The sequence below is a fragment of the Hyperolius riggenbachi genome, chromosome 10 (assembly GCF_040937935.1).
Source record: "Hyperolius riggenbachi isolate aHypRig1 chromosome 10, aHypRig1.pri, whole genome shotgun sequence".
NCBI lineage: Eukaryota > Metazoa > Chordata > Amphibia > Anura > Hyperoliidae > Hyperolius > Hyperolius riggenbachi.
This window is the reverse complement of record NC_090655.1, coordinates 239,260,579-239,404,757: the sequence shown is the minus strand read 5'-3', so window position 1 is coordinate 239,404,757 and position 144,179 is coordinate 239,260,579. Positions and strand designations below refer to the sequence as shown.

Genomic DNA, 144,179 nt, shown 5'->3' with positions numbered 1-144,179 from the left:
ACCTTATCGTCAACCTGATACTCCTTTTGTGTAGTTTTGAGGTCATAGTACGTTTTCGTACTGACTGCGGCTTTTTCGATGTTTCTTTGAGCAAATGCAAAGGCATGCTGGAGGTGCTTTCGTAAGTTCTCCACATATTGATGTGCAGTAGTTGCATTCATCAAGTTATGATCTGAGGTTTTGTAAAGCAAATGCTGGGGTAACACCATCTTTCTACCAGTGAGCATCTCAAATGGGGAAAGTTTGGTTGCTGCGCTTGGAGTAGCTCTAATAGCCATAAGAACTAGTGGCAGCTTGACATCCCAGTCTTTACCTGATTCGCTAACAAATTTTTTCAGGATATTTACAATGGATTGATTGTAACGCTCCACTCCACCACTAGAGGCTGGTCGGTAAGCTATGTGTAGCTTCCGTTTTACCCCTAGGATTTCCCACATTTTGGTCATTACTTCACTGGTGAAGTGACTTCCGCGATCGGATTCGATGCGCTGTGGAAGACCAAATCGGGAAAATATGTGGTTAATGAGCAGTGATGCGCACACACTAGAACTGCATGTTTTACTTGGTAGACATTCTACCCATTTAGTGAACAGGCATGTTACGGTTAACATATACCGGTTTCCTTTTGAGGACGTTGTTACTGGACCAATAAAATCGATCTGGATGTCTGACCATGGCATAGCTATGCCTCTTTTCATCAGCGGTGCCCTGTGAGTGGGACCTTGTGGCTGGAATTGAGGGCATATCAAGCACCCTTGACAATATGTCCTGACATCCTGTAACATGTGTGGCCAGTAAGCGTAGTCTCTTAATAACTCATACGTTATTTTCTCTCCTCGATGACCAGCTGTCGGGGCATCATGAGCATGTTGCAACATCAAACCCCGATATGCTGCGGGTACTACCCATTGCGTAATACCATTTTTCGAGGTTCGTATCAGCAATCCATCCTGTAATGAAAATTGTGACACACCTTTCATCAGAATACGTAATTCTTCGTTGTCACTGCAGTCTTCCACGGTGATGGGATAATCATGTGGACTTCCAATATGTTTATAAAACAAACCAATAACGGGATCCCCCTTTTGGCTCGCAATGAGATCCTCATTAGGAGAATCTTGACTCCACATTGCTACACTGGGTTGAGACTCCTTTTGGGCCTGCCCCCTAGTGGTGACATTTACTTCGATAGTTCCCATGAGGTCATTGATATCGAAGATTTCACCATCAATGGCTGCTTTCTTAGCGAGGGAATCTGCTAGATCGTTCCCATCTTTATCAGCACCAGGGTGTTTTGAATGACCCCTTACCTTTTTCCAATAAATGGTAAGACCGTGGGTATTTACAAGTTCATCAATTTCACAAAACAATTTACCATGTTTGACTGGCTTTTTGTTACTTCTTGTCATGCTAGTCCTTTTCCAACTGGGAAAATATTCTACAAAACTGTTCCGAACATACTCAGAATCTGTTATCAAAACAAATTCCTTAAGGTCATGTTCGATAGCCATTTGTATAGCTTTATACACGGCAGCGAGTTCTGCGACCTGGCTACTTTTGGGACCAATTTTGTATCCCGCAGATATCTCTGGAAATATGTTATTCCATACGATGCCGATACCTGCAACCAGCATCTTTTCATCTCCTTCTGTGTGAAAAGAACAGCCGTCAACATATGCACATGGTAGTGATTTGCAGTACCCCTCTTCATAGGATTTATATGGAGATAGAGATTGCTCTTCCAGAAAATCGTTTTCTGGTGGCTCATCTTTATGTTCCACATGAGAGCAATCATGGAGTTCAGCTAATCCTTGAGCAACTGGATTTTTAGTATCCTGTTTATATTTGATTTCCAGTGGCCATCCCATTAGGGACATTGTCCATGCCGTTGTCCTACTGTTTGACAGGTTACCTTCTTTTATTTGGTTACTTTGCAAATATTGTAGTGATTGGTGTGCAGTTTCTACAATGATCTTTTCCCCTTGAATAAAACTTCTGAAATATTGCAAAGCCCACACAGTTGCTAATAATGCCTTCTCGCAATTATTAAATTTGATTTCAACTGGTGATAGTGATTTACTGGCATAAGCAATTATTTTATTCAGTCTTTCTTGCTTTTGGAAAAGAACTGCACTTACACTCTTGTCGGTAAAACCTGTTTCAACATAGAAGGGTTTACCACCTTCAGGATAAGCAAGGCATGGGGCCTGTATGAGTTTTGTTTTAAGCTCAGATACAGCTTGTTCATGGCACTCATTCCATTCCCATTGTACTCCTTTCTTTAGCAGCTGCAATAGCGGCTTTGTAATCTCAGCATAGTTATCTATGAACTTGCGAGAATAATTCATCATCCCCAGGAATGATCTCAGTTCCTTGAGATTTGTGGGGGACCTCGTATTTTTGATTGCCTCCACTTTCTTTTTCTGTGGATTAATTCCTTCTGCAGTAATTTCATGTCCTAGGAAATTTACTTTAGATCGGCACCATTGAGCTTTCTGTAGGGAAAGCTTAACACCTGCTTCTCTTAGTTGATTTAATACATATCTCAACTCTGAAATATGTTCCTCAAAGATTGTACTTTTGATAAGGATATCATCGACATAAGTTAGGGTACCTCGTTCTGCTGCATCAGGCATTGCTTTGTTCATGAACACAGCAAATTCGTGGCCTGCGTTGATGTATCCGAAAGGCGTACGGGTCCACGCAAATTGTCTATTACCGAATGTGAAGGCTAGTTTGTATTGATCCCTTTCATCCACTTTAATTGTCCAATATCCTTGTGCGCAGTCAAGGGCTGTGAATATTTTAGACCCTTGGATTTGCGCCAAGCATTGGTCAATGTATGGTACGGGCCAACCAGACATGTAGACACGTTTGTTTAGTTGTCTTAAGTCTGAGCATAGACGGAACTGACCATTCGGTTTAAGAACTCCGAGTACTGGATGATTGAAGGAACTGTGTACTGGGCGGATAATACCTTTCTTTTCCAGGTTCTTAACGATTTCCGATAGTGACTCGTAGGCTGCTAGCGGAAGTCGATATTGTTTGATAAACACAGGGGGTGCATCTGGATCAGTCAGGATTCTTGTAACATGTAGGTTAGTTTCCCCACAGTCATAAGAGTCCTTGGCAAATATCTCCTGGAAATCCCAGAATAGTTGCCTTAGCTGTTGTCGTTCTGATTCATTAGAACATCCATCAGCTATAGAGAGTTGTTCTTCTACCCGTTCCTGAAATTCTGGGAAAATCTCAGGTTGACCTACCTCATAAGCTTCTTCAAGCCTATTAGTTAAGTCATTTGGGGTGTAACATGCTTGATCCTTACCCTGCTGGAGTGATTGATACTCACTTTCATTGATCTCATGGTTAAAAATCAATGATGTTTCCTCGACATGACATGTACCTTCCTCAGGACTGAAAGGATAAACAGAGTGTATGCTGAACAATCCTTCAGGTGTTGAGAAATATTGTTGGTCCACTATTTGTTCTTCTGTCAAATATTCATCAGGTATTAATCCAATGACTTCATTTTGGAATCCAAAAGTATAATACTCTGAGTCAATGGCTAAGCCAATCATTGTATCCTCCTGTAACGTGATACTATGAGGGCTCATGTTTTGCGTGACCATGTATAATGGTTCCTGATGAATATTTATTAGGGGAATTGGTTTTACCTTCAACCCCAATTGTTGCATCCGATTGGATAAACAAATCAAGGCATCTGCATTTCTCATCTTTTGACCCTTCTTTACTCGAATGGGTAAAAGAAATGATTTGCAACCTTCAGGGATTTTTACTTTTTCAGCGACAGTGATATCCACTGCATATGGTATTCGCTGTCCCCATCTCAGGGCTTGTTCTCTATCCTGGAATTCCTCTGGGTTTCCGGATAATTTGGACCACAGAACATTATTGACCAGATCAACCTGTATGGCAAATCGGTGAATAATGTCGTTTCCTAAGTACATTTGGTACTGTGGTTCCTTTAACACACTGAAGACATGTTTTGCAGATTTGTTTCCTAGAGACACAGATAAGATGCATTTTGCAATCACATTATGACTCTGGTTATCGTTATCCAGATCGTGGATCCATTCCTGTGTAGAGATAAATTTGATTACCTGAGGGTCGGTAACCTGCTTCAGCAGTCCTAGGCTTATGTAGCTGGCCTCAGATTTGAGATCCAACTTGGCATATTTTACCCGAGCAATATTATTTACCTGCACGGGAACCAGCACATTATCATTGATTTTCTCGATTTCAACCAATGCCTGTGTATGCTTGGTTATGCCTGCCACTTCCTGGTTTCCCCCTTTAAAGGAAATAGTTAACACATCCTCTTCAAGGACTATCTTTTCAATCTTATCCTTTCGGATATTTATGATGTGAAAAGCAGTGTTAGCATTTTCCTCGGGTTTACCGTTTTTCAGGATCGTGACTTCTGGTATCTGACTGTTCCGGAAATGGATTTCAACAGAGTTAGGCCTTTCCTCAATCATATGGCAGCTACGTTGCGACTGTGCATTGCTGGAGCGCTCAAAATCAATTGGAGTATTGACTTGAGCCCATATTGCTTCATTTATGAAGTCAATTATGGAATTTAGTCGTTTGAGCAAATCGATTCCAATGATCAATCTATCATATGGAAGATCAACAATCAAAGTTGGATGTTTAATGACCTTTTTACCGATCTTATATGTCAGCCAGGATGTGCCTTTCACTTGTAAACTATTACCACCAACGCTTATCAGCGCACCGTCAAAGGCTTTTAATCTTGGCTTCCTTTGTGATGAATCCAAGATCTGCTGGTAATAGTTAAAAGACAGAATAGTGACCTGGGAACCGGTATCCAGTAAACCTGGGATCGGTCCGATACATCCATCTTGTAGATGGGTATCGATAAAATACCGGCCATCTATCTGTTCAAGATTGCAAAGAAAATTGGAATGCTTTTCCATTTGTTGCTTCAGAGAATGATTTCTCTGCAGTGCCAGGGTATTAGGAACTTGTTCCTCCTGATTCTGCCTGCAAGGCATTTGGGTTCCCATGGATTCTACCACTGGGACAATCTGAACAGAGGGTACTTCACGCTCTGGCTCAAATGACATAATATCACCCATTTGTGGTGAAATATCAAGAACATTAGACTTCCCTTCCTCGACCTGGGGTAGGTCGGTACATTGCACATCATTTTCATTAACCGTATTGAGTACTGCCATATCCATCTCCGTGCAGTGATTTATCTCAGTTTCCTTTAGTTGGCAGAGCTGGGCCCTGCCTTCCCAGCTAAAAAATCCTCATGCTGTCTTCCTGCAGATCCCTGAGCCAACTTACCCATCATGTCACTGAGTTTGTTCACTTGATCGACAAGCTGATCAAACCTATTAGGTCGGCGAGGGTTCTGGTTCCTGGGATCATATCTGTTCCCTGCGGGTGATCCACTCCTAGGTGAGTTAGGTGGTGATCTACCCCTAGGTGAATTAGGTGGGTGCTGTCTCCTTTCCCACTGCTGCCTGGGTCGGTTATCCCATTGTCTATATCTTTGGGGTCGTCTGTACCCCTGGGGTTCTCTATATCCCTGGTAACCTCTATACCTTTGACTACCCTGGTTTCCTTGGTAACCCTGGTATCCTTGATACCTGCGATTGAACCGAGGACGGTAGACCTGGTTCTCAGAACCTGAGCTATCCCTATCTGACCCTTTAGGATTTTGTGGTCTGTTTTGATTAGGGTTTTGTTGCTGTCTTTGGCCCTGCTGGATAGGTACTTTTGCAGGAGGTATTTTCTTCTGCTGGGATTCAAGGTTTAGGTCCGTCTTCACTTTGGTTTCATCTACTCTGCGTTCTGGGTACTTTTTGTTGTTTCTTACATTGGAACTCCCACCGATATTGAACAGCAGGGTTGCTGATGTAACCATTTTCTCTAGGGAGTTTCCGAAGTCTAACTCATTGGCCATGCTTAACTTTATTTGGGTAGGCAATGCATCATAATATGCCTGTTTAAAATCAAGAGACTCCCAATTAGGATTCCGATATGCTAAACTGTAAGAGTTTTTTAGCACAGAAAGGAATTCTCGGGGGCTTTGATCGGGTCGACAAGTAAGTCGATACACATCTCGTTTTGCTTCTGAGATAGTGCGATACGGCCCAAACTCAAGCTTCACTTCGTGTGAAACTTCTTGCCATCTAATGATACCCCGCTCCTTAAATGAGGTGAAATAGTGGCGGTATCTGTCATCAAAAACCCATGGGAGAAATCTGATTTTGTCTGCTTCAGACAGATTTAAAGAGTCCATAGTGGATTCATACAACTCCATGTGGGATGCTATTTGCGCTGAACCCTTTTTAGTGAACTTTGGCACAGCGGTGTTTAAGAATTTTATGATGCTGGCCGAGCTCTGCTTTTCCTGGGAGTACTGATTATTTCCCCTGCTTGAAACCCCTTTATACGTACCTTTCCCCCTTCTTGGGATAGGGCTGGATTCTCGCTTTCTCTCATCAGCCTCCAATTCATCTGAATCAATATCAGCAAGGGAGTCGTGACCTTTATGGGAATCATCATACCTAGGGGCCCTCATTTGCATATCTCTCTCTGGAGAGGAATCCAAATGTTGATCTTTAGGGACCCTTGTACTGTCATCGATTATGGTATTCATAGTCTTACATACCGTCTCCATACGATCCAACATGCCTTGCCATTTTAGGTCATATGGAGTGAGTACTGGCGGGCAAGGGCTGGATGATCTATCGAGTCTACCTGCCTGTTGGATTTTGAAGTACTGCTGTTGTAGTTCTTCAAAATCCTGTTTAAGTCTGCGATGCGCTTCACGATTCCGTTCGGCGTCTCTTTCCAGACTTTTGATCGCTACCTCCCTGTCTGAAATATCAATCATTAATTGGTCTCTATCAGCCCTTATAATTTGAAGATCTGATTCCACATCCCGTAACTGGGAGTTCAATGATTGGACGTTTCCCTCTGTTCCTTGCAATTGGGATCTCAACTGTACAATCTCTTTTTTCCTAGATTGTGCAAGAATATCTACCTCTAATAACCCATATAACACAGAGGGTAGGGCGCCTAACAACCTCTTCTTCAGTTCGGAATCCGAGGTTATTGTGATCATACATGAAAGATAGTGATCCACCATACCTTTAGATTGAAATATACAATCAGCTTCCTGTTTTACACTTTTCCTCATTCTGCCTATCCATTCATCTACTTCCTCATTATATTTTAGTTGTATAAATACAAATTCCACAATTTTTCGGAACGTCTGTTCCAAATGCAGTTCTGAATCACTACCTGTAGCACTCATGATTCAATAGCCAATGCAATAAAACCAGCTCAATAAAACGTTTTTACACTGTTTAAACCAGTAATGGAAAGTAAACGGATCTCACTAGGGCCTCCAATTCTTATGTCGGGCGTTTTGTCAATGTTTGTATTAATTGTTAAAAATAAATCAAAAATGTAAATGTAATGCTCCTGGGAAAAATAGGAGGAGCTAAAGATACAAACACACGCCTAACTGTGTGAGCTCGTTTTCCGAGGTTTTACAGTACTGGTTTAAACATGCAAATAAACGCAGACCAATTTATAAAAATATCAATTTAATATCGAATAAATATTACAATATCAAAACAATATAAAATTGCACTTTTGGTATCAAACAAAACTTATAAGGTTATTCTTATAATAAGCAATGAGCTGGATAATAATTTCAGTAAAACATCAAAATGTTATTATACTTATTCACCAATACAAAAGGCTTAAACCAATTAGCAGTCAACTCAAATACAGTGCAGAGTTATGACTCATCAAATATGGCCGTCGGCCCTGTTACTCAATTTACCACAGGGTCTCTGGAGACAAAATGGATGAATTGAACGACAACAAAATGGCTGTTATCAAAATCAAAATGGCTGCTATCAAAAACAAAATGGTGGCTATCAAAAACAAAATGGTGGCTATCAAAAACAAAATGGTGGCTATCAAAAATCAAAATTGCGCAGTCCAAAATCAAAAATGCGCTATCCCAAAATAAACTGGCTGATGTCAGCTATACCATTCAATATAACAAATTTAGGATGACTCAGTGGATCTGACGACTGGGCGTTGCCCCACAATTTCTATGCAATCAACTATAAATGACAGGAATTTTCCCACTGTCTATACTTTAACCTCCGCTGGCCTGTGATACTACACAGAGCAAGCGGGTAAAATACATATAATTTTGGAATAAGATATCTATTGAGTCGTCCTAAATTTGGCTAGGTGTGGCTTGCACATGCTGCGGCAAAGTATCAAAATATCTAGAGGAGGTAGCTTAAAGTATCTAGCGCTTTTATCCAAAACAAGTTATGGCATTCACAGTCAGCGATTCTCGAACTATTGGTTGTGTTAAACGACAGAAAAATATACCCACTGAATGGGTTTTATCAAATATATGGAATGAGTAATTCCTGTGCACTGGAAGAACGCACTCCCTTTGGCTATAAATGACTATAAACTTAAGAAAGACAATCGTCAATAAATCAAAAGTTCAGATATTCGTGCTGTGATAAGCCATATGACTAAAAAGAAAAATCAGAACTGGGTTCAAGTATAGTCACCAAGATGGCCTCTGGGCGTGTTCCTCTTAGGCGTGGCTGTGTTCAGATGGCATGAATCCTCTATGTCCTGGTCTGCTCAGATCTCCTGATGGTCTGATCATCCTCATTGAATGACCCCTCTCATCTTATTCCCCTCACTACCTATGGTCCTGCCCAGGAGATTAAATCTTCTAGCCTATCACTGGGCAGTGGGAGTGACCAATGGGAGCTTTCTGTGACTAATGTTTAACCCAAGTGTAATACTGGCTTTCACCCTTTGTAGGTGCTGTTGGCTAACTAATCACAGACTTACTGGGATATTTGGCAAACTAAAAACAAAAATCATGTTTTATTATAACCCAACAGTGAATAAATCAATGTTATAATTCCTCTATGGATAGCTGACTTTGCTGGAATCACTGGTTATTATTTATTATACAGTGACCTTTTCTACCATATTTAAGATAGATTGGATTTGATCCAAAAATCATTGGCATATTTAAAATCATCATGGATCTCTCCTTTTATAAAACATATTGTGCTTGTTAGCAGAGTTTTATACCATTAACATTATTGTTTAACATGCAACACTGGTAAACATATAGCATATCCATATTATTATTGAATTGATTGTAACTAATGTATAAGACTTAATCATATAATATCTGTATTACTCTTTGTATGATACATTTCTACTCATAAGGTATACATATGAGTGAGTCATGTGTTATTCTCTGAGTCGTGTCCTTAGATGGGGAATTGTTTAACTCAGCCTGTGTTTGCTATGTCACCAAGTTTCTTGGTCTGCAACAATGGTTAATTTCTAAAATATACAAGCCTTAGAGATTGTATTCAGAGGTTCATCTATTCAGCAAATATATTTGCCTCTTGAGAGGTCTCTTCCATTGTTACTCAACTTCTCTTGTTTGGCAATTGTTTGGCCAAGCAAGGTAACTGTGTTAACTATTAGTCAGATCGTGGTCACCTTTCTATTCAAAGACACTCTTGAATGGCTAACCACTTGCTAACTAACATCTGATCTTCCTTGAGACACACAGACTGGACAATTCAGCATCGCTACATTAAAATAGGCTATACATTTCTATATAATCAATGCACCTATATTAACCTATAATCACCATATATTAAAAAGTCTTTGTCTTCTGTACCTTAGGGGAAGGAAATATTAGATTTTATTCCTATTTGATCATGTACAGTTCAGTTTATCAGAAAAACGTTACTCCGCCATATGGAAATCTCGACACATCCCCCTTTTTTCCAGAACGTTTCACAAAGTGTGAACTTTTTGGAAAATATAACAAGGATTATTAAACGTTTTTTTTTCGTTTGCTTCATTCCCGTGGGAACGCGTTGTGAACAAAACTTCATCTTTTGTATTGTAATCCAAGTTCAGAGGGAAATGGACTTTAAAACATCGTCTTCATCACATTGAAGTTCATGTTTCACGCTTCAAGAAAAATAAACTTGGCAAATGATACTCCGGCTGTAAACAAACAGGTTTCCTCTTGCTGCAAAGGTGGCAAACAGCAACTGTAACAGCGATAGACTGCTTTGGCCTTTGGCTTAAACAAAAGGATTTTCCGGATTTTGCTCCAAGAGTTGAATAACTCACTCCTGTGAGCATCTGGTGTGCAACAGGTATCAGACTTGCATCTCCATCAAATGGACCTCGGATACATCAGCTCGTCATTTAATGACACATCGCGGGTTTAGGCTCATCTGGACCCTCTAGGATAGGAACATCTATCTGGTCATGATGAACTCCGCTGTATCCGGTAACATCACGGATGCTGGATCTGGCACCACACTTGGCTCGGCACTCTTCCCCAAGATTAGGACTGCGTAAAGGATGGCAATCGTCAGGTGGGGCATCTTTGCGCCGGATTGGAATCTTTGTGTCCATATGGATTCTAGTAGAGATTAACACATCATTAGGTATACCTGTCAGGAGAAAAATAATTTGTTAACACACATTTCCAGATTGTTCAATTCTCCGTAGCTGTGAATTAGGGTGACATATGCGTAATTGATTAATATGTACCCATTTTTCCACAAAATCATCCCCCTTAGGGATCTTAACCTTGTAAACTACAGGAGACAGTTTATCAGTGATTGGATATGGACCTTTCCATGAAGGTAGGAACTTCTTTTCCTTTACCTGGTCTCTGGCAAAATTATACAGATAAACCTTATCGTCAACCTGATACTCCTTTTGTGTAGTTTTGAGGTCATAGTACGTTTTCGTACTGACTGCGGCTTTTTCGATGTTTCTTTGAGCAAATGCAAAGGCATGCTGGAGGTGCTTTCGTAAGTTCTCCACATATTGATGTGCAGTAGTTGCATTCATCAAGTTATGATCTGAGGTTTTGTAAAGCAAATGCTGGGGTAACACCATCTTTCTACCAGTGAGCATCTCAAATGGGGAAAGTTTGGTTGCTGCGCTTGGAGTAGCTCTAATAGCCATAAGAACTAGTGGCAGCTTGACATCCCAGTCTTTACCTGATTCGCTAACAAATTTTTTCAGGATATTTACAATGGATTGATTGTAACGCTCCACTCCACCACTAGAGGCTGGTCGGTAAGCTATGTGTAGCTTCCGTTTTACCCCTAGGATTTCCCACATTTTGGTCATTACTTCACTGGTGAAGTGACTTCCGCGATCGGATTCGATGCGCTGTGGAAGACCAAATCGGGAAAATATGTGGTTAATGAGCAGTGATGCGCACACACTAGAACTGCATGTTTTACTTGGTAGACATTCTACCCATTTAGTGAACAGGCATGTTACGGTTAACATATACCGGTTTCCTTTTGAGGACGTTGTTACTGGACCAATAAAATCGATCTGGATGTCTGACCATGGCATAGCTATGCCTCTTTTCATCAGCGGTGCCCTGTGAGTGGGACCTTGTGGCTGGAATTGAGGGCATATCAAGCACCCTTGACAATATGTCCTGACATCCTGTAACATGTGTGGCCAGTAAGCGTAGTCTCTTAATAACTCATACGTTATTTTCTCTCCTCGATGACCAGCTGTCGGGGCATCATGAGCATGTTGCAACATCAAACCCCGATATGCTGCGGGTACTACCCATTGCGTAATACCATTTTTCGAGGTTCGTATCAGCAATCCATCCTGTAATGAAAATTGTGACACACCTTTCATCAGAATACGTAATTCTTCGTTGTCACTGCAGTCTTCCACGGTGATGGGATAATCATGTGGACTTCCAATATGTTTATAAAACAAACCAATAACGGGATCCCCCTTTTGGCTCGCAATGAGATCCTCATTAGGAGAATCTTGACTCCACATTGCTACACTGGGTTGAGACTCCTTTTGGGCCTGCCCCCTAGTGGTGACATTTACTTCGATAGTTCCCATGAGGTCATTGATATCGAAGATTTCACCATCAATGGCTGCTTTCTTAGCGAGGGAATCTGCTAGATCGTTCCCATCTTTATCAGCACCAGGGTGTTTTGAATGACCCCTTACCTTTTTCCAATAAATGGTAAGACCGTGGGTATTTACAAGTTCATCAATTTCACAAAACAATTTACCATGTTTGACTGGCTTTTTGTTACTTCTTGTCATGCTAGTCCTTTTCCAACTGGGAAAATATTCTACAAAACTGTTCCGAACATACTCAGAATCTGTTATCAAAACAAATTCCTTAAGGTCATGTTCGATAGCCATTTGTATAGCTTTATACACGGCAGCGAGTTCTGCGACCTGGCTACTTTTGGGACCAATTTTGTATCCCGCAGATATCTCTGGAAATATGTTATTCCATACGATGCCGATACCTGCAACCAGCATCTTTTCATCTCCTTCTGTGTGAAAAGAACAGCCGTCAACATATGCACATGGTAGTGATTTGCAGTACCCCTCTTCATAGGATTTATATGGAGATAGAGATTGCTCTTCCAGAAAATCGTTTTCTGGTGGCTCATCTTTATGTTCCACATGAGAGCAATCATGGAGTTCAGCTAATCCTTGAGCAACTGGATTTTTAGTATCCTGTTTATATTTGATTTCCAGTGGCCATCCCATTAGGGACATTGTCCATGCCGTTGTCCTACTGTTTGACAGGTTACCTTCTTTTATTTGGTTACTTTGCAAATATTGTAGTGATTGGTGTGCAGTTTCTACAATGATCTTTTCCCCTTGAATAAAACTTCTGAAATATTGCAAAGCCCACACAGTTGCTAATAATGCCTTCTCGCAATTATTAAATTTGATTTCAACTGGTGATAGTGATTTACTGGCATAAGCAATTATTTTATTCAGTCTTTCTTGCTTTTGGAAAAGAACTGCACTTACACTCTTGTCGGTAAAACCTGTTTCAACATAGAAGGGTTTACCACCTTCAGGATAAGCAAGGCATGGGGCCTGTATGAGTTTTGTTTTAAGCTCAGATACAGCTTGTTCATGGCACTCATTCCATTCCCATTGTACTCCTTTCTTTAGCAGCTGCAATAGCGGCTTTGTAATCTCAGCATAGTTATCTATGAACTTGCGAGAATAATTCATCATCCCCAGGAATGATCTCAGTTCCTTGAGATTTGTGGGGGACCTCGTATTTTTGATTGCCTCCACTTTCTTTTTCTGTGGATTAATTCCTTCTGCAGTAATTTCATGTCCTAGGAAATTTACTTTAGATCGGCACCATTGAGCTTTCTGTAGGGAAAGCTTAACACCTGCTTCTCTTAGTTGATTTAATACATATCTCAACTCTGAAATATGTTCCTCAAAGATTGTACTTTTGATAAGGATATCATCGACATAAGTTAGGGTACCTCGTTCTGCTGCATCAGGCATTGCTTTGTTCATGAACACAGCAAATTCGTGGCCTGCGTTGATGTATCCGAAAGGCGTACGGGTCCACGCAAATTGTCTATTACCGAATGTGAAGGCTAGTTTGATCCTTACCCTGCTGGAGTGATTGATACTCACTTTCATTGATCTCATGGTTAAAAATCAATGATGTTTCCTCGACATGACATGTACCTTCCTCAGGACTGAAAGGATAAACAGAGTGTATGCTGAACAATCCTTCAGGTGTTGAGAAATATTGTTGGTCCACTATTTGTTCTTCTGTCAAATATTCATCAGGTATTAATCCAATGACTTCATTTTGGAATCCAAAAGTATAATACTCTGAGTCAATGGCTAAGCCAATCATTGTATCCTCCTGTAACGTGATACTATGAGGGCTCATGTTTTGCGTGACCATGTATAATGGTTCCTGATGAATATTTATTAGGGGAATTGGTTTTACCTTCAACCCCAATTGTTGCATCCGATTGGATAAACAAATCAAGGCATCTGCATTTCTCATCTTTTGACCCTTCTTTACTCGAATGGGTAAAAGAAATGATTTGCAACCTTCAGGGATTTTTACTTTTTCAGCGACAGTGATATCCACTGCATATGGTATTCGCTGTCCCCATCTCAGGGCTTGTTCTCTATCCTGGAATTCCTCTGGGTTTCCGGATAATTTGGACCACAGAACATTATTGACCAGATCAACCTGTATGGCAAATCGGTGAATAATGTCGTTTCCTAAGTACATTTGGTACTGTGGTTCCTTTAACACACTGAAGACATGTTTTGCAGATTTGTTTCCTAGAGACACAGATAAGATGCATTTTGCAATCACATTATGACTCTGGTTATCGTTATCCAGATCGTGGATCCATTCCTGTGTAGAGATAAATTTGATTACCTGAGGGTCGGTAACCTGCTTCAGCAGTCCTAGGCTTATGTAGCTGGCCTCAGATTTGAGATCCAACTTGGCATATTTTACCCGAGCAATATTATTTACCTGCACGGGAACCAGCACATTATCATTGATTTTCTCGATTTCAACCAATGCCTGTGTATGCTTGGTTATGCCTGCCACTTCCTGGTTTCCCCCTTTAAAGGAAATAGTTAACACATCCTCTTCAAGGACTATCTTTTCAATCTTATCCTTTCGGATATTTATGATGTGAAAAGCAGTGTTAGCATTTTCCTCGGGTTTACCGTTTTTCAGGATCGTGACTTCTGGTATCTGACTGTTCCGGAAATGGATTTCAACAGAGTTAGGCCTTTCCTCAATCATATGGCAGCTACGTTGCGACTGTGCATTGCTGGAGCGCTCAAAATCAATTGGAGTATTGACTTGAGCCCATATTGCTTCATTTATGAAGTCAATTATGGAATTTAGTCGTTTGAGCAAATCGATTCCAATGATCAATCTATCATATGGAAGATCAACAATCAAAGTTGGATGTTTAATGACCTTTTTACCGATCTTATATGTCAGCCAGGATGTGCCTTTCACTTGTAAACTATTACCACCAACGCTTATCAGCGCACCGTCAAAGGCTTTTAATCTTGGCTTCCTTTGTGATGAATCCAAGATCTGCTGGTAATAGTTAAAAGACAGAATAGTGACCTGGGAACCGGTATCCAGTAAACCTGGGATCGGTCCGATACATCCATCTTGTAGATGGGTATCGATAAAATACCGGCCATCTATCTGTTCAAGATTGCAAAGAAAATTGGAATGCTTTTCCATTTGTTGCTTCAGAGAATGATTTCTCTGCAGTGCCAGGGTATTAGGAACTTGTTCCTCCTGATTCTGCCTGCAAGGCATTTGGGTTCCCATGGATTCTACCACTGGGACAATCTGAACAGAGGGTACTTCACGCTCTGGCTCAAATGACATAATATCACCCATTTGTGGTGAAATATCAAGAACATTAGACTTCCCTTCCTCGACCTGGGGTAGGTCGGTACATTGCACATCATTTTCATTAACCGTATTGAGTACTGCCATATCCATCTCCGTGCAGTGATTTATCTCAGTTTCCTTTAGTTGGCAGAGCTGGGCCCTGCCTTCCCAGCTAAAAAATCCTTCCGACTCAGTGGATCTGACGACTGGGCGTTGCCCCACAATTTCTATGCAATCAACTATAAATGACAGGAATTTTCCCACTGTCTATACTTTAACCTCCGCTGGCCTGTGATACTACACAGAGCAAGCGGGTAAAATACATATAATTTTGGAATAAGATATCTATTGAGTCGTCCTAAATTTGGCTAGGTGTGGCTTGCACATGCTGCGGCAAAGTATCAAAATATCTAGAGGAGGTAGCTTAAAGTATCTAGCGCTTTTATCCAAAACAAGTTATGGCATTCACAGTCAGCGATTCTCGAACTATTGGTTGTGTTAAACGACAGAAAAATATACCCACTGAATGGGTTTTATCAAATATATGGAATGAGTAATTCCTGTGCACTGGAAGAACGCACTCCCTTTGGCTATAAATGACTATAAACTTAAGAAAGACAATCGTCAATAAATCAAAAGTTCAGATATTCGTGCTGTGATAAGCCATATGACTAAAAAGAAAAATCAGAACTGGGTTCAAGTATAGTCACCAAGATGGCCTCTGGGCGTGTTCCTCTTAGGCGTGGCTGTGTTCAGATGGCATGAATCCTCTATGTCCTGGTCTGCTCAGATCTCCTGATGGTCTGATCATCCTCATTGAATGACCCCTCTCATCTTATTCCCCTCACTACCTATGGTCCTGCCCAGGAGATTAAATCTTCTAGCCTATCACTGGGCAGTGGGAGTGACCAATGGGAGCTTTCTGTGACTAATGTTTAACCCAAGTGTAATACTGGCTTTCACCCTTTGTAGGTGCTGTTGGCTAACTAATCACAGACTTACTGGGATATTTGGCAAACTAAAAACAAAAATCATGTTTTATTATAACCCAACAGTGAATAAATCAATGTTATAATTCCTCTATGGATAGCTGACTTTGCTGGAATCACTGGTTATTATTTATTATACAGTGACCTTTTCTACCATATTTAAGATAGATTGGATTTGATCCAAAAATCATTGGCATATTTAAAATCATCATGGATCTCTCCTTTTATAAAACATATTGTGCTTGTTAGCAGAGTTTTATACCATTAACATTATTGTTTAACATGCAACACTGGTAAACATATAGCATATCCATATTATTATTGAATTGATTGTAACTAATGTATAAGACTTAATCATATAATATCTGTATTACTCTTTGTATGATACATTTCTACTCATAAGGTATACATATGAGTGAGTCATGTGTTATTCTCTGAGTCGTGTCCTTAGATGGGGAATTGTTTAACTCAGCCTGTGTTTGCTATGTCACCAAGTTTCTTGGTCTGCAACAATGGTTAATTTCTAAAATATACAAGCCTTAGAGATTGTATTCAGAGGTTCATCTATTCAGCAAATATATTTGCCTCTTGAGAGGTCTCTTCCATTGTTACTCAACTTCTCTTGTTTGGCAATTGTTTGGCCAAGCAAGGTAACTGTGTTAACTATTAGTCAGATCGTGGTCACCTTTCTATTCAAAGACACTCTTGAATGGCTAACCACTTGCTAACTAACATCTGATCTTCCTTGAGACACACAGACTGGACAATTCAGCATCGCTACATTAAAATAGGCTATACATTTCTATATAATCAATGCACCTATATTAACCTATAATCACCATATATTAAAAAGTCTTTGTCTTCTGTACCTTAGGGGAAGGAAATATTAGATTTTATTCCTATTTGATCATGTACAGTTCAGTTTATCAGAAAAACGTTACTCCGCCATATGGAAATCTCGACATTCCACCCTGGCAATGTTGGAACATCTTTGTAACGATTTGCTAGTGTGTGTAGGCACTAGCAGACAGACAAATGTCAGACTTTCCCTGAAAGGGTAAAGTCTTACAGACAGTAACAGTGGAGGGCAGTACAAACACTGAATACAGATATAAGAATGGTCAGACAAATCGAGTCGGCAACAGATCAGATTGGTCAGGTACAAAATCGGCAGGCAATCTCTAAGTGAGTAATCTGGCAATGGTCGGCAACAGATCAGATTGGCAAAGGTACAAAATCGGCAGGCAAAGAGAAGTCAGAGAAAGAGGCAGAAGTCAAATACAGGTATAATCAATGTATAATAAGCTGAGCTAGTATGGAACAGTGTTGATCGGATACCTCATTATCCTATTCGAGTTTGGTCGAATTCGGATAGTAAACTATCCGAATTCACTCGAAGTTCGATATTCGAGTTAATCGAATATCCGATTGGACCTCAGATATCCAACGTCACTATCCGAATCTGTATTCGAGTAAAATATTAGAGCTGGCCTTAACCTGCCTGGCGTTCTATTAAGATCGCCAGGCAGGCTGCGGGAGGGTTTTTTTTTAATAAAAAAAAAACTATTTCATGCAGCCAACTGAAAGTTGGCTGCATGAAAGCCCACTAGAGGGCGCTCCGGAGGCGTTCTTCCGATCGCCTCCGGCGCCCAGAATAAACAAGGAAGGCCGCAATGAGCGGCCTTCCTTGTTTTGCTTACATCGTCGCCATAGCGACGAGCGGAGTGACGTCATCGACGTCAGCCGACGTCCTGACGTCAGCCGCCTCCGATCCAGCCCTTAGCGCTGGCCGGAACTTTTTGTTCCGGCTACGCTGGGCTCAGGCGGCTGGGGGGACCCTCTTTCGCCGCTGCTCGCGGCGGATCGCCGCAGAGCGGCGGCGATCAGGCAGCACACGCGGCTGGCAAAGTGCCGGCTGCGTGTGCTGCTTTTTATTTCAGCCAAATCGGCCCAGCAGGGCCTGAGCGGCAGGCTCCGGCGGTACTGGACGAGCTGAGCTCGTCCAGACCGCCCAGCAGGTTAAATAGCTTTTAAAACTTGTATTGGAGGTCAGTGATGCATGAAACCACCTTTTTTATGAAGAAAAACATCAAGTGATTATGTGGTGATGTAGTAGTTATAAAAAAGGTATCAAAAATAGTAAATTAACTTCATGAAAAGTGTTTGCATGAGAAGGTGTGTCCAAAATGGTTGTAAGTTGGAAGTCTTCATTTACGTCGTCTTTATCTTCTTCTTCTATATCTTCTTCTTCTTCTATATCTTCTTCTTCTTCTTCTGTATCTTCTTCGTCTTCTTCTTCTATATCTTCTTCGTTTTCTTCTTCTTCTTCATCTTCTTCTTCAGCTTCTTCTTCTATATCTTTTTCTTCTTCACCTTCTTCTTCTATATCTTCTTCTTTATCTTCTTCTTCTTCTATATCTTCTTCTTCTATATCTTCTTCTTCTATATCTTCTTCTTCTATATCATCTTCTTCTTCTTCTTCTTCTATATCTTCTTCTTCATCTTCTTCTTCTATATCTTCTTCATCTTCTTCTTCTATATCTTCTTCTTCCTCTTCTTCTCTATCATTATATTATGTGTCTTGGTTTTCCTTTCTTTTGTAATATTTTTTTTTTTACTTCATTTGTGGAAATATTTTATTTTAATAACACCATAGTTATATTTGTGTTGATGGCATAATAGGTAGTGGCACATTGCAAGCCACAGCGCCTTTTTCTGTGTACCCTGGCGGTGGTAAAACACAGACATCAGCAGGAGGAGGAAGTAGTTGCAGCTATTGTAGTGTGGTAATAGCTGGTAGGAGAGTGGGTGGCAGCAGAAAATAGTTCTTCTTCTGTTCTCCCTGGCAGTGGTAGCAGCACACAGACAGCAGAAGCTCAATGCAGCTACAGGAGGAGGAGTAGTGTGTGTCAGGCAGTGTGATGTGACTGACATAATAGGCCCTGGGTCCTAGCGGTGGTACCAGGGCCGTAAATAAACACCATGAGGTTCCAGACAGCGGTCATGAAGCCCACATTGTGTCTAATACACAATTGGGACAGCACAGTTTTCAACCCGGACACCTCTAAAATAATTAAAAAAATAAAAATTTTCAAAAAAATGCAGCTATTTTTGAGCGTAAATAGCTGGTGGTGCATGGGCAGCAGCACCTTGTAATGTGTTCCCTGGCAGTGGAGACACATACAGCAGGAGGAAATACAACAGCAGGCAGCGTGAGGAGGATGAGTGTGTGGCAGACTGGCAGCAAGCAGCAGGAGGGCAGGCAGCCAGACATAATAGGCCCTGGTTCCTAGCGGTGGTACCAGGGCCATAAATGAACACCATGAGGTTCCAGACAGCGGTCGTGAAGCCCACATTGTGTCCAATACACAATTGGGACAGCACAGTTTTCAACCCGGACACCTCTAAAATAATAACACAAAATGATTACATTTTTTTTTCAGAAGTGCAGCTATTTTTGAGCGTAAATAGCTGGTGGCGCATGGGCAGCAGCACCCTTTAATGTGTTTCCTGGCAGTGGAGACACAGACAGCAGGAAGAAATACAGCAGCAGCAGCAGGTGTAATGTGTGTGTGCCACTTCATGTCCCCCTCTTGCCGACAACAGGGGCCAGGAATTCGCCTTCCACCCAAGCCTGGTTCATTCTGAGAATCGGCAGTCTGTCCACAGACTTGTGAGACAGACGAGATCGCTTCTCAGTGACTACTCCACCGGCTGCACTGAAGCAACGCTCTGACAGTACGCTGGAAGGGGGGCAGGAGAGCACTTCCAGGGAGTACTGCGCAAGCTCACTCCAGATCGGCAGGTGCTTGACCCATTACTCCATGGGATCAACAGGGGCAACGCTGTCAAGCCCGCTGAAGGACTCCATGTAGTCAGCCACCATGCGGGTCAAGCGCTGTCTATGACTGGAGAAGGATGCTGCTGCAGGCACCTCCTCTCTAGTCCCTGGCAGCTCTACACTCATGTAGAGCTCGTTGGTCAGAGACAGCAGGTCTGTGGTGCGCGTGCGCTTGCTGCTGGTGGATGCAGGCACCTGCTGCTGCCTCTGTGCTGGCTGGACAGTGGGGGTAGATGTCTGAGGGAAGGCTTCCTCCAAGCGCTCAACAAGGGACAGCTGCAAATCCCTCATTTGTTGCGCACGGTCTCCTCCTGCAGGCAGGAACTGGCTGAGCTTCCCCTTCAGACGTTGGTCCAGCATCATGCAGATCCAGATGTCCTCCCTCTGCTTCATCTGGATGACCCTTGGGTCCTTGCGCAGGCACCTCAGCATGTGCGCTGCCATTGGGAAGAGTCTGGCCATCTGGCTGGCACATCATCGGCAGCCCCAGAGCCGACAGTGCTGTCCTCCTCCTCTGCCTCCTCCACCTCATCCTCTCTCCACCCCCGCACCAGTCCAGCTGCGCTCTGTTGCTCCCCCTCATCAGCAGCAAGGTCAGGGACCTCCACCAACTCCAAGCCCTCCTCCACAAAGGTGGCCTGTGAAGCTGCCTGCAGCTCCTGCTGGTCCAAGGCTGCTGCTCCCTCTTCCAGCAGTGCATACAGGGCCCTGCCCAGCACACACACCATGGGGACTCACTCACACACCATTGCATGGTCCCTGCTTACCATGTTGGTGGCCTGCAGGAAGGGTGCCAGCACTGAGCACACCTGCTGCATGTGCCCCCAGTCCTCCGTGGAGATGATGGATGGGAGGTTGGTGGCAGCACGCCCAGTTGCAGTGATGGCGGCAACTGTTGCTCATGCAACGTACTGGCTGACAGCCTGCCTCTGTTCAACCAGACGCTCCAACATCGCCAGGGTGGAGGCAGGTGCAGCTCCTTCTGCACCTCTTCCAGGCTCGCTACGGCTGCAGGCGAGTGCCGGAAATGATGCATAACCTTCCTTGCCACCTCAAGGAGTCGGTCCATCCCCTGGTAGGTCCACAAGAACTTTTGGACTACCAGGTTCAGGACATGCACCAGGCAGGGGATGTGGGTCAGGTCTCCCCTGCTGATTGCAGCAACCAGGTTTGCCCCATTGTCGGACACCACCTCTCCGACTCTGAGGCCTCTGGGGGTCAGCAAATTCCTCTCCTGCTCTCAGAGTTTGGCCAGGACATGGTTCGCCGTCAGTTTGGTCTTCCCCAGGCTGTTCAATTCCAGCAGCGCTTGGCAGTGGCGGGGCTTCACGCTGCTGCTGAGGCGGGGGGTTTGGGCTGGTGTGCCGGAGGATGGAAGCGGATCAGAGGAACCTACTGCAATTCCACTGACCCTGCATGGTGGCACCACCCACTGCGTTGTTGCTGCTGCTGCTGCTCTGACAGTGCCCGATGCTGCTCCCCCCTCCTCACCCCCTTCCACCAAGCTGACCCAATGCGCGGTGAAGGACAGATAGCGGCCTTTCCCAAACCGGCTGCTCCACGAGTCCATGGTGACGTGGACCGGTTGACCCACTGCGTGATCCAGCCATCACAGAGCGGTGAAGTGCAGGGATGGCCGTGCGTGCGAAAAAATGTCGGCTGGGGATTGGCCAATCGGGGGCTGCACACATCAGGAGTGCACGCATGTCGCTCACCTCCTGCACAAGGGAATAAGGCAGGAGTTGGGAGCACATGGCCCGTGCCAGCAAGCCGTTCAGCTGACGCACGCTACGGCTGCTGGGAGGCAGAACCCTGACCACCCCCTGGAAGGTGTTGCTGAGCAGGGTCTGGCAACGCCTTTTGCTGGCACGGGAATCACTGGAGGGAGCAGAGGAGGCCACTGAGGACTGGCTGCCAGAACAGGCCTCAGTGTCGGCGGCAGGAGTTGCAGAGGGAGGAGGAGCAGTGCGTTTCTGACGCACTCCTGCTGGTGCTGCTGGAGGAGGTGGGCGGGTGGCTGCTGCCGACGGCTTCGCAGTGGTGGCGGGTCTGCCACTGCCAGCTTCTTACAACTTCATGAACTCCTCATGCTCATGGAAGTGTTTCCCTGCCAGATGGTTCACCAGAGAGGTGGTGCCGTACGCAGAGGGCTCCTTCCCTCTGCTGAGCTGCTGGCGGCACTGGTTGCAGGTGGCATACTTGCACTCCACATATGGCAGGGTGAAAAAACTACAAATTGGAAAGGTGAAGTTGCCCCTTCGGCTGGAAGGTGCTGCTGCCGCTGGTCTCCCTGTGGTGCTTGGTGTGGCTAGTGGCACTGGCAGAACTCTCCACCTCCGGATCAGCACCCTGTGTGGCCTGCATACCACGCCCACTTTTGATCCTGCCTATGCCTGCGATGCTGATCCTTCTAGCAAGGCCCACAGACACATCCTCCTCCTCCTCCTCAGAGATGATGGCATCCCCAAGATCTGCCACCCAGTCTCTGTCTTTCACCCTGTCATCATCATCCTCCCCCTCCGCAAACATGTCCTGCTGGGATGACCCCACAAACTCCCCTTCTGCATGCATGGGCTGAGGGACAGTCACCACTGTCTGACTGTCCAAAGCATCATCCCCCAAAGTGCCCATCAGCATTTCTTCCTCCTCCAATTCTGCCGCAACAGCACTCCATAGCCCCACTGTGCTTGGGGATAAGAAGAAGGTGCTGCTGAGTGACAGGGTACTGGTGTTGCCCACTGGGGCTGGAGAACTGCACTCCTCCTCCTCCTCCCCAGGCAGTGCTGGGCGGCTGCTGCTGCTCTTGCGAACAGGAGTGGTGGCGGGGGTGGAGGACTCGGTTCCAGAGCTAATGGTGGCCTGCTCATCCACCATCAGTTCCACCACAGAGTCTGCGTCCTTCTCCTCAATAGGACGGCTACGACCTGGCGGTGGGAGGAACATCTGCGCCACACGCTGCTGCTGTGTCTCTGCAGCGTGACTCCCAGCTGTTGGGCGGCCAAGGCGTCCACGGCCAGTGGCTAATGGCGGAATAGCCACTGGTGCAGATGCAGAACTGCGCATGGTGGTGGTGGTGGCGCGGCTGCCTCGACCTCCTCTCTTGCAGATGCCCTTACTGGCCTTGCTGCCCCTGCCCAAACCGCGGCTGCCAGTGCCAGACATCGTATATTTTTTATTATATAAATGAAAAAAAAAAGTTAGGTATGTAAAGGCGGGTGGGACAAGTGGGGTACTTTAATGGGGTGGGACTGGTGGTGGTGGGTGTGTGAGGTGACGGACAGGTGTACTGTACAGCAGAGATCGGTGTAGCGCTAACGAGAGAGTGTGCAGTGCGCACACAAAGACCCTAGCTGACGCTGACTGACGGTGTCCCTATACACAGACTACAGTACAGTACAATTCAGCGAATACACAATACAAGTTATATAAACAATAGGACGGGTGTAGCTCTAACGAGAGGGTGCGGACAGCACAGACGTGCACTGCGCACACAAAGTCCCTAGGTAACGCGGTGACGGACGGTCCCTATACACAGGCTAGAGTACACTACAGTAACTAACTAAACAATAGAAGAATCTAGCTAAACAATAGAACAGGTGTGACTAGATTACAGAGAGCAGATACAGGACAGATATAGCAGTAAAGCTGGGCCTTGCTAACTACAAAATAGTACAATAATCTATCTAACACAGAAGTAGTACAGTAGAGTAGGACAGGTGAGAGCACAGGTAACTAGAGACTAGAGCACAGAGCAGGGCAGGCTGCCTTGCCTAGGCACAGGGCCTAGCTGCTGCAGCTGAAGCAGCACCAGTGACAGTCTCCCTCCCTAGTCCCTAATCACACAAACTAAACGGCCTAAAATACAATCTATCTACAATACAAAGCAATACAGGTGAATATCAAGTGTTGGAGTGTAAAAACGCTAGGTGTATTGAACAATAAATGCACTTGCACAGACAAAAAGCACTGGAGCAATCTCTCAGTACAGTCAGTCAGTAAGTCGCAAGCAGGACGAGTGAGGCAACATGGCTCCCGCTATTTATAGAGGGGGGCTTGGCCAGGCTCCCCCTCTGTGATTGGCTGCAGTCAGAGAGCCGGGAGCCCTCTGATTCGCTTGTGAGGATTCGAGGTGACGTCTGACGTGACGCTATCCGAGCGGATGACGCTATCCGAGCTCGGATAGCTAGGATATCTCCGGATAGCTGATTACTATCCGAGTGCGCTCGGATAGCACAGCCCGGATAGCTAATACTATTCAAGCTCGGTATTCGAGCTCGAATAGTGAAAAAAGAGCTAGGATATCCGAGTATCTCGGATATCCTAGCTCGGATGAGCATCACTAGTATGGAATCCCTGGGATCCTGCCGGTTCAAGCCACACACAGAACTGACTAAGGGCTGAAGCCTTCACTGCGAAGTGTTAGCTAGAGCAGACAGTGAGCAGTTGTCAGAACAGCGCTTAAGAAGCCCGGGTAAGCAGGAGACCACGCCCCCAAGCCGCTAGGGCAATCAGGAACCGGAGGTGGAGCCATGCGTGTCAGCTGACGGGTGATCAGCTGACACGCTTCCTTAGAGCATAAGAGGAGCGCCGCTGCCAATGCATGCGTCCACCCTCATTTACAGTCTGAGTATCATGCGGCCGGAACTCCGCATGAACGCCGCCGACACCATCCCTGTCAATGCGGCCAGCCGCAGCGGAAGTCCCAGATGCACTGCCAGCGGAGGCAGCAGAGACTGACATGGTAAGCGCAGGATTACTGACAGTCTTGTTGAACAAAAGCGGGCTGTCAACCAGTGGTGCTCACCGAGAGGTCGTAATCACGAGTTGCCGTGATTTCACGACCATTTTTACGCTATCCGCCGCGGGTATTCGGCGCTGTGGATCAATTTTTAATCACTAAAATCCACTCCGACAGACCGTGAATGTGTACATTCGAACGCATTCACGCTCGTGAAACCCGGCGCAGAAGCCGTGGTTAGCAGAAATGCGTACAAATGGGCGGAAGTGACTTTCCTGGCCAATCAGAGGCCCCCAGCCCCTAGCAACCAATCACAGGAGGGGAGGCTATGCCTTCCCCTCCTGTATATAAAGTGGCGGCCATCATGAAAAGCTCCTTCCTTGCTAGACTCTGGTACTGAGAGGATTATCTCCAGGCCATTGTTGCTTCAGAAAGTGCATTTTTGTGTGAAAAACCTAGTGTTTTAACTGCTAACAGTGCTCTCATACTACACTCGTATTCAGTTAGCTAGCCAGTGAGTCATTGCTGTAGTTAGTTGTAGTCAGAGTGTACTGGTGATTACTGATTAGTGTGTGTAGTGCAGGCAGGCAGGTTCAGAGTGTATTGCTCACTTGTATTCAGCTAGCCAGTCATACACTTCAGCTACTACTTACAGTCACACTGCCACTGCCAAGGCTGGTCATTCAGCAAGTTTCGTGAGTGTCATTGTGTACTGTGCTCACTGCTCACTGGTATTATTCATCTTATTTGGCAGTGATACCCTTCACTTACGTTCTACTGTGCTCACTGCTCACTGGTATTAATCATCTCATTTGGCAGTGATACCCTTCACTTACGTTCTACTGTGCTCACTGCTCACTGTTATTAATCATCTCATTTGGCAGTGATACCCTTCACTTACGTTGTACTGTGCTCACTGCTTACTGGTATTAATCATCTCAATCGGCAGTGATACCTTTCAGTTATGTTCTACTGTGCTCACTGGTATTAATCATCTCATTTGGCAGTGATACCCTTCAGTGAGGTTGTACTGCTCACTGCTCACTGGTATTATTCAGCTAGTTAGCCAGTGATTCGCTTCAGTTACTATTTACAGACAGTCAGACTGCCACTGCAGTTCATTCGCCACATTTCGTGAGCCCATCAGGAGTTCCTCACAGACGTCCGTTGTGAGCAGCACTCCCAACAGCAGCAACAGCCAACGCCCCACGCAAGTTATAACATCCACCCCAGCAGCCAGTGGTCAGCAGCAGCCCTCCCCGGACGAGAGCGTTGTGTCTCTCGGTCCGGCGCCAGGGCGATTATTGAGGGCTGCCATTGAGGAGATGATGGGGCCTGATGTGGAGGAGGAGGTTGGGCTCGGGCCAGCATCCCATGTTAATGTTGAGGACGATGAGGGGTCTGTGTCTGGGGATGTTGGGGTGGCAGAGGTGTTGGGGGGGCAGGAGAAGAGTTCTATGATGATGATGATGATGATCGGGACCATCTGTATGTGCCTCAGACCCCGGAAAACATGTTGTATCGTGTGTTTAGGTACTAAAATCTGCGTACCCACTGCCCGGGTCCACGGATGCATATAATTTTTTGGGCAGTACTATCAAACTGTAGTACTATCAGTGAGTTTCCATGGTCCTTCTGTGCTGCCGCAGTCATGACCGTTTCTAGGGCCGTGTGGCCCGTGCGGGCACCCTGAGCGCTGTTGGGAAGGGGGCGCTGTAATGGAGGGGGGAGCCGCAGCCGCGGGGAGGGCAGCCCGGCCTCTCCCTCCCTTCCTCTCCCCGGGCCGCCCTCCGTGCTCCCCCCTCGGACTGCAGAGCAATGCGCAGGGAAGAGCTATACAAAACTACACCTTCCAGCGTGCTGTCAGAAAGGTGCTTCAGTGCGGCCGGTGGCGTGGTCATAGAGAAGCGCTCTTGTCTTTCCACCCAGTCTGTGGACAGACTGACCCTTCTGAAAATGAGGCTTGGGTGGTTGGTAAATTCCTGGCCCCTGTTGTTGGCAAGAGGGGGAAATGAAGTGGCTGAGTGGGAATCACTATGCCTGCCTTACCACCACCCTTTACCACTACAACCTCCTGGCTCCATTTTCATTTATAAGCCAGGATCTCATTTTTTTTTCCAGCTGTGGTACTACTAACACTAGGTGCCATGGTTATGATCTGAACAAAATTGCTGTGTAATTTTTTTGGAGGTGTCTGTGCTGTCCAAGTTGTAGGGAGGCCCCAACTGCGGCAGTATGACCACTTCCTGGAACCTCTGCTTTTTAATGTTTTACCTGTGCCATGGTGCCAAGGTGCCTTAGTGATTATCTGAACACAATTGCTGTGTAATTTTTGGGAGGTGTCTGTGCTGTCCAAGTTGTGGAAAGGCCACAACTGGGGCAGTATGACTGCTTCCTGGAACCTCTCCTTTTTAGTGTTTTACCTGTGCAGTGGTACCAAGGTGCCTTAGTGATTATCTGAACACAATTGCTGTGTAATTTTTTGGGAGGTTTCTGTGCTGTCCAAGTTGTGGGGAGGCCCCAACTGGGGCAGTACGACTGCTTCCTGGAACCTCTCCTTTTTAATGTTTTACCTGTCGTGGTACCAAGGTGTCCGGCCTGAAAACTGTCATGTCCCAGTTCTGCGTTTGGACTTTGGATACAATGTGGGCTGCACGACCACTGTCTGGAACCCAGTCCTAATGTTAATTTACAGCCTTTTGGGGGGGTATGAGTCCCCACATAATCAATTAGTGTTTCCGTTTAAGAAAAACATGATGCTACATGCCTCATTTACCCTAAAAAAAACGAAGAAGCAATTTAAAGGCCACTTCCGGTTTTGCTATCTGGATATCCGTATCCGCCCGGATACTGATGTCAGATATCCGATTAGGATTCAGATCGGAAAATTTTGAAATCGGATATCCGACCCGGATCGGATATCGGGGTATCCGGATCCGAATCGGATCCGGATTTTGAAGAGGGGTATCCGAGCAGCACTGAGCCACATCACTGAGGATGGAGGACTGGAGTCACATGACTGAGAGGATATTACAACTCACCCTGGAGATCATCCAACTGGTGACCGGAGAGGTGAGGAGTATTCTGGGAAGGTTATATGACATCACTCTTATCTTTATTAATAAGATACAGCTCACTGGAGAGGTAAGGAGGATTCTGGGAATATATATGGTGACTGTTATTGTATATGTTTTTACAGAATTATAAAATAGTGAAGGAGACATCTGGTGAGCTACTGACACCTAGTAACCATCGCCATGGATCATCCCCTATCACAGAGCGACCACCTCACTCCCTGATATCTGAGAGAAAAAGCGTGAAGAAGATTGGAGAACTCATCGACAAGATGATGAAGCTGCTGACAAGAAAGGTGAGCAGTGCTGGGAATTATGGAATATTATCCAGTAACAGCAAGGGATGTGCTCGTATGGTAACTGTATCGCTGTGTGTGTGCCAGCTTCCTGTCAGGGTGTCTCTATTTCTCCTTGCAGGAGTGGCAATACTTACATATTGTAAGGACACCACAATGGAGAATCATCTGCCACTCACATCACTGGGTAAGAAAAGACTTTCATTTCTTGTAAAGGCAAGAACAGTACAGAGGGACCACCTAGATCCCCCATCATCTGATAAACACATATAAGTAATGTATTCAATCAGTGTTTGACTCCCACAGATGGATGCATTAACAGAACCCCACCAGAGAGATGTACAGGTCCTCTTTATTTCCAGGATTGTCCAAAGGAAGATACCAACCCCCCCCCCCCCCATCATTATCAGGTAGGAGGATATGTGGGTCTACTGTACTCAACAGTGACTCCAAACTCTAAGTTCATTAATTATAATGAGTTAAATATGGCTTATCATGTAACTTTGTGGTTTTAGGATAAAAAACGGATTTATATAAAATCTGAAGTGAAAAAAGAACAAGAAGATGACATAGAAGAGGAGACAGAAGTGACGGGTGGCCGGTGTATGGAGGAGGGGGACATGATGGTGACCAGTGAATTAGGAATGCCAGCTTCAGGGAAAGAAATAACCTTACCTGATGTATTGTAAACTGATAATGAAGCAGTCTTACTTCAGTTTTCAAGAGTAAGATGTCTGTTCATGTGTAAGGGCACGTCACCTTCTTGAAGAAATTTTTTTCCCCCATTGGTGCATGCCTTACACAGAGTAGCTGTTCATGTGTAAGCGCATTATAGCAGCAAAATAGGTTGATTTAGTATTACCTATATATGACAATTATTATATCATTACATTTGTGTTCACAAAAGTTGTTATAGGATTGCCTATCAAGAATTATTCCTCTCATCAGATCAGCTGTATTAGCACTGGACTGTAACACTTGAACATCAGACTAAGATACTATTAGCCTACACCTGAAGTCATAAAAATAATTAGTTAAATTATTAATTAAAAAGTTAGATATTTCCCTCAGTGGTTGAATCCAGTGCTGGGCCGAAATTACGCATGAGCGTAATTACGCATCGTAATTCAATGTAAATTTACGCGTAAGCGCTACGCGTAAATTACGGTCTTACGCGTAATTATTTACGCGTAAGCAGTAGAGTGATATCGTAATTACACTGTCTACCGTAATTGCTAGGTATGCGTAATTTTACGAACACTTACGCGTAATTTTACGCGTAATTACTAACGTAAAAACTCCCCTTTTCTAAGAGTAGCCAATCAGTCAACATCCTAAGCAACCAATAGTATCTTCTCCCGCCCTTCAGTATAAGCGTACGTTTTGACGCATACGAATGATATGTACGCAATAACTGTCACATTGACGGCTATTGCGTACATATCGTCCGTATGCGTAAAAAAATACGCATTAATGGGTATTACAGCACTACGCGTAACATCGTAGTGTAAGCGCCTACATTACAGTATCCTTACGCGTAACTGCGTAAGTTTACGCGTAATTACATTGATGTACCGTAGATAATTTCCTACGCCGTAACCGTAATTGCGTAATGCGTAATAGCGTAAAATTACGCGTAATGATCCGTAAGCGTAGATTTTTCCATTACGACCAGCACTGGTTGAATCTCCTTTCCACAATGAAACATCATAGTGCCAACAAATGAGGAGGAGACACTGTACACCATATGAAAGGCCCATCTCCATTCCTCAGTATAACATCATAGTACCAACAAATGAGGAGGAGATACTGTACACCATATGAAAGGCACATTTCCATTCCTCAGTATAACATCATAGTACCAACAAATGAGGAGGAGATACTGTACACCATATGACAGGCCCATCTCCATTCCTCAGTATAATATCATAGCACCAACAAATGAGGAGGGGATACTGTACACCATATGAAAGGCCCATCTCCATTCCTCAGTATAACATCATAGCACCAACAAATGAGGAGGAGATACTGTACACCATATGAAAAGCCCATCTCCATTCCTCAGTATAACATCATAGTACCAACAAATGAGGAGGAGATACTGTACACCATATGACAGGCCCATCTCCATTCCTCAGTATAACATCATAGTACCAACACATGAGGAGGAGATACTGTACACCATATGAAAGGCCCATCTCCATTCCATCCTCAGTATAACATCATAGTACCAACAAATGAGGAGGAGATACTGTACACCATATGGCAGGCCCATCTCCATTTCTCAGTATAGCATCGCAGCACCAACAAATGAGGAGATACTGTACACCATATGAAATGCCCATCTCCATTCCTCAGTATAACATCATAGTACCAACAAATGAGGAGGAGATACTGTACACCATATGACAGGCCCATCTCCATTCCTCAGTATAACATCATAGTACCAACAAATGAGGAGGAGATACTGTACACCATATGAAAGGCCCATCTCCATTCCTCAGTATAACATCATAGAACCAACAAATGAGGAGGAGATACTGTACACCATATGAAATGCCCATCTCCATTCCTCAGTATAACATCATAGCACCAACAAATAAGGATGAGATACTGTACACCGTGTGAAAGGTCAATTTTTCACCAAATATTATGATTATGCATGGACGTGTCACAGCACACTATGGTTATTTTCTGCAATGTACTCACTACCTGTTTAAAGCAATGCTAAAGTGAAAAGAAATTGTTTAGTTAAACAAATGTTTTAATAATCCTAATTAGAACTGTATGGAATATCATAGTGTTATTTTAATGTTAAATTAAAAAATGTAGGTTTAACGTTTTTGCTATCTTCGATGAATAATGTCAGTTTTTAATACTTTTCAGATCTCACTCTAATCAGACAATTTTATTGAACTATTTAACTTTTTAATCTGTTCCCGGCACTCAGAAGCATTTCTCTGGCGCACAGAGATTTATCAGCTGTGATTGGTTATCTGTGACAGTTACTACACTCGGACTGCAGAGATAGCATTTGCCTGACTTGCCTGCGGGGAAGCACTGCCGATAGGGTGCTGGTTTGGGCCACATTCGGTTCTAGTGGAAATAGGCCCTTACAGTGGGAAAAATGAACACCGCCTGGTTGTAAGTATTATTGGGGCTTCACATGCACATGTATCTCATCATTTTACATCACTTCATATGTTTTCATTTCATGTCTTCATTTTCTTTTGTAGCCAAATCTATGCTGGAGCTCTGTGACACTTCTGCCTACTAGAGCAGCATACAGGATCCCCAACTACAAAACCGCAACTATAAACATTGTTTTATGTTTGTTCCCCCAACAGACAGAAATGATGTGAGGAACCCCTCGGAGGTCCATCCTATTCCACCTCCAGATGGAGCTACAGAAGATGATGACATCACACAGTGTTCTCCTCTTACTGGAAATACACATCATAGAGATCACAGTGCAGATGGGTCACACTCTGATCCTGAGGAATCTTCTGGCCAACCACATTCAATAAAAGCTCCATCTAATGCTGAGGACTCTGCCAATAACACAAGTGCTGATAGGTGTGGAGCTGGTAAACGATTATCATGTTCTGAATGTGGTGAAAGTTTTAGTAGGAAATCCTCTCTTACTCTACATCTTAAAACACACATAGAGGGGCATCCTTTTTCATGTTCAGAGTGTGGGAAAGGTTTCACTGAGAATAATGAACTTTTGCAACACCAGAAAACTCACAAAAGTGAGCATCCTTTTTCATTCTTACACTGTGATAAACATTTTGTTACTAAAGGAAACCTTTATAATCGACAGAGAACTCATGAAAGGGAGCCTCGTTTCTCCTGTTCAGAGTGTGGGAAGAGATAGTTAACAAAGCAAAATCTTCTTAGACACATTAGAAGTCACACAGGCGAGAGGCCTTATTCATGTTCAGAATGTGGGAAAGACTTCTTTCAGAAGAGTCACCTTATTAAGCATCAGGTACGTTACACAGGTGAGCACCCCTTTTTCATGTTCAGAGTGTGGGAAGAAGTTTTCAGCAAAGGGTGACCTTGTTGTACACTGCAGACGTCACACAGGGGAAAAGCCTTATTTATGCTCAGAATGTGGGAAAAGTTTTGCTGAGAGTGGAGCTCTTGTTAAGCACATGAAAAGACAGAGGCGAGCAACCCTTTTCATGTTCAGACTGTGGAAAGCGATTTGCAGCAAAGACTGACCTTTTAGACACTTCAGAGGTCACACAGGTGAGAGGCCATATTCATGCACAGAGTGTGGGAAAGACTTCATTCTGAAAAGTCACCTTATTAAACATCAGGTATGTCACACAGGGGTGCAACCTTTTTTATGTTCAGAATGTGGGAAGAGTTTTTCAGCAAAGAGTAACCTTGTTAGACACTTCAGAAAACATACAAGTGAGAGGCCTTATTCGTGTTTGGAGTGTGGGAAAGACTGTCTTTCTAAAACAGATCTTTGTCCCCACCAGAGCTGTAGAAAAGCCCATGCTCATGAAAAACACCTTCTTACTCACAAGAAATGCCAAACAGACAAGTATCAGTCTTCATGTTCAGAGTGTGAAATGCTTTAGTCGCCGCAGACATCTTCTGAAGCACATGAGAAGACACACAGGTGAGCGGTCCTTTTCATGTTCAGAGTGCGGAAAATCTTTTGCTCACAAGGCTAACCTTGTTAGGCATCAGGCATGTCACACAGGCGTTCAACCCTTTTCATGTTCAGAATGTGGGAAAAACTTCACTCGGAAGAGTAACCTTATTAGGCATCAGGCTTGTCACACAGGCACACATTTTTTTTTATGTTCAGAGTGTGGGAAAAGGTTTTTCTGAGAAGTATAATCTTCTAAGACACCTTAGAAGTCATACAGGTGAGAGGCCTTATTCATGCTCGGAGTGTGGGAAATGTTTGTCTGATAAGAGTAGCCTTCATAGGCATATGAAAATCCACACTGGGGAGCGTCCCTTTTCTTGTTCTGAATATGGGAAAAGTTTTTCTGAGAATAGAAATCTTCTGAGACACATGAAAACTCACACAGGTGAGAAGCCTCATGCATGTTCAGCATGTGGGAAATGATTTCTTGAGTGTAGAAACCTTTATCAGCACTTGAGGAGACACACGGGAGAATCCTTCTGAAGCACATGAAGACACGCAGACAAGAACTCATCTGCACTGAAATTAGAAGCAGCTGATGTTGCCGGCTGCTGATGGGGGAAGGGGAACAATGATTGGGGATGGTGACCCTTCTGGGTCTGTTGTGATTTTGGCTCTGTGGACATTAAAGAAAAAAAAAAGATGAATTTATTGTGTAATCTGAGCTGCCTTTCCTGCACAGGAAGTGAGGTCTGTGAACCCAGAATTTATATCTGTATTTCTGGAGTGATATTTCACAGGCTGACCTCTTCTGTCACTAGAAAACCAGATGATGGGGAGGAGTCTTTAAGAGATTGCTCTGTCCATAAGCTATAGGCGGAGTCTGGTGGGAAGAGGGATTTGCTGGCTTCTTTTATCTCCAGGGAACTCCAGTGGTGACATCTCTGTGACATCATTCCTGGCTCTGTTCCTGCTGACATTTAGTGGCTGTTTAAAGCTCTCAGATGGCCCCACCCACCTTGTCATGTGACTTCTCATCGTTTTCTTTTTACAGTTTCTGTGTTTCCGCCCCCCAGAGTGAATTGTCAATCATACACAGAGTCAGGAGACTTGGCTATATAAAACAGAAGAAAAAGCTTGAGGCACTGTAACTTGCAAAAAAAAGGTACCTTTAATCAACGGTATTTAGACAGCGGAAGTGCGGTGGGGTGACAAAGGCCTGACAGCCGTTTCACTTAACAATAAGCTTCCTCAGAGGCCAGTGGCATGTACCCGTCAGGAGACTTGGCACTTGCAAGGTTAGAGGTCTGTATGCTACAGCAGTAAAGTGAGAAGACTTTTACTTACGCAATTCACCAGTCACACCAGCAGGAGGTGCTCCATGAGAACAAATGTTTATTTGTTATACTTCACATGTTCCTGATTAATGTTACTTTTACTGCTTAATATCATCATAAATTAAAATGAATAAAATTAAGTAGAAAAACAGTAGTTGATGGCTATAAGACGGCGAGGAATCCCAAAACTCTTTGTATGTAAAATGTTATTTGGATGATTATAGGCACACGTGATGTAAGTTGAACGCTTTTATTTTTGTTGTGTAAAAAATATTAAAAGCATCTATATATAAAACCAACAAGACTTGTCTCTTGTCGCTTCAGGCTGGGGAGGAGCAGCATAGATGTGGAGAGAAGGAGCACAGATCCTGGGGAGGAGCAGCATAGATGTGGAGAGAAGCAGCATAGATCCTGGGGAGGAGCAGCATAGAACCTGGGGTGAAGCCGCATAGGTCATGGAGAGGAGGAGCATAGATGGGGGGGCTAGAATCTGGGGAGGAGCAGCATAGCATCCGGGGAGAAGCAGCATAGATCCTGCGGAGGAGTGGCATAGATCCTGGGGACTAGCAAAATAGAACGTGGGGAGGAGCAGCATAGATCCTGGGGAGGAGCAGCATAGAACCTGGGGTGAAGCCGCATAGGTCTTGGGGAGGAGGAGCATAGATGGGGGGCTAGAATCTGGGGAGGAGCAGCATAGCATCTGGGGAGAAGCAGCATAGATCCTGCGGAGGAGCGGCATAGATCCTGGGTGGAGGAGCAGCATAGATCCTGAGAAGGAGCTGCATAGCATCTGGAGAGAAGCAGCATAGAACAGTAATGGCTAACCTTGGCATTCCAGTTGTGACTAAACTACAAATCCCATCATGCCTCTGCCTCCCAAAGTTATGCTTAGAGCTGTCAGAGTATTGCAATGCCTCATGGAACTTGCAGTTCCACCACATCTGGAGTGCCAAGATTAGCCATCACTGGCACAGAATATGGGGGCGAATGACATAAATCCTGGGGAGTAGCAGCATAGCATCTGGGGAGAAGCAGCATGGATCCTGGAGAAGAGGAGCAGCATAGATCTGGATGGGGAAGGGGGTGAGGTGGAATCTGGGGAGGAGCAGCATAGAATGTAGAGAGGAACATAAATCCTGGGGAGGCACAGTATAAATCCTGTGGAGGAGCAGCAGAACAGATTCAAGTGAGGAGCAGCCTTTTCAATAACTTTCCCCAGAAAGGGGAGGTTGGAGACAGGTCTGTAGCTGCTCAAAGCATCTGGATCTGAGGATGCTTTCTTGAGCAGCGGTCTGGAGGGACCAATGAAAGGGGGGAGGAACAAACAGGACTCTCCCACTATGTCATTTCTGCTACCTAATACTGCTATCTGGTGGCCCACACCGCTACCTAATACTGCTATCTGGGTGACACACACAGCTACCTAATACTGCTATCTGGGGGCATACACTGCTACCTAATACTGCTAGCTGGAGGGCACACACGCCTACCTAATACTGCTATCTGGGGGCACACAGTTACCTAACACTGCTATCTGGGGGCATACACAGCTACCTAATACTGCTAGCTGGAGGGCACACACGCCTACAGTGCCTTATGCTACTATCTGGGGGACACACACAGCTACCTAATATTGCTAACTGGGAGGCACACGCAACTAACTAATACTGTGATCTGTGATCTGATGGACACATATAGCTTCACAATACTTCTAAGAAGCTGTATTTTCAGCCTGACTGAAAAATAAAGGGGGACCGGGGGCTACCACAGCAACAGCCTGCTGCCACTTATCCTGATTCTGTCTAATTATTGCTTCAATGTCCTAAAAAAATAACAACAACAAAAGAAAAACAAGTCTCACTGAGACGCTGGGCTTGCTATAATTATTTTTCATTCTACAGTGTTTTCCCTGAGAGAAGGTAAGCTCATATTTACTTTCACTTTTTAAACTATTTCTAAATATTTTATTTCATTTCGGCTCCTCTGAAGCCTAAGTGCATGGCTACCTTTTATATGGCTAAGTGCAGGTGAGTCTACAAACAGAGGTTGCAGTTAGCCTATTCACCACAAGATGGCAATCTTACCTCTTCTAAGTGGGAAGCACAAATAAGACGTAGATAATCCACAGACAGAAAGTGATCATGTGACACATGCAGGAAGTGGTCTAACAGAGGCAGTAGTAAGGGATGTGACGGCAGGAAGATAAGTTGGAGTAAGTGGCGAGGAGATATTGTTGTTGAAACAGGTAATTCTTATTATATATTGAGTAGATCAGAGGTCAGGGTGGATATACTTTGTTGCAGAGGAGGTCATAGTAATGGTTAAGGGCTCTGCCTCTGACATAGGAGACTTGGGTTAAAGGGGTTCTTTGGTGTCTTTTAAGAAGCAAAAACTGACTCTTACCTGGGACTTCTAGCGGCCCCCTGCAGCTGTAATGTCCCACGCTGTCCTCCTCCGATCACGGTGGTGGGGAACGAGTGATCGGAGGAGGACAGCGCGGCCCGATAGGGTTGCCACCTTTTAGGTAAAAAAATACCGGCTTGGGGTGGGGCCTAAAAGTGGGTATGGTCTGTTACACCGCTCAAGATGACTGCCAACATTGAACAAGAACAGGAAGAAGAGGGCATGATTACAACAGATTATGGTTGATTATAGGCATAACATTAAAATATAGAAAACCTATCCATGGTATCCCATAGATGGGACTCCTAACCTGTGAAGAGAAATTAAAAGGTCCTATCTATCATACAGCCAGCCATTATTGTTGCATATTTATATAGCGCCGACATCTTGTGCAGCACTTTACATAGTACATAGTCATGTCACTGACTGTCTTCAGAGGAACTGACAATCTAATCCTACCATAGTTATAGTTTAATGTCCTACCATATTATTATTATTATTATTATTATTATTATGTATTTGTATAGCATTGCCATCTTCCGCAGCACTTTACATAGTACATAGTCATGTCATTGACTGTCCCCAGAGGAGCTCACAATCTAAACCCCTACCATAGTCAAATGTCCTACCATATTTTTATTATGTATTTATATAGCACTACCATCTTCTTCAGCACTTCACAGAATACATAGTCATGTCACTGACCGTCCTCAGAGGGACTCACAATCTAATCCTACCATAGTCATAGTCTAATGTCCTACCATATTATTATTACTATGTATTTACGGTATATAGCACTGACATCTTCTGCAGAACTTTACAGAGTACATAGTCATGTCACTGACTGTCCCCAGAGGAGCTTACAATCTAATCCTTGCCATAGTCATACTCCAAATGTCCTACCATATTATTATATATTTATATAGCACTGACATTTTATGCAGCACTTTAGAGAGTACATAGTCATGTCACTGTCCTCACAGGAGCTCACAATCGAATCCTACCATAGTCATAGTCTAATGTCCTCCCATATTATTATTATGATATATTTATACAGCACTGACATCTCCTGCAGCACTGTACAGAGCACATAGTTATGTCATGGCTGTCCTTAGAGGATCTCACAACCTAATCTCACCTCTACTATAGACCAGGCTTGCTCTCACAAGTAACCACTCGTGGTTACTCGTGATTCAAATGAGGATTAATTGCTGCAGGTGTGCGGCAGGGATATAAGGTGTTAATTACCAATAATGCCCTGCGCTTCAAGCAGGCTGCACGCATCCTATTGGATGCGTTGCAAGCCTCACTACAGGCACTTCCTCCTTCAAGCCGGAAAGAGGAAGTGCCCATAGTGAGGCTTGCAACGCATCTAATAGGACGCATGCAGCCTGTTTGGAACGCAGGGCGGATGGCGGAATTATAGGTAATTAACACCTTATATCTCCGCTGCGCACCTGCAGCAATTAATCCTCATTTGAATCATGGTTACTAGTGAGAGCAAGCCTGCCGTAGACACAGTATGTTACCATCAAAGCTTAGAGGAATTGTGAGGGGCGGCACGCTGGAGAAGACCGGAGCTGCAGCGAAGGACAGAGGCTGGAAGTAGCCGCAGGTAAGAAACAAAAAAAGTTTAGTTCACCTCACAACTCAGGTTCAAATTTAGATAGTTACCTAAAGAGGTGGAAGCCTCAGGATCCTATTAAGGTTTCCCTCACTGCTCTGATGTCCCCTGTCGCTGAGCGCAGCCCTCCTGGAAGATTACCAACAATACATTGTCACTAATCCTATTGGGGCCCCGCAGCACGTCTCCCTGGACCATGGCCACGCGAGGCAGCTCGCACATGCGCAGTAAGCCGGAGTCTCGGGATCCGTGCTACTGCGCAATTTCATACAGGCTTGTGCGGCCACGATCCAGGAAGACGCGCTGCACAGCCCTGATGTGTGTGTGTGTGGGGGGGGAGGGGCTGCACTCAGCAATGGGGAACTTCAGACCACCGTGAGGAGCCTCAATAGGATGCTGAGGCTTCCCTCTCTGCAGGTCAGGAACCTACTTTGAATTACTTCAAAAATATCTTTGTCATGCACCTAGGGGGGCAGGGTTGCCTTGCTCTCTAAAACAGCCCCAATCTCTCTCCACAGCTCAGGGAACTAGAGAGCTATTCCTATAATGCAACAATGACATATTCCTGCTAATATAGAACACAAAATGATGTCATTGGTGCACTATAAGAATAGCTCTGTTTCCCTGACCTGTATAACAACAGTGCTGGCATGATTCATCTTGTCTGCTCTAGTCTGAGGCTCCTCTGCTCACCTCTTCTCTGACTGACATACCTCCCTGTATTTTCCTACACATCCCAGCTTTCCTCACACAGCGGCAGCACATTGTCCTGCTGCTGATCCTATCCCTGCTCTCCTCTGAGGCTTGTCTGCTCACCTCTGACTGATATTCCTCCCTGTCCTCTCCTTCACATCCCAGCTGTTCCTCACACAGCAGCAGCACATTGTACTGCTGCTGATCGTGTCTCTGCCTTTTCCTTCCCTAGCTGTGGAGCCTGCAGAGACCGGGCACACTCACATGCTGCTCACATAGGCAGCAAGGACTGTCAGCTGCCTCCTCCTACTACACCAGCATGTACGAGTAGTGAACAACATAGCCAGGGGGCGTGGCAACACTCGCTCATGATTGGCTGGAATTTATGCCAATCTTAGAAGAGAGGGGAAAGGACATGCCAGTAAAAATTTTTTTCCGACGCCGGCTTTATACTGGAATTTCTGGCTGAGCCGGCCAGATACTGGCTGGGTGGCAACCCTAAACGCGGGACATTACAGCTGCAGGGGGCTGATAGAAGCTCCAGGTAAGTGTCAGTTTTTGCTTTTTAAAAGACACGGAGAACCCCTTTAAGTTCTAAACTCTTTCTATTCAGTAAGACAGCACCTATTCCGTAAGGAGCTCTTGGGCAAGACTCCCTAACACTGATACTGCTTGCTGAGTGTGCTCTAGTGGTTGCCTCGCAAGTGCCTTGAGTCCAACAGGAGAAAAGCCCTAAAATATTGGAATTATTATAGCACGCCTGTCACTATCCTGATCATCCATCTTGAAGTAATTGCCATACAGGAGACTTTTACATTACAGCTGTGACTTGTTTGTCATTTTTTTTCCATCTCACCTTACTAGTAATAATTCAGTCTCATTACAGAGTCATGAAAAATCTGGTCTCAGGGACAGTACTTGACACTAATTTAGCAATTTTTGGAATACAGGATGCTGGTATAAACCAACTTTTTTTTGCTTTCCCCACCCCACTCAAGCCATTTTTCCTCCAGTATAGCCATGTCCACCCTGTGTACCCAGCATTGCCATTATCCTCCTGCATGCAATGCCCCCACTCCAGTAATGCCATTTATTCCCCAGTATAGCCGTGTCCACCCTGTGTCCCCCAGCATTGTCATTCTCCTCCAGTGTGTAATGTCCACCACCCCAATTTTGCCATTTTCCCTCCAGTATAACCATGTCCCTCAGTGTCCCCCCGCATTGCCATTATCCACCAGAATGCAATGGGGCCACTGCAGTAATGCCATTTCCTCCCCAGTATAGCCATATCCTATCGGTGTCCCCCAGCATTGCTAGTATTATCCTCCAGTATGTAATGTCCCCCCACCCCAGTAATGCCATTTCTTCTCCAGTATAGCCATATCCTTTCTGTGTCCTCCAGCATTGCCATTATCCTTCAGTATGTAATGTCTCCCCACTGCAGTTTTGCCATTTTTCCTCCAGTATAGCCATGTCCACACTCCAGTATTGCTCTCTTCCCCCACCTCCATGCAGAGTAGTAAAAGGAAGGATTTACATTGGTTTATGGCTACCTGTCACAGTGTGCTCCAGTCCTCTGCTCCCACTAGCCTCAGTCTCTGCCTCTTCTCTCCTCATATTCTCATTCATCTACCACTACCAGCACTGCTGTAACATCACAGGAATGGTAACAATGGGAGGTAGATGTGAGGAGAGAAGGCCAGCTGGAGAGGAGGCAGAGGGAGGACAGGACTGCAGCATGCTGTGAGTATAGTGCACAGGTAGCTATAAACCAACTTTATTATGCTTTCCTGTGATATACTGCATGACCCTACCACCCACATGTTACCCCAATGGGGGAGTGCTGGTGGGATCCTGTATGGATAGTTTCACCACTGATAACTGTACAACCTGGATTATATCCCCCCTTAATATATATCAAAAGGTTGGGGAATCTTGAACAGATCACATAACCACATCACTGAGGATGAAGGAGGACCAGAGTCACATGACTGAGAAGATATTCAACCTCGCACTAGAGATCATCTATCTGCTGATGGGACAGGTGAGGTACTCTTATCTTTAATAATAAAGCACACACATGACTGGAGAGGTGAGGAGGATTGTGGGAGGTTACATGAAATCACTCTTATCTCTACTAATAAAGCACACACATGACTGGAGAGTTGAGGAGGATTGTGGGAGGTTACATGAAATCACTCTTATCTCTAATAATAAAGCACACACATGACTGGAGAGGTGAGGAGGATTGTGGGAGGTTACATGAAATCACTCTTATCTCTAATAATAAAACACACACACGACTGGAGAGCTGAGGAGCATTCTAGGAGGTCACATGATGCCACTTTTATCTCTAATAATGAAACACAGCTGACTGTTGGGGTGAGAGGAATTCTGTGAGAGCGGTGTGACATTATTGTTGGACTTTCTACACAGAGTTTTCCTCCAGTGAAGTCTGGTAATCATGTGACCATCACAATGCCCCCACCTCACTCCCTGATATCTGAGGGACACAACAAGCAGAAGATTCTGGAAATCACCAGGAAGATGATGGAGCTGCTGACAAGAGAGGTGAGTGGTGCTGGGAATGTTGGTACATTATCCAATAACAACAAGAAATGTGTCTGGTTGGTAACTGTATCATTGTATGTTTCAGGCTCCTAAAAGGTGTCAAGATATCACCATCAGTCTCTCCATGGAGGAGGGGCAGTATTTAAAAGGGCACAAGAACCTCAATAAGAACACCATAATGGAGAATCAGCTGCCCCTCGCATCACCAGGTAAGGGGAGATGTTAATTACTAGTGAGGGATGAAGCAGTACAGAGAGTCCGCCTAGATCCCCCCCTTTCTCCCCCAGTCTTCTGATAAACACATAGAGACATTGTATTTAGTCAGTGTGTGCTTTTCTGCAGATGGATCCAGTAACAGAAACCCACCCCAGAGATGTACAGGTCCTCTTTATTCCCAGGATTGTATGCAGGAAGATCTCACCATCCCCCACCATTATCAGGTAGGTGGGGCTGAGAGTCCCCAGAGACTCTAAACCACGACAAATTTCTTTCTTCTGCTTATGCTGTTATTTGTTTTCACATTGAAAATGATCTCTCACTTTGTGCACTTAGGATGGGGAACATGGACATGCTGTGGTTAAAGAGGAAGAAGACACATATGTGAGGAGTGATCAGCAGTCTATAGAGGAGGGTGACATGATAGGGACAATTAAAGAGGAAGAAGAAGACACATTTGTGAGGGGTGATCAGCAGTCTACGGAGGAGGGTGACATGATGAGGACAATTAAAGATGAGGAAGAGGAAAGTTATCTGAGGTGTGATCAGCAGTGTACAGAGGAGAGGGATAGGATGACGACAATTAAAGTGGAAGAAGAAGAGACATATGTGAGGTGTGATCTTCAGTCTGTGGAGGAGGGTGACATGAAGAGGACAATTAAAGTGGAAGAAGAAGAGACATATGTGAGGTGTGATCAGCAGTGTACAGAGGAGAGGGATAGGATGACGACTATTAAAGAGGAAGAAGAAGAGACTTATGTGAGGAGTGATCAGCAGACTATGGAGGAGGGAGACATATTGAGGACAAGTAAAGAGGAGGACAATGTTACAGAGGGCAGAGCAGGTGAGTAGTCTGCATTACATATAGAATAAATGTGTATCTTATTGCTGTTATGACTGTCACTGCTCACAGACTGGCCATATTATGGGATATGCTACATACTCATGTTAGACTTTTGCTATGTAAAACTATCATTTATGATTGTATTTGGTGGCAGTAACAATAACAGTACAGACACCCTGCTGGCTTTGGAGCACCCTGTACTGTAGTGGGGAGAGGTGAGGTGGTGGATGAGTGAGAAGCATCCCACTACATCTCACAGCAGAAATACAATGCTGATCAGACAAGGACTTTCCAACTCTCAGAGTGATTATTGTGTCACATGTAGCTATAATCACGAATTAAATGAGTTCCATCAGACTGTAACAAGCTGATAATGGTTACTGTACATTTCTGTACACAGATCTTTGTTGGGGTTACTTGGTAAATGCAGATTTAGATCTGGGGAAAGAAGTAGATGTGGTATACTTGGACTTTTCAAAGGCTGTTGAAACTGTTCCCCACAATAACAAAAGCAAGAAAGAGGCAGCACACTACTGGCTGCAAAGATGCTTTGTATGGTGGAACAGATGCACTACATGTTACGGCCCCTCCCAGGTGTACAACAGCAACTGATCACACATAATGCATATAAAGTATAACGCTTGAGGAATTCTCTCCGTGGTCAGCGCACAGGACGTGCGCTGACACTGCGGAAATCCTCCACAAGCGTATAATTTGAGAGAACCCAGCAAAAGGTGCAACGCACCTGTAGAGGGAAATTCCTGTCGGCAGGTGGAGCTGTGGAGTGCAGAGAAACAGATCCTCTGCCCTGCCACAGACACCAGACAGGAATTGTACGAAGAGAAGAAACGCAGGGCAAGATAGCCCTGAAATAGAGAGAGCAAAGCGACAGAGTGTATGTGTGTCCACCAATCTAGTCGCCACCCAGCGACGATGAACACACAACCATGAAGACCAGGTGAGAAGGCAATCGCAGGAGATGGCGATTGCTAACAGCGACACAAGACAGAATAAGCACAGAGGAGGAATGTATGTGTGTGCACCAATCTAGTCGCCAACCTGCGACTGTGGACACACAACAAAGGAAACCGAGTGAGAACGTAATCGCCTGAGAAGCGATTGCGAATGAGAATGAGCAAAGATACAGATTGTATGTGTGTGCACCAATCTAGTCGCCAACCCGCGACGGTGCATACACAACAGCAGACATGAAGTAGGAACGCAATTGCGAGAGAGGCGATTGCCAGAGGTGACACAAGGCTACAGCAAGGCAGAGCACGAGAGTAGCAAAGGCACAGCAAATCATACAATGAGAAGATAAGGAAAATAATAAACGCTAACTAAACGCGAACACCGCACTTATTCGCAACAGCGAACGCGTTTACTGCGCGGACTCCGCGTGTTAAGCACAACCGAGACAAGCACGCCTAACTAACCACCGACAGACAAACACGAAACAGAGGACGCAAGCGCTTGCTTAACGGTTACCTCACCGAGCCTCCTGCAAGCGTTCGTATCAGACCAGACAGATACACGAAAACAGGAATAAGTGAGAGATACGATCCACTGCTCTTTCCGCCAGAGCGAGTGTGATCCAAGTATAGAAACAGAGTGAGCTGAATCCACTGCTCTTTCCGCCAGAGCAAGTGCGATCCAAGTATAGCAAGATAGCTTAGCAGGATCCACTGCTCTTTCCGCCAGAGCAAGTGTGATCCAAGTATAGAAACAGAGCGAGCTGAATCCACTGCTCTTTCCGCCAGAGCAAGTGCGATCCAAGTACAGCAAGAGAGACAGAACAGGCAATACAAATAATACAATCCTGACTGCTCTAGCAAGAATGCCTAGCGCAGTCCCAGGAATTACTCTAAGCTAATCTTCAAACAATAAGCATGGCTGACACTCCAGGAGTGTTTCACAGGACAAACCCTTATGACCAGCCACGTACTGTGGAATCACATGGTATATATAGAGCAAGCCTACAAAGGATGTGGCTAGGCAATTTGCATGACAAACGTATGCGAATTCCTCAGCAGCAGCAAGCTGCAAAACTGACAAAAGGTCTCTCTTCCAGAGACCTGCAGAATGCAGACCTGAACAGTGGTCAAAAAGCTGCCTGCCTGCCTGCGCAGGCAGCTGAGCGGATCATTACATAAAGGCTCTGAAGTGTGCAACCACACCCAGGCCATATAATCTCATTCTCCGCCCATTCCATCCATTCCCCGCCCATTCCATCCATTCCCCGCCCACTCCATCAGTAACCATTTGTGCACGACACATAATAAAAAAGCCAACATGTACATTCCGGAATATAAGACACACCTAAGTTTAGAGGGGAAGAAAAGGTAAAAAAACTGAATATATTGTGTTTCCCCAATAATTGTCCTCCTGTGTTCCATTTGATCTCCTGTGCCCCCTTCTGTCCATCCACCATGTGTCCCCTTCTGTCCCCCTGTGTATCCCTTTGCTTCCCCTGTATGTCCCCTTCTTTCCCCGTGTCCTCCTGTGTGTCCCACGGTGACCTCCTTTGCCCTGTTATGTCCCCCTGTGTCCCCTCCTGTCCCCCTGTGTTTCCTACTGCCCCCCCCCATGTCTCCTCTGCTTCCCTGTGTCCCTCCTGCCCCCATCCCCACGTGTCTCCTCCGCTTCCCTGTGTCTCCTCCTGAACCCCCCCCCCCCCCCGCATGTCACCACACGCCCAACGTCGTGTGGGCGGGCGATTGTAAGTCAGATACCTTTTTTTGAAATATAAGACGCAGGGACTTTATCTTCACATTTTTGGAGAGAAAAAGTGTGTCTAGTATTCTGAAAAATACAGTATGGCAAATGTAAAAGACACCACAGCTGATGGCACTCCCTTGGGCTGCCAATAAAACAATATTAAGTAACATTAATTTATCATGGGAACACACAGGCCTTTCTACTCAGGCTGTTTCATGCCAAACCACAAAAGTAAAGTGGATGGAAGGGCCTAAGAAACAAGATCAATATTCATAAATACAAGATGAGATTAAGGCAAGGAAGTTAAAAAGGTTTTTCAGAGATAAAGAGGATTTCGATAGAGGAAGGATTTTCAATTGGGGCCCCCAATCCCTTGTAAAAAATCCTAAGAGCAGGGGCTATTGGACCACTGATTCTGGTTCCGATAGCGAAAACGAGCAGCCTAGCAATCCCCCAAAAAACAAGAAATTTCTTAAGAAGAAACCCTCCAAGAACCCTAGAGGAGGAAATAATAAAGAAGAAAACAGCCAGGGTGCCGAAGCATCAGCTCAAGGGGAATCTGGCCCTTTAGACGTAGAGCCAGACGAGGACGGAGACACAGAAACAAAATCCAAGACCGTGCACTGGGAAGGGAGAGAGAATATGAAACCCAACAGCAAGAAGCGGAAGGGAATGTAACCACGGATGGTTTGCAAGTTATGAACATCTCTGGGATAGAGATCCCACCGGCTTGTCTCTCCCTACTATCTAAAGGCTTGAACTTTTGTCCAACAAGGAACTTCGATATAGTGGCCTTCACGACAGACCTTTACAAGTCCAAATGGAAGATCGTGATCTGTCAGAGGTTCAATAAGGAGCCCATCCGGGCAGACTTTGATCAAAACAAAACCCCAGTGACAACAGGTCCCAGTACTGGTTTGCAGGGGTATACACCCAAAGCTACCAGTGGACCAGTGGAGGGGTTCTCCCAACTCTTACTTTAAGCTCAGCCTCCTCAAATGACACAGGGGAATAACACTGATACCTTGGGGTTCAGCCCGCTGGTTCAGTGGGACCCCACGGATGAGGAACTTAGACAGATAGTAGAGGAACTATGGGCAGATGGGGGTCATCATGTGTGGACGGACTGTGGGGGGTCAGAGGTTCTTAGCCTGGGCAATAGTAATGATTTAAGGGCCTGCAAATCCATACAGCCTTTCCCTGTTACCCCGGGCTCAAGTATAGATCATTTTTTTGACAGAGTAATGAGAGACATAAAGGCTGAGATATATCAAACTATGGTGCCTAATCTGGGCGGCGCGGAGAGAGAGGCCTTGAAATGGTTGAAACAAAACAATGAGTTGGTGATAAGGGGAGCGGACAAAAGTGGAAACCTGGTTATCATGTCAGCAACTCAGTACAAGAATGAAGCCGAAAGGCAACTGAGTGACACGGCCACCCATTGCCCCCTTCAGGGAGATCCAACTCTTAAGTATCAAGCCAAATTGCGCTCTCTGCTTCGCAGAGGCGCGGAGCGAGGTTATCTCTCGCTAAAATTGGCTTGTGATTTGCTTCCTCTCTACCCGCGCCGTCCGGTATGGTACCATATACCCAAAATGCATAAGTCCGTGACCGCACCACCGGGACGTGCCATTGTCTCTGGCTGAGGGTCTCTCACAGAGAGGCTGTCCAGGTATTTCGACCATCTCCTGCGCCCCCTCCTTAAAGGGGTGCCCTCGTATTTGAGGGATACGTTGGAGGTTTTGCAGATGGTGGAGCGTGCCACATGGGTCCCTGGTGACAGACTGGCCTCTATCGATGTGGTCAGTCAGTACAGCCGTATTCCACAAGATGTGGGGATCGAGGCAGTCAGACATTTCCTGACTCGCACAGACAGGGACGATGAATACATCGACTTTGTCTGTGAATGCCTGGGCTTTGTATTGAGACACAACGCCTTCCTGTTTGATGGACATTGGTACCATCAGATAGCGGGTACCTCTTTCTGGGGTCGTGGGAGGAGTCTGCTGTGCTCTCGGATAAGAACCCATTCCGCGGGCATATCAGACAATGGTCGAGATGCGTGGACGATGTCCTGGTGGTGTGGTCTGGGATGGATGAACAGTTCAACGGCTTTCTACAGTATATCAATAGTAACACAATTAACATGGAATTCACCGCTGAAAAAAAGTGATACAGCGGTGACCTTTCTTGACCTGCGAATTATGGTCAGGAATGATGTGTTGCGAGGGATATAGGAAGCCGACGGCAACTAATTCTCTTCTCCATGCCAAGAGCTTTCATCCTCAACATGTCGTAAAGGCCATTCCATACGGCCATTACTTGAGGTTGAGGAGAAATAATACCGATGATGTGCAGTTTGAATTGCAGGCAGCAGACCTCACTAGGCGCCTGTCTGGTAAGGGATATGATGCCGCATTGCTGGAGCAGGCATATACAAGGGCAAAACGTCAATCCAGGCTAGGCCTTCTGGCACCCAAAAACAAGTCGAGGTCCACACAGGATCGGATGACCTTCACTTTTGATTATACACCTATGGCAGACACGATTAGAAAGGTTGTCTTCACTAATTGGTCACTGATAGAGAGAGATGAGTCCCTAAAGCAAATTGTGGGTGGTCCCCCAAGGGTGGCTTTTAGGAGAGCACCGACTCTTGGGGACATGCTCACGAATAGCGAGTTTGTTTCCCCTAAAAAAGATACATGGTGGAGCAGAGATTTGCCTAAGGGCAACCACCGATGTGGACATTGCAAGTTCTGCCCCCAGAAGTGCAAACAAGTAGGTAAAGAATGGTTGACAGTTAACGACTTAATCACTTGCCAAACCAAGTATGTGGTCTACGTCCTTTTCTGCCCTTGCAAACGGTTCTACATAGGCTAAACTACGCGCCCGCTAAAAGAACGAGTGGGAGAGCATTTAGGATCAGTTAAAAGTGGTAAAGGTTGTGCCCGGTTTATTGCTCACATGAGAGAAGAGCATAAAGGGGATGTCAAGGGATTGAAATTTGCGGGCTTGGAAAGGATAGATAAGGTGAGACGGGGTGGCAACAGGGATAGGTTTTTGTTGAGAAGGGAGACATGGTTGATCCTGCAAACTGAAGCCCTGGGCCCGTTGGGCCTTAATGACAAGGTGGAACTCTCAGGTACTCTAAATCCATAATTGATGGGCTAGTGGGTATCAATTTGGGTGCTGGTTCATAGAAAAATCTTGTGTTATAGAGCTATTCTCACACTTGTATAAATTATTGATGCCAGGTGTGAGTATTTTGCTAATGGTCAATATGTGTAATTATGGAATCAATATTTTCTATATCTAATGGTTCTGAATTATAAATGCCCTATCCACAAGTCTAGTGTAGCCAAAATCGGCTATAATGCTTCTCCCTTGTCCCTCTCCACCCCCTTTTGTGTTCGCTTGGAACTAAGTGTCTCAGAAATTTGTATGACGGTCCAGAGATATAATGAATGTATTTGTAAAGTTCCTGTTCCTCAGTCCCAGTACTTAATTTTAGTGGTATGTCACTTATGCACTATCACTAATTTTAGTATATTCCCCCGATGGACGAGCTGGAGGCGTCTATTTAATGGTGACCGAAATGTAGGTACCAAATGATTGCGGAATACCGGATGGAGAACGGAGCATGTATCCTCAGCGCCCCCTACTGGCGATTTTTTTGACCCAGTATGTGGGCTCCCCAGCGATGCAATGGAATTACGCATGCGCTGGAGGTGAGCCGCATGTGACGCGGAATACATGACGCATGTTTATGCGACTGCTTGTCCGCATGGAATGTTCCCCACTGGGCACCGTCCGCAACATGTGACGTTTTCCGGCTCTCCCATTGGTGGAATTCTGAGCCCCAATCACGGCCGGCGCTGTGACGCCGTGGCGGAGGCGGACCCTTCCGCATGTATACAGTGGCCAAACAGCGCCGGCTTGCAGTGGAACACGGCGTGACCAAGCGTCCAGGAGGATGCGAAACGGCCGTCGCTAGGCCCACATCAGCCCCACACTCCCACCTCCCATGCTGACAGACTCACACCTGGAATCATAAGGTACTACATCTTCAATATTTGCGTTTTTTATGCAATCTTGGAATATGCTATGCACGGAATCCAATTTTGATGTTGAACACTGGTAATAAATGTGTATGCTTAAGACGGAAGATGCACGCTATCTGTTTCTTTTATGCATAATTCATAAAAGTTATCAGGTGGGCCCATCAGTCAAAAATGTTGCAGTTAATAATGTGTGTGGGGGAGCGTTTATAAGCAGAGCAGCCTAGTAATGCTGCTGCTGCCTCCCACACGTGTCACCACACCCATGGGGAAGCGTGCCGAGAGGTTGTGTCACATGGCGGAGGGATGGACCCATCTTTTTATCTTCACGTACAAGTGCTTCCTGTTACTGAGCATGCATGGTTCATGGGACCCATAAGGCCGGCCCCCCTACAATCAGCACATACAGTGGCTTGCAAAAGTATTCGGCCCCCTTGAAGTTTTCCACATTTTGTCACATTACTGCCACAAACATGAATCAATTTTATTGGAATTGCATGTGACAGACCAATACAAAGTGGTGTACAAGTGAGAAGTGGAATGAAAATCATACTTGATTCCAACCATTTTTTTTTACAAATAAATAACTGCAAATTGGTGTGTGTGTAATTATTCAGCCCCCTGAGTCAATACTTTGTAGAAACACCTTTTGCTGCAATTACAGCTGCCAGTCTTTTAGGGTATGTCTCTACCAGCTTTGCACATCTAGAGACTGAAATCCTTGCCCATTCTTCTTTGCAAAACAGCTCCAGCTCAGTCAGATTAGATGGACAGCGTTTGTGAACAGCAGTTTTCAGATCTTGCCACAGATTTTCGATTGGATTTACATCTGGACTTTGACTGGGCCATTCTAACACATTGATATGTTTTGTTTTAAACCATTCCCTTGTTGCTCTGGCTTTATGTTTAGGAGGGTTGTCCTGCTGGAAGGTAAACCTCCGCCCCAGTCTCAAGTGTTTTGCAGACTCCAAGAGGTTTTCTTTCAAGATTGCCCTGTATTTGGCTCCATCCATCTTCCCATCAACTCTGACCAGCTTCCCTGTCCCTGCTGAAGAGAAGCACCCCAGAGCATAATGCTGCCACCACCATATTTGACAGTGGGGATGGGGTGTTCTGAGTGATGTGCAGTGTTAGTTTTCTGCCACACATAGCGTTTTGCATTTTGGCCAAAAAGTTTCATTTTGGTCTCATCTCACTAGAGCACTTTCTTGCACATGTTTGCTGTGTCCCCCACATGGCTTGTGGCAAACTGCAAACGGGACTTCTTATGCTTCTCTGTTAACAATGGCTTTCTTCTTGTCACTCTTCCATAAAGGCCAACTTTGTGCAGTGCACGATTAATAGTTGTCCTATGGACAGATTCCCCCACCTGAGCTGTAGATCTCTGCAGCTCGTCCAAAGTCACCATGGGCCTCTTGACTGCATTTCTGATCAGTGGTCTCCTTGTTCCGCCTGTGAGTTTAGGTGGACGGCCTTGCCTTGGTAGGTTTGGCGTTGTGCTATACTCCTCCCATTTCTGAATGATCGCTTGAACAGTGCTCCGTGGGATGTTCAAGGCTTTGGAAATCTTTTTGTAGCCTAAGCCTGCTTTAAGTTTTTGAATAGCTTTATCCCTGACCTGTCTTGTGTGTTCTTTGGACTTCATGGTGTTATTGCTCCCAATATTCTCTTAGACAACCTCTGAGGCCGTCACAGAGCAGCTGCATTTGTACTGACATTAGATTACACACAGGTGCACTCTATTTAGTCATTAGCACTCATCAGGTAATGTCTATGGGCAACTGACTGCACTCAGACCAAAGGAGGCTGAATATATTACGCACACCCCACTTTGCAGTTATTGATTTGTAAAATATGTTTGCAATCATGTATGATTTTTGTTACACTTCTCACCTGTACACCACATTGTATTGGTCTTTCAAGTGGAATTCCAATAAAATTGATTCATGTTTGTGGCAGTAATATGACAAAATGTGGAAAACTTCAAGGGGGCCAAATACTTTTGCAAGCCACTGTATAAAAAAAAAATCCATCCTGTTTGGTTAGTGAAGCATTTATGGCTATTTGTGCTGCAAAAATTAGGGTTTGTGCTGCTTTCACTCTGAAGATAATAGCAATAATTTGTTTCCAGATGATCTCACCCAGCCCCCTCCCCCCCCCCCCCCCCATAACAGCGCAGGGCCAAAAAAATTGTGTGGTTAGTTCAGGTCGGGGCAAACTTTGCTTGACCCAGGCCGCATTCTGAGGGGCACGGTCCACATTCCTACAATTCCTGGCCTCCTCCTCTCTCTTTCCCCCCTTCCTCCCTGCAGAGTCGCAAGCGGGCACACAGGAGGTGCAGAGGAAGCACTGAGTGGGGCACACAGGAAGTGCAGAGGAAGCACTGAGTGGGGCACACAGGAGGTGCAGAGGAAGCACTGAAGGGGGCACACAGGAAGTGCAGAGGAAGCACTAAAGGGGGTTCACAGGAAGTGAAGAGAAAGCACTGAAGGGGGCACACAGTAAGTGCAGAGGAAGCACTGAAGGAGGCACACAGTAAGTGCAGAGGAAGCACTGAAGGAGGCACACAGTAAGTGCAGAGGAAGCACTGAAGGGGCAACACAGGAAGTGCAAAAGATGCCCTGAAGGGAGCACACAGGAAGTGCAGAGGAGACACTGAAGGAGGCACACAGGAGGTGTAGAGGAAGCACTGAAGTGGGCACACAGCAGGTGCAGAGGAAGCACTGAAGGGGGCACACAGGAAGTGCAGAGGAAGCACTGAAGGGGGCACACAGGAAGTGCAAAGGATGCCCCGAAGGGAGCATACAGGAGGTGCAGAGGAAGTACTGAAGCGGGCACACAGGAAGTACAGAGGAAGCCCTGAAGGGGGAACACAGGAGGTGCAGAGGAGACACTGAGGGAGGCACACAGGAAGTGCAGAGAAAGCACTGAAATGGGCACACAGGAGGTGAAGATGAGTCAATAAAGTGTAGGTCATTTTTTTTTATTGAATAGTTGGGAGTGTTTGTATATGAGTATGGAAGCTCTTGGCACTTTTACTTCCTCCTTTATTCTGGAGGACATTCATATCCTTTGCACAGGAAGAAACTGTGAACATGCATTTCCTGTGAGCAGGCATGATTTCCTGAGGAACTCCCTGTGTATGGAGGAAAGAAGACAGCATGAGTAATTCCTGTTACTGGGCAGGCAGGGTTCATGAAGTTCCCAGAATCTGCCCATTCATGTCCACTTACAGTATACAGAATTCATAACCACTTCACCAACCGGGAACGGGAGGGACAGAGGAAGCCAGTGAACGCTACACAATTCTATGAACATTGATTATTCATTCAAAAAAATATATTTGGCCATATAAGGTTTGCTGGGGTATCCCACGTTTTGCAGAGGGAGGACAGTGATTTCTAGTTCTTGCCCTTCCCTACTCCCCACTGTTCTCCTGTCCAATAGGAGCTGCAGTGTGCAGCAGGTCAGTTCTTCGATGGACAGAAGGCTGGGAGGAGAGAAATGGCTACACTTAGGCGCCAATTCATCAAGGCTGTTCGATAAAGAAAAAGTCGGGAAAATACCGCATTCGGTATTTAAGATGTTGCATACTGTGCGTTATGCACGGCTAAGCCGCGTTAGACTGTGCACACATGCTCAGTAGTGTTGGGGAGGAGTGGAGAGCGGCCAGGCACATGGCTAATTAATATTCACTGCACGGTGTGACGTGCAGTGTTTACTTCCTGGAGCGGCCGCTCTGTGCGGCGATTGGCCGGGAGGGACCACGTGATGCCGCATGCGTCCAAGAGTACACATCACGGATGCCAGAGTGAGCTGCACAACGCGGCTCACTCTGACGTCCACATCGGAGAGCACCTGGCGTTGCGTTAGGGGCACGTTATGTGCCCTATAATGTCCCCTAAACGCAACGTCCTGGTGTGTAAGTAGCCTGAATCTATCAGTCTCCATTAGTCTTTCTTAACATTTTATTTCTTTGCCACAGCTTAGATGAACGTCCGAGAAACTTTAAACATGCCCTGCTTAGGGGATTTCCCCACTAGCTACTCTGCATCTTCAAACAGCAACAGAAGAGGTTAAACTGGCGAAGGGAGGCAGGGGAAGCGTCTTTTGTTGTATCAATCTCTGCTCGCTGCCCGGGGGTTAGGAAAGCGTGACAACCCCCTCCCCACCCAAGAAGGCTTCAGGTCCAATCAAAATAATTTGCAGGAGACAGGCTGTTGCTATTGGTTTCTGCTCCTGTCAGTCATAGAGAAACATCTCTGCTTCTGTGTGAGTTCTGTGAGTCTCGCACTGATTCTGAAAGAGGAGAACTGCTGGTAATTATCCAGGGCTTTTCTGCATGCTGTAACCTTGATGAATTGACATTTACCGACATTTGTTGAGGTATTTATCGCACAAGACGGTAATTACCGCACAGCTCGGTAATTTCAGCTTTCCATACGGTAACGGCCTTGATTGACCTTTCCTAAGTGATCAGTAAAATCAGCTGTTTTCAGCATTACCAATTGCTTGGTGAATTGACGCCTGTATATATACAGTAGGATTAGTGATTTTTGTACTCACACCATAGCTCTGCACAGGCTGCGGAGATGGAGCAATTTGGGGTACCTGGAGTCGGAGTCAGCGGTTTCATAAACTGAGGCGTGGAGTTGGAGGCGGATGATTTTTGTACCGACTCCACAAGGGACATATGAGGGACACGAGTAGAAAATGGTAATGAGAATGAAACCACATTGCTCTACAAACATAAGGCAGATTTCTTGCTATCAGTACATATAGCTTGCACTGTCTCATCAAGCTGGAGTTTACTGCTTTTCAATGTATGGCCAATGCTTTAGGTGTAGGGATGCTCAATGAGAAGCAAATACCTCTGACTTGTATGCAAATGATATGCAGCTAATCCCATTTCTCAGGAAATGCATCTGATTGGCTGAATTTCAAGCTACATACAATTTGTATGCAAATCAAAGTTTATGTCATGTGATTGGCGGCCTGTAATGAGCACAACCCTCCGCAGTTCTCTGTCAGGCTGATAACTGGTGATGGTCACTGACATGCCAATAAACCTGAGATGGTGCCGATTGTATGCTAATTATATGCAAAGCTATTAAGCTGCTGCATCTGGCCCATTTCCAACATGCATATACTTTGCATCAACTTGGAATTATCAGCAACTCACCGACCATCCCTAATGATAATTGTTCCTCACCTCAGAATTCTCTAACAGGAAGTGATGATGTTTCTCTATTTGCAGCGCGGAGTCCCGGCATCAGGAACCTCTCAAAGACTCGTCTATCTGTATCCACAGACTGTACAATGGATGATATCATTGGGCAAGAGTCTCCTGCAAATATCCTGATTACCACAAATATTCCCCCAGACTTCCCTCACCTGTCTAACTTTGAGGGGCTTCATACCCAGAAAAGTTCTTTCACTGCTGGAGGGTCTTATTCCTGTTTCAAAAAGCCCCATTCGTGTGCTGAGTGTGGGAAATGTTTTCTTACTAAATCAAACCTTGTCACACATGAGAGATGTCACACAGGTGAGAAGCCTTATTCATGTGCTGAGTGTGGGAAATTTTTTGCGAATAAATCAATTCTTGCCGCCCATGAAAGAACTCACACTGGGAAGAAGCCATATTTATGTGCTGAGTGTGGGAAATGTTTTGTAAACAAATCATATCTTGTTTCACATAAGAGAACTCACACGGGTGAGACACCCTATTCATGTACTGAGTGTGGGAAAAGTTTTGTGCTTAAATCAATTCTTATTGCCCATGTAAGAACTCACACTGGTGAGAAGCCCTATTTATGTGCTGAGTGTGGGAAATATTTTGCAAAGAAATCAAATCTTGTTTCACATGAAAGATCTCACACAGGTGATCTGCCCTATTCATGTGCTGAGTGTGGGAAATGTTTTGGGAGTAAATCATATCTTGTCAACCACCAGAGATCTCACACTGGTGAGAAGCCCTATTCATGTGCTGAGTGTGGAAAATGTTTTGGGTATAAATCAGATCTTGTCAAACACAAGAGATCTCACACTGGTGAAAAACCATATTCATGTGCTGAGTGTGGGAAATGTTTTGGGACTAAATCAAATCTTGCCAGGCATGAAAGCTCTCACACTGGTGAGAAGCCCTATTCATGTGCTGAGTGTGGGAAATGTTTTGGGGATAAATCAGATGTTGTCAAACACAAGAGATCTCACGCTGGTGAGAAGCCATATTCATGTGCTGAGTGTGGGAAATGTTTTGGGCATAAATCACATCTTGCCAGGCATGAAAGCTCTCACATTGGTAAGAAGCCCAATTAATGGGGTACTAAGTATCATATACATAGTATCCAGGCCCCAGGCAGTTTGGCGCTGGGTGAGCTAAATGACGGCTCTCCCTGCTGCCGCTAAACTCCCCAGCGGCGTTAAATAATTTTCCCCCTCCCAGTTGTAGCAACTCAGAGGGAAATCTAATTTGGGGTTTGGCGATCGCCCTGAATTAGCCTTACGCAGGGGGCGCAGCATAACATTGTTTCTATCAGCTTCAGCGCTCAGTGTAAACACTTTTATCTGGATGAAGAAACATTCCAAATAACAAAAGGGAGTGCTGAAAAGAAAATCATTTGTTCTTATTGGGAGCTGAAAGACCCAGATTTTAATCACAATTCAAAGTCCGAATTTAACCATTTACTGTGAAAATAAGAAGCTGAGACTCAAGGAAAGTTTTCTGTACCATTGTTATTTACCTACTGTGAGCTGCAGATGTGGGAATATTAGAAGTTCCAATTCATCCAAAGTGAGCTGAGGAAAGGAGTTTGTCTGTCTGTGAAGAGTTTTGAGCTGAATGTACAAAGTCAGGTAAAATAAGAAGGGAGGGATTTATCTTCCAGCAGTGCTAAGAGACACACACAGGACTGATATTCAGAAGAATTGGATCACTTTGACTGTGATGGGATCTTCTAGGAATCTCTTGACTTCTTAACATAATTTTGGAGATAACATTACAGATCTATATTGTTACACGCTAGGTATCAAAAGTCAGACTTAACCCCCTTGGCTGTTTTTTTGCCCCCCAATTTTTTTTTATAACGCTTTAGCTAGCATTTCGCTAGCTAAGCATATGTATAAGGTTGCTCTGATCCCCCCCCATGCCCGCCGGCTATACGTACCTCGCCACGAAGAGCGCAGTTTCCCGATCGGCTTCCGGCGTTGCTATGGCAACGATCGGAGACGACGTCAGCTGCAATCCCGATCGCCGTCATCGCGAAGCCTGGAGCCGATTGGGTGGCTGCGCCTGCGTGGGAACGCTGGGGGGGGGGGTACGTATCCCGGAAGCAATTGCGGGCGATCTCGGGGGACCAGAGCAACTTTGTGCATACGCTTAGCTAGCAGACCGCTAGCTAAAGCGTATTGCACCAGTTTTTTTATTTTAAGTCCTGGGGCCATGTGATCCTCCACGGCGGGTACCCCGTGTGTAGCACGGGGTTACCACTAAGAAGGTTAAAGTGCATACGTCGATTTTATTCCAGATTGATTATGCCGGATGTTTGAACGAGTTGACGTTCAAAAAAAAAGTCATTCAGACTATATACACACACACACACACACACACACACACACACACACACACACACACACGCACACGACAAATGTTTGAAATGCTAATTACAGGTAATTTACATGTCGTTTGACTGGTCAATGGACTTTATAGCACAATGGACTAGATCAAATGACTGATTAAATTACTTGTTGTTTGGAAGTGTTTTAGTGTGAAACTAATAGACTTCTAAACAACAAGTCGTTTGTACACATGTATGGACCTAACTGTTGTTTGAATGACAGTTAGTCCACGGATCCGCTAAGCGGATCAGTCAAAACTGCTGCTATCAGTCTAATGATCATTCATACACACGCCAAACTGTTGTTTAAACGACCGGTTTGAATGACAATTCGTTCAGAAGTATCAGACATGTGCACACACCATTATTGCCAGATCATACACTCCAGCACAAATAATGCTGATATACAACAATGCCTCAGTACTGCACCCAAATGTAAGTTAGGAGACAACTGGATACACTGTGTGGGGCTTGAATTAAGATATAGCAATTCTGGGGGGGGGGGGGGGGGGATTGTATAGTTTATTATATATGTGTTACAATCATATGCTATAGACAAATGATGGAAGCTGTTGCTGGAAAAGGATTCTCCATTGTATAACAAAATAAATCCTATTAGAATGGAAATCTGATGTATAAATGGATTAAATTGCACAAAGATGCATTGTGTGTGTATCTATATATATATATTGTACATTGTGTGTGTATCTATCTATATTGTACTTTGTGTGTGTAGTGTGTGCATGTAATGTGTGTATGTATATAGCGTGTGTGACAGAAAGACTGTATGATCATTTTGTATATTTCTTTCACTGTGAGATGTTTTTTTTATCCTCTGCATGTAATGTAAGATGTACTATGAAAGGGAATCTGATGTGAGGGAGATATGGAGACGGAGCCCCACCTCCAGTGCTCAGGAGGAGGTGGGGGTAGCTACAGGTGGCCCCAGGGGGTGACTAATGGTGGAGTCTGTAAGCCTGCTTGATGTAACATCAAGAGGGCCCCAAGATTTCCCCATCAGGTTAAACTGCCATAGGAAATATCTGAAAAATGTAATACTTACCTGCTGGTAATTTTCCTTTCCTGGTACAAAAGCGTGGTGGCAATAGATGGGTTAAATCCTGGCCACTTAACAATGGACATTCTACCAATAAAAGTTTCAGGATCCCACCCCCCCCTCCTCATTCTTGTTTATAGTAACTCAAATGGACAAGAAGGGTGGGAACCCTTACCAGCATGCTTTTGTAGCAGGAAAGGAGAATTACCGGCAGGTGAGTATTCAATTTTCTGATTTCCTGGTACATGCATGGCGGCAATGGATGGGAATTAATTTATTCTCACAAGGGAGGGCAGAGAGAAAACAAAACCTTTAATCAGATATTTTTAGACATAGATTGTACATTTATATTTTTCCCAATATCAAGGGTAGATAAAGATGTTGGGTCTACCAGATAATGTCTCTGGAAAGTAGTGGCTGATGGCCAGCCCCCAACTTTGCATATTGTCTCTATGGAGACTTTGGATAACGCAGCCCATGATGCTGCAGTCCCCCTTGTAGAATACGCATGCACTTTTTGTAGTATCAGAAGAGTCTTCTGCTTGTAGGCTCTTTGGATTGTCTTCAAATAGCCAGTTTGCAATAGAACGAGCCATGATCTTTTATACCAGATTGGTATTATTGCAATTACCGTTGTTGGTTCTGACTGAAGTTTCTTTAGAAACCTGAGAATCAAAGGAATGGGAGGAAGTGCATATGCAAGGTTGAACTGCCACGGTTTAGAGAGAGAGAGAAAGTCCGCTGCTGCTGTAGAACTGTTGATGACAGGTCGTAGTGCTGGATAGGCAAGTGAACACACTTTTCCTTTTAAAGTAAGTCACACACCAAGCCTTGTGAGATTTTAGACACCATTTTGTTGGAGACTCGCGGACTGTGCCATCTTGCAAGAGGCCAAAAAGTCCAGCAGAGAGCAGTTCTTGCCTACAGAGCAGCTATTTAAGCCATAGAGAGAGAGTCACAAAGCCCACTGTTTCCTGTCTACAATTTAGCTGACATTAGCAACAGTAACAGAGGAGAGTGATGCTGCCCAGAGGTGAGGAGAAAAAAAAAAAAAAGAGTAAATGGTAGACTCATCCATTCAGAGTGACAGAGGAAAAAATAATGAGGAGGGTGGGGATCCTGAAACTTATTGGTAGGCTGTCCACTGTTAAGTGGCTAGGAATTAAGCCATCCGTTGCTGCCATGCATGTAACAGAATATACACATTCCCACAAAGGGTTACAAGTAAAAAAGACTACCACAGACACAGCTTTTATATCTATTTTATTCTTATTTATAATACATACTTACCCTTAATAAATGCTCTAACGTCAATATCGTCTAGACTAGAGCCAGACTGAATAGCACACCACATTATTAGAGTCCTGCCTCCCAGCCCTCTCGGTTTTGCCGGGCCTGTCCCAGGTTCGGAGGCATGGATCCTTGTCCTGCAGCAAGGATCATTTGAAAACACCGCATTATTAAAAGATTGCAGCTATCCCCCTATTGATTATAGCGGCTGTACAGAAATTTTGGCGCTAACTGCATTAAACTAGTGCCGCGATAAGCCGCTATTTGTAGCTGTTATTTTCTATGTGTATCTGCTATAGAGATGGCCCAAACGGTCTGCCCGGTGCGTAGTCCGCGCAGATATCAGCTACCCGCGCCCACGGCGGGTAGCGAATACATAGCACGTTCGACCCACCTCCTATACCTCGTCATTGGGCTAAACTTTGACCCTCTACATCACAGTCAGCAGACACGTGGCAGCCAATCAGGCTGCACTCACCTACAGACCCCTGCCCCCCCATAAAAACGCAGCAGTGTCGGCCATGTTCTCAGTCTGCTGATCCTGCTATAGTGAGAGGAAGGGAGAGACATTGTTGGAGCTAGGTAAAGCATTAAGTTAGGCTGTTAGCTTGCTCTTCGCTGAAATTTGTTGCTGAAAGCACCCCAATAAAGCTCTTTTGAGAGCTAATATTCTTCTGGGGTGTGTGTGTGTGTGTGTGTGTGTGTGTGTGTGTGTGTGTGTGTGTGTGTGTGTCACAGACAGATAGATACAGCCCTGTCGCAGCTGGGCATTGCTGTGTACTGTGCCAGGCCCAGCACACAGTATTACCAGTGCATATCTTTCATAAAAGCTCTTTTGAGAGATAATATTCTTCTGTGTTTTTTTTTTTGTGTGGCACTGACACTGCATCGATACAGCCCTTTCTGTCGCAGCTGTCCCTTGCTGTACTACTGTGCCAGGCCCAGCACACTGTATGCATACCTATCTGTGTAACAGCACACTGTATTATACCAGTGCATGCCTTTCCACTGTATTTGTGTGACAGCACACTGTTATATAGACCAGTGCATATCTTTCCACTGTACTTGTGTGACAGCACACTGTATTAGACCAGTGCATATATTTCCACTGTACTTGTGTGACAGCACAATGTATTAGACCAGCGCATATCTTTCCACTGTACTTGTGTGATATAACTTACTATACCATAGCTCTCTTTGTGGGTGACACACTGCATACAGCCCACAGAGAGACAGGAACAGTTAGCTAGGCTGTTCTTTATTGCTGAAAGCACCCCAAAACAAAAGCCCTTTTGAGGACTCATATGTGTGTGTGTGTGTGTGTGTGTGTGTGTGTGTGTGTGTGTGTGTGTGTGTGTGTGTGACACTGCATACAGGCCAGGCCACAGTCATTGCTGGGCCTTGCAGTTCTACTTTCTATTACAAGCCAGCACACTGTCTATCACCATTATAATCTGTGCTTAGCTTCCAACTATCTGTTATTAATATATGTGTGGGTTACACACTGCATACAGGCCACAGTCAGTTGCTTGCCCTTGTAGTTGTACTATACTCTTCTAACCATTGCAAGCAAGCCAGCACACTGTGTATCATAAGCAGTGCTTAGCTGGCAACTGTATTTGTGATTGAAAGTACTATTGCTCTGTGTATGTTAAAACGCACGCACGCACGCACGCACGCACGCACACACACACACACACCCTCCCCCCCCCCCCCCTACCTGCTGTGTATTTGACACGGATTGTGTGCCACTTTGTGATTACACACACTGTCTACCACTTTTGAATATTGTTAGAACTACTGTGCCTATCCCCCCCTTCCCCCACCAATATGGAAAAAATAACAGGCAGAGGCAGGCCACCCCGCAGGTCAGCTCAAGGTTGTGGTGGCGTGATTTTGTGCGGCCCTCGACCAAAGTACAGTGTTCATAAGGCACATACATTCAACCCCCAAGTTTATGAGGACATAGTTGATTTCATAACACAGAACCCCTCATCTTCCTCAGCTTCTGCATGGAACCGTGACATATCTTCTTCCTCCTGCTCTGATTAAGGCACACCACAACTGCTTAACACTCAGCCGGCAGCCACCACCGCTACTACTAGCACCACAGCTGCTCCATTGCAGAGTTCGCAGGAGTTATTCACACAGGTTAGTGGTGAATGTACTGATGCAGGAGCATTATTGGTACAAGATGAAGGCGCTAAGGATGTTACACCACCTCATATGTCTGAGTTAGGTGTCACTATGGACGTAACGTGTGAGGAGGAGGATAAAGTACCTGTTGTTGGTGCAGTTTTGGAGGTGTCTGATACAAGCGAAAGTTGTTGATGATGATGATCAAGGCATGGATGTCATGTGGGATCCCAGAAGACAAGATGAACAGGGGGACAGTTCAGAGAAAGAGTCAGAGAGGAGGAGACAAGTTGCTGTAAGAAGCAGGGGAAGCTTGTCGGAACCAGCTGGTGGCAGCGTCCGGCCGCTTGTATCGCCACCTAGGGACAGCCAGCCAACACACCCTTCAATGTCAGCTGCTGCCACCACTACAATGCCATCAACCCACAGCTCACCAGTGTGGACATTTTTTTCGGTGTCTGCCTCAGATTACAGCGATGCCATCTGTAATCTCTGCCACCAAAAATTGAGTCATGGAAAAAGCAACACCCACTAGGGACATCAGCCTTATGAAGGCACTTGATCAATAAGCACAAACACCAATGGGATGAGCACATGAGGAAAAGCAGCACGCAAACGTAAAGCCACCCTCCACCTCCTCTTCCTTCTCCAGGTGCAGCATCTTCAGCCTCTTTATCCTCTGGTGCCCTTGCACCTTCACAGCCACCCTCCTCCACTCTGCCTCTCACCTTGAGCAGTTCCTGCTCCTCTGCCCACAGCAGCCAGGTGTCCGTTAAGGAAATATTTGAACGGAAGAAGCTAATGTCTGCCAGTACCCCCTTGCCCGGTGTCTGACAGCTGGCTTGGCAGAACTGTTAGCCCGCCAGCTGTTGCCATATAAGCTGGTGGACTCTGAGGCCTTCCGAAAATTTGCGGCAATTGGGACACGGCAGTGGAAGGTACCAGGCCGCAATTATTTTTCAAAAAAGGCGATACCCAAACTGTACCGTGATGAAAGGCAAGTGGTGTCCTCTTTGGCACAAATCAGTGGGTCAAGGGTCCATCTGACCACAAATGCCTGGTCTGTCAAGCACGGTCAGGGCAGGTACATTACTTATACGGCACATTGGGTCAACCTGGTGACCGCTGGCAAGCAGAGAGTACGTACTTTTATAACCCAATGGCTTCCCATATTTCAATATAATATTACTTACATGGAACATGGGGTAAACCGGGTGACTGCTGGCAAGAATATGGCTATGCACCTCCACAGCTTGCAGGAAGGCTGCTGCCACCTCCTCACCTCCTACTCCTCCTGCTACATCCTCTTCGCTGTCGTCCTCCTCGGCTGAGTGCTACTCCACTGCTGCGCTCTCCTATCAAACTGCACACCCCCAGGGCCTATCACGCATGCCAGGTATGACAATGTCACGCCATCTTAGACATGTCTTGCCTCAAAGCTGAGAGTCACACCGGAGCAGCACTCCTGGCCGCTCTGAAAAAACAGATGGGTCAGTGGCTCACTCCGCACCAACTGGAGATCAGCAACGTGGTGTGTGACAACAGCAGCAATCTCATTTCGGCTTTGAGTTTGGGCAGGTTGACACATGTGCCCTGCATTGCACATGTGCTAAATAGAGATGGGCCGAATCTCCAATTTTAGGTTTGCGAACCTACCGCGAAAGTTCGGTTCGCGCAAACTTTTGCGAACCGCAATAGACTTCAATGGAGAGGCGAACTTGGAAATTTAGAAAAAATTATGCTGGCTAGAAAAATGATGGAAAAGATGTTTCAAGCGGTCTAATACCTGGACAGAAACATGGTTGAGTGGGATACACGTTAAAAGTCTCAATTATAAACCTGGTTTTGACACAAACCACTGTTTTAAGGTCAGAAATCACATTGAATGTTGTATTGCAGGCCTACACTGCTTTACAACATCTTGCACGTGTATACATCTGTCAGGAAGTGTAATCCCTCGTCCCTCCCTCATCCTCCGGAGGATCTTTTCTTCCAGAGATTTGTAGGATGTCAAAAGCACGCTCACATACATTAGCCAGGAATAGAACCCAGGTCAACTGCTTGGAGGGCAGCTATGCTCACCACTATACCACCAACACTACAGGCTGAAGCCAGCCTAGCTGGCCTGGGAAGGATGAAAAGCTAGGTGGCCATGCAACCATTCCTGCTAACCTTAAGCTTACTTGTGTCTTCAAACACATTGGCTTAAGACTTTACCAAATCCAATGCTCCAATATGGGGAAGCTTCTCTGTTTGCAGTTTTTTTGTTTTGTTTTTAAGTGTGGTGTCACAGTTCACTCATCTCTTCAACTACAAGAAAGGCCCAGGAGTAGTCTTAGCTACCGTAATATCTATGTTACGGCAGGGCCCTTATTACACTTTCTCTTACAGGGCTATGGAAACCGTTTTGCCCATGCGATAAAGCGAGGTGCAAAAATGAAATCATGCCTAGCAGAGGATGGTTTCGATCCATCAACACTTCCACTGCGCCACTCTGCAGTCTGCTTACATTTGTATACAATCTTCAAGTTTATGAAGGGTACATTAGTTGAAATAGTTACACTACAATCTATGTTACAGCAAGGCCCTAATTACACTTTCTCTTAAGGGGCTAATGAGGAGATACTGTACACCACATGAAAGGCACATCTCCATTCCTCAGTATAACATCTTAGAACCAACAAATGAGGAGATACTGTAAACCTTATGAAAGGCCCATCTCCATTCCTCAGTATAACATCATAGTACCAACAAATGTGGAGGAGATACTGTACACCATATGAAAGACCCATCTCCATTCCTCAGTATAACATCATAGTACAACAAATGAGGAGGAGATACTGTACACCGTATAAAAAGGCCCATCTCCATTCCGCAATATAACATCATAGCACCAACAAATGAGGAGGAGATGCTGTACACCATATGAAAGGCCGATCTCCATTCCTCAGTATAACATCATAGTACCAACAAATGAGGAGGAGATAATGTACACCATATGGAAGGCTCATCTCCATTCCTCAGTATAACATCATAGCACCAACAAATGAGGAGGAGATACTGTACAACGTATGAAAGGCCCATCTCCATTCCACAGTATAACATCATAGTACCAACAAATGAGGAGGAGATTCTGTACACCATATGAAAGACCCATCTCCATTCCTCAGTATAACATCATAGCACCAACAAATGAGGAGGAGATACTGTACACCATATGAAAGGCCCATCTCCATTCCACAGTATAACATCATAGAACCAACAAATGAGGAGGAGATACTGTGCACCATATGAAAGGCCCATCTCCATTCCGCAGTATAACATCATAGCACCAACAAATGAGGAGGAGATACTGTACACCATATGAAAGGCCCATCTCCATTCCACAGTATAACATCATAGAACCAACAAATGAGGAGGAGATTCTGTACACCATATGAAAGACCCATCTCCATTCCTCAGTATAACATCATAGCACCAACAAATGAGGAGGAGATACTGTACACCATATGAAAGGCCCATCTCCATTCCACAGTATAACATAGAACCAACAAATGAGGAGGAGATACTGTACACCATATGAAAGGCCCATCTCCATTCCTCAGTATAACATCATAGCACCAACAAATGAGGAGGAGATAATGTACACCATATGAAAGGCCCATCTCCATTCCTCAGTATAACATCATAGTACCAACAAATGGGGAGGAGATACTGTACACCATATGAAAGGTCCATCTCCATTCCTCAGTATAACATCATAGCACCAACAAATGAGGAGGAGATAATGTACACCATATGAAAGGCCCATCTCCATTCCTCAGTATAACATCATAGTACCAACAAATGGGGAGGAGATACTGTACACCATATGAAAGGTCCATCTCCATTCCTCAGTATAACATCATAGTACCAACAAATGAGGAGGAGATACTGTACACCATATGAAAGGTCCATCTCCATTCCTCAGTATAACATCATAGTACCAACAAATGGGAAAGAGATACTGTACACCATATGAAAGACCCATCTCCATTCCTCAGTATAACATCATAGCACCAACATATGAGGAGGAGATACTGTGCACCATATGAAAGGCCCATCTCCATTCCTCAGTATAACATCATAGTACCAACAAATGAGGAGGAGATACTGTACACCATATGAAAGGCCCATCTCCATTCCTCAGTATAACATCATAGTACCAACAAATGAGGGGGAGATACTGTACACCATATGAAAGGCCCATCTCCATGCCTCAGTATAACCTCATAGTACCAACAAATGAGGGGGAGATACTGTACACCATATGAAAGGCCCATCTCCATTCCTCAGTATAACATCATAGAACCAACAAATGAGGAGGAGATACTGTACACCATATGAAAGGCCCATCTCCATTCCTCAGTATAACATCATAGCACCAACAAATGAGGAGGAGATAATGTACACCATATGAAAGGCCCATCTCCATTCCTCAGTATAACATCATAGTACCAACAAATGGGGAGGAGATACTGTACACCATATGAAAGGTCCATCTCCATTCCTCAGTATAACATCATAGCACCAACAAATGAGGAGGAGATAATGTACACCATATGAAAGGCCCATCTCCATTCCTCAGTATAACATCATAGTACCAACAAATGAGGAGGAGATACTGTACACCATATGAAAGGCCCAACTCCATTCCTCAGTATAACATCATAGCACCAACAAATGGGGAGGAGATACTGTACACCATATGAAAGGCCCATCTCCATTTCTCAGTATAACATCATAGTACCAACAAATGAGGAGGAGATACTGTACACCATATGAAAGGTCCATCTCCATTCCTCAGTATAACATCATAGTACCCACAAATGGGAAAGAGATACTGTACACCATATGAAAGACCCATCTCCATTCCTCAGTATAACATCATAGCACCAACATATGAGGAGGAGATACTGTACACCATATGAAAGGTCAATTTTTCACCAAATATTATGATTTTTATATAGACATGTCACATCACACTATGGTTATTTTCTTCATTGTACTCACTAGCTGTTTTAAAGCTGAAAATAAGTGAAAATAAGTTGTTGAGATATTTTAATAATCCTAATTAGAACTTTATGTAATATCATCATTTTATATGTTAATTAGAACTTTATGTAATATCATCATTTTATATGTTAATTTTTTTTTTTTTTTAAATGTAGGTTTAAAGTTTTTGCTATGTTCAGTGAATGATGACCGATTTTAATACTTTTCAGCTCTCACTCTAATCAGACAAATCTTGAACTATTAAACCTTTGAATCTGTTCCCAACACCTAAAAGCTTTTTTCCTGCCATATAGAGATTTATCAGCTGTTATTGGTTATCAGTGACAGTTACTACACTCTTAACTGCAGAGATACTATCATATAGAGCCATAGCGCCTTTTCCCTTAGGACCGGTTTCCACTAGTCTTGCAGGTCGGCACTTGTAATGATCCTAGCATGCATCTAGATTGTCTAGCCGTGCCCTGCATGGCTATAGGGGATCGGGTTCATGCTGCAGAAATTTGCAGCATGCTGTTCAGAATTACACCACAGTGCGATTCAGATGGCAAACAATGGAAAGAGAAAGAAGCCTTTGCCTGACTCGGCTGCGGGGAAGCTCTGCCAATAGGGTGCTGGTTTAGGCCACATTCCTCCCTAGTGGAAATAGCCCCTTACAGGAGAGAAACAATGAACACAAAGTAGTTGTAAGTATGATTGGGGCTTTACATACACGTGTATCTCATCATGTTACATCACTTCATATGTTTTCATTTCATGTCTTCATTTTGTTCTGCAACCAAATCTATGCTGGAGCTCTATGACACTTCTGCCTACTAGAGCAGCATACGGGAGTCCCAACTACAAAACAGGAACTACCCTCGGAGGTCCATCCTATTCTACCTCCAGATGGAGTTACAGAAGATGATGGTGTCACACAATGTTCTCCAATCACTAGAAATACACATCATAGAGATCACAGTGCAGATGGGTCACACTCTGATTCTGGGGAATCTGCTGACCAATCACATTCTATAAAAACTCCATTTAATGCTGAGGACTCTCCCAATAACACAAGTGCTGATAGGTGTGGAGCTAGTAAACAATTATCATGTTCTGAATGTGGTGAACATTTTAGTAGGAAATCCACTTTTGCTCTACATCTTAAAACACACATAGAGGGGCATCCTTATTCATGTTCAGAGTGTGGGAAAGGTTTCACTGAGAATAAAGAACTTTTGCAACACCAGAAAACACACAAGAGAGCGTCCTTTTTCATGCTTACACTGTGACAAACATGTTGTTACTAAAGGAAACCTTGATAATCAACAGATAACTCATGAAAGGGAGCCTTGTTTCTCTTGTTCAGAGTGTGGGAAGAGATATTTAACAAAGCAAAATCTTCTTAGACACATTAGAAGTCACACAGGTGAGAGGCCTTATTCATGTTCAGAGTGTGGAAAAAACGTATTTCAAAAGAATCACCTTATTAGGCATCAGGCACATCACACAGGCGAGCATCCATTTTTATGTTCAGAAAGTGGAAAGAAGTTTTCAGCAAAGGGTGACCTTGTTGTACACTTCAGACGTCACACAGGGGAAAAGCCTTATTTATGCTCAGAATGTGGTAAAAGTTTTGCTGGGAGTGGAGCTCTTGTTAAGCACATGAAAAGACATAGAGGCGAGCAACCCTTTTCATGTTCAGACTGTGGAAAGCAATATTCAGCAAAGACTGATCTTGTTAGACACTTCAGAGGTCACACAGGTGAGATCCTTATTCATGCACAGAGTGTAGGAAAGAATTCATTCAGAAGAGTCACCTTATTAGACATCAGGTATGTCACACAGGGGGGCGGAGTTTCAGGACACCAGACTTACCCACTATTATGGTTCCTCGCTGTTCCCCGCTTAGAAATCATGTGCATGCTGGTGGATCGTGGGATGAAGACTGCCATCCAGCAAGCGGGATCCCCTGCGTCAACCGAACAGGTGAATAAGGCGCAAGTGAGTACTCAAATGAGAACAAGTAAGGCGGCTGTTGGTAACCGTGGAGAGCGATGGAACACCAGCGTGTCTGCACTTCATGAAAAGTGCCTCTACGGTGTGTGCTCTGCTGCAGCATATGGCTCTATGAACTTGGCTGTCATTTTAATCAAGCTATGCAATCTCATCTGCTGTGACCTCTGTGCATGGCGTATTCCAACTGCTTGCTTACAATATTTGCTAATGTGCGGGACTAATGTTACTCTATCTAGAGCAGTGCTAGAGGAGACGACTAGCTGATGTGCTGCATTTTCATCTGCTTTGAACTTTCTTGCACAGTCTTTCATTGTAACTGCCTGTGTGCATTATATCAACCTTCTTATGGGACTAGTGCCAGCATGTCCTAACCGTGTGCAACGAGATAATTTGCAGTGCATATGGGTCCTTTTAAGATTCGCTGCAGCAACATACATTTGCATTCATCTATGGACACCTGATATGCTGTTGTATGTGTGAGTGTGCAATCCGGGGCAGTGTGTGTGTGTGTGTGTGTGTGTGTGTGTGTGTGTGTGTGTGTGTGTGTGTGTGTGTGTGTGTGTGTGTGTGTGTGTGTGTGTGTGTGTGTGTGTGTGTGTGTGTGTTACATGATTTGTAACGTTTTAGATTTTGTGTCTATGGTGCCTCCCGGCGTGGGCTGTTTCATAATAAAGTTTGTAATTTTTGGAATTTTGAGGTGTAAATGAGCTTCTTTTCAATCTTTTTCCATTAGTTTATTATCTAGTCATAGACCCATGAGAAACTATGTACCTAGCTGGATGTGACAGTTTAAGATCACCCGGCCTATGTAGGTGCTTTACTTTTCTTTCAAGTGAGGACTTTTTTGCTCTTTTTTTATGTCATTCAGGGGTTCAACCTTTTTCATGTTCAGAATGTGGGAAGAGTTTTTCAGCAAAGAGTCACCTTGTCAGACACTTCAGAGGTCACACGGGTGAAAAGCCTTATTTACATTCAGAGTGTGGGAAAGACTTTCATTATAAAACAGATCTTTGTCCTCACCAGAGCTGTGGAAAAGCCGATACTCGTAAAGACCATATTACTCACAAGATATGTCTCACAGAGAAATATCAGTTTTCATGTTCAGAGTATGGGAAAAGTTTCAGTTGTGTGGAAAATCTTCACAGACACCAGACAATTCACACTGGTGAACAGCCTTTTCAGGTTCAGAGTGTAAGGAATGTTTTAATTGTTGTGGACACCTTCATAAGCACATGAGAGGACACACAGGCAAGCGGCCCTTTTACATGTTCAGAAGAACACTCCTAAGAGTCACCTTATTAGGCATCAGGCTTGTCACACAGGCACACATTCTTTTTCATGTTCAGAGTGTGTGAAAGGATTTTCTGAGAAGAGTGACCTTCACCTTAGAAGTCACACAGGTGAGAGGCCTTATTCATGCTCAGAGTGTGGGAAATGTTTCCCTGACAATAGTAGCCTTCATAGGCACATGAGAAGACACACTGGGGAGCATCCTTTTCCTTGGTTAGAATGTGGGAAACCCTTGGTTTGTTATTATCAGTTTCTTGTGTTCCCACACTCCACGGTGACCAGCCAATCAGAAACAGAGTCAGGAGACTTGGCTCTTGTAATGTTAGAGGCCTGTATGCTACAGCTGTAAAGTGAGAAGACTTCTGCTTACACAACTCACCAGTCACACCAGCAGGAGGCACTCCATAAGATCAAACATTTATTTGTAATATCATAATTAATTAAAATTAATAAAATTGATAAATAGTAAAACAGTAGATGATGGCAGTAAGATGTTGGGGAATCCCAAATAGCTTTGCATTTAAAATGTTATTTAGATTATAGGCACACATGTGATGTACGTTATAAGCACTTTTGTTGTGTAAAAAGTAATAAAAAGCATTTATATATAAAAAAACCCAACAAGACTTATCTCTTGTCAACTCAGGCTGAGGAGGAGCAGCATAGATCCAGATGGAGGAGCAGCATATATCAGGTGGGGAGGGTAGAATCCTGGAAGGAGCAGTATAGATCCTGGGGAGGAGCAGCACAGATCCTGGGGAGGAGCAGCACAGATCCTGGGGAGGTGCAGCATAGATCCTGGTGGAGGAGCAGCATAGATCCTGGTGGAGGAGCAGCATAGATCCTGGGGGAGGAGCAGCATAGCATCTGGGGAGAAGATGCATAGAATCTGGGGAGAAGCAGCACAGAACCTGGAGAGGAGCAGCATTGATCCTAGGCAGGAACAGCAATAGATCTTTTGGAGGAGCAGCATAGATCCTGAGGAGAAGCAACATACAACCTGGGGAGGAGTATCATAGATTTTTCTTTTTTTTTGGGGGGGGGGGGGGTAGAATCTGGGGAGAAGCAGCATAGATTGGGAGGGGGTATAATCTGGGGAGGAGCAGCATAGATTGGGAGGGGGCTAGAATCTGGGGAGGAGCAGCATAGATTGGGAGGGGGGTAGAATCTGGGGAGGGGCAGCATAGATTGGGAGGGGGGTAGAATCTGGGGAGGGGCAGCATAGATTGGGAGAGGGGTAGAATTTGGGGAGGAGCAGTATAGACAATGCTGATATCTCAGACCTCAGGAAACACTCGATCCTATTCAGGAGAGTGGGTGCTGGTGCTCTCCTCCAGACAGGTACACCACTCCTGTCCCCACACAGTGAACACTTTGAAGTAGAAGGAGGCACTTTATAGTCGTAGAACTACTGTTCAATATTTATTCATGTCAGGCACATAACATGTTACTGGTAGAGCCTTTCATCAGGTACTGATGAAGGGCCCTGCCCATAACATGTAGTGTGCCTGACATGAATACATATGGAACAGTAGTTCATATCCTCCCTTTGTCCCCCAGCATTGCTACTATCCTCCAGTATGCAATGTCCCCCCATCCCAGTAATGCTATTTTTTCCCAGTATATCCCTGTCCTCCTTGTGTCCCCCAGCATTGCCATTATCTTTCAGTATGTAATGTCCCCCACCCCAGTAATGCTATTTATTTCCTGATATAGCCATTTCCCTGTGTGTCCTCCAAAATTGTCACTATCCTCTAGTATGCAGCTTCCCCCACCCCAGTGATGCTATTTATTTTCCAGTACAGCCATGCCCTCCCTGTGTCCCCAACATTGCTATGATCCTCCAGTATGTAATATCCCCACCCCAGTAATGACATTCCCTTCTCAGTATAGCAATGTCCTCCCTGTATCCCTCAGCACTGCCACTATATTTTAGTATTGTCTCCCAGCATTGCCATTAATCTTTCAGGGAAAACACTCAAAAATGAGAAAAATACTTATTGCTTTAATGCGAGAGGATAGGAGGCGCCCTGGAGGGTACTTGTGGAATGGTGTACGAGACAAAAAAACGGGTTTATAGAAGAAACACAGACATTCAGTTATTTGTTTGTGGTTACTGATAGTATATATCCCAGTCGTAAATCTGACCGTTTAAGCAAGCTATGGATATAAGTGTACGGACTGGTCCTACCTTAAATAAGTAGTCAGTCCCATAATGTACGGTATAAAAGCTTTAATAGGGCACTTGGAAAAATGACAACGCGTTTCGCGGTCAGAACCGCTTCATCAGGTCGTGTACTGTGCCGGGAGTAGAAGTATCCTCCGCCTCGGCGATAATACACCAGATCGGGCTCCCGGTGTCTTCCCGTCCCCTTTTTCTATTTCTCTAGTACATACTTATTGCTTTAACCTCCTTGGCGGTAATCCCGAACTGAGTTCGGGCTATGCTGCCGCGGAGGATTTCTCAGGCCCTGGTGGGCCGATTTCCATATTTTTTTTTTTGTTACACGCAGCTAGCACTTTGCTAGCTGCATGTACAGTACATACTGATCGCCACCGCTCTGCACTGATTCGCCGCTACCCGCCGCTCCAGACCCCGTACGCAGCCTGGCCAATCAGTGCCAGGCAGCGCTGAGGGGTGGATCGTGACGTCATCATGATCGTCGCCATGGCGATGGGGAGGCCAAACAGGAAATCCCGTTCTGAACGGGATTTCCTGTTTTCTCTGATCGCCGGAGGCGATTGGAAGGGGTGGGGGGATGCCGCTGCACAGCGGCTATCATGTAGCTAGCGCTAGGCACTGCCCCCCCCCCCCTGGCGAATTATTGTAATGCCAGGGGGTTAATGTCCGAAAAAAAAACCTCTCACTGAGATGCTGTGCTTGCTATAATTATTTATGTCATTCTTCAGTGTTTTCCCTGAGAGAATGTTAGCTCATATCTACCTCCTCTTTTTAAACTGTTTCTAAATATTTCATTTATTGAGTGGCTGGAAAGTGTACTTGTTAAGGGCTCTGCCCCTGACACAGGTGAACAGGATTTGAATCTCGGCTTTTCCTGTTCAGTAAGCCAGCACCTTTTCAGTGAAGAGACCTTGAGCAAGTCTCCCTAACACTGCTGCTGCCTGTAGTGTGCTGCGCATCCTAGTGGCTGCAGCTCTGTGCTTTGAGTCCGTGAGGGTAAAATCTTGATATAAATGTTGTGTGTCTTGTTTGTGTCTTATTTTATTTTGGCTCCTGTGAAATCTAAATATAAGTGTTTGGCTACCTTTATATGGCTAAGTGCAGGTGATGCTACGAACAGAGGTTGCAGTTAGCCTATTGACCACAAGATGGCAATCTCACTTCTCCTAAGTGGGAAGCACAAACAAGACGTAGATAATCCAAAAACAGAAAGTGATGCGACACGTCACAGACAGGAAGTGGTCTAACGTATTCAGAAAATACTCAGAAAGGATGTAACACAGCAAGCAGCCAGGAAGAGAAGTTGGAGGAAGTGGCTGGCAAGGAGACATTGAAACAGGTAATTGCGTGATTCTTATTATATATTGAGTAGAGCAGAAGTCAGGGTGGATATACTTTGTTACAAAGAAGGTCATAGGTAATAGCCTCTTTGGGGCAATTACTTAATACACTGACCATATTAAGGGGGGGGGGGGCACAGGAAAAGCTGTTGCTGTGCCCCCACGTGGTCAGTGTAATGACTGGCTGTTCCTATGTCACCTACCTGTGTCCCCCATGTGGTGAGAGTAATGATTGATTGTTCCTGTGTCCCCCTATGTTGTCAGTGTAATTAATATGACAAGGCCACCAGGGGCAATATCCTGTACGGTGGTTGAATACTGTACTGGTTAAGGGTTCTGCCTCTGACAGGAGACTTTGACTCAAATCTCGGCTCTTCTTATTCAGTAAGCCAGCACATATTCAGTAAGGAGTTCTTGGGCAAGACTCCTGAACACTGTTATTGCCTACTGAGTGTACTCTAGTTTTTATAAATTTGTTACATGTAAACCATGATGTAAATAGTGCCCATTATCAGGAAGGCTCTGATTAAGCCAAGTCTATAGTTGGGATTAAGTGAGAATTTGTGGAGAGAAAAAAACAAATATCCAAGAAAGGTCCACACACCACAGGGAGGATATGGCTATACTGGGTAATAAATGGCATTACTGGGGTGGTGGGTGTGCTCCAGTCCTCTGCTCCCATTAGCCTCAGTCTCTTCTCTCCTCATATCCTCATCCATCTACCATGACCAGCACTGCTGTAACATCACAGCTATGCTAACAGTGGGATGTAAATGTGAGGAAGAAAGGCTAGCTGGAGAGAAGGCAGGCAGGAGGGTTGTGGAACCCTGGGAGTGTAGTACACAGGTAGCTAGAAACCAACCTTTTATGCTTTCCTATGAATCAGAATCATTTTTATTTTGCTAAGCACAATTGAATTGGGCTTAGCTATGATACACTGCTTGGCCCTACCACCCACATGTGACAGCAATGGGGAGTGCTATAGGGGTTCCTGTATCTGTAGTTTTACCACTGACAACTGTATAACCTGGATTATCCTCTTATTATCTATCAAGAAGTTGGGGTATCTTGAACACATTGCATGGCAACATCACTGAGGATGGAGGAGGACCATGACTGAGTAAAATGACTGAGAGGATATTTAACCTCACGCTAGAGATCATTTATCTGCTGATGGGACAGGTGAGGAGGATTCTGAGAGGTCACATGATGTCACTTTTATCTCTTATAATAAAACACAGTTGGCTGGAGAGATGAGAAGGATTCTGGGAGGTCATGTGACATTATTGTTGGTCTTTCTACAGAGTTTCCCTCCAGTGAAATCTGGTGATCATGTGACCATCACGGTGCCCCCACCTCACTCCTTGATATCTGAGGGACACAACAAGCAGAAGATTCTGGAAATCACCAGGATGATGATGGAGCTGCTGACAGGAGAGGTGAGCAGTGCTGGGAATGTTGGTACATTATCCAGTAACAACTAGAAAAGTGTCTGGTAACACATTCTTTTCTTCTGTGACACATTCATTTCTTCTACATATGCTGTTATCTGTGTTCACATTTAACATTATTAAAATGTTATTAAAATATAATTTGTGAAATTAGGGTGGAGAACTTATACATGGATGTCCTGTGGTAGAAGAAGAAGAAGAAGAAGAAGAAGAGACTTATGTGAGGAGTAATCAGCAGTCTATGGAGGAGGGTGACATGATGAGTACAAGTAAAGAAGAAGAAGAAGAAGAAGAGACGTATGTGAGGAGTGATCAGCAGTCTGTGGAGGAGGGTGACATGATGAGGAGAGTTAAAGATGAAGAAGAGGAAAGCTATCTGAGGTGTGATCAACAGTCTATGGAGGAGGGCGATAGGATGACGACTATTAAAGAGGAAGAAGAGACCTATGTGAGGAATGATCAGCAGACTATGGAGGAGGGTGACATGATGAGGACAAGTAAAGAGGAGGTATATGTTACAGAGGGCAGAACAGGTGAGTAGTCTGCATTAAATTTAGAATAAATGTGTGTCCTTATTACTGTTATACTATTATATTACTCGCCATATTAGGCGATATGCTACATACTCATGTTAGACGTTTGTCATCTACAGACAACAAACACAGAACATTTATATCGCGCTTTTCTCCTGGCGGACTCAAAGCGCCAGAGCTGCAGCCACAAGGACGCGCTCTATAGGCAGTAGCAGTGTTAGGGAGGCTTGCCAAAGGTCTCCTACTGAATAGGTGCTGGCTTACTGAACAGGCAGAGCCGAGGTTTGAACCCAGGTCTCCTGTGTCAGAGGCTGAACCCTTAACCATTACACTATCCAGCCACTTCTAAAACTATAATTCCTTATTGTATTTGATGACAGCTTATTAATGATAACCGTACAGACACCCTGATGGCTTTGGAGTACTCTGTGTGGAGAGGGGAGGTGGTGGTTGAGTGATTAGCATCCCACTACATCTCACAGTAGAGATACAATGCTGAACAGGCCAGGACTTTCCAACTCTGAGACTATATTGTGTCACATGTAGCTATAATCACCAATTATGTCAGCCAATACAAATCTACCGTATGTGGCTTAAATTATTCCTACTAGACTGTAACAAGCTGATAATGGTCACTGTATATTTTTGTACACAGATCTTTGTTGGGGTTACTTGGTAAATGCAGATTAAGATATTGGGAAAGTAGACACAGTGTACTTGGACTTTGTAAAGGCTTGTGACACTGTTTCCCACAATACCAAAAGCAAGAAAGAGGCGGCTGGCCACCACCTCCTGCCAGGTGCTGAACTCTCCCCAATCAAGTGTGCCTCCTCCTGGCTTAACCACCGACTGCCTGGCCATCTCCCAGGTCTCCCCCCATGTAATGTGCTTCCCCTGGGCTGAGCTGCTTACCACCTGCCTGATCCCCAAGTCTTCCCCACCTAATGTGCTCTCTTGGACCAATCCTCCACTGACTGCCTTCCCCCGGGACTCCCACATGCCCCCCCCCCCCCAGCTGAGCCACCACTACCTGCCATGTCCCCCAGGTCTCCCCCATCTAATGTGCTCCCCAGGGGCCGAACCACCACCCCCTGCTGGGTCCCAAAGTCTCCCCAATCTAGTGTGCTCCTCCTGGCTGAACCACCACCACCGACTGCCTGGCCATCTTATAGGTCTCCCCCCATCTAATGTGCTTCCCCTGGGCTGAGCTGCTACCACCTGTCTGGTCCCCAAGTCTCCCCCATCTAATGTGCTCTCCTGGACCAATCCACCACTGACTGCCTGCCCCCGGGTCTCCCCATCTAATATGCTCCCCTGGACCAAACCTCCACTGACTGCCTTCCCCCAGGTCTCCTCCATCTAATGTGCTCCCCTTGACGGAGCCTCCACTGATTGCCTTCCCCCGGGTCTTCTCCATCTAATGTGCTCCCCTTGACGGAGCCTCCACTGACTGCCTTCCCCCGGGACTCCCACACGCCCCCCCCAGCTGAGCCACCACTACCTGCCATGTCCCCCAGGTCTCCCCCATCTAATGTGCTCCCCAGGGGCCGAACCACCACCCCCTGCTGGTCCCAAAGTCTCCCCAATCTAGTGTTCTCCGCCTGGCTGAACCACCACCACCGACTGCCTGGCCATCTTTCAGGTCTCCCCCCATCTAATGTGCTCCCCCTGGCCGAACCAACACCCTTGACTGCCTGCCCTGCTCCCAGGTCTCCTCCACCTAATGTGCTCCCCTGGACCAAGCCTCCACTAACTGCCTTCCCCCGGGTCTCCCCCATCTAATGTGCTTCCCTGGACCGAGCCTCCACTGACTGCCTTCCCCCAGGTCTCCCACATGCCCCCCCCAGCTAAGCCACCACCACCTGCCATGTCCCCCAAGTCTCCCCCATCTAATGTGCTCCCCTGGGCTTAACCACCACCCCCTGCTGGGTCCCAAAGTCTCCCAAATCTAATGTGCTCCCCCTGGCCGAACCACCACCCCCGACTGCCTGCCCTGCTCCCAAGTCTCCCCCATCTAATAATCTCCCCTGGGCCAATCCTCCACTGACTGCGTGCCCACAGGTCTCCCCCATCTAATGTGCCCCCCCAAGCTGGGCCACCATCACATGCCATGTCCCCCAGGTCTTTTACATCTAATGTGCTCCTCTGGACCAAGCCTCCTCCGACTGCCTGCACCCACATCTCTTCTATCTAATGTGCCCCCCCCCCCCAGCCTAGCCAACACCACCATGTCCCCTGGTGTCCTTAGGTATTCCCCATCTAATGTGCCCACTCCAGCTGAGACACCTACTCCTGCAAGGTCCCCAAGCCTCTCCATCTAATGTTCTTCCCCCCTCCCCCCCATGCCAAGCCACCATCTCCTGCCATGTCTAGAGGTCTCCCAAATCTAATGTGCTCCTCCGGACCGAACCACCACTAATTGCCTGCCTTTTCCCCAGATCTCCCCCATCTACTGTACCCCCCCCCCCCCCCCAGTGGAGCCATCATCCCCTGCCAGGTCCCAAACTCTTCCCAATCTAATGTGCTCACCTGGGCTGAGCTGCCACCAATTGCCTGCCCTGCCCCAAAGTCTCCCCATCTAATGTGCTCCCCCGGGGATGAACCGCCACCACCACCACATTCAAGAAAAAATGGCACAGAGAAATTTGGGTACAGGGTGAAGACGAAAATCATCTCACCCTGCTCCTGCAATACTCCAGGTGGCGTTAATTACTATTTCCCCTCCACACCGAGGTGGACTCAGGGGTAAGATGTAATTTGACTGCCAGCTAGCCGAATTACACTGTTTGTAAAGTAATTTTGGCTCCGTCTTTTGACGGCGCCCAAATGACTGTCTGAGTGCCGCTATAGCCGTAACTCACATCATAGCCCATGGCTGTGCCAAAAAATGTCCCTGGGCCGCTTTGCATTTCAGCCACCACCTGCCTGCCTTGCCCCCTGGTCTCTTCATCTAATGTGCTCCCCCGGCCAAATGACCTCTGCCTACCGGCCCTCTCCCCATGTCTCCCCCAATCTAATGTGGCCAGGCTGCCACCGCCTGGGCCACCAATGAAATCCCTCCCTATCATTTATAGTTGTTATGTTAACCAGCCAATGGGGTGGAGGAGGAAGTGGTAAGGCTCGGTTCTCACTAAGCCTGCCATTCACATAGAAGGCATTTAAGGCAGGTGGGGCACTAAAAGTGGCGGCGTTAAAGGGGAACTTCAGCCTAAACAAACATACTATCATTAAGTTACATTAGTTATGTTAAATAGAATAGATAGGTAATATAATCTCTTACCCACCCCGTTTTAAAAGAACAGGCAAATGTTTGTGATTCATGGGGGCTGCCATCTTTGTCATGGGGGCAGCCATCTTTTTGGTTGAAAGGAGGTGACAAGGAGCAGGAGACACAGTTCCAACTGTCCTGTGTCCTGATAACCCCTCCCAGCTGCACACACTAGGCTTCAAATGTCAAATTCAAAATGTAAAAAAAAAAAAAATTGCACCAAAACAGCAGAACAAGAACAACAACATCAGAAATCCCATCATGCTTTGCACAGCATTAGGGGAAAAATGCCCGGGCAGTTTTTTTCTGTGCAGCCTTGCAGCCTCTGATAATTTAGTGCTTTGTAATGTCACAATGGCCCATATGCAATTAACCTTTTCTCCTGAGTTATTTCTTAGGAGATAATTTTCTTATTCTCTTCAAAATAACTTTTAAGCATTTTACAATTAAAAAGGTACTATCAAAATTATTTTGATAGTATTTCCTTGCTTGCTGGTGGTTTAACCACTTGAGGACCGCAGTGTTAAACTCCCCTAAAGACCAGCCTGTTTTTCCCTTAATTGGCCACTGCAGCTTTAAGGCCAAGCTACAGGACACAGCACACGAGTGATTTCCCCCCCCCCTCCTTTTCCCCCCACCAACAGAGCTGCTGCTGATCGCAGCGCTGTACATGTAAATAGACAGCGATTACGCCGTCTAACAGTCTTCCGAGACTGAAGGCCGGACGGTGCTCCGCCCCCCGAGCAGGAGATGTGCGCGCAACCTGCGCAGTACAGCCCAGGGGCTTGACACCAATTGGCATTAGGCGGTCCTGGGGTTGCCGCCACTGCCACGCCCATGGGTGTGGAGCAATCTTAAAGCAGTTAAAAAGCATTTTATGAAAAGGTGTGAAAATATCAACAAGGAGAAAATTCAGGAGAAAAAATGAATTGCATATGGACCAATGGGCTTGATTCATTAACAAGACTCTGAAGTGAGTCTAAATCAGCTTTGTTAACTTTTATTAATGTTAAGCACTTTAATCCCTGCTAAACCGACTCATCCCCGGCGGCAAAATGAGGGGTTTATACCTCCCAAAACTCCCCTGCTGAGTCTGGGGAGCGCTTCCTGCTTGAGGCATAGCTTAGGGCTGTAGCTCTGCCTCTTCATGCGTCAATCCCCGCTGATCGCCGCCTCTCCCGCCCCTCTCAGTCTTCCTGCACTGAGAAGGGCGGGAAGAGGTGGAGATCCGCGTGCAGATTGACGCACATGGAGGCAGAGCTGCAGCCCTAAGCTCTGCCTCCATGGGCAGCAAAATCCACAACCAAGAAAGTCGTGGATTTTGCACGGTATAAACCCCTCGTGTTGCCGCGGGGAGGCGGCGGTTTAGCAGGGCTTATAGTGCTTAACATTAATAAAAGTTAACAAAGCTGATTTAGACTCACTTCAGAGTCTCTTTAACTATTTTCCGACCTCTCCACGATTGGCGTGAACGTGGCGGCAGCCCCAGGACTGCTCCATGCCGGTTGGCATGAATGGCTTTCAATGAGGCTAGCAGGAGATCACATCTTCGCTTGGAAGGCGGAGCTCAGCTCCACCTTCAGTCTCCCAGTGGCAGCCGCCGCTCGTTGTCTAATTAGACTGTACATCGCTGCGATCTAAGGCAGCGCTGCACTAGGGACAGCCGTGTGGCACGGCTGTCCCCTCCAGAGGCTCAGGTGTGATCCGCTGTCATAGGCTGAAGCCTATGACAGCTGATCACAGTGATAGGCTGGCAGGGGGGAGGGAGGGAGGGGCCACATACAAAATAAAAATTAAATACACAGTTTTATTTAAAAATAAACCGATACATTTGTATAGATATATAAAAAAAAACCAAAAAAAAAAAACATTGTGGGAGCGATCAGACCCTACCAACAGAGAGCTCTGTTAGTAGGGAGAAATAGGGAGGGAGGGGGGGGGGGTGGGGGGGGGTGGGGGGGGGGGGGGGGGGGGGGGGGGGGGGGGGGGTAGGGTGAGAATCACTTGTGTGCTGTGTTTTGCGGCCCTGCAGTGAGGCCTTAAAGCTGCAGTGGCCCTGGTCTTTAGGGGGGATTAACACCGCGGTCCTCAAGCTTCCACTGTCTCATCAAGCTGGAGTTTACTGCTTTTCAATGTATGGCCAATGCTTTAGGTGTAGGGATGCTCAATGATAAGCAAATACCTCTGACTTGTATGCAAATGACATGCAGCTAATCCCATTTCTCAGGAAATGCATCTGATTTGCTGAATTTCAAGCAACATAAAATTTGTATGCAAACCAAAGTTTATGTCATGTGATTGGCGGCCTGTAATGAGCACAACCTTCCGCAGTTCTCTGTCAGGCTGATAACTGGTGATGGTCAGTGACATGCCAATAAACCTGAGATGGAGCAAATTGTATGCTAATTATATGCAAAGCTATTCAGCTGCTGCATCTGGCCCATTTCCAATATGCATATACTTTGCATCAACTTAGAATTATCAGCAGCTCACCAACCATCCCTAATGATAATTAAAAAGGAAGAAGCGAGAGCCCAATATGGTGTAGTAAGTCTAGGCAATTGGTAGAATGTGTAAGGAGTAGTATATATATACTCACAAACCCGGGTTACCTCCAGGCAACCACTGTATAAGCAGGTGAGGAGATTGACCTGTCCTCACTCAGGATTAGAAAGTCGCTTTCTGTAGACGTGAAAAAAAGGGGTATCCCCCTCCACCAAGGGTGGATATATAGTGTATTATAGACTGAACAGAGGCGCCAAAAGGATAAAAACAATATTTAAAATTGCTTAGGAGGCAGTGGTGGACTTACCTCCTTCAAGCAGACACAAGGGAGCTGTGTAATTCAACATAAGAAATTTTAATGGTACACTCCAAGGGTTTGATACACATGGCTATAAGATCTTATAGCCATGTGTATCAAACCCTTGGAGTGTACCATTAAAATTTATTATGTTGAATTACACAGCTCCCTTGTGTCCTCTGTTCAGTCTATAATACATCCCTAATGATAATTGTTCCTCACCTCAGAATTCTCTAACAGGAAGTGATGATGTTTCTCTATTTGCAGCGCAGAGTCCCGGCATCAGGAACCTCTCAGAGACTCGTCTCTCTGTATCCACAGACTGTACAACCGAGGATGATGATGTCGTTGGTCAAGTTTCTCCTTCAGATATCCTGATTACCCCAAATATTCCCCCAGACTCCCCTCACCTGTCTAACCCCGAGGGCCTTTATATCCTGCAAAGTTCTCCCACTGCTGGAGGGTCTTATTCCTGTTCTACATGTGGAAAATGTTTTGTTCAGAAATCACATCTTGTCAGTCATGAGAGATCTCACACTGGTGAGAAGTCCTATTCATGTGCTGAGTGTGGGAAATGTTTTGGGCGTAAATCACATCTTATCAACCATGAAAGAACTCACACTGGTGAGAAGCCCTTTTTATGTGCTGAGTGTGGGAAATGTTTTGCACAGAAATCAGATCTTGTTTCACATAAGAGATCTCACACTGGTGAGAAGCCATATTCTTGTGCTGAGTGTGGGAAATGTTTTGGAGATAAAGGAAACTTTATCAGACATTGGAAGTCTCACACTGATGAGAAGCCTTATTCATGTGCTGAGTGTGGGGAATGTTTTGTCCAGAAATCAAACCTTTTCATACATGAGAGATCTCACACTGGTGAAAAGCCCTATTCATGTGCTGAATGTGGGAAATGTTTTGGGCATAAAGCAAACCTTGTCAGACATGAAAGATCTCACACTGGTAAGAAGCCCTATTCATGTGTTGAATGTGGGATTTGTTTTATTCAGAAATCAAACCTTGTCTTACATGAGAGATCTCACACTGGCGAGAAGCCCTATTCATGTGCTGAGTGTGGGAAATATTTTGGGCGTAAATCACATCTTGTTACACATGAGAGATCTCATACTGGTGAGAAGCCCTATTCATGTGCCGAGTGTGGGAAATGTTTTACACAGAAATCAAATCTTGTTACACACAAGAGATCTCACACTGGTGAGAAGCCATATTCATGTGCTGAGTGTGGGAAATGTTTTGGGCGTAAATCACATCTTGTCACACATGAGAGCTCTCACACTAGTGAGAAGCCCAATTAATGTGCTGAGTGTGGGAAATGTTTTGGGCATAAATCCTTATTTGCCATACATTTGGATCAAGTGTGGGACATTTTTGGGCCATAAGTGTTCTTTTGCAATGTTTTTTATTTCTTGCAAAGTGCACATGGAAGCATGTTTACACAGAATCCTGAGGACTCTTTCATTCTATTCAGTTGCTTGTGTTCACTTTTTATATTTTCTACTGCATCTACAGTCACATGCAGCCAAGGCTCTCCCTGAAAAAAATAAGTCTAAACACTTTTTTATCTGGATGAAGAAACATTCCAAATAGCAAAAGAGAGTGCTGAAAAGGAATTCCTTTTTTTTTTTTTTTTTTTTTAGAGCTGAAAGACCCAGATTTAAAATCGCACTGCTGTGCACAATTTAGTCAGAACCTATGAGTTTTTCCTCTCTCTCTCTGGCTGGTTTCTAACCAGCAATCTGCGTTCTGGTTGCAGTGCGATCGGATGTTCGCATCGCAACGCAACGCTAAACTATAAGTGAACCTCTAATGCTCACTTCCTGTTGCCAAAATAAGAATTGCACAGAATTGTAATGAGACAGTATGCTTCCACGCATGTGCACAACAGTGTGAAAAATTAAAAAATACGTCCATTGCCATGGACTTACATAACTTCCTGTCAGCGCACATCGCCATGAATGTTGTGGGGTAACGCGCTGTTTCTTTCTTGTCACATGTGCTGTTTCCGGCTGTGAAATGTCCAACAAAATTCCATTGATTAGCATTACTGGGAGGTAAAAACGCATAGCACAACGCAATGTAAACGCGCTAGTGTGAAAGGGGCCTCAATCTGCGAAGAGTTTTGAGCTGAATGTACAAAGTCCAGTAAAATAAGAGGAGAGGGATTTATCTTCCAGCAATGTTAAGGGACACACTCACTGGACTAATATTCAGAAGGATTAGATTACTTTGACTGTGACGGGATCTTCCAGGGATCTCTTGACTTTTAAATCATTTTGGAGATAATATTTTAGATCTATATTGTTACACCCTCTTAGAGGAAGATTGGCAACTGTTACATGATAATGCTATAAATATGATAACAGCAAAAAGCTTAGGTATTAGAAGTCAGATGTATTCCCAGATCATATTATACCCCAGCACAGATAATGCTGATCTACCCCAATGCCTCAGTGCTGCACCCCAGATGTAAATTAGGAGGAGACCACTGGATACACTGTTTTGGGCTTGAGATAAGATGCAGCAATTCTGGAAGGGTGTGTGAGTGGAGGGGGGGGGGGGGGCAGGGGTGAGATGGACAGTTTATTGTTATATGTGTTATAATCATATGCTATATACAAATGATGGAAGCTGTTGCTGGAAAGGATTATGCGTTATATAAGAAGATAAATCCTAATAAAATGGAAATCTGATGCTCTCCAAGTATCTCTCCTGTGAGTAAAGTTGTTAATAAAGTTATTCCTCTGGATAAAGTAGCAAATATCAATGGGCTGTGATAGATTGTTAAATAGATGGACTAAATTGGTCAAATATGAATTGTGTGTATATCTATATGTATATATAGTATGTATGTACATTGTGTTTGCATATAATGTGTGTATGTACATAGTGTGTGTGATGGGTAGACTGTATATCTGTATATTGTTTCCACTATGAGTTTTTTGATCCTCTGCATGTAATGTAAGTGTAAGATATACAGTTAAAGGGAACCTGAAGTATGATTAATATGAAGGCTGACATTCTTTTTTATATTTAAACAATACCAAATGCCTGTCAGTCCTGCTGATGCTCTGCCTCTAATACCTTTAGTCATAGTGCCTGAACAAGCATGCAGCAGATCAGGTGTTTCTGACAAGATTACCTGCATGCTTGTCTCAGGTGTGTGATTCAGACAGTAGTGATACCCGAATGGTCAGCAGGACAGGTATTTCTTAAAGGACAACTGCAACAAGAGGGATATGGAGGCTGCCATATTTATTTCCTTTTGATCTTCTGTCTCTAATACTTTTAGCCATAGACCCTGAACAAGCATGCAGAAGATCAGGTGTTTCTGACGTTATTGTCAGATCTGACAAGATTAGCTGCATGCTTGTTTCTGGTGTGATTCAAACACTACTGCAGCCAAATAGATCAGCAGTGCTGCCAGGCAACTGGTATTGCTTAAAGCGGACCTGAACTCAGAACTCCTTTCTGCTCTAAAAGATACACAACAGCATAATTGCCTTTAAACAAAAAAAATTTGTTTGTTACAGCTGATAGAAATCCTAAAATAAATTTGCAAAGTTTCTACTTCCTGATTCATGAAAGCGGACATATTGTTTACAGCCTGTGCTTTCAAATGGGTCAGTGCATGGTACACTGATGTATGTGTGATGTCACATTTGACACCGGCGTGTATGTGGTTATGGAAGAGCGGCAGATTCGGAAGATAGAAAACAGGCATTTCATGCTGAAATCAATCAGGAATCAGCCTGCAGTGTATTGGCAGCTGACAGATTTCTCTCTGATCAGAGAAAGATTTTTCTCTTGGTCGAATATCCATTATCGCCTGCTGTATGGCTACCTTAACATTGCAAGTCTTTAGTCTATCACTGGTCATGGTCAATGAGATACAAATAATTATCAGTTAAAGCAAGTTACAGTAAACTTTTTATGTAAATGTATGTAGCTTGAAAATAGACCAGTCGCATGAGGTGAACACATTTGGTCAAATTACAACATGCATACATTTGCATAACCTTGCAGCAACTTGGACAGACATGGGCTTGTGCCCATCCCAACAGGGCAATTTATCTTCACCTCCATCCACCCTGCAAGATTCTGCCACAAAATACCAGATCCCACTGCCGACGTTCACACTTCCCAGACGGCAAAGCTGAATCACAGGAACTGGAAGCAGCAACTCCAAGATCCGATGTCTGGCCTAAAAATCTATACAGAAGTCCTGCCCGACCTACATCTCTGACCTGTCCAGCAGATACATACCTGGCAGCCCACATTGCTTCTCCAACAACCTGCTTCTAACCACCCCACGCATCTCGTGCTCCCATGCACGACAACAGGACTTCACTAGAGCTGCCCCCATCCTGTAGGACTCTCTTCCACTGCCCATCAGGCTCTTCAAGAAGGCCTACCCCACCTCGCTGATCCTCTCTCTGTACAGAGAACCTCCCACGGCAGCCCCCCTCCTATCATGTCACCACTCCCTTCATTTCGATTGTAAACCTTTGGCAGGGTCCTCCCTCCTTGTGAATCCAACGTAACTGTGCATCCTGCCCACAGAATAATCTGAAGTTGAATTATTGAGACCTCCAGTGCATGATAAGATGTTGTGTATCTTACTTATTATTGCCTGTGTTGTGTTCTGTTATATGGTAACCTTATGTATTGTCCAGCGCTGCGTAATATGTTAGCACTATATACATTTAATAAATGATAATAATAGCAGGGGGTAGTGATATCCTTCAGTATGGCCACACTGTGATAGGTGAAAAGCATGCACACACTTCTCCATATACTCTGTATGACCTGATAGTGTAGTCACACAATGCAGTCACTGTTGGTGTGGGGTTTGTGTATACACAAGGGTGGTGTCTGTGGAGCAGGAGACTATTTCACCAGGGTGCCATCCTCATACTTCCATCCAAAATTATTTACAGACTATATGTTTATATTATAGGAACTATACAGCCACGGTGAGCGCAGGTGGAACATTGACTGCATTGCTAGTTCTTTGGCTGGAACTTTGTATCTATGAACCCATATGTGTTGGGACCATTGGCACGGTTTATATTGACTTTATAGCAGGGCCGGATTTACCATAAGGCACTGTAGGCACATGTCTACAGGCGCCTGGTGATGGAAAGGCAGCTCACTCCCCTCCCCCAGCGCCTCCCTCCTTCTCTATGCAGAGTCCTGGTGAGAGTGTAAATGAGAGGTTACTCCCCCAGCTCTCGGCATTCCACTGACGAGATCTCACTTCACTCAGGGACACCTTTAGCTACCTAATATTGAGGTTCTTCTAGCTACCTTTTTGGGGGCACCTCTTGCTACTTAATACTGAGGGTATTTCTGGCTACCTAATACTAAGGGCACCTGTAGCTGCCTATGATGGACAAAGGAAGAAGTGACAGCTAGGCCAGCCAGCACACTTGGGGGGGGGGGGGGGGGGGCTTGAAAGTTCAGAGAGGATGTCTAAGGTGCCAGGACATCTGTGCCTATAGGCTCCTGTTAGGTAAATCCGGGCCTGCATGTAGTGTAGTCACCTAACTACCAATTCACACAAATGTCAGCAGTCTTCCCTATCATTTGTTCCCTGGCTGCCCTCAGACTGAAGATGCTGCCACTGTCCTCATAGAACTTCTAAATCTCCCTAACTATGATCTGATATGATCTTGTATCTGGACAACTCCAGTGTGAGGTTCCACCCCCCCCCCCCCCCCCCCAAAGGCGTACACATGCAAAAAAAGGCTTTAGCAAATTTGTGATGGGGGGGGGGGGGGGGGGTATGACACAGAGTACCACATTGATACTAAACTAAATAGTTTGTTTTTTTTCAAATAAAGGCCGTAATTGCCATTGTATCAATATCAAAAAGATCCTATTTATTAAATAACCTAAAAATGTTGCTGGCGTAGTAACCCAATATCAATCAAAATCAGAGTAAAAACAAAAATGAAAAAAAGAGAAGAGCAAGAAAATCACAAATATAAAATTGCCTGAATTTCCCGGTATTGCAGTGAAAGTAATATTGTTTACACTATTCACTTGAAGATTTCTAGTAAAAAGGCCTGCCCGTTAAAAAACTGGCGCTAGGCCACGCCCCCCATGCAATGCGTGCACAGACACATCCCGATTGCCCATCCACCATCGCTTTCAAAAGTATATGCACACAGGGAGATGCTGCTTGCTTGGCAGTTGGAAAAAGCTGTTATGTCCCACAATGCAATGAGGTTCACAGACAGCAAACTGTCAGGTCTGGAAGCAGGGACACACACACAGGGACATGGGGCGCAGAGACACTTGCAAATTATTATATAGGATTTAGTCAGTGTTTGGCCATTGTAAAATCTTTCCTCACTCTGATTTACATTCCGAAATGTATCTATGGTGGTGACATCTTTAGTTCTGCCAGGTGATCTGTACAGAATTTCCGTTACTGAGAGTTCTATGCACAGAGGGAGATATTGCGTGTTTGGCAGTTGGAAAAAGCTGTTATTTCCCACAATGCAATGAGGTTCACAAACAGCAAGCTGTCAGGGCCTTGGTCATGACATCACACTGTGGGTGGGGTTTCACCACAATATCAGCCATACAGACCCCCCCTGATGGTCTATTCCAGAAAAGGAAAAGATTTCTTGTGGGAAAAGGGGTATCAGCTACTGACTGGGAAGGTCAATCCTTGGTTTAAGTTCCTCTTTAATTATAACACCATATCCACCCCAGGTGCCCCATTATTTACCCCCGCGCTGCCTCTGCAGAACTCTGCGCCAGTTACTGAAGCCCTCTGCCAATATCTGGGGTGCAACTGAACCCCTTTAGCCACTAAAAGATCTCCGGTGCACAAATTGTAGAGCCAGAACCGCCATAGCTGCAATGGCCCTTGCAGTCTATGGCAGCACCTACGTTTTCAGCCAGGTTATGCACCCAAATTGCCTGCTTTGAACACAAGGAATACCAACACACATGATCCATAAGATTGGGAACATTCTATGAAGAAGGGGTGTCAAAGCCCCTTCCTTACACAGAGCACCATTGTGTAAAGCTATGCAGAGCCCCACCTTCAGTACTTAGGAGGAGGTGGGGGAAGCTACAGGTGGCCCCAGGGGGGTTACTAATGGTGAAGTCTGTAAGCCTCATTGATGTAACGATTTCCCCACCAGGTGAAACTGCTATAGGAATTGTAGCCCTTACCCATTTCCACAAAGGGTTACAAGTAAAAAAAAATCCCACAGACACAGCTTTTATATCTATTTTACTTTTTTTTAATTTATAATACATACTTACCCTTAAATGCTCTAACGTCAATATCTTCTAGAGCCAGATTGAAGCACGTCCTTCATGTACGTTCACACGTGCTACTCACTCACCACACTGTTACCCAAGTAACAGCAGCCTGTGCACCCACCACATGTATATGTGCTGTGACCTTACAGTGTTTAGTAGACGTCTGTATAATCATAATATTATTTTTATAGCGCTTTTCTCCTCTTGGACTCAAAGCACTTGAGAGCTGCATCCACTAAGGGCGTGCGCTCAATAGGCCACCCTGCAGTGTTAGAGAGTTTTACTCAAGGGCTCCTTACTACATCAGTCCTGACTTACTGAATACGAAGACCTTCAGGCGCTATTCTACTTTAGGGGACCCAGCAGGAAACCTCATAGGGAAATTCAGCTAATGTGATTGGGTGGAAGGATCTCTCTCGAACTGCATGTTTCCAATAGGTTGTAGTAAACTACACCCACAATATTTGGCCAATCACAACACTTTGTGCTGTAAGAGGGGACTGTGATTGGAGAACTGTTCCAATCCCTATGAGGTTTCCTGCTGGGTCCGCTAAAATAGACTAGAATCGACCTTCAGACCCTGGTCACATACTGTATGTCAGGGGTGATGTTCTTAAACAGAGACTGAAGCCTCGAAAATTACCTGTTTTTATTAGCCAGACATTTTCAGCATTAATGGCATAGATGAAGCACCGCATTAACACGGCTAAACGAGGCCTTAATCACCCCGAAATCCCTGGGGAAAATTGTGGGGCTCCTTCCTGTTAGAGGCAGAGCTTTGTGCAGCAGCTCTGCCTCTATTCGTGTCAATCCCCGTGGATCGACGCCTCCTGGCAGGGATTGACGGGACTGGAGGCAGAGCTGCAGCCCAAAGCTCTGCCTCCCCCGGACAGCAAAATCCACGACTTTGAATGTTGTGGAATTTTGCCCCGGGATTTTGAGGTAATAAAGGCCTTGTTTAGCCGTGGGAATGCAGAGTTTCATCTATGCCATTAATGCTGAAAAGGACTAGCTAATAAAAACAGGTAATTTTCAAGGCTTCAGTCTCTTTAACCAGTACACTATGCAGACATCTCTTGGAACTGACCCTGGATCAGAAAATAAGAGTACAAGGAGATATCTTATTATAATTATTATATGATGTCCAAATGTCACTATACTCATTTGTTGTGAGGTGTGAGCAGAGCGATAATCTCTGCAGCCTCATCCCACACATCCAGTGAAGGGCCAGGAAGGGGAGGAGCCAAAGACAGGAAGTTATAGGGGAAGCTGGAAGAAGTAGAGAGGAGACATTGCTGGTGCTGGCAGCAGAGGAGGTAATCATTATTATTTAGTATTTTCATAGCGCTGACATCTTCCACAGGGCTGTACAGAGTATTTGAGAGAGAACTTAATTGTATATTATTATTTTATATGTAGATATAATACAGGAATTATTTATATACCCTGTAACACATAACACCCCTGTATCTCCTCCCCATCACCAGCTGCTGCTACATATACACTGTACAGAGATCACAGATCCCTTCCCATCATCTCTACACCACAGGAGCTTACACTCTAATGTCTTCATCACAGTCACACACTATTATTATTAATCTATCTACAGTATATATCTTACATATTCCATCTTCTCTGCACCACAGGAGCTTACACTCTAATGCTGGATAGTGTGTGTGCCTCTGGCACAGGCGACCTGGGTTCGAATCTCGGCTCTGCCTGTTCAGTAAACCCGCACCAATTCAGTAGGAGACCTTAGGCAAGTCTCCCTAACACTGCTACTGCCTATAGAGCGCATCCTAGTGACTGCAGTTCTGGCACTTTGAGTCCGCCCGGAGAAAAGCGCGATATAAATGTTATTTGTCTTGTCTTGTCTAATGTCCTCACCACATTCACACACTATTATACAATTATATAGCTGTGACATATTTCACAGTGCTGTACAGAGATCACTGATCCATTCCCATCATCTCTGCACCACAGGAGCTTACACTCTACTGTCCTCACCACAAGAACACACTATTATTATGCATTTATATAATGCTGACATATTACGCAGTGCTGTACAGAAATGACTGACCCCTTCCTATCAGTCTCTGCACTAGAGGCGCTTACACTCTAATGTCCTCACCACACTCACATACTGTTATTATTATGAAACATTTCTATACTGTAGCTCTGACATATTCCACAGCACTGTACAGAGATCTATGATCAATTCCAATCATCTCTGCACCACAGGAGCTTACTCTCTAATGTCCTCACCGCAGTCACACACTATTATTGTTATTATTAGACATTTATATATTACAAATAATAAAATGCGCACAAAGCTAAAAATCAAAAGGACAGTGTTAAGATATAAGATTCTATGGATCAAATCTCCTATGAGGGGACAAAAGGATGCCGTCTTACAGCTCCACTGTTCCTCTTCTTAGGGCTGGTGCACACCAGAGCGGTTCTGAAGCGTTTTTAAAACGCTTGCAGGGGGAAAACCACTTGGCTAATGAAAGTGAATGGGATGGTGCACACCAGGGCTGCTCGTTTTTTCCACAAACGCAAACTCGGGGGCTGCAGCATTTTTTAGATTTCTGAGGCTTTTCTGCCTCAATGTTAAAGTATAGGAAAGTGGAAAACCGCTCTGAAAAACACTAGATTAGAGCGGTTTTCCAGGCGTTCCAGAGAGAGAGAGAGAGAGAGAGAGAGAGAGAGAGAGAAAGTGCAATAGTGTAACTCTGTATCTTAAGGCAAATGTCTCCTCTCCCAATGAATGCTTTGCCACCATACAAGACACAACATCGCTCCAGTGCAAGTGCCTTGACACTCCCCCACTGCGCCGCATTCACCCCAGCGCCCCCCTAGATATCCGGAGGCAGAGCTGTTAGTTTGTGAGGGGTGAGGGATCCACAACTTCACAATTCAACTCTAAAGGTCAGGCTAGTCACTAAAACAGCTAAAAAGAGCCTATCATGAAATAAACCCGTCATTTATTTTAAAAGGTACTGTTTCTGGCTCTCCACCCCTTTATCAAGCTGTGCAGCTAACTAGCTACAAACAAGTGTATCAAACCGACACTCAATTGCGTACCTAGGGCATTTTACACCCGGTGCTGGGTATTAAATGGCACTCACCCCCCAAAAAGGAAAGAGTGAGTGTGGCATGCTAAGAATATTTAGGTATAAGTTCTCCCAGTATAGGTAGCCTTTTATAGGTGTCCCCAGGATAGGTAGCCTGGAATAGTTGCCCCAGTATAGGTAGCCTTTTATAGGTGTCCCCAGCATAGGTAGCCTGGAATAGTTGCCCCCAGTATAGGTAGCCTGGAATAGTTCCCCCCCAGTAAAGATAGCCTGGAATAGTTGCCCCCAGTATAGGTAGCCCTTTATAGATGCCCCCAGTATAGGTAGCCTGGAATAGTTGCCCCCAGTATGGGTAGCCTGGAATAGTCCCCCCCCCCCCCCCCAGTAAAGGTAGCCTGAAATAGTTGCCCCCAGTATAGCCATGCAGAGTATAGCACGGCTGGAAGGTGGGCTATTATCTTACCTGCTCCACCACAGAATCCACCAATATTCAACTTCCTGTCACCACTCAGCTCCTCCCTACTGCCTGGCACCTCTTTCTGCATCAAACGTTCCGAAAATTAGGAGCAGCATGCATGACAGAAGGATCCGGCACTAAAGGTGATGAAGTGAGCAAGCTATTAGATTCTGTTGATCTGTGGTTGTGGTGGGAAGCAGTTGTAGAAAATTGTTGTAAAGAATGGTGGGACCTACAGCAAGACGTCTCATTATCAAACTGGATATGAACCCTAACCCTTTTACAGCTTTGCCTCTCACAGTAGAACACAGTTAACTGGCATGGCAGCTTCCAGAGTGGGACCTGCATTTTGATCAAGTCTCAGTGACAAATGCTAGATCCAAAGCCTCTATTATGTCTTATATAAATGCTGCTAGGACCTGGGAAAGAGCAGATAGGAGCAACATTGAACCTGGGGAAGAGGGGAAAAGAATATGGGAGTATCCACATAGATAAAACCTGAGGAGGAGTGGACTAGATCTTGGGAGGAGAGACATGGAACCTGGGGAAAAGAAGCATACATCCAGGGGAGGGGATCCTGAGGAGAAGCAGCATAGATGCTGGGAAGCAGCATAAATCCTGTGGAGGAGCAGCATAGATGCTGGGAAGCAGCATAAATCCTGTGGAGGAGCAGCATAGATGCTGGGAAGCAGCATAAAGGCTGGAAAGGAGCAGCATATATGTTGGTGAGGAGAGGCATAGATCCTGGGGAGGAGCAGCATAGATCCTGGGGTTGAGCAGCATAGATCCTGGGGAGAAGCAGCATAGGTCCAGGGGAGGAACAGCATAGATCTCAGAAAGGAGAAGCACATATCATTGAGAAGGGCAGCAGAGAACCTGGTGAGAAGCAGCATAGATTAGGGGGAAGGGAGGCCTAGAACCTGGGGAGGAGGAGCACAGATTCTGGGGAGGAGGAGCATAGATCCTAGGGGGAAGATGCATAGAGTGTGTGGAGGATCAGCATGGAATCCGGGAGGGGGCAGTGTCTGAGGAGTTGCATGCATGGGGAGGAGTATAGACTATGTAATATGGGGGTGGGGAGCATATAACCAGGGAAGGAGCAGCATAGATCCTGGAGAGGAGCAGCGTAGATCATGGGGACGGGCAAAAAAGATCCTGGGGAGGGGCAGGACATATCCTGGGGAGGAGCAGCATATATTCCGGAAAGGATCAGCATAGACCTTGGAGAGGAGCAGCATAGATCCGGGCGAGGAGTAAAAAAAAAACGTAGGGAGGAGTACTACAGAATCTGAACAGGAGCTGCATAGATCCTGGGGGGTGGAGTGCTTTCTTAAGTCCTGTGTAGGAGCAGCGTAGAAATTAGGGAGGAGCATAGGTCCTTGGGAGAAGCAGCAGAGGGGCAGCTTAGATTATGGGGAAGAGCAGTGTCTGAGAAGTCGCACTGGGAACAGGAATGTGGCACATGATCTGTATACTAGTTTTGGGGCAGCGACTTGAAAAGTATAAAATATGGAGGATCTGAACCAAAAACAAGGATGTGATACAGTGGGTTGCAAAAGTATTCGGGTCCCCTTGAAGTTTTCCACATTTTGTCACATTACTGCCACAAACATGCATCAATTTTATTGGAATTCCCCGTGAAAGACCAATACAAAGTGGTGTACACAGGAGAAGAGGAACGAAAACCGTACATGATTCCAAACATTTTTTACAAATAAATAACTGCAAAGTGGGGTGTGCGTAATTATTCGGCCCCCTGAGTCAATACTTTGTAGAACCACCTTTTGCTGCAATTACAGCTGCCAGTCTTTTAGGGTATGTCTCTACCAGCTTTGCACATCTAGAGACTGAAATCCTTGCCCATTCTTCTTTGCAAAACAGCTCCAGCTTAGTCAGATTAGATGGACAGTGTTTGTGAACAGCAGTTTTCAGATCTTGCCACATATTCTCAATTGGATTTAGATCTGGACTTTAACTGGGCCGTTCTAACACATAGATATGTTTTGTTTTAAACCATTCCATTGTTGCCCTGGCTTTATGTTTAGGGTCATTGTCCTGCTGAAAGGTGAACCTCCGCCCCAGTCTCAAGTCTTTTGCAGTCTCCAAGAGGTTTTCTTCCAAGTTTGCCCTGTATTTGGCTCTATCCATCTTCCCATCAACTCTGACCAGCTTCCCTGTCCCTGCTGAAGAGAAGCACCCCCAGAGCATGATGCTGCCACCACCATATTTGACAGTGGGGATGGTGTGTTCAGAGTGATGTGCAGTGTTAGTTTTCCGCCACACATAGCGTTTTGCATTTTGGCCAAAAAGTTCCATTATGGTCTCATCTGACCAGAGCACCTTCTTCCACATAGTTGCTGTGTCCCCCACATGGCTTGTGGCAAACGGCAAACGGGACTTCTTATGCTTTCTGTTATCAATGTCTTTCTTCTTGCCACTCTTCCATAAAGGCCAACTTTGTGCAGTGCATGACTAATAGTTGTCCTATGGACAGATTCCCCCACCTGAGCTGTAGATCTCTGCAGCTCGTCTAGAGTCACCATGGGCCTCTTGACTGCATTTCTGATCAGCGCTCTCCTTGTTCGGCCTGTGAGTTTAGGTGGATGGCCTTGTCTTGGTAGGTTTACAGTTGTGCCATACTCCTTCCATTTCTGAATGATCGCTTGAACAGTGCTCTGTGGGATGTTCAAGGCTTTGGAAATCTTTTTGTAGCCTAAGCCTGCTTTAAATTTCTCAATCACTTGATCCCTGACCTGTCTGGTGTGTTCTTTGGACTTCACGGTGTTGTTGCTCCCAATATTCTCTTAGACAACCTCTGAGGCCCTCACAGAGCACCTGTATTTGTACTGACATTAGATTACACACAGGTGCACTCTATTTAGTCATTAGCACTCATCAGGCAATATCTATAGGCAACTGACTGCACTCAGATCAAAGGGGGCCAAATAATTATGCACACACCACTTTGCAGTTATTTATTTTCGTTCCACTTCTCATGTATAAACCACTTTGTGTTGGTCTTTCATGTGGAATTCCAATAAAATGTATTGATGTTTGTGGCAGTAATATGACAAAATGTGGAAAACTTCAAGGGGGCCGAATACTTTTGCAACCCACTGTATGTACAGAATGGAGATTATGGTGGTATTGTACACAATTCTGTATAGAGAAACTGAAGCAAATTAAAAAAAAAAGATTATGATATGATTTGTATGTGTAGTACAGCTAAGAAATAAAACATTAGGAGCAGAGACATACGTCCAATATTGTTTCCAGTACAGGAAGCGTTAAGAAACTCCAGTTGTTATCTATGCAAGAAAGCCATTGAGCTCCACGACTTTCAAAGTCGCAGAGAGCTCTGTCTTCTGAAGCTTATTTTCTCAACTGTCAGTCACTGTATTTTTTTCCTCTCCAGAAGACAGTTCAAAAGTTCACTGACCTGCTCTGTAAAATCATTTAGAGTAGTGTGTAAACTGCAAATATTAGAGAATGATGCCCAAAAACCACTATATAACTGAAAATAAAAATATGAGAATATTTTCTTTGCTATTAATGTTCCAGTAATTATCCGTACTACACAACCAATTCACTATATCATAATTTTTGTTTTGCTTCAGTGTCTCTTCCGGTTCTCTATAAGCACCCTTACAGGGCCAAAAAGCACAGTGACACTCCCCCCCCCCACCTGAGTCCCCCCCCCCCCCCCCCCCCCCCCCCCCCCCACACACACACACACATAAACTCTTCTTCATCTATCATTTTACCTGTCTGCCTGTCAGCTACATTCCAGGAATTATTTTTTGTAAACTATAAACTAAGGTATCTACACTCACAGTGCACCAGTAAAATGGGGTATTGTAATGGAGGGTGTGGTCTTGAAAGTGGATGGTATTGGAGGGGATTCAGATACTCCCATGTTCCATTCCCACTCCATCCTTGAACAAGAAAGTTGTAACGCACATTTCATCGCATACCGTGAATCTTTTTGTCAATGAAAAATGTGCTTCACTTCTGTTAACACACGCATTTACCGGTAACGCACTGCATGCAGTGTGTTACCATACCACAACCAGTTATACTGCAATAGTTTCAAACTATGAACATCACGTAAGCAAAGTGGCCCTTACACTGTACCACTGTGGACAGGTCCTAACACTGCTTTCTTGTGGGCACAACTAGGTACTTTAAGTGAACCAAAATCGAAAAAAAAGGTCCCCTGCAGCCGCTCTGTGCCCACACCGTCACTGAGTGGTCATCCAGTTCCTAGCAGCGTCCCTCTTACATTTAGATGTGCATCCTCGGTCTGTGCGGCTCCTGATCCCACTCCCATGTATAGGTAGGAGCACTCTGCGCATGTGCAGTATGGGAAATCTCTACTGCACAAAATACCCCCCCCCCCCCCCCAGTGTTCTCCCCAGGATTTTTTTTCAGCCGGGTGGCACGAAAAAGAAGCCGGGTGGGGTGCGAGGCGGGGGGGGGGGGGGGAGGGAATGCAGGACCAGGATTTTGCTTACAACATAGGATAAGGAGGCAAGCCGATGACAGTCAGGTGCTCACCAAAATTAGCGTCTTAAAGAGCCTGGGATGAACACTGAATATGGGTGTAATAGTTTAATTTCACACTGGGGTGATTATTGCATTGAGAGGTGGTTAAAGGACAACTGAAGTAAGAAGAATATAGAGGCTGCCATATTTATTTCCTTTTAACCAATACTAGTGTCCGGTCAGTCCTGCTGATCTATTGGCTGCAGTAGTTTCTGAATCACACCAAAAACAAGCATGCAGCTAATCTTGTCAGATCTGGCAATGTCAAAAACACCTGATCTACTGCATGCTTGTTCAGGGGGCTATGCCTAAATGTATTAGAGACAAGGGCTCAACATGATAGCTAGGCAACTGGTATTAAAAGGAAATACACATGACAACCTCTATATCACTCTGACTTCAGTTGTCCTTTAAACTGAGGAAGTGTTTGGGCAGCATGGTTGCATATAGGCAGCACAGTGGTGTAGTGAATAGCACTCTTGCCTTGCAGAGCTGGGTCATTGGTTCAAATCCCAGCTAGGGCACGAGCTGCAGGAGTTTGCATGTTCTCCCTGTGTCTGTGTGGGTTTCCTCTCACATCCCAAAACATACAGATAATTGACTTCCCCTAAATTGGCCCTAGACATATATACACTACATCATACATACATACATAGACATGACTATGGTGGGAATTAGAGTGTGAGCCCATCTGAGGGGCAGTTGTATGACAAGACAATATACTCTGTACAGAGCTGTAGCGCTATACCAAATAATATTATGGGGATTAAGACAGACAGCATTCAGCAGCAGCCTCCATCCCCAGCAAGTCATCTTATCTAAATTGCAGCTGACTGCAATAATTGTTTGTTTGTTCAGGTCACCTAGCCTGCATTACAAGACCTTTGGAGACTCCGCATTGTATACTCTGCACTTTATCAGATTAAAAGTGCTCCTGCTGGTTACAAGACTCTAGTGCTGGATACACACCATGAGTTTCCGCGTCGCACGCGGCCGTCGATACGCGTCGATTCGATTATTTCCGAACATTTCCGAACGAATTTCGATGATTTTTAGGTCGAATGCCATGTAAAGTATGGCAAATCGACCTAACGATCCATCGAAGCTTGAATCGGACATGTCGGAAATAATCGAATCGATGCGTATCGACGGCCGCATCGAACGCGGAAACGCATGGTGTGTATCCAGCATTACAGAGATCTCCTACCAGAGGATCGATCACAGGTCACGTGCAGAGTTCTCCCGGCATCAAAAGAAACAAGCAGCCGGGAAAGAGGGGGCGGGGCGGCAGAACTCGTGCACTCACTGCCTGATTACATGCGAGTCGGCCTCGGAGCTGCCTGGAAAGGATGGGACTGGCTGCTGACATTCATGCAGCCAGCTCAGGAGACAGAGAAGGCACACTGTCCGGATTCGCTGGGGGAGAAGAGTCTGCCTGAAGCTTCAGGCTCTCTCTCCAGCACTAGTGTGTCTGCGTGTTCATCCCGACTAATGTTGCGTGATGGTTCCGCCCCCTCCAACACGCACAGCCAATCACAGTATCACCAGGAAGCGTGAGGTCACACAGGCAGAGGGAGCGCTCCTGCAGTTGTGTACAGTATCAGCTTTATGGGAGAGCTGAACGCCGCTAATTGCTAGCAGGCTATGGAGTGCTACTGCCTGCAGTTTAACGTTCATAGAACGGACTTTTGCCAGGCGGGCGGGGTTTTAAAACACCAGGGCGGCCCGCCCACCTAATCAGTCCTGGGGAGAACACTGCCCCCTGGCAACGGGAGCGTGATTGAGGACACGCATGGCCATGCATACACGGTGGTCGTCAACTCACCTGGCCAAAAGAGGGCAGTTGCGTGGGACTGGAGCATTGCTCAGTGATGGTGCGGGCACAGGGCAGCTGCCAGGGGCTGGTAGAAGTACTTTTTTTTTTTTCGATTTAGGTTCCTTTTAAAGGATATATCCAGAAAAAAAGTTTCACTCATCTGAGGCATCTCCCAGCCCCTAGAAGTCTGTTTGCTGGATGTATCCTTTAATACTGCTATCTGAGGCCCCACAAAACTACCTAATTTGGGGGCACACACAGCTACCTGGGGGCAGATATGACCGTGAACAGGAAAAAAGGGCGCGTATGGCTAATAGACTAAAACAACGCACCATAGGCTACAAAGCAAAATATCGGCTATTGGACACCAAAGAGAAATTAGGGTGCCAGATAAATAGCGGGCGCTGGGACTGTGAAATCTAATTTTTTTCTTTACAGAATAAGTTTTGTGACAAATATTGTTTAGAAATTCATTTTGACTATCATTGTACAATGCATAAATTAACGTTTTCAATTACAAATAATTCTCGCTTTTTGTATTAACCTTGTTTTCAGAATTATAATGCATAAATGATGGTGTTGACATTTATTATCTTACTAATACAGCACTTTTTATATTACCGTCATTTTTTTTCAAAAATCATATTTTATTGAGGTCAAAATAGCATGTAGTCTCACAAACAATTGTAGTATGAGCATAAATGAGGTAAACATGGCTTATGATATAAATGCGCTCATGGACTATTTACGCTTGACCTTTTTTGTAACTCAGGGAGAGGGTAAACTGGGGAAGAGAAAGGGGGAGGGAGGGGGGGGTAGAGAGGGTAGGGGAGGGGGGGAGGGAGTAGAGGAGGGGGGGAAAGGGGAAGGAAGGGGGAGCCAGAGAAAGGGGCAAAAGGGGGGAGGGGGAAGGTGGGGGGGGGGGGGTAGAGGGAGGTGTGGGGAAGGGAAGTGCGGGGGAAACATATCACCAACGGTAGTATCTAACTCATGTTGAGAAGAACAATAACAGATAACACCTTATCAAGCATAATGCGGAAAAGTGGACTGGCCTGGGTTGGGTGAGAGCATGGTTCCTGCCCAAGCAATGAGAGACGCTAAGTCAAAAGGGTCAGCTTCTACCCCAAACCAGGCCCGTGCCCGACTACCTGTGGATTGCGTCAGAGCTTTAAGGTAGGCTTTTGTGTAAATATGTGTACCAATTGCCAAGAGAGATAGGTTACAGCTAAATAGGGCTGTGTATATAACCTCAGTTTCGAGTCTTTTTCCTTTTTGAAAGCAGATGCAGATGGGGGGAGAGTGGGGGTGCTGATGTCCAATACCTCCTGATGGGCTAAGCGGGGATAAAGTGAGAAGGTTACTTAACGGTGGCTAGTGGGTGAGCCTGGGTGCGCCCGCAGGCCTGGCCCGAGGCCCCAGTGGCTCGGTTGGGATGGGGGCTGGGACTAGTTGTGAAGGAAGTTCTGGAGGGCCGGGGAGTCTCTAAACTCCGCCCACACTGCCCATCTAACTGTAAATATATGAGGATTTGCTTGTGTGGAGGAGGCTAGTTCGTCCATTCTCATTATGTGGTTGATAAATGAGATCAGATCCGGTAATTCTGGTGGAACCTTCTGGAGCCATTTTCTGGCGATCAACCCTCTGGCTGCTATCAAGATGAATCGGAACATTGATTTTTTAGCTTTGGAGATGGACCCGGGAAGAATGGAAAGGAGAGCGACCTCAGGAGAGAGGGGCAAGGCATCTAGGTATAGGATTTTATGGAGATCAAAAACCTTCTCCCAGAAAACTTTAAGTTTACTACAGGACCACCAGATATGGAGGTAGTCCCCTGATTCATTATCGCATCTCCAGCAATGGCCAGAAGTATTAGGTTGAAATTTTGATAACCTGAGAGGGTCCCTGTACCATCTAGTGATGAGTTTATAGTTCCTTTCTTGAAAAAGGACTGAGGGGGACATCTTGTGAGCCAGAGTAAATGCTTTATCCCAGTCCTCCGCGTCTATCTCCCTTCCAATGTCCCTATGCCAGGCGTCCATCAGCCTCTGTAGAGACCCTTCCCCCGATTCGGCATTCAGGATGTTATATATTTGGGAAAGCTGATGTTCAGGTCTTGAGGCTAACGAGCAGATAGTTTCAAAGGCGGTGAGGGGCCTGTGTATATTGCCTTTAGGCTTTAAAGAGTGATAGAATAGCTTAAATTGATAGCACAGGAACCATCCCAGGGAGGGGCTCCCCCCTGGGAATTTCCACTTCTCATAGGGTAGAAGGCCATTCGATGAGATGTAGTGTCTTATCTGAGGCCAGTGTTGTCTCTGTCTGCCTAAAAAGGAGTTTAAACCCATTCCAGGTCCAAAGTCAGCATTGTCTAGAATGGGTGTAAGGGGGCCAGGTAACGAGGATAATTTATATTTATTTCTAATTCTATCCCATCGCTCTAGTATCGTTCTGGACCAGAATTGGAGGAGAAGCCGCTGGGGTCTCTTGGCTTTGGGGGTCCAGAGTAGCGCCCTGAGATCAACCGGGTCTGCGGTCGCCTCAATAGACACCCACTGTTTCTGTGTCCTGCCGTGGAAACAGTCCACAATCAGGGACAAGAGAGAGGACTCATAATATTTTTGGATGTTGGGAAGGCCCAGCCCTCCGTCCTCCTTAGGTCTAAATAGAAGTTTAATATTTGTGCGAGGCTTTCTCCCCTGCCAGAGAAAGCTGCCAAGCTTTGCCCGTAGTTGAGTAAAGAATGTATTCGGAATGTTAATAGGAATGGCCTGCAGGACATAAAGAAGGCGAGGCAGGATATCCATTTTGATTACGTTTGCCCTGCCCAGCCAGGGGATACGGAGATTCTTCCATGAGTGTAAGTCCCTGAAAATTTTATCGATAAGTGGAGGAAGATTTAAGTTAAATAAGTTAGGGAGGTAGTGTGGGATGTGAATCCCCAAATATTTAATGGATTCTTTGGCCCATCTGAAAGGGAAGGAGGACTTTAGGGTCGAGGCCGTATTTTGGGGCAACGAGATGTTGAGGATCTCCGACTTGGAGAAGTTAATTTTAAAATTGCTCATGTCCCCGAATTCCCTAGCTTCTTTAAGGAAGCTAGGCAGGGAGATTAGGGGGTCAGTGACGTAGAGTAACAGATCATCAGCGAATAGGGAGATCTTGGCTGAGGATTCACCATATCTAATACCGCCAATGTCTGGGTTATCCCTTAGAGCTCTGGCAAAGTGCTCCATACATAGAATATACAGGAGGGGTGATAGAGGGCACCCCTGTCTAGTCCCATTTCTTATGTCGAAGGCGTCCGACAGGATCCCGTTGACACGTACCCGAGCCGAGGGATTGCCATAAAGGCTCATGATTTTATGAAGAAGATTGTGGCCCAGGCCTATTTGGGCTAGGGTCTCTTTAAGAAAGCACCAATGGATCCTGTCGAACGCCTTCTCTGCATCCACCGTGAGAATGCACATTGGGGTTTGGTTTGATTGTGCCCTATCTATAAGGGAGATAGTTTTTATTATATTATCTCTTGCCTCCCGGGTTGGGGTAAACCCGGCCTGGTCCGGATGGATAAGCGCAACTAGATGTTCTTTTAGCCTTTCAGCAATGATCTTAGAGAAGATCTTAATATCAATATTGATTAAAGAGATGGGGCGATAACTGCTACATGCATTGGGGTCTTTCCCACTTTTGGGTATGACCACAATGTGGGCTTGTAGGGCTTGTTTAGGAAAGGGTTGTTCAGGTGAGATATGATTAAATGCAGTTGTCATTAAAGGTGCAAGGTTGTTGGCGAACATTTTGTAAAATGTTGCTGAATAGCCATCCGGGCCAGGGCTCTTGCCGGGCTTTAGAGTGGCTATCCCGGAGAGGACCTCAGACTCAGCTATTTCCTCCTCCAATTTCTTAATCACATCTGGATCCAGAGCGGGGAGACCTGTTTTGTCAATGTATGCGCGTATTTTGGTTGTTAAGGACGTCGGGTCGAGATCTTTAAATTTACCGGGGAGGTTATATAGCTCTTTATAGAATGAGCGAAATTCACTGGCTATCTCAGATGATTTATGGACCATTTTGTTCTGTTTGGTGGAAATTGAGGGGATAAACGTGGTCATGGGGCGTGGATGTAGGTATTTAGCTAGGAGGGTGCCGCACTTATTAGATTTCTCGTATAAGACCCCCTGGAACTTTTCCCTTTGGGCCAAGGACCTTTCATCTAATAGGGAGAGTAATTTTTGTCTAGAGGTTGAGAGTTGCATGTTTATGGTTTTAATATTGTCTTTTTCCCCTTTGAGTTTATTTTCGAGTTGGGTGATTTCTGTGATCAGTTGTGCTGTCTTATATCCTTTTTCCTTTTTCAGGTGGAAGCCGTGGGATATCAGACGGCCCCTAATAGTACACTTAAGGGCCTCCCATTTAATTACTGGGGATGTCTCGTCGGAGGCATGATTTACTATAAAATCCATAATGGTTTCTTTAATATCCTGGGAGCAGGTGGGGTCTTTCAAAAGGTTGTTATTAAGTTTCCAGTGATAAGAACTCCTGGCTTCGTCCAGTATTCCCAGTGAGCAGTATACAGGGGCGTGGTCAGACCATATCTTAATGCCAATGCTTGTATCAGTCACCACGTCCAGTAGGCTGTGGGACGTAAAGATAACATCAATTCTACTGGAGGTGTTGTGGGGGGCTGAGAAAAAGGAGAAATCTTTATCTTTAGGATGAAACACCCTCCATGCATCCACGAGTCTAACGTTATTAAGTTTTTGCTTAACTTTGGCTCTGACACTCATGGGGACGCTGGACCGCCCAGAAGAGGAGTCCAAATCTGGGGAGAGACAAAAATTGAGATCTGCTCCCAGGACTATTTGTCCCTTGGCGAAGGACTGTAGTTTAGACAGGTAATTTAGAAACCATTTCCCTTGATTGACGTTTGGTAGATAAAACGACGCAAACGTAAAGGGTTTATTTAATATTTTTAACCTTACGAACAAGAATCTACCAAGGGGGTCAGACATCGTTTCCACCTCTGAGAGGGGGAGAGACTTATGCAAAGCGATTGAAACACCCTTTGACTTGGAGTCTGGAAATGTGCTATGGAACCAAGTAGTGAAAAACCTGTCTTTGACTACAGGATGATTGTCCGCCTGGAAATGCGTCTCTTGTAGCATTAACACTTTAACCTTCGCTTTGTGCATACTATGTAGAATCTGAGATCTTTTATTTGGATTGTTAAATCCCTTTACATTAAAGGAGGCACATTTGCACTCCTCTCCCACTCTCTTAGGCGGACCCGAGGGCTGCATGGTGCTGGAATGTGGAAATTCTAATGGCAATTAAAGGTACATCACATTGTAAAATGGCATCATCCTTAAGCATAGCAGAGATCATCAATAGTGTATACAACGTTGGTGTCAACAGATAATTTGAGTAAGAACATAGTACAACAAATATATGTATATAACATTTAGCAAGTCCTGCATGTATTGCAGGGCATAACAGGTGCACGTAAAGAAGAATGATAAGCCCGGTGACAGTAGGGCTTCGGTGCGGTGGAGCGGGGAGGCTCACGGTAAAACGCAACAAACCGTGGTCTGGCTCCCAGAGTCAACATAGGGTTGGATCTTTGTATGCCGAGCTTATAGCTTTGGAGAGACAGTCTGAGGGGGCTGCAGAGGTATCCATTGTAGGCTGGGTATTCCCTGAGGGTGTATTGTCCGTTTCAACAAAATTAAGCAACCCAAACCTCGGGCTAGTGGGATAAAGTATACCTGCGGGCTTGAAGAGGCCTTGTATATGCATGTTGAGATGAAGTTATATCCCCGTTGTGAGGGCTCCGCCGTTACAAAGGAGCGGGGGGGATATGTATGTCACAATGGAATTCTATAGCAAGGCAGAGCACAGGGGCTGCCATAGGGAGTCTGTATAGGGAATTAGGTCAGGCAGTTATTTTCAAAGAGTCTATAATAATCTCGGGGGATAACATAAAGGAAAGGGTTTTGCGGAGATTGAAATAAAGCGTGTCCTAATAGGAATTATCTCACCCATTCTGTGTGTCCTGATTCTGGTCCGGATGCGCTCTCCGCCTGTTGTTTCTCCCCGCGGGTTGCCAGCGGGGTCTTTGGGGAAGAGGGTTCTTGTTGTCCGGAGTGTCCAGTGGCCAGTCTTTGATGTGTAGTTTGGGGAGGCCCAGTGTGTCACAGAAGGCGGTTAAGTCTTCTGGAGAAGACAGGAACGCAGATTTCCCTTCATGTTTCACCTGAAGTTGAAATGGGTAGCTCCACCGATAAAGGATATGCCTTTCTCTCAGCGCGTCCAAGATAGGTCTCACAGCTCTGCGCATTTGTAGGGTAAGACGAGACAGGTCCGCCAGTATGGAGATTTTAGCTCCGTCTAGGTCCACGTGGCCTCTGTCCCTAGCCGCGAGCATAATGGCGTCTTTAACATTGTAATAATGAATCCTGCATACAACGTCACGCGGTCTTTCGGGATCAGTGCTGACTGGGCCCAGAGTGCGGTGGGCACGATCAATTTCGATTGGGGAATCATTGGAATTGCCAAGGAACATGTTGAATATGCCTATGAGGGTAGGAACCAAGTCCTGCGTTTTGGTTGCCTCCGGGATACCCCTTACCCGTAGATTATTTCTCCTCTGGCGATTTTCCTGATCATCAATCTTTAGGAAGATGTCTCGTATCTGAGAGGTATGTTTGTCGATGGTAGCTTGCTGGGTCTTCTGTGTTTGAGCCAGGGAGTCTAGGTTCTTTTCTGTCTCTTCAACTCTATGTCCGACGTGCCTTATCTCTGACTTGACCTCCTCTAGTTCCCTTCTGTAAGTGGCTTCGATGCGGCTGACATACCTTTCCAGGTCATCTTTGGTGGGTAAGGACCTGATGTACTCATGTAAATCCACCTCCAGGTATGATTCTGCACTTTCGGATCTGGTGGGAGACGTCGGAGGCCTCATGGCAGTGTCTGGAAGCGATATGCTGCCCGGGGATGTTGCGGCCTTGTCAGGCGGGCTCCCCTCCGGCGCCATCTTAGATATCCCGTCCATGCTTGCTGCTCTGGTGAGCGGGCGGAGAAACTGCTGGATATTGCCCTTTTTGGCGGGGGTCTTGGTTCCAGAGGTCTCCCTCTTCTTCCTGCCACCCATAGAGATCAAAATCCAATGCTTGTTTCAGCTTATTAACGGCTCTGGGAACACAGCTAGCGGGAGCTCTCAGAAGAGACGTCTGCCGCGCGCCATGAGCAAGCCACGCCCCTATATTACCGTCATTTTAAGATTTTGAATCCGTATGTTATTGTTGGGCCATTTATTCTATTAGAAAAAATAAAACGTTTGCTATTCATGTTATTTGCAGCGAAGTGGGGGGGTTTTAGGGTTAGGTACAGGGAGGGTTCTGTGTGAGAGTAGGGTTAGGTATAGTTGCAGTAAAATATCTGTAACATTTACAAATCTGTTACCATGCTTATTACAAGTGTACGGGAAATATATTTTTATTGTTATAGACAATATTTTACAATTTTACTACCGTTATTTCAACATATTACTTGATCTTAGATAATGATTTAGAAACTATAAAAATATTGTTATAGATAATCTCGTTAACATTTTGTCTATATCCTGCGCCCTTTTTGCATGTATATCTGTCATGTCCAGCCTGACTGAAATACAAAGGGGGCTGCCACAGTAACATCCTGCTCCCATTTATCCTGATTCTCTTTCCCTTGATTCTGTTTCTTTTCTGAGCAAATATTTTGTGCTGCACATCCCACTGACTGTAATTTAGCACAAGGTTTTCAGTTTATTGCTTAGTGGGATGTGAGGAGAGGAGCTGTGATATTTGAAGTGCAATGCAGGGCCAGGAAGGGGAGGAGACACAGACAGGAAGTTATAGATGAGGCTGGAGGAAGGAAGTAGAGAGAGAGGAGACATTGCTGGTGCTGGCAGCAGAGGAGGTAATGACAAATAATTCTATTTTATATTGATTTACATGTAGATATCATAGTACAGGAAGGAGTATGCCCTGTATTATATGCCCTGTAACACATAACACCCCATCACCAGCTGCTGCTACATATACTCTGTACAGAAATCACTGATCCCTTCTCTGCACCAGAGGAACTTACACTCTAATGTCCTCACCAAACTCACATTATTATTATTATTATACATTTATATAGCTCTGGCATATTCCACAGCAATGTACATAGATCCCTTCCCATCATCTCTGCACCACAACAGCTTACACTCTAATATACTCATCACAGTCACACACTATTATTTTTATACATGTATATTGCTCTGATATATACCACAGTGCTGTACAGGGTCACTGATCGTTTTCCATCATCTCTGCACCACAGGAGCTTACACTCTAACGTTCCCACCACAGTCACACACTACTACTAATATACATTTACAGTTTATAGCTCTATCATATTCCACAGCACTGTACTGAGATTACTGATCCATTCCCATCCTCTCTTCACCAGAGGAGCTTACACTGTAATGTCCTCACCAGTCACACATTATTATTATAATACATTTTTATAGCTCTGATATATTTCACAGCACTGTACAAAGGTCTCTGATCCATTCCCATCAGTCTCTGCACCACCCATCATGCAATTGTTTCCAGACCAAATCCCAAATCCCGACGAGGGTGTTTTGTAGAACGGCATCCACTTCTTCAGAGGTAAGTAATAACATCAGCTATGCTGCACATTGCGTAAGACAAAGCCACTGAAGTACAGAAAATTGGTATACAACTTGGTAGATGACAGTTTCATAAGTGGTTCCTACATAGGTGTCACCAGAATAGTAACGTGGGACTCCTCCTCTGTATCTCCAAGTCAGTGCAGAAAAGTGTGTGGCTTCCTGATCTATGATTTGTCCACCTATTCCTTATTATTGCTCTACAGTGAAAGGCCTATCCAATAAATCACATGACCACATCACTGAGGATGGAGGACTGGAGTCACATGACCGAGAGGATATTAGACCTCACCCTGGAGATCATCCAACTGGTGACCGGAGAGGTGAGGAGGATTCTGGGACAGTCATATGACATCACCCTCATCTCTATTAATAAGACACAGCTCACTGGAGAGGTGAGGAGGATTCTGGGATTGTACACAGTGGTTGTTATTTTATGTGTTTGTACAGAATTATAAACTAGTGAATGAAACCTCTGGTGAGCTACTGACACCCAGCAGTCATCGCCATGGATTATCCCCTATCATAGTGTGGCCATCTCACTCCCTGATATCTGAAAGAAACAATGTGAAGAAGATTGTAGAAGTCATCGACAAGATGATGAAGCTGCTGACGAGAGAGGTGAGCAGTGCTGGGAAGTGGAATTATGGGTCATTATCCAGTAACAGCAAGGCATACTGTATAACTGTGTTGCGGCTTCCTTCTATTTCTCCATGCAGGAGTGGCAATATTTAGAAGGACACAAAGAGTTCTATGAGGACACCATGATAGAGAATCAGCTGCCGCACACATTACCGGGTAAGAGGAGACTTTCATTTCTTTCAAAGGAGAGAGCAATATGGCGGGACCATCTAGATCACTCATCATCTAATAAACATGTAGAAACCATGTATTCAGTCTGTGTGTGTTTCCTGCAGATGGATCCATTAACACAAACCCACCAGAGAGATGTACAGGTCCTCTTTATTCCCAGGATTGTCCACAGGAAGATACCACCATTGTCCACTATTATCAGGTAGATGGGCTATACCTAACAGTGACTCCAAACTCTCAGTTCATGAATTATAATGTGTTAAATATGGTTTCTTGCATTACTTTGTGGTTTTAGGCTGAAAAACTGATTGAAATAAAACCTGAAGTTAAAGAAGAAAATGAAGACATAGAAGAGAAGACAGAAGTGACGGGCGGGCGGCAGTGTATAGAGGAGGGGGACATGATGGTGATCAGTGAATTAGGAATGCCAGGTACCGGTGAAGAAATCACCTTATTTAAGCTATTGTAAGGAGTAGTCTCTTTTACTTAGTTTTAAACTGGTCTCAAACAATAAGTACTAACCTAAAAAAGTTTTACAAGTACATCAACTCTAAAAAAAGAAAGGTTGACTGTATAGGACCCCTAAAGGATGAGGGTGGGAACTCAATGGCGGATGACCAAGGTAAGGCAGAGTTATTAAATGCTTTCTTTGCTTCTGTCTTTACAAAGGAAACAGCACTGTTGCAAATTACAGAGGCAGAAGAGTCTCAATCTTCTAACTGTAATATTAAATATTTAACGCAGGAAGAAGTGAAGGCAAGACTAAATAAATTAAAAATAGACAAGGCACCTGGCCCGGATGGCATGCATCCTCGGGTCCTAAGGGAATTAAGTTCAGTTATAGATAAACCCCTTTATCTTATCTTTTGTGACTCTCTTTCAACTGGCAGAGTCCCAGTGGATTGGCGTACAGCCCACATTTTCCCATTATTTAAGAAGGGCAAAAAATCAGATCCAGGAAATTATAGACCTGTAAGCTTAACATCAGATGTATGCAAACTATTTGAGGGGTTACTAACAGATACTATACATGACTTCATAGTAGAAAATAATCTTATTTATCAGCATCAACATGGGTTTACTAAAGACAGGTCCTGTTTGACTAACATGCTCAGCTTTTATGAGGTAGTGAATGCTAATATGGATATTGGGAATGCTGTAGATGTGACATACTTGGACTTTGCAAAGTCCTTCAACACTGTTCCTCACAAAAGTCTGGTGCAAAAGTTGAGGATGCACGGACTGGGGAAGAGTCTGTGTGCATGGATAGGGAACTGGCAAATGGGCAGAAAACAAAGAGTTGTGGTCAATGGATCGTACTCAAAATGGGAGACTGTTAGCAGTGGGGTCCCACAGGGGTCTGTACTGGGTCCAGTGCTCTTCAATTTATTTATTAATGACCTAGTAGATGCAGTAGTGAGCAATGTTGCTATTTTTGCCGATGATACAAAATTGTGCAGAATCATCAACTCTCAGGAAGATAGTGTCATATTGCAACAGGATCTGGATAGGATGGCTATATGGGCACATAAATGGCAGATGAAATTCAATGTTGAAAAATGTAAAGTCATGCATTTTGGTCGTACCAATGGTCTAGCACCATACAAAATAAATGGGATACAGTTGGGGACATCAAACTTGGAGAAGGACTTAAGAGTACTCATCGACAACAAGTTAAATGCAGGAAAAACGTTTTAGCCATTTATTTAGGAAAGGGTTCTTTACAGTAAGAGTGATTAAGATGTGGAATGCATTGCCACAGGAAGTCGTTATGGCACACTCTACACCTGCATTTAAAGGGGGCTTAGATGCTTTCCTTGCGTTGAAAGACATCCATGGCTACAATTACTAGGTAATGCCTAATTATGTTGATCCAGGGATTTTATCTGATTGCCATCTGGAGTCGGGAAGGAATTTTTCCCTTTTGGGGCTAATTGGACCATGCCTTGTAAGGGTTTTTTCGCCTTCCTCTGGATCAACAGGGATATGTGAGGGAGCTGGCTGGAGTTGTACTTTGTACTGGTTGAACTCGATGGACGTATGTCTTTTTTCGACCAAAATAACTATGTAACAGTATTATGATCAGTTTATTTGCTCTTACAAGAACAGTTATGTATTTAGCTTTCAAGCATCACTCCCATCATTAGATCAGCTGTATTAGTACCAAGCTGTAGAATATGAACATCTGAATATAAAAATAATTATTTACACCTCAAGTAAGTAAAAAAAATACAAATGTTAGACTCTTATTTCATAGATTTTGGATAGTCCAGAAGTTTCCCTGATCCTGATAAATTCCACCATCTGGACTGGGTATGTGCAAGCAAGGTCCACAAATGCACATAGTACAAACAAATGAGGAGGAGATACTGTACACCATATGAAATGCCCATCTCCATTCCTCAGTATAGCATCATAGCACCAACAAATGAGGAGGAGACACTGTACACCATATGAAAGGCCCATCTCCATTCCTCAGTATAACATCATAGCACCAACAAATGAGGAGGAGACACTGTAAACCATATGGAAGGTCCATCTCCATTCCTCAGTATAACATCATAGCACCAACAAACGAGGAGGAGATACTGTACACCATATGACAGGCCCATCTCCATTCCTCAGTAGAACATCATAGTGCCAACAAATGAGGAGGAGATAGAGATACTGTACACCATATGAGAGGCCCATTTCCATTCCTCAGTATAACATCAAATGAGGGGGAGATACTGTACACTACATGAAAGGCCCATCTCCATTCCTCAGTATAATATCATAGCACCAACAAATGAGGGGGAGATACTGTACACCATATGAAAGGCCAATCTCCATTCCTCAGTATAACATCATAGTACCAACAAATGAGGAGGAGATACTGTACACCATATGAAAGGCCCATCTCCATTCCTCAGTATAATATCATAGCACCAACAAATGAGGAGGAGATACTGTACACCATATGAAAGGTCCATCTCCATTCCTCAGTATAACATCATAGCACAAACAAATGAGGAGGAGATACTGTACACCATATGAAAGGCCCATCTCCATTCCTCAGTATAACATCATATTACCAACAAATGAGGGGGAGATACTGTACACCATATGAAAGGCCAATCTCCATTCCTCAGTATAACATTATAGTACCAACAAATGAGGAGGAGATACTGTACACCATATGAAAGACCCATCTCCATTCCTTGTTATAACATCATAGTACCAACAAATGAGGAGGAGATACTGTACACCATATGAAAGGCCCATCTCCATTCCTCAGTATAACATCATAGCACCAACAAATGAGGGGGAGATACTGTACACCATATGAAAGACCCATCTCCATTCCTTGTTATAACATCATCGCACCAACACACGAGGAGGAGATACTGTACACCATATGAGAGGCCCATCTCCATTCCTCAGTATAACATCATAGTGCCAACACATGAGGAGGAGATACTGTACACCATATGAAAGGCCCATCTCCATTCATCAGTATAATATCATAGCACCAACAAATGAGGAGGAGATACTGTACACCATATGAGAGGCCCATCTCCATTCCTCAGTATAACATCATAGTACCAACAAATGAGGAGGAGATACTGTACACCATATGAGAGGCCCATCTCCATTCTTCAGTATAACATCATAGCACCAACAAATGAGGAGGAGATACTGTACACCGTATGAAAGGACCATCTCCATTCCCCAGTATAACATCATAGTGCCAACAAATGAGGGGTAAATGCTGTACACCATATGAAAGGTCCATCTCCATTCCTCAGCATAACATCATAGCACCAACAAATGAGGGGGAGATACTGTACACCATATGAAAGGCCCATCTCCATTCCTCAGTATAACATCATAGCACCAACAAATGAGGGGGGGGGGGGGGGGGTATTGTACACCATATGAAAGGCCCATCTCCATTCCTCAGTATAACATCATAGTACCAACAAATGAGGAGATACTGTACACCATATGAAAGGCCCATCTCCATTCCTCAACATAACATCATAGAACCAACAAATGAGGAGGAGATACTGTACACCATATAAAAGGCCCATCTCCATTCCTCAGTATGGGCTTGATTCAGTAAGACAAATAACATGCCTTATCAAAGTTAGCACACTTTATCAAAGTTAGCACACCTTATCCGAGTAGCATAGCGAGCGCTACAAACCCTCAGGGGCTCAGGGCAGGACCAGTGGAGCTCTCGTCATTGCCAATTAGTAGGCAGAAGTTTGCTATGCTACTCTGATAAGGCGTGTTAACTTTGATAAGGCATGCTATTTGTCTTGGTGAATCAAGCCATATAACTTCATAGCACCAACAAATGAGGAGGAGATAATACCAAGTTTGCAGGCTCCCTGTTGCTTTCCTCACTGCAGATACATAGAGATGTTTTTACATTAGGCTAATTATATATTCATTCAGTGTGTTTTTCATACAGATGGATCCGGAAACAGAAACCCACCAGAGAGATGTACAGGTTCTCTTTATCCCCAGGATTGTGCACAGGAAGATGCCACCACCCCTTACAATTATCAGGTAAAATAAATAAAAAGCACAAACAATGACATCTGATGTTTACTTTGTTATTATTGATGTTGTCTTTATTATATATTCAGAATGGAAAGAAGAACAATCTGAGCATTATTGGTAAAGAAGAGGTGAAAGAGGAGGAGGGAGCAGACAGTGTGATGGAGGAGGCGGAGCTCTCAGGAGGACAGCAAGATCTCTGTAGTGACTTTAAGACTGAATCCTCCATCCACATTAACCCACCTGAGAGAAGCACAGGTCCTCTTTATTCCCAGGATTGTCTGCAGGAAAGTCACAGCTATGCGCTGCAATATGAGGTAGGTGGACTTGTTGGTCTTCTATACTCAGCAGTGACTCCAAATTCCTTTTTTATGAATTCTACTAGCTGATGAGCTGGCATTGCAGGATATGGATTGTGTTGTTCCGCCCACTTTGTTTAACCTTGACAGTTGACACACAGTCACTCAGTGCCCAAGCTTGTGAGTTTTGGTGTCCTTGGCATCAATAATATAAGTTTTTCCCACTGAAATGAAACACATCTGATTAGCTCTTTTCTAAATTTGAACCCCAGTCACACAATTAACGGTTGTAGCAGGTAGCAATGTAAGAATGGCAGTAGTTGAAATATTGCCCTTGAAGATCAATAACTAAATTTTGATTGGCTGTTGTAGGCTCCACCCACTTTCCTGACTATTACTACCAGTCACCTAGTGACCAACTGTGGCAAGTTTGAGAACCCTCCATTAAGGGCTTGTTCACACTGAGGGCGCCGGTCATTTTCTAAATCGCCCTGAAAGCGCTTGTGCAATGATTCCCTATGAGAGAGTTCACATCTGAGTGGTTTGTTTCAGGAAGTGACATCAGGAAGTGAAAAAACAAATCGCTCTGCAAAAGTGCTTAGAAAATGCCTTTCTAAGCGCAAAACGCAGGGAAAAGCGGAGAAAAAAAAACTCTCGATTGTGATAGCGCTGGCGATTTATGATGTGATAAAAGCCAAACAGTATAAGAATAGCTGCAGTTTAAATTTCCTCATGTATAATTCTGGTTTTGGCTCCGCCCACTTTTTGTAACCAAGACACACAGTCACTCAATGACCAAGTTTGTGAGCTTTCGTGTCCTTGACATCAACAATGTGAGAATGTAAGCTGTTTATCCATCAAACAAATGTGATTGGCTGTTTGTGTCTCTGCTTCTTTTCTGAATCTAAACCCCAGTCAACCACTGAATCACAATCAGAATAATTTATTTTGCCAAGTACAAAGGGGGGTTGTACCCGGAATTGGTTTTGGCTCATACAGGTTCTGGAAGGATGGGGGGGGGGGGGGGGGGGTAATGTCATAAAATCATGAGCCGAGGCTGCCATGCTACGGCGCCACCAGTCAATGACTGCCTGTAGCAGGTTTAAGGCCTCTGTCATTAGCAGTGTAAGAATGGCAGCAGTTTAAAGAGACACTGAAGCGAAAAAAAATTATGATATAATGAATTGGTTGTGTAGTACAGCTAAGAAATAAAGCATTAGGAGCAGAGACATAAGTCTAATATTTGTTTCCAGTACAGGAAGAGTTAAGAAACTCCAGTTATATATGCAAATAGCCATTGAGCTCTAGAGCTCTGACTTCTGATTAGGTTATCTCAACTGTATTGTGTCTTTCTTTTGCAGAAAACAGTTCAAGACAGGTGAAAAGTTCACTGCCTGTTCTGCAAAAACGTTTAGAATGCAGATTAATGTGTAAACTGCAAGTGTTAGAGAATGATGCAATGTTATAAAAAAGCTGTATATTTTTGCTACCAATGTTCTAGTAATTACCCCTACTACACAACCAATTCATGATATCATAATTTGTTTTCTCTTCAGTGTCTCTTTAAATATTGCCCTTGAAAATCGTTAGGTTCATTTTGATTGGCTGTTGTAGGCTCCACCTACTTTCCTATGTATTAATCCCAGTCACCTAGTGACCAACTATGCCACATTTAAGACCCCTGTGATTAACAGTCTAAGTATGGCTACAGTTTCCTTTTACCATTTAAAATGAATGGCTGAAATGAGATTGGTTGTTTTATGCTCCACCTATCTTCCTAAGTTTTGAACTGCGGTCACCACAAGTACCAACTGTGCCAAGTGTTGGGACTCTGGCTTTATTACTGTGAGATTGGTAGCCTTTTACATTTTTTCATTTACATGAATGGGTGAAATCTGATTGGCTGTTTGTGGTTTCACCCAGGTATAAATGGGGGGTGGGGCATGTGAGACCCTCAGAACATATCTATCCAGGTAGTAAGGGATCTGTATACCAAGTTTCGTAGTAATCGGTCAAAGCGTTTTTACACACACATCTGATTTTGTATATATAGAGATATTATGTTAAATATGGTTTCTTATATAATTTTGTGGTTTTAGACTAAAAAATGGATTTATATAAAACGTGAAGTTAAAGAAGAAACGGAAGAAGACAGAGAAGAGGAGGCAGAAGTGACGGGTGGCCGGCAGTGTATGGAGGAGGGGGACATGATGGTGATCAGTGAATTAGGAATGCCAGGTGAAGACATAACCTTACCTGATGTATTGTAAACTGATACTGAAAAAGTCCTATTTATCTCCTTAATTTGTAAAGTGAACCCGAGGTGAGGGGTAAAAAGAGGCTGCTGTATTTATTTCCTTTTAAGCAATATCAGTTGCCTGGCTGCCCTGCTGATCCTCTGCCTCTAATACCTCCAGCCGTGGACCCTGAACAAGCATTCAGCAGATCAGGTGTTTCTGACAATATTGACAGAACTGACAAGGTTTGCTGCATGCTTGTTTCAAGTGCGAGTCAGACACCTACTGCTGCCAAATAGACCAGCAGGGCTGCCAGGCAACTGGTATTGTTTAAAAGGAAATAAACATGGCAGCCTCCATATCACTCTCACCTCAAGTAAGATGACCGATGCCATGTTGGTGCCCTGATAGCATCAAAATAGGTTGAGTCAGTATTATATGTGATTATTAGTGTACTTGCACTAACAAAAGCTGTTATGGGATTTGCTTTCAAGAGTCACTCCCTTCATCAGATCAGCTGTATTAGCACTGGACTGTAACACAGGAACATCTGCTTGTAAAAAATAATCTTGAAAATACATCTGAAGTCAGTAAAAAGCAAAAGTTAGACACTTACCACAGTCGTTGAAAGCTTCTCGATGGTTCAAAGGTTTCCCGGAGATTAATATAACCCACCATTCCAGCTCAGGGTCCCTTCTCAGTGTTACATCATAGTACCAACAAATGAGCAAGAGATGTACACCATATGAAAGGCCTATCTCCATTCCTCAGTATAACATCATAGTACCAACAAATGAGGAGGGGATACTGTACACCATATGAAAGGTCCATCTCCATTCCTCAGTATAACATCATAGTACCAACAAATGAGGAGGAGATACTGTACACCATATGAAAGGTCCATCTCCATTCCTCAGTATAACATCATAGCACCAACAAATGAGGAGGAGATACTGTACACCATATGAAAGGTCCATCTCTATTCCTAATTATAACATCATAGCACCAACAAATGAGGAGGAGATGCTGTACACCATATGAAAGGTCCATCTCCATTCCTCAGTAGAACATCATAGCACCAACAAATGAGGAGGAGATACTGTACACCATATGAAAGGTCCATCTCCATTCCTCAGTATAACATCATAGTACCAACAAATGAGGAGGAGATACTGTACACCATATGAAAGGCCCATCCCCATTCCTCAGTAGAACATCATAGCACCAACAAATGAGGAGGAGATACTGTACACCATATGAAAGGTCCATCTCCATTCCTCAGTATAACATCATAGGGCCAACACATGAGGAGGAGATATTGTACACCATATGAAAGGCCCATCTCCATGCCTCAGTATAACATCATAGTACCAACACATGAGGAGGAGATACTGTACACCATATGAAAGGCCCATCTCCATTCCTCAGTATAACATCATAGCACCAACACATAAGGAGGAGATACTGTACACCATATGAAAGGCCCATCTCCATTCCTCAGTATAACATCATAGTGCCAACAAATGAGGAGGAGATGCTGTACACCATATGAAAGGCCCATCACCATTCCTCAGTATAACATCATGGAGATAAGCCCATATTTGCCAACTCCCTTTTGCTGTCCTTAGTGCAAATACACACATATGTTTTTACATGAGACTAAATATATTCAGTCAGTGTGTGTTTGTGTTTTTCTATAGATGGATCCGGAAACAGAAACCCACCAGAGAGATGTACAGGTTCTCTTTATCCCCAGGATTTTGCACAGGAAGATGCCACCTCCCCTTACAATTATCAGGTAAGAGAAATAAAAAGCACAATGACATCTGATGTTTACTTTATTATTATTGTTATCTTCATTATGTATTCAGAATGGTAAGCATAACAATCTAAGCACAACTGGTGAACAAGAGGTGAAAGAGGAGGAGGGAGCAGACAGTGTGATGGAGGAGGCGGAGCTCTCAGGAGGACATAAAGATCTCTCTAGTGACTTTAAGATTGAATCATCCATCCACACAAACTCACCACAGAAAATCACAGGTCCTCTTTATTCCCAGGATTGTCTACAGGAAGGTCACAGCTATGCGCTGCAATATGAGGTAGGTGGACTTGTGATCTTCTTTACTCAACAGTGACTCCAAATTCCTTTTTTATGAATTCTACTAGCTGATGACCTGGCATTGCTGGGTATGTATTTTGTTGTGGTTTTCGCCCACTTTGTCTAACCTTGACAAAAAGTCACTAAATGACCAAGTTTTTGAGCTTTTGGGTTCCTGGCATCATTAAGAGAATGGAAGCAGGTTATCAAGCAAAGAAATCTGATTGGATGTCTGGCAATGCCCTATTTAGTGGATTTAAACCCCAGTCACCCAATGATTGACTGTAGCAGGTTTAAAGCCTCTGCCATAAACAGTGTGAGAATGGCAGCAGTTTAAATATTTCCTTTGAAAATCAATAGTTTAATTTTTATTGGCTGTTGGCTCCACCCACTTTCCTGAATATTATTTCCAGTCACCCAGTGACCATCTTGGCAAGTTTGAGAATACTGCCATTAACAGTATAATAATTGCTGCAGTTTAAACTTCCCCATGTATAATTTTGGTTGTTGGCTCTGCCCACTTTTTGTTTGTAAGCAAGACACACAGTCACTCAATGACTAAGTTTATGAGCTTTCCAGTCCTTGGCATGAATAATGTGAGAATGGAAGCAGGTTATCAAGCAAAGAAATCTGATTGGATGTTTGTGGCTCTGCCTGATTTAGTGAATTTGAACCCCAGTCACCTAATGATTGACTGTAGCAGGTTTAAGGCCTCTGCCATTAACAGTGTAAGGATGACAGAAATTTAAATCTTTCCCTTGGAAATCAATAGTTGAATTTTGATTGGCTGTTGTAAGCTCCACTCACTTTCCTCGAATATTAATCTCCGTCCCCCATTGACCAGCTGTGCCAACATTAAGACCCTGCATCAACAGTCTAAAGGTGCGTACACACATGCGACTATAGTCGTTTGTAACGATCGTTCCCCGATCTTTACCAACGACGATCGTTACAAAAAACGAACCACCGACTATTAAGGCAAACGACGAACGAGCCAAATCGCTACAAAAAAAAGTTCTGTCTCGGCGGATTTTAACCAACGACGATCGTTTGCAAAAGTAGTACATCGTTGGAAACGGTCGTTCGTACTAGGCTTGACATGCGCATTTCACTATTTCTCCCTGAAACTTCTCATTTTTATGCGCAGGCGCAATAGTTGCTTTACGTGATGTAACGTTCGTTCTAACGATCAGATCGTTACACACCTTTTAAAACTAACTTTACTTAGGTCGTTCTTTCATCAATTAAAAGTTTGTTCGTCGTCCTCAACGAACGATCATTGTCGCATGTGTGTACGTAGCATTAGAATGTCTGCAGTTAACGTTTTTCCATTTAAAATGCATGGCAGAAATGTGATTGGCTGTTTTATGCTCCACCCACTTTTCCTGAATTTTTAAAGCGGACCTGAATGCAGAACTTCATCTCAGCTCTAAAAGATAATCAACAGCATAATATCCTTTAAAGGAAAACATTTCTTTGTAACAGCTGATACTAATCCTGAAAAAAAAAATCTGCAGTGTGTCTACTTCCTGCTTTCATGGAAGCAGACACATTGTTAACATCCTGTATTTACAAATCAGCTCTCTGTCGTGGCAGTCAGCTGATGCAGCTGAGGGATCAAATTTCAACGTGTGCTTATTCACAGATGAAGGGAAATCACAGGCTAAACTCTCTAAGTACATACAGTGTGCATTTCTCTATGTATTCCTTCTGTCCAGTGCAAGAGTTCCGGTCCACTTTAACCTCAGTCACCAAGTGACTAACTGTGCCAAGTTTGGGGACTCTGGCTTTATTACGTTGAGAATAATAGCCTTTTACATTTTTGCCATTGGCAGATGTAAATAGGATCTGTATACCAAGCTTCACTTATGTCCCATTTTATGCTTAATTGTTAGTAATTACATGCATTATATTTGCATTGTACACTGGGCTTCTAGTGTGTACCCTGTAGGCCACCGTTTACACTATCTGGAGATAGAGCGCTTCAGTGTGGTTAATTCCGCCCACTTTCACATATTTTTGCTTTGTCATCTCCGGCCAGACATAAAGCTTATCTCCCTGCGATCCAAATAATCAGGAAGCACAGCTTTTTTGCCTGGGATTTAACCACTCGCAGATATTATTTATTACTGGCCAGAGTTCCACACCCTATAGGATATAAAAGACAGATACTTACCCAGCATCCACCAGCTCCTGACGAAGTGGTCTTGTGGACCACGCCACACGTGGAGTGTTTCTCTGCTACCCTCTTCCTCGACTGGATGCTGCATTTACATTGCCTAATCGTGGTGGACACCGGATCAGTCACTGTATGGATACCACTCAGTTGCCTTAGTCTCTCATATATATGGTCTGTTAATTTATTTTGCCACATTATTATATACATATGCATACCTATAACAGGACTATGAGCATATTATTACACTATACTGTTTGATCATCGTGCACTTTGTTTATAGGGTTGATTCACTAAAGGAAATAGCGTGAGTAATCTCCTGTTACTTGCGCTATTTCCACAGCATGCTTTAAATGTAATGCAGTGCACGCTACGTGCGCTATTAGCCATGTAGCATGAGCATACAAAGGAGCTGTGGGTAGTGCAGCATAGCGAATGCTATCACCTTAAGCCTCCTTCCAGCAAATAAGAAGTGCTCGTCTCCTCCCGCCCTGAGCCCCGCCGCATCCAATGACTATAAAAGATGTGATCCCCACATTCTGATTGGGCCAGTAGGCTGTCTGTCACTTCACTGTCTGTCAGCCTATTGGGCCAATCAGAGTGTTGGCATCACATCCTCTATTGTAATTGGACCAGCAGGGGCTCAGGGCGGGAGGAGACGAGCGCTCCTCCTTATATGCTGTAAGGAGACTTTAGGTGATAGCATTTGCTAGGCTGCACTACCCACAGCATAGCATGCGCTCCTTTGTATATGTGTGGTATGTGGCTAATAGCACATGTAGCATGCACCACATTACATTTAAAGCACACTGTGGAAATAGTTCGAATAACAGGAGTTTACTCGCGCTATTTCCTTAGTGAATAAACCCCCATGAGCATTATCACTTTCTTTGGCACGTGTCACTTTTTTGCACCATTCATTATCCAGATCCGGGTCCCCATCCCACTCACAGGGCTCTTGCATGAGCCCTGAAGGGTTGATTTATGCAGCATACAGGGTTACCCATTACTGTGAGGTGAGGCACCTATTACTGATTGATTAGACACTGTTGTGTGCCTTATAGGGTTGTTCAGTGTGTTTTAGAAACACTGTTTTAATTGGTTTTACTGTGTTTGCTTCAGTTGTACAATAAAGTTCATATATTTGTATTGATATTGGTGGTGCAGCTTTTGTTTGCAGAACTTATTTTGCTGGCTATACCATTGTTTGTTTGGTGCTGTAGCTTGAACACCACTTTACCTGGGTGTGCGGAGTGTATTCACATATGTACCATAGCAAGTTTCCTTGAAATCAGTCAAAGCATTTTCACCACACGCACTGTGTGTGTGTGTGTGTGTGCGTGCGTGTGTGCGTGCATAATTTTTTTTTTTTTTTAATATTGGTTCTTATATCATTTTTTGGTTTTAGACTGAAAAACTGATTTATATAAAATGTGAGGTTAAAGAAGAAAAGGAAGAAGACGTAGAAGAAGAGACAGAAGTGACGGGTGGCCGGCAGTGTATGGAGGAGGACATGATGGTGACCAGTGGATTAGGAATGCCAGTTTCAGGTAAATAAATAACCTTTACCGGATGCTGCGGCCTTCAGGGCCCATTCTCGCCTCTGGTGTATTGCCCCCCCCCCCCCCCCACAGCCTCACTGGCAATTCACCTCCGGTATAGCTTATATGATGTATAAAAATGCTGCGATCACAAACTTCAACAGCATCAGAGGCCAATCATTGTAGGCAGCTTCCAGTTCAGCAACAGCGCTTTCAAGCTTTCCTTCCTGCCTCCTCAGCTGATGTGCTGCAACTCGGAGTAAATGTACCTTAACAGCGCATGCTATGCTGAAAGCACCTCACATAGCATGTACTCAATTTACCTTGCACTATGTGAGTGTGATAGTGTTAATGAATCAACCTCTATGTTACTTCCTATTTTTAAATTTCGTGTATTCATTTCTTCTGCAGCCAAATCTATGCTGGAGCTGTGTGACACTTCTGCCTACTAGAGCAGCATACAGGATTCCCAACTACAAAACAGGAGCTATAAACATTGTTTTATGTTTGTTCCCTCAACAGACAGAAATGATGTGAGGAACCCCTCGGAGGTCCATCCTATTTCACCTCCAGATGGCGCTACAGAAGATGATGGCGTCACACAATGTTCTCCAATCACTGGGAATACACATCATAGAGATCACAGTGTAGATGGATCACACTCTGATCCTGAGGAATCTTCTGACCAATTGCATTTTATAGAAGCTCCATCTAATGCTGAGGACTGTGAATGTGGTGAATGCTTTAGTAAGAAATCCATTCTGACTATACAAAGTCATCTTACTAAGCGTCAGGCATGTCACACAGGCATTAAACCTTTTTCATGTTCAGAGTGTGGAAAGACATTTTTAATGAAGGGTAACCTTGTTAGACACTTCAGAATTCACACAGGTGAGAAGCCTTATTCATGTTCAGAGTGTGGGAAATGTTTTTCTGATAGTGGAAATCTTCTTAAGCACATGAGAATACACACAGGCGAGTCTTCTTTGTCATATTCAGAATATGGGCAAAGTTTCTTTGAGAGAGTAAAGTTTCAAACACACCTGACAACCTACACTGGTGAGAGGCCTTATTCATGTTCAGAGTGTGGGAAAAGATTCACTCTGAAGAGTAACCTTGTTAGACACTTCCGAATTCACACTGGTGAGAAGCCTTATTCATGTTCAGAGTGTGGGAAATGTTATTCTGATAGTGGAAATCTTCTTAAGCACATGAGAATGCACACAGGCGAGTCTCCTTTGTCATATTCAGAATGTGGGAACAATTTTGTTGAGAGAGTAACATTTCAAAGACACCTCACGCCCCACACAGTTGAGAGGCCTTATTCATGTTCGGAGTGTGGGAAATGTTTTTCTGATAGTGAAAATTTTATGAAGCACATGAGAATGCACACAGGCGAGTCTACTTTGTCATATTCAGAATGTGGGAACAATTATGTTGAGAGAGTAACGTTTCAAAGACACATGACAACCCACACAGTTGAGAGGCCTTATTCGTGTTCAGAGTGTGGGAATAGATTCACTCTGAAGAGTAACCTTGTTAGACACTTCAGAATTCACACAGGTGAGAAGCCTTATTCGTGTTCAGAGTGTGGGAAATCTTATTCTGATAGTGGAAATCTTCTTAAGCATAAGAGAATGCACACAGGCGAGACTCCTTTGTCATGTTCAGAATGTGGGAAAAATTTCTATGATAGAGTAAAGTTTCAAAGACACATGAAAACCCACACAGGTGAGAGCCCATATTCCTATTTGGGAAATGTTTGATGGAAAAAAAAGACCTTGCTTGACACCAGAAAATTCACAGATATCCCTTATTTTAGATGCCTAGATACATACATAGACACATGGCTATGGTAGGGATTAAATTGTGAGCCCCCTGAGGGACAGTTAAGTGACAAGACAATATACTTTGTATGGCGCTGTGGAAGATGTCAATACTGAAAAATAACAATGCATACGGTGTGAAAAACTTTTTGTTAATAAAGAAAGACTTAAAGGGGATCTCCAGTGAAAATAATATAATAAGAAGAGTGCATCATTTTTACAATAACTATGTATAAATGATTTAGTCAGTGTTTGCCCATTGTAAAGTCTCTCCTCTCCCTGATTTACATTCTGTCATTTATCACATGATGACATTTTTACTGCTGGCAGGTGATCTCTGTGGAAGTAGCTGCTGCTTGGTTTTTTGGCAGTTGGAAACAGCTGTTATTTCCCACAATGCAACAAGGCTCCCACAGCTGCTATTTCCCACAATGCAACAAGGCTCCCACAGTGTGATGTCAGGACCATGGTCCTGACATTACACTGTGGGAGAGTTTTCACCACAATATCAGCCATACAGAGCCCCCTGATGATCCCAGTGAGAAAAAGAAAAGATTTCTCATGGGTAAGGGGGTATCAGCTACTGATTGGGATGAAGGTCAATCCTTGGTTACGGTTTCTCCTTAATAAACACCAGAAAACGAATGAGTGTGATTTATGTTTATTTTAATTGTTGCATCTAAATTATTACCATCCTTACCCCTCCTAATGTTTTTATTTTGTATTATATAACACGTGTTGCCACCCCAGATAGTACCCCTGTCACCTTTAGTTTTGCCCCTTGTACCAGGATCCTTATTGAAATGGAGTGTACCTGCATCACTCTGGAGACACCCTGCCTGAGTCCGCCCATCCGCTCTGCCTCACCCACCCCACACACAACCACCCTGGCACCACACCACAGCCTATTGTGTGGATACTGGTGGTCACGGCAGCACCAGGCCTGGGGACTATCCTGGTGTGGCATATTCCTTGCATCATTCATTTTTAGATGAAGTTTTTTTAGCTTTACCTTCCAGATTGATTTTGTGCGATGTAGCCTTTCCCGTAATTTTATGTGTCCACCAGCTATTTTTAATGTTTTGTAGTGACAAATTTCATGTAATTATTTATTATGTATTTATTATGTTTTATGTATTGATGTAATGGTTTATAACATTTGTATTTACATATATATATGGTTATGTACACTTGTCTGTTATATTCTATGAGGACCCTCCCTGGGAAATATCTTGGGGGGCAGCCTCTGCTAAGGCTTTTCCGGTGATGTGTCTGATCATGCTGCCTGTTAATTTGTGCTGCCCCACATGTGCAGTAGGAGCCTGTGCTGCCACATTTCCTATTACTTATGCTGCTGGCAGTAATCACACCAAGGGCTTGATTCACTAAGACAAATAGCATGCCTTATCAAAGTTAGCACGCCTTATCAAAGTTAACACGCCTTATCAGAACAGCGTACTTATGCCTGCTAATTGGCAATGACGAGAGCTCCACTCGTTCTGCCCCGAGCCGCTGTGTGGTTCATAGCGCTCGATATGCTACTCTGGTAAGGCATGTTAACTTTGATAAGGCATGCTATTTGCCTTAGTGAATCAAGCCCCAAATATCTCCGCTTCCACACCTCCTACACTCCTCACATTTTCAGGGTATGGAGGGGACCCGCCGAACCACCCGAACTGTGCCATATTGCAGCCCCGAGCCTCGGCCGCTGGTTCACAAGATAGGTTTCTGTAATCTATCTCGGGAACCAGTGGGTCTTAAGGGCTGCAATTTGGCACAGCGGTAGTTCAGGGAGTCCCCTCCATACCCTGAAAATTTTGGGAGTGTAGGAGGTGTAGAAGCGGAGATAGTTTGGGGGGATTACATTTCACTTCCCAATGAGCACATGTGAAAGACAGTGTGTAAGGGAGTTTCTAGCAGCACGATCAGACATGACACTGTCTCACTGTGTGGAGGATGGATGCTATGCGTCACCCGGACAACCAGGTCCAACTCCACCCTCTGAGCCTCTCAACACTGCCCGTCTTAAAGGGACCCTTAATTGAGAGGGATATGGATTCCTTTTAAACAATATCAGTTGCACATTGCACAGAAGCGTGACATATCTTCCTCCTCCTGCTCTGATTCTGGCACCCCACTTAACACTCAGTCGGCCGCCATCACCAAAGTGCCATCACCCCAGGGCTCAGCGGTGTGGAAATTTTTTGGTGTGCCTGCCTCAGATGAGAGCAATGCCATATGTACTCTCTGCCACCGAAAATTGAGCCGTGGAAAGACCAAGACCCGCGTAGAGACAACTACCTTGCGAAGGCACATGATTACAATGCACAAACTGCAATGGGATGACCACCTGAGGAAAATCAGCACACAAAACCAAAGCCACACACCGCAGTGGAAGATACCAGGCCGCAATTATTTATCAAAAAAGGCGATACTCAAACTGTACCGTGATGTTGAAAGGCAAGTGGTGTCATCTCTGGCACACAGCATTGGGTCAAGGGTCCATCTGACCACAGATGCCTGGTCTGCAAAGCACGCTCAAGCCTGCCCGAAGACTAAGTCAGTCCCCACACACAGCATCTCTGCCTGCACGCCGTATGACTGCCTGCCCCAAGACTAAGTCGCTCCCCACACACCATCTCTGCCTGCAGGCCGCTTGACTGCCTTCTCTGCCACCACCAACAGGATCCAGGACTCCAGGCGGATTCCTGAATTTTTAAGGCCGCTGCTAGCAGCGCCAGCGACCGCTATAATTTTTCTGGTGCGTGCACATGCCTGCCTAATTTTTCTGGTTGCACTGCGGCTGCAACAACAAAACAAAAGGCATGTACATGTGTCAATTCCCCTTTGTGATCGTTACCTTGCCGCGGTGAAGGGGCTTACATATCACAATGAAGCAATGACCGGCTAAATGAGTGTGTTGGGGTTGGACGGCACACTTGAGAAGATAGATAATAAGGTTGTTGCTTCATTGTGGACAGACCAAATTCGATCAGCTGGACACTCGGTCACTGTTGTTCTGTCATTCAGCTACCTCAGCCTGACCATATGGGCTTGAAAATCACCATCGCCTGCACTCTCGCCATGGTGCGAACCAGTCCAGCAAGGCCGTCACTACACAAATAGCTGTTTGCGGTGCATCACACAGTGAGTTTAGTCTGTCAGTGTGAAGCAGTACACTTATTACACTACCTGATTGATGTATACTCATGCAAGATGTTTTAAAACACTTTAGGCCAGTGTTGCTCATCCGGATATCCGGGTAACCCGGATATCCGAACTGTTTTTAGCTATCCGGCCGGATTCCGGATACCTGGGCCCAAATCTGGATAGCTATCCGCGGATTTCTGGTCGCATAACCCGGATATTCGCAGATATCGGCATCCGGGTACTTGTTACCATGGAGATGACGTCCATGACATCATTGAGCCAATCAGAGGGCTCCCAGCCTAAGCCCAAGCAACCAATCACAAAGGGGAACCTTGGCCAGTCCCTCCGGTATATAAGGAGTGGGGCCATGATGAGAATCTCGTCCTTGCTTGACTGCACATTGAGAGACATTCTCCAGTGTGTTTGGCTGAAGCAAGTGCATTATCCCAGTGATAAACTCAATGTTTTTACACACAAACACCTGTACTATAATACTGTTGTATTGTTGTTTAGCTAGTAGTGTGTTGTATTGTGATTGTAGTTAGTGTGTGACAGTCTCTGCTGCAGCCTGCAGCAGCTCTGCTAGTTAAGTGTCTGTGTCTGTGTGTGCTGTTTGTGCACATTGGCCAGGCCTGTACTATTGCCTTAGCTGCGCAGTATAGTTTAAGGCATAGGGAGGATTACTGTATATTGTGTAGTTATTCAGTACTGCAGTGCTAGTTGTTAGAGTAATTTCTGCTGTGCTGCTCACTCTGAGTGGCAGTGTGACAGACCATCCGTTAGTGTGCACACTGTGTTCTACTGTGCTCTCTGTCACTCCGTGCTATTAATTCAAGTCAAGTCCAACACCAATTACCCCGATTTGAATAAAGTGCAAGTACCCCACATCCATCTGGTGAGTGTGACATCATCAAAACTTGCACTATGTCTGCTGGCACTGGCATCCGGGGGAAGGCCATCAAAGCCAAGAAGAGAGGGAACATTGCTGGCACCGTCACAGCCAGCAGGTCTGCCACACTGCCCATTCAGCCAGTAGCCACTGGCCGTGGACACACTGGGCGCCCAGCTGATAGGGGGAGTCACGCTGCAGAGGCGCAGCAGCATGTAACGACTATTTTTCAGCAGTGTCGGCGCCACAAATTAGAGGAGAAACATGCCGAGCCTGTGATGCAGCTGATGTTGGATGAGCAGGCCACCACTACCAGCTCTACAAGAGAGAGCTCCACCCCCTTGGAGAAGGACATTCTGGGCGCACTAGGGTTTCTGGAGGAGTCAAAGATGGTGACGGTGATAGTTGGTGGGGATTCCTTGCCTGAGGTGTCAGCAGAAGAAGAGTGTTGGGGGTCATCACCATCCCAGCCATTGTTTGATGATGATGATAATAATGCTGACCGCGACTACCAACCACAAGAGGGGGATTTTGGCTCTGAGGAGGAGGATGCATCCGTGGGTCTGTCACGGAGGATTAGCATCGCTGACATTGGCAGGAGCAGCAGTGGGCATGGAATGTGGAACCCACAGCCTGCTGCTTCATCTTTTCCTGCCGCAACCACCAGCCACACCACTCAACCCCAGGCCATAACCACCACAGGCCCAACCACCGCAGGAAATCTGGCATTTTTTTGACCTGCCCTCAGTGGACAGCCAGTTTGTAACTTGCAATGTGTGCAAGGTGAAGCTGAGCAGAGGTTGGAACCCCTCCAACCATGGCACCTCCAGCTTCATAACTCATCTTTCCAAAAACATCCTCACGAGCATGAGGAGTTCAAGAGGCTGAAGGAAGCTGGTGCTGGCAGTGCTCCAGCCAAAAGCACCACCAGAACCCCCTTTGCCACTCCTGCCAACACTGAGGCCTGTTCAGCCAGCCAGTCCTCAGCGGTCTCCTCTGCTCCCTCCTCCTCATCCTGTGCAAGGCAGAAGCGACGCCAGACCATGCTGAGCGAGTCCTTTGTCATCAAGGCTCAGCCTCCCAGCAGCCGTCGCATCTGGCAGCTCAACGGCCTGCTTGTACGGGCCATTTCCTCCCAGCTCCTCCCGTACTCCTTTGTGCAGGAGGGGAGCGACATGCGTGTGCTCCTGCAGAGCGCAGCGCCGGATTGGCCAATACCCAGCCGGCACTATTTCTCACGCACGGCCATGCCAGCACTGCTCCGCTTTGCGGTGGCCAATGTGGAGCGTGGCCTAGACCATGCGGTAGGGGAGAGGGTCCATGTGACGATGGCCTCCTGGAGCAGCAGGTTCCGGACAGGTCGCTATCTGTCCTTCACGGCCCACTGGATCAGTTTGGTGGAAGGGGGTGAGGAGGGGACAGCACCATCGTCAAGCCAGTGGGTGGTGCCACCCCGCAGCAGGGTTAGGGAACGTTCAGCAGGTTCCTGTGGTCCGGTTCCACCCTCCGCCAAATGCCCCCGCCTCAGCAGCAGTGTGACGGCCCGCCACTGCAAAGCGCTGCTGGAGATGGTCAGCCTGGTGAAGCACAGGCTGACGGCAGACCACGTCCTGGAAAAACTCCAAGAGCAGGAGAGGAGTTGGCTGAACCCCAGAGGCCTCAGAATCGGAGAGATGGTGTCCGACAATGGGGCCAACCTTGTTGCTGCCATCCACCGGGGAGACCTCAACCACATCCCCTGTCTGGCCCACGTCCTGAACTTGGTGGTTCAGAAATTACTGAGCACCTACCAGGGGATGAAGCCACTTTTTAAAATTGGCTCGCAAAATGGTGGGTTATTTCCACCACTTGGGCGGTGCCTCAGTGGCCCTGAAAGCCGTGCAGCTGGAGCTGAACCTGCCATGGCACCGTCTGATCATAGACGTTCCAACATGGTGGAATTCCACCCTGGCCATGTTGGAGCGTCTGGTTGAGCAGAGGCAGGCTGTCAACCGTTACTTGGCCAAATCCACCGCCGAAGCCACCGTGTTCGGGACCAGCACCACCCACCTCCCAGAGATCATACGCAGTGCTGATTGGAGCTAAATGCAGCTGGTGTGCTTGGTCCTGGCACCCTTCCTGGAGGACACCAACATGGTCAGCCGGGACCGTGCGTCAGTTTGTGAATGGTTGACCATGGTCTGCATGCTGCACAAGGCCCTCGATGCTCTGCTGGAAGTGGGAGAGGCAGCCTTGATACAGCAGGAGCAGCAGCAGCAACAACCACAGTCCACCTCTGTGAGTCAGGAGGAGGAGCTTGGAGGAGTTGGAGGTCCCTGACCCTGAAGATGAGGGGACACAGCCGAGTGCAGCTGCAGTGGTGCGGGGGTGGAGAGAGCAGGGGGAGGCTGAGGAATCAGAGGAAGAGGACAGCACTTATGAAGATCATGTGCCAGCAGATATGGCCGCCCTCTTCCCCATGGCAGCGCACATGTTGCAGTGCCTGCGCAGGGACCCAAGGGTCAAAGAGATGCGTGGTCGGGAGGACATGTGGATCACCCTGATGCTGGACCCATGGCTGAAGGGGAAGCTGCATCAGTTCCCGCCTGCAGGAGGAGACCCTGTGCGCCAAATAAAGGAGTTGCAGCGGTCCCTGGTTTGGCGCTTGGAGGAAGCCTTCCCCCAGACTTCCCCCACCCCCTACTGTCACAGTCCAGCCAGCACAGCAGCAGGTGCCTGCGTCCATCAGCAGCAGGCGCCCATCAAACCTGCTGTCTCTCACAAAGGCGCTGTACGCCATGCCGGTACAGCTGCCGAGTGAGGAGGTGCCTGCAGCAGCATTTGGCTCTCAAAGCCAGAACCAGTGCCTGACCTGGATGGTGGCAGGTCCTACAACGGCCTTGAGAGCGACACCCCTGTGGACCCCTTGGATTACTGGGTCAAGGACCTGGATATCTGGAGCGATCTGGCGCAGTACGCCCTGGAAGTCCTTGCTTGCCCCCCTTCCAGCGTGCTGTCCGAAAGGTGCTTTAGTGCGGCTGGTGGCGTGGTAACTGAGAAGCGCTCTCGTCTGTCCACACAGTCTGTGGACAGACTGACGTTTCTCAAAATCAACCATTTTTGGGTGGTTGGTGAATTCCTGGCCCCTGTTGTTGGAAAGAAAAAATCACTATGCCTGCCTTACCACCCTCTACCACCACAACCTCCAGACTCCGTCTTCTTGAGTCATCATCATCATAAGCCTGGTTCAAACATTTTTTACTGAGCCGTGGTACCACCAAGTGCCACGGTGAACTATCTAAACACAATTGCTGTGTAATTTTTTTGGAAGTGTCTGTGCTGTCCCAGTTGTGGCAGTACGATCGCTTCCAGGTCCTGGAACCTAGTCCTCCTAATGTTAATTGACACTTTGACAGACATTTTTTTTTTGGGGGGGGGGGGGGGGATTTTATCTGAACCGAATAAGTTGGAGCCATCATATGGTATTTTTATCCAGTTCTGTTTAGAACTAATATCCGCTGCCCATGTGTAACGATTGTGGAACTTTCTCCGTGATCAGCGCACAACACGTGCGCTGACACGGCAGAAATCCTCCACAAGCGTGTAATTGCAGACACCCAGCAAAAGGTGCTACGCACCTGTAGAGGGAAATTCCTGTCGGCAGATGGCGCTGGGGAGTGCAGAGGAACCAATCCTCTGTACCTCCACAAATGCCAGACAGGAATTGTACGAAGCGCAGAACGCAATCGCAAGAGAGGCGATTGCGAATAAGAACGAGCAAAGGGACAGGTTGTATGTGTGTGCGCCAATCCAGTCGCCACCCCGCGACCGTGCACACACAACAGCAGATATGAAATAGGAACGCGTTCGCGAGAGGTGCGATCGCCAGACGTGACACAAGGCAGAACAGAATAGAATACGAGGGTAGCAAAGGCACAGCAAATAATACAATGAGAAGATGCGGAAAATAACAAACGCTAGCTAACCGCAAACACTGCACTCATTCGCAACAGTGCACGCGGTTATGCGCGGTCTCCATGTGATAAGCACAATAGAGACAAGCACGCCTAACTAACCATCGACAGACAAACATGAAACAGAGGACACGAACGCTTGCTTAACGGTTACCTCACCGAGCCCAGCAAGCGGTCGTAGCAGACAAGACAGGCACACGAAAACAGGGACAAGCGAGAGATAGGATCCACAGCACTAGCGAAAAGTGGCTAGCGCGATCCAGGTACAGAGTAGCAGAACAGAAGGATCCACAGCACTAGCGAAAAGTGGCTAGCGCGATCCAGAGAGGCAGAACAGAAGAGATAGCTGGTAGCAACCGCTGCACCAGCTATGCTCCAAGAACAGAGATCAGAATGACTTCCTATCGACCACCGCTGGGACAGGACAATCGCAACAGACAAACAAAACAGATAAACAATCCTAACTGCACTAGGGAAATCTGCCTAGCACAGTTTCCAGGAATTACTCTAAGCTGATCTTCAAACAGAGAGTAAGGCTGACACCCCACCAGGAGTGTTACATAGGACGAAATCCTTATGAACAGCCAAGCATTGTGGGAAACATCTCCTACAAGTTCTGCACCCTTTGGGAGGAACTCGGAGACCTCCAGAACATCAAACAAGACCTTAGGAACATCATTTTTCAAGTTTTCTAAGAAGGATTCTGTACTATCCATGTTACAGGGCAAAACTGGAACTTTATTTTGTGAACAGGGCAGATGTCCCAGGGAAGGTTCCACCATAAACTGAGACTGAATTTCATCATCATGAGCGGAATGTACAGGAATATTCACTGAACCACACACTGACTCCCTAACTTTAATCTTGCTGCACCCAGAATTCTGTGTAGCAGTCAAACTAGCTTGCAACTCCAAAACTGCAGAAAAACAGGTGAGTATAGTGGCAATACCCAGACGAGCCTCTAGGGACACTGCATGGGATTCTAAGCAAGGCCACATTGACTCATCCAGAGTACAGGGTGCAGAATCAGCACTTCCCTCAGAGCAAGAAAGGGACTCACAAATGTCAGTGTAATTGGACATCATATTGTTATTCATGGTACAGGGCAGGCTCAGAGAAATTCTCTCTGGACCCAGCAACAATGTTTCAGAGTTAGATTCGCAAAACCGAAGCGCTGCCTCACTCTTAGATTTGGCCAACAATGTCAAATCCGAGGAGCCAGGACGCAAAACCTGCGAATCAAAAATCACTTTAGGTTGTGAAACTGACGCTTCCATAGCGCAAACCTCCGCGATCTGCGGAGCAGACTGTAAGGCATCTAGGACCGAAACGCTGGTGCAACTGTCCCCAGACAACGGGCCCTTACAGGTGAGAACAGGGTGAGACAGAGACTCATTTGCAGGAGAAATAGCGACATCAACAGGATAAACTTTATTAGGCACATTAATTTTACTTTTGACGCTGCATAGTCGAGAAATTTTCCCCATAGCAGGGTCACAGACAGAAGATCTCAAATATCGGTTTCTAAATGACAAAGGATCCCACACATCCTTGAGGAAACCGGCAGACTCATGCCGATCACAATCTGCAGGAACATCCGAGAAACAGGCATCAGATCGCACAGATTCAAACTGCACACTGTCAGGAGAGAATCCTTCAGGATTCGCACAGGAATCAACCACAGCGGCACACTCATTCATTTCAGATTGCACAAAGTCAAGACTCTCATGCTTTACCCCAGAAAGGCAGGAACAATCATCCGACAACGATGTCTCTTTATTGGAATCAATTGGTTGGTGTGTGTGCAACTCATCCAAAATCGTCTGCCACACATAAATCACCAGATCCACATCATCCTTGTCACATTCATCGGAATCAATCAGAAGGTACATTGAATCGAGACAAGCATTCAAGACATTTTCGCTTTTTGCGATGTAAAAATCGCAAAAGGCTTTCCAATCAAAATCGAATTCTTCCAGCAAGGCCCCAACATCCCAGGAAGCAAATGGGGGTTAAACAGGCCAGTATCTAGATAATCTCCATATGGGTGGAGTTCAGGAACAAGAACAGATTTTTTAACTGCTTTAATATAGTGTGCGATCCTACCTATAGCAGGATCCACATAAGCTCTGGATTGAGACAAAAAACCAGGAGACAAAACATCATTGTTATACTGAATGGTTTTGCACATTTCAGACTTGACAGAAATAACCTCTTTATTTGTGGTTGCTATGGGCAACGGATATTTCCGCTGGGAAGCCTTCCTAGATCTTTTACGTTTAGACTTAGAGGCTTTGGATGGCTGCTTTTTAAAACCTGAAGTGGCAACTGACACATTGAACTGATTGTCATACTGAAAGGTTTTGCATGGAAGGGAAAGATCAGCTGACTTATCAGCAGCTACACAATCAGAGCAGGTGGTAAGCCAGGCAGTTTAAACCAGTGAGAGAATATCACTGCAAGAAACTGATACAGATTATCATTCCAAGAATTGGTTTTTAGCACATCATATGCCCAGGTGAACAAATCGTTTTTTAAGAGCACATAGGCAAACAGAAGAGCCGACGTGGACGGATCAGAAATCTGAAAGGTGGGATTCAGGCAAAACCTCACACATTCAGAAAGAAATTCCGCCTTGGTCTCTGAATTTAGCCTTTTAAAGCTCTTAAAGACGCAGGACCCAAACTCGACAAAATCGTACAAATCAGAAATTCCGTTTACACTGGGGTTTTGGGTTGAGCTGATCATACTGTAACGATTGTGGAACTTTCTCTGTGATCAGCGCACAACGCGTGCGCTGACACGGCGGAAATCCTCCACAAGCGTGTAATTGCAGGCACCCAGCAAAAGGTGCTACGCACCTGTAGAGGGAAATTCCTGTCGGCAGATGGCGCTGGGGAGTGCAGAGGAAGCAATCCTCTGTACCTCCACAAATGCCAGACAGGAATTGTACGAAGTGCAGAACGCAATCGCAAGAGAGGCGATTGCGAATGAGAACGAGCAAAGGTACAGGTTGTATGTGTGTGCGCCAATCCAGTCGCCACCCCGCGACCGCGCACACACAACAGCAGATATGAAATAGGAACGCGTTCGCGAAAGGTGCGATCGCCAGACGTGACACAAGGCAGAACAGAATAGAATACGAGGGTAGCAAAGGCACAGCAAATAATACAATGAGAAGATGCGGAAAATAACAAACGCTAGCTAACCGCAAACACCGCACTCATTCGCAACACGGTTGCACGCGGTTATGCGCGGTCTCCACGTGATAAGCACAATAGAGACAAGCACGCCTAACTAACCATCGACAGACAAACATGAAACAGAGGACACGAACGCTTGCTTAACGGTTACCTCACCGAGCCTCCAGCAAGCGGTCGTAGCAGACAAGACAGGCACACGAAAACAGGGACAAGCGAGAGATAGGATCCACAGCACTAGCGAAAAGTGGCTAGCGTGATCCAGGTACAGAGTAGCAGAACAGAAGGATCCACAGCACTAGCGAAAAGTGGCTAGCGCGATCCAGAGAGGCAGAACAGAAGAGATAGCTGGTAGCAACCGCTGCACCAGCTATGCTCCAAGAACAGAGATCAGAACGACTTCCTATCGACCACCGCTGGGACAGGACAATCGCAACAGACAAACAAAACAGATAAACAATCCTAACTGCACTAGGGAAATCTGCCTAGCACAGTTTCCAGGAATTACTCTAAGCTGATCTTCAAACAGAGAGTAAGGCTGACACCCCACCAGGAGTGTTACATAGGACAAAATCCTTATGAACAGCCAAGCATTGTGGGAAAGACATAGTACTTATAGTACACGCCTCCAACGAATGTGGCCAGGCAATTTGCATGACAACGTATGCAAATTCCTCTGCAAGCACAAGCTGCAAAACTGACAGAAGCTCTTCTTTCCAGAGTCCTGCAGCATGCAAACCTACACAATGGTCAAAAAGCTGCCTGTCTGCACAGGCAGCTGAGCAAATCATCACACCATGGTTTTAACCACATTGCTCTTTTTGCTGTTACTGAGGTTAGCATGGATTTTGATGTTGTCATTAAAAAAATCAAAGCAGTCCTTTTGAAGCCACGCCCACCCAGGTATCCAAAGTGGGATCCAGATTAAAGGCCTCCAAGGATATTTGGGTGGAGAAGATAAAGGAACCTTGGGTGATTTCAGCAATATGCAGGGGTCACAAATGGAGGTTCAGACGAAAGCCAGAAGACAGATTCCTACGAACACGATTATCAGTGAATCCTCAAAAGAAAAAGATGTTAAGAGAATACATAGACTCTCTAATCTCTCAGCAAGCAGTTATCATGGTTCCATCATCAGAAAAATTTCAGGGAGTGTACTCCCAATTGTTTCTAGTTCAAAAGAAATCAGGAGGTTACCGACCAGTGATAGACCTGAAGTACCTGAACAGAACAATCTACATACCAAGATTCAAAATGGAATCTTTGCAATCAATAATACTGAGAATACTACCAAACGACTGAATGCTTTCAATAGATCTGCAGGATGCATATCTGCATATTCCAGTTCATCCAAGATTTAAAAAATGTCTCAGATTTTCCGTAGACAACAAACATCTCCAATTTTCTTCGCTTCCTTTCGGGCTCTCCACAGCCCATCGGACCTTTACAAAAGCGCTGGTCTCGGTGGTGGCGGAACTCAGGATGCAGGGTGTCCGCATTCATCATTACCTAGACGACATCCTGATTCTGGCAGATTCAGAGGAGAGATTGCTGCAACACAGAGACTTGGTGATTTCCTTCCTGACCAACCTAGGTTGGATAATCAACTGGGAAAAGAGCCAGTTAACTCCAAAAAGAACCTTAGTATATCTGGGAGCATACTTCGATACGTATCAGAACACTGTATCACTACCACAAGAGAAGATGTTGATAATCAGAAGGACAATTCTAGCACTATTACATCACCAGAGGCTGCAGGCGAGGAAATGTCTCCAAATACTAGGGACAATGGCATCATTAATCCCAATGGTGAAATGGAGCAGATGGCACATGCGACCGTTTCAGATGGAGATCCTGAACCAATGGAATCACAGGTCAATGACTCAGATCATTAGTTATCAATACAGACCAGGTTGTCTCTCACATGGTGGACAGTTCAGAAGAATCTGCTTCAATGACATTCGTTAGTACCATATACATGGATCACAGTTACGTCCGACGCCAGTCTGTGGGGATGGGGAGCCCACTTTCAGCACAACTGGGCACAGGGAGCCTGGTCACCGTCTCAGCAGAGATTGGTCTCGAACATATTGGAATTGAGAGCAGCTTTCAAGGCCACCCAAGCATTCTCATCAATGCTCAAAGGGTCGCATTGTGCCTACAAATGGAAAGGAAAATTACAGAGGTAAGTACAAATTTTCTGGATTTTCTCCCAGCGAGGAAACACAAGCAGAGAGCCGTGGGGGGGCGGGGCAGAGTCATGCCCTTATAAGCGCAGAGCGGCTCTCTCCCCGCAATATTACACGTTGTTGTAGTGCAGGAAGATGGCAGAGACCGCCCCAGCAGCCGCCCCTCCCGCAGGGGAGCCCGCCGCCAAGAAGAAGCAGATTAACCACTTCCCGACCGCCTAACGCACAGGGGCGGCCGGAAAGTGGAGCCCGCAAGGACCAGCTCACCCACAGAGGCGGCGATCCTTGTAAGGGCATGGGCGGAGCGATTGCGTCATCTGTGACGCGATCCTCCGCCGGCGCCTGTCACCGCTCACCCGCCGCAACATCCCGCCGGCCATACGGAAGCGCCGGCGGGATGTTAACCCCGCGATCGCCGCATACAAAGTGTATAATACACCAGACCACCAGGGCAGGCTGCAGCCACCCTAGTCTGCACCCAAGCACACTGATTTCTCCCCCCCCCCTGCCCCAGATCGCCCACAGCACCCCCCAGACCCCCCCTGCCCACCCCCCAGACCCCTGTTTGCACCCAATCACCCCCCTAATCACCCATCAATCACTCCCTGTCACTATCTGTAAACGCTATTTTTTTTATCCCCCCCCCCTGCCCCCTCCTGATCACCCCCCACCCCTCAGATTCTCCCCAGACCCCCCCCCCCCCCCCCCCTGTGTACTGTATGCATCTATCCCCCTGATTACCTGTCAATCACCTGTCAATCACCCATCAATCAGCCCCTAACCTGCCCCTTGCGGGCAATCTGATCACCCACCCACACCAATAGATCGCCCGCAGATCCGGCGTCAGATCACCTCCCAAGTGCAGTGTTTACATCTGTTATCTACCCTAAACACCCACTAATTACCCATCAATCACCCCCTATCACCACCTGTCACTGTTTCCCATCAGATCAGACCCTAATCTGCCCCTTGCGGGCACCCAATCACCCGCCTACACGCTCAGATTGCCCTCAGACCCCCCTTATCAATTCGCCAGTGCAATATTTACATCTGTGCTTCCCTGTAATAACCCACTGATCACCTGTCAATCACCTGTCAATCACCCATCAATCACCCCGTCACTGCCACCCATCAATCACCCCCTGGCACTGCCACCCATCAATCACCCCCTGTCACTGCCACTCATCAATCAGCCCCTAACCTGCCCCTTGCGGGCAATCTGATCACCCACCCACACCAATAGTTCGCCCGCAGATCCGACGTCAGATCACCTCCCAAGTGCAGTGTTTATATCTGTTCTCTACCCTAAACACCCACTAATTACCCATCAATCACCCCCTGTCACTGCTACCTATCAGATTAGACCCCTATCTGCCCCTAGGGCACTCAATCACCCACCCACACCCTCAGAATGCCCTCAGGCCCCAGCCCTGATCACCTCGCCAGTGCATTGCTTGCATCTATTCCCCCCTCTAATCACACCTTGAGACACCCATCAATCACCTCCTGACACCCCCTAGCACACCTACCCATCAGATCAGGCCCTAATTTGCCCCGTGTGGGCTCCTGATCACTCGGCCAAACCCTCAGATCCCCCTCAGACCCCCTTCCGATCACCTCCCCAGTGCATTGATTGCATCTATTTTCCCCTCTAACCACCCCCTGAGACACCCATCAATCACCTCCTGTCACCCCCCTAGCACTCCTATCCATCAGATCAGGCCCAATACAACCTGTCATCTAAAAGGCCACCCTGCATATGACCGGTTCCACAAAATTCGCCCCCTCATAGACCACCTGTCATCAAAATTTGCAGATGCTTATACCCCTGAACAGTCATTTTTAGACATTTGGTTTCCAGACTACTCACGGTTTTTGGCCCGTAAAATGCCAGGGCGGTATAGGAACCCCACAAACTGACCCCATTTTAGAAAGAAGACACCCCAATGTATTCTGTTAGGTGTATGACGAGTTCATAGAAGATTTTTTTGTCAAAAGTTAGCGGAAATTGATTTTTTTTTTTTTTTCCCAAAGTGTCATTTTTCACTAACTTGTGACAAAAAATAAAATCTTCTATGAACTCGCCATACACCTAACGGAATACCTTAGGGTGTCTTCTTTCTAAAATGGGGTCACTTGTGGGGTTCCTATACTGCCCTGGCATTTTAGGGGCCCTAAACCGTGAGGAGTAGTCTAGAAAACAAATGCCTCAAAATGACCTGTGATTAGGACGTTCGGCCCCTTAGCGCACCTAGGCTGCAAAAAAGTGTCACACATGTGGTATCGTCGTACTCAGGAGAAGTAGTATAATGTGTTTTGGGGTGTATTTTTACACATACCCATGCTGGGTGGGAGAAATCTCTCTGTAAATGGACAATTGTGTGTAAAAAAAAATCAAACAATTGTTATTTGCAGAGATATTTCTCCCACCCAGCATGGGTATGTGTAAAAATACACCCCAAAACACATTATACTACTTCTCCTGAGTACGGCGGTACCACATATGTGGCACTTTTTTACACCCTAAGTACGCTAAGGGGCCCAAAGTCCAATGAGTACCTTTAGGATTTCACAGGTCATTTTGCGACATTTGGTTTCAAGACTACTCCTCACGGTTTAGGGCCCCTAAAATGCCAGGGCAGTATAGGAACCCCACAAATGACCCCATTCTAGAAAGAAGACACCCAAACGTATTCCGTTAGGAGTATGGTGAGTTCATAGAAGATTTTATTTTTTGTCACAAGTTAGCGGAAAATGACACTTTGTGAAAAATAAACAATTAAAATCAATTTCCGCTAACTTGTGACAAAAAAATAAAAACTTCTATGAACTCACCATACTCCTAACGGAATACCTTGGGGTGTCTTCTTTCTAAAATGGGGTCATTAGTGGGGTTCCTATACTGCCCTGGCATTTTAGGGGCCCTAAACCGTGAGGAGTAGTCTTGAAACAAAAATGACCTGTGAAATCCTAAAGGTACTCATTGGACTTTGGGCCCCTTAGCGCAGTTAGAGTGCAAAAAAGTGCCACACATGTGGTATCGCCGTACTCAGGAGAAGTAGTATAATGTGTTTTGGGGTGTATTTTTACACATACCCATGCTGAGTGGGAGAAAGATCTCTGTAAATGGACAATTGCCTCAAAATGACCTGTGATTAGGACGTTCGGCCCCTTAGCGCACCTAGGCTGCAAAAAAGTGTCACACATGTGGTATCGTCGTACTCAGGAGAAGTAGTATAATGTGTTTTGGGGTGTATTTTTACACATACCCATGCTGGGTGGGAGAAATCTCTCTGTAAATGGACAATTGTGTGTAAAAAAAATTAAAAAATTGTCATTTACAGAGATATTTCTCCCACCCAGCACCGGTATGTGTAAAAATACACCCCAAATCACATTATACTACTTCTCCTGAGTACGGCAATACCACATGTGTGGCACTTTTTTGCAGCCTAACTGCGCTAAGGAGCCCAAAGTCCAATGAGCACCTTTAGGCTTTACAGGGGTGCTTACAAATTAACACCCCCAAAATGCGAGGACAGTAAACACACCCCACAAATGACCCCATTTTGGAAAGTAGACACTTCAAGGTATTCAGAGAGGGGCATGGTGAGTCCGTGGCATATTTCATTTTTTTTTGTCGCAAGTTAGAAGAAATGGAAACTTTTTTTTTTTTGTCACAAAGTGTCATTTTCCGCTTACTTGTGACAAAAATGAATATCTTCTATGAACTCACTAGGCCTCTCAGGGCGGAGCCGTTTTTCTCTTGGGCGTTTGTGTGGGGTCCTTCTGTCCCCGCTTTTGCCGCGCAGCCCTATATACGAAAGGAAGTCAGCCATTAATGTACAAGCAGGGAAAGCTTGTCTTTCACACGATACCTCCAAATAGATTGCAGTTTGTTTTTTTTAACCCATAATGTGGACATTTGGATAAATCCCAGCAAACTAATGATTACGTGTCTCTCTGTTCTGGTATTCACTTTTTTTCCACCTGGAACCCACCAATCTTCTCACAGGACACAGACTGCTCTTTTGTACTAAAGCCCGGATTGTTGCACGGCGGGAAATTTGAAATAGCACCTGCTCGGGCTAAACCAATCACAGCTCCAGACGCTTTTCTATTAAGCCAATAAGAATGCCAAGAGTATTGAGTTGCACGCTAAAGAGGTTTCTGTGTAGAGGATAGTGTTTTTGATTGATGAGCATCAGTCATTTCAAAATTACACCCCACGTTACTAACAGTTAATGAGGCTTCGTGTTTTAAAAAGACATTTGCGGCATGGAAGTAATGTAGATTTAACAGCATATGTAACGACCTGGTTCCCCTGCGGAACATCACTCTTTTTTCCTGGCGGACCCAAAGCGCCAGAGCTGCAGCCACTTAGCCACTACCACGGGCGAGCCTGATCATAGGGGAGCCTTGCCCGAAGAGTAGCTACAATGTTACATTCTGGACGGAGCTGCAACTCGAACCTTGGTCATAGGCTCTAATCTCATGCAGCTGTTATGCTGCTAATGCGGCTATGAATGATATTTCTCGACGATACGTAGAATTAAGACTACCGATGTACAAACTACTACGGTATCTGCATCGTTACAGCCCTGTAATGAGAATGTGGGGGTGGCTCTGAAAAGAGCCTTTGTGTTCTGTGGGGGATACTAATAAAATAGGAGGCGCTTATGCCCTCTCACCGCGGATCCTGCGGGCCAGCTGGATGTCTTTGGGCATGATGGTGACCCTCTTGGCGTGGATGGCGCACAGGTTGGTGTCCTCGAAGAGCCCCACCAGATAAGCCTCGCTGGCCTCCTGCAGAGCCATGACGGCCGAGCTCTGGAAGCGCAGGTCGGTCTTGAAGTCCTGGGCGATCTCCCGCACCAGGCGCTGGAAGGGCAGCTTGCGGATCAGCAGCTCGGTGGATTTCTGGTAGCGGCGGATCTCTCGGAGAGCCACTGTACCGGGCCGGTAGCGGTGAGGCTTCTTCACTCCTCCGGTGGCCGGGGTGCTCTTCCGGGCGGCTTTGGTGGCCAGCTGCTTGCGGGGAGCTTTCCCTCCGGTGTAGTGATGGGTCGTTCGCGAACGAGCCGGCTCTAAGAGCCGGCTCTCAGTTTTAAAAGAGCCGATGCCTCAGCCCCCCCAAACAGCTCTGCTTTGCTATGTAATAAAGGGCGCTGAGGCATGCTGGGAGATGTAGTCCTGTAGTTGCAGCTTGTAGAGTGTATGGGGCGGAGCAGAGCAGCAGCAGGAGGGATTGCTCCAGTCAGCGAAGCAGTCTAGAGTTGTCATGGAGACGAGGGCGGGGCTTTTACTCCGATTCTGAGTGGTGTCCAGTGATATTTAATGAAGAGCCGATTGAGAGTAGTGTTGTCCGGATCATGAACGATTCGGATCTTTGATCCAAATCTATTTTGTGAGTCGAATCATCAAAATGAGTGATTTGGATTGCAAAAGGGGCGGGGCCAGGAGCGACATGCCCCCTCTCAGCGGGCAGCGGGGTCCTGGAAGCAGAGCAGAGATGGATCACTCTGTTGGAGGGGAGCCAGGGACAGGTAGATGAGAGAGAGGGGACATGGGTGCCACTGCCAGATATGTGTAGAGCACACATACTGGCTATAATGTGCTCAGGGCCGGGCCGAGGCATAGGCTGGAGAGGCTCGAGCCTCAGGGCGCAGTGTAGGAGGGGGCGCTCAATTCATTCAGTTGTCATTCCTAATTGTGTATGAAGCAGAAAGAAATAAGAAAAGGGGATACATAGCAGTGACTGCAAGCCAGATAACTAGATATTAAGGTGTTGGGGAGGTTGTGCTCTTAGTCTAATAGCAATCAGTGTGTGACGGCTGTGGTGGGAGGGATGGAGGGGCGCAAAATGAGTGATTCGGGTCGCAAAAGGGGCGGGGCCAGAAGCGACACGCCCCCTCTCAGCGGGCAGCGGGGTCCTGGAAGCAGAGCTGAGATGGATCGCTCTGTTGGATGGGAGGCAGCCTTGCAGGGAGACAGGTAGATGAGAGAGAGGGGACATGGGTGCCACTGCCAGATATGTGTAGAGCACATAACTGGCTATAACGTGCTGCTCATTACAGGCTGTCTGTTCCTAGTTGTGCACAGTGAACGCTTTTGGAAGCACATTGGAAACTTTTGGCTCAGCTCAGCACAGCTCTGTAACTTTGCAGGCACTGTGATTGCAGGGCAATATGATCCTCCTGCACTGGCTCTAAACAGCTGCACTACACTTCTGGGAATGCTTTCTTTCACTGTGGGACGTTTCCATTCAAAGTATACAGATGAGCATATAGGTGAAATATATGTAAAACATATGATTGCAGCATGTGGGTATTGTGTGCAAGCAAACATTTCTGCTCTCTGCTCGTCCCTCCTCCCTTCTCTGTCCACTCCCTGCCCTCTGTCCATCTTCTCCCCTTCTCTGTGTGTCCGCCCCCCTCCCCTTCTCCTGTCCACAGCAGGGAAACACCTGTCCTGCTAGTCATTTCACCCCGAATGCTGCGGTAGTAAAATGATCCGAGATTCGGATCAAAGATCCGGATCTTTTCAATGATCCGATTCGAATCATCCGGGTCATTGAAAAGATCCGAACTTCCCATCTCTAATCTCTAATGAGTAGAGGGGCCGGGAAGCGCCCTTTTATACAGCCCGCGCCTCTCTGTCATTGGCTGCCTCACACCATGCCCTCTACATGACACCGCGCAGAGCCCATAGTCTTTCATCCTCTGCGTGTCTGCTTCGAGAGCCAATCACCGGGCGGCTCCTCCTAATAACCCCGCCCGGAGCAGCCTAACTCTGACCGGGAAACGCACATTATTATTCACCATTCCCCGACTCACAGTGCGCCCTCTGCCGTGCTAATAGCCATTTATAATAGAGATGGGAAGTTCGGATCTTTTCAATGATCCGGATGATTCGAATCGGATCATTGAAGAGATCCGGATCTTTGATCCGAATCTCGGATCATTTTACTACCGGAAGCATTCGGGGGTGAAATGAACAGCAGGACAGGTCTGTGGACAGGAGAAGGGGAGGGAGTGGACACACAGAGAAGGGGAGAAGATGGACAGAGGGCCTGGCGGACGTCCGATGACGTCAGCACGTCCGCGTGGGACGCAGAAGTGCCGGCATTTGGAGCGCAGAAGAGCCCGACCTGGCAGCCGGCCTGGCCAGGTCGGGTCGGCCACCGGGAGCCTGCGGAGCGGCGGCGAGGGCACCTCCTGCCTGCCACGGGCTGGAGGAAGCCCCAGGTAAGTGGATTTTGATTTTTATTTTTTTACAGCCCTCCCCGAACCTTCCCTTTAAGCATGTGGGTATTACGTGCAAACATTTCTGCTCTCTGCTCGTCCCTCCTCCCATCTCTGTCCACTCCCTGCCCTCTGTCCATCTTCTCCCCTTCTCTGTGTGTCCACTCCCTCCCCTTCTCCTGTCCACAGACCTGTCCTCCGGGCTGTACTGCGCAGGCACAGTAGTTCTGCGCCTGCGCAGTACAGCCTGGCGGACGTCCGATGACGTCAGCGATCCGCGTGGGACGCAGAAGTGCCGGCATTTGGAGCGCAGAAGAGCCCGACCTGGCAGCCGGCCTGGCCAGGTCGGGTCGGCCACCGGGAGCCTGCGGAGCGGCGGCGAGGGCACCTCCTGCCTGCCACGGGCTGGAGGAAGCCCCAGGTAAGTGGATTTTTATTTTTATTTTTTTACAGCCCTCCCCGAACCTTCCCTTTAAGTCATATGCTTTACATATATTTCACCTATATGTTCATCTGTACACTTTGAAAGAAAAGGTCGCACAGTGAAAGAAAGCATTCCCAGAAGTGAAGTGCAGCTGTTTAGTGCCGAGTGCAGGAGGATTATATTGCCTTTCAATCACACTGTCTGCAAAGTTACTGAGCTGTGCTGAGCCAAAAGCTTCCCATGTGTTCACTGTGCAGCACTACGGAACAGACAGCCTGTAATGAGCAGCACATTGCAGCCAGTATGTGTGCTCTA

The 144,179-nt window shown here is 45.4% G+C and overlaps 4 protein-coding genes across 9 annotated transcripts in view; 3 read left to right on the top strand and 1 right to left on the bottom strand.

Annotated features, from left to right (window-relative positions):
* The first annotated feature begins 36,377 nt into the window (after positions 1-36,377).
* On the top strand, positions 36,378-57,447 carry LOC137535004 (zinc finger protein 436-like). 2 transcript variants are annotated; one of them, XM_068256766.1, is made up of 8 exons: positions 36,378-36,466; positions 40,866-40,985; positions 41,378-41,512; positions 41,598-41,721; positions 41,855-41,952; positions 42,065-42,342; positions 42,418-42,572; positions 54,606-57,447. In XM_068256766.1, the coding sequence occupies exons 2-8, from the start codon at positions 40,908-40,910 to the stop codon at positions 55,664-55,666; spliced, it is 1,929 nt and encodes a 642-aa protein (XP_068112867.1). In that variant the 5' UTR covers positions 36,378-36,466; positions 40,866-40,907; the 3' UTR covers positions 55,667-57,447. The 2 variants fall into 2 exon arrangements, with proteins under 2 accessions (XP_068112867.1, XP_068112866.1); XM_068256765.1 differs by having other exon boundaries at positions 42,065-42,572.
* Positions 57,448-73,224: 15,777 nt separating this feature from the next.
* On the top strand, positions 73,225-83,914 carry LOC137535006 (gastrula zinc finger protein XlCGF57.1-like). 2 transcript variants are annotated; one of them, XM_068256769.1, is made up of 5 exons: positions 73,225-73,308; positions 74,368-74,491; positions 74,614-74,748; positions 74,915-75,293; positions 81,632-83,914. In XM_068256769.1, exons 2-5 carry the CDS (start codon positions 74,435-74,437, stop codon positions 82,675-82,677), a joined length of 1,617 nt encoding a protein of 538 aa, XP_068112870.1. In that variant the 5' UTR covers positions 73,225-73,308; positions 74,368-74,434; the 3' UTR covers positions 82,678-83,914. The 2 variants fall into 2 exon arrangements, with proteins under 2 accessions (XP_068112870.1, XP_068112869.1); XM_068256768.1 differs by having other exon boundaries at positions 73,237-73,308; positions 74,365-74,491.
* Positions 83,915-89,895: 5,981 nt separating this feature from the next.
* Positions 89,896-123,460, top strand: LOC137535001 (oocyte zinc finger protein XlCOF7.1-like). Of its 4 annotated transcripts, none has more exons than XM_068256760.1 (13): positions 89,896-89,982; positions 107,484-107,600; positions 107,728-107,898; positions 107,997-108,075; positions 108,195-108,292; positions 108,386-108,521; positions 112,550-112,647; positions 112,728-112,955; positions 115,037-115,175; positions 116,875-116,972; positions 117,046-117,273; positions 120,857-120,998; positions 121,512-123,460. In XM_068256760.1, exons 2-13 carry the CDS (start codon positions 107,508-107,510, stop codon positions 122,753-122,755), a joined length of 2,754 nt encoding a protein of 917 aa, XP_068112861.1. In that variant the 5' UTR covers positions 89,896-89,982; positions 107,484-107,507; the 3' UTR covers positions 122,756-123,460. The 4 variants fall into 4 exon arrangements, with proteins under 4 accessions (XP_068112861.1, XP_068112864.1, XP_068112862.1 ...); XM_068256763.1 differs by having other exon boundaries at positions 107,484-107,672; positions 107,807-107,898; XM_068256761.1 differs by lacking the exon at positions 89,896-89,982 and adding an exon at positions 106,458-106,517.
* Positions 123,461-140,873: 17,413 nt separating this feature from the next.
* The window catches only part of LOC137536977 (histone H3-like), a 6,447-nt gene continuing 3,141 nt past the window's right edge, over positions 140,874-144,179 (bottom strand). The window contains exon 2 of the mRNA XM_068259141.1: positions 140,874-141,283. Coding sequence (XP_068115242.1) covers positions 140,874-141,283 — 410 coding nt within the window. The remainder of the gene's footprint in view (positions 141,284-144,179) is intronic.

What these genes read in the sequence shown, in the direction of transcription:
- LOC137535006 (XM_068256769.1), top strand. Translation starts at nt 74,435, where the DNA reads ATGACTGAGAGGATATTTAACCTCACGCTAGAGATCATTTATCTGCTG. An exon ending in TGGAGCTGCTGACAGGAGAG is followed by an intron (nt 74,749 to 74,914) that starts GTGAGCAGTGCT and finishes TTGTGAAATTAG; the next exon opens with GGTGGAGAACTTATACATGG. An exon ending in TGTTACAGAGGGCAGAACAG is followed by an intron (nt 75,294 to 81,631) that starts GTGAGTAGTCTG and finishes CTCTATTTGCAG; the next exon opens with CGCAGAGTCCCGGCATCAGG.
- LOC137535001 (XM_068256760.1), top strand. Translation starts at nt 107,508, where the DNA reads ATGACCACATCACTGAGGATGGAGGACTGGAGTCACATGACCGAGAGG. An exon ending in TGAAGCTGCTGACGAGAGAG is followed by an intron (nt 107,899 to 107,996) that starts GTGAGCAGTGCT and finishes TTCTCCATGCAG; the next exon opens with GAGTGGCAATATTTAGAAGG. An exon ending in CCACCCCTTACAATTATCAG is followed by an intron (nt 112,648 to 112,727) that starts GTAAAATAAATA and finishes TTATATATTCAG; the next exon opens with AATGGAAAGAAGAACAATCT.
- LOC137535004 (XM_068256765.1), top strand. Translation starts at nt 40,908, where the DNA reads ATGAAGGAGGACCAGAGTCACATGACTGAGAAGATATTCAACCTCGCA. An exon ending in TCTATCTGCTGATGGGACAG is followed by an intron (nt 40,986 to 41,377) that starts GTGAGGTACTCT and finishes CTTTCTACACAG; the next exon opens with AGTTTTCCTCCAGTGAAGTC. An exon ending in TGTTACAGAGGGCAGAGCAG is followed by an intron (nt 42,573 to 54,605) that starts GTGAGTAGTCTG and finishes CTCTATTTGCAG; the next exon opens with CGCGGAGTCCCGGCATCAGG.